This window comes from Lissotriton vulgaris, chromosome 6 (genome assembly GCF_964263255.1).
Source record: "Lissotriton vulgaris chromosome 6, aLisVul1.2, whole genome shotgun sequence".
Classification (NCBI taxonomy): domain Eukaryota; kingdom Metazoa; phylum Chordata; class Amphibia; order Caudata; family Salamandridae; genus Lissotriton; species Lissotriton vulgaris.
This window is the reverse complement of record NC_141694.1, coordinates 1,250,943,505-1,251,072,150: the sequence shown is the minus strand read 5'-3', so window position 1 is coordinate 1,251,072,150 and position 128,646 is coordinate 1,250,943,505. Positions and strand designations below refer to the sequence as shown.

At 43.6% G+C, this 128,646-nt stretch overlaps 1 protein-coding gene across 1 annotated transcript; it reads right to left on the bottom strand.

Annotated features, from left to right (window-relative positions):
* Positions 1-9,485: 9,485 nt before the first annotated feature.
* On the bottom strand, positions 9,486-110,862 carry AGT (angiotensinogen). Its single transcript, XM_086927349.1, has 5 exons — positions 110,770-110,862; positions 81,357-82,178; positions 32,536-32,803; positions 29,972-30,116; positions 9,486-10,041 (listed from the first exon to the last, which is right to left on the bottom strand). Exons 2-5 carry the CDS (start codon positions 82,144-82,146, stop codon positions 9,856-9,858), a joined length of 1,389 nt encoding a protein of 462 aa, XP_086783475.1. The 5' UTR covers positions 82,147-82,178; positions 110,770-110,862; the 3' UTR covers positions 9,486-9,855.
* Positions 110,863-128,646: the final 17,784 nt, after the last annotated feature.

The following is a 128,646-nucleotide window of genomic DNA, read 5'->3' as shown; positions in this document are numbered from 1 at the left end:
AGCGACCAACGGGTAATCTTACGAAGATCTGGCACATAATTGAAAGTCCAGCTGGTGGAGTCGAATGCTACTGTCTTGAGGTCGAGCAGGTGGAGGAGCTGAGGTCTGTGTTTTGCCCGGGCTTCGGCACAATGCAACTACAGACTGTGAGCGGAGTACCCCCTGAGAGGCAAGTGTGGGTGGCCTCGCATTTCCGAGGTTATATAGACCGATTAACTGTTCTGCTTGATACGGGTAACGGGTATCTTGTTCATCAGCAAATCCCAAGATGGCAACCAGGCCTGAGGGGGAGAAGCGACAATCGAAAAACACCAGGGGGACAAGATATACCCAATCCAATAACATGGATCGATATGAGCAATCCAAGGGATCACCTAGTGGTGCAGGAAAATCGCAAGAGGTGGCAACGGAGACCTCGGCCTTGGAGACGGAGCCTACGCTGCTGGATGTAATGGCCGCCATTGACGGGGTGAAGATCTCCCTCAGTCAAAAGATGGAGACTTTGGCCCATAAACTGGACACGGTCTCTATCGAGGTTAATTTGCTCCGAGCGGACCTCACAAAAACCAGCGAGAAGGTGAAATCCCTAGATATCAAGACGGCAAGTTTGACAGATGATGGGACGCGGGCCACGAACGAACTGATCAGCCATAAGCTGGACAATTTTGAAGGTAGGGCCCGAAGGAATAACGTGCGCATTATCGGTGTACCGGAAAGGGCAGAAGGGTAAGCGGCTGCTCTCTTCCTGGAGGACCTCATAACCAACCATCTCCAACCCAAGGGCCTTGGAAATTTCATTACTGTGGAGAGAGCACACAGAGTTCCCGGAGGGCGGCCGCGAGTCGGGGCCCCTCCGCGGCCATTGATAGCTAGGATATTTAATTGTAGGGACAGAGACGCTATCCTGCAAGCCTCGAGAACTGGGGACCCCTAAAGTATTAAAACTCGGCTTTGGAGTTTTTTCCGGATTTCACGCAGGCAGTCCAGAAACAGAGAATGAGCTTTATGGGTGTCAAACGAAGACTGCGTGATAAGGAGATCCGATACGCTATGTTGTACCCAGCCAAGCTTAGAATTGAACATGAGGAAAGGGTATACTTCTTCGATAAGCCGGAAATCGTCTCGGACTGGTTGGACACTGTGGCCGCTCGAGAAGAACCCCGGAGACAAAGTGGAGAAGAAGCAGAGGGGTAGCAAGATCAAGAATGAGTACTGTTGCTACTGATTTTGGGGTAGACCGGGGATCGGACCACGTTCCTTCGATGATGCTCAGTGTATTGCATAAATGTTGGGGGCAGGCGGGATATTGGTGGGTCTGTCTCCTCATATTTACTTTTTGGTAGTTTAGTTTAGTTAATGGGGTGACAGGCACACTGCAAGTTGGAGAAGCGCGACAGTCATAAGCAGGGGTGCAGGGTGGGGGTGGTGAAGAGGGACGTTTGGAGGGGGTGGGGGGGGGAATTTGATTGTTGTTTTGTTCGTGTGTTGTATGTTTTTTCAAGGCATTACATCTCAAGGCTTGAATTTGAATAGCTGCTCATCTATGGTGTGGGGATCGGAGGGGAGTTGGGCCTTCTTTATGTTCCATGATGGGGGTAGGGGGTTGAGGGTATTGAGTTGTAATGTGAATGGGTTGGGGGATAAAATTAAACGTAGCGTGGTTCTACAGTTCCTTAAATGACACACCCGGATGTGGTTCTACTTCAGGAAACGCACTTGGTAGGGAATGCATGTAAGGCGATGCATAGAAAAGGTTATCGGCTGGTAGCACATGCAGGATTCACTTCGTGATCTCGGGGAGTTGGGATCCTCCTTAAAAATGTGCTCCCATTCGTAATAGACTCGATCGTTGAAGATGATAGGGGCCGATATATAGCGGTGTCAGGACGTTGGGAGGAATACACTCTCTCCTTGGTCTCGATTTATTTCCCCCCCCCCCGGTCTGCAGACTACTACCTATACTGATTTGGGGAAGATTGTTTTGGACCTTCCTAGCGGATTGTTGATTCTGGGTGGTGATTTCAATGCCCTGGTCTCAGGTACCATGGACAGGTATCCGCCCCGTGATGCGGGACGGGCGCAAAGATGGCTACCTGATTTCATGGAGATGTTGGGCTTGGCGGATGGTTGGAGACTGTTTCACCCTAGTCAGCGACAATATACTTTCCACTCTGGTGCTCATGGTAGTCTCTCTCAAGTTGATTATTGTCTAGTACCGGCGGCTCAGGCGTCGTATATTATGGAAGTGAAGCATATGGCTAGAGGCATTTCAGATCACTCGCCTCTCTGGCTCAGATTTGAGATGACGTCCAGTTCGAGTGGCAGAGTTGCCCCATCAATCCCTGGTACTTGCGTAATCCTACGTTTCGCAAGGATTTGTTGAAACCGTTGGAGCATTATTTCCAAGAAAATGAGGGCTTGGTATCTTCGTCGATCTCTTTGTGGGAGGCGTTTAAGATAGTTGTTAGAGGCCAAGCATTGTCACTGATTACGGAAGCGAAAAAGCAGAGAGAGGAAGAAGTTGTGAGAGTTGAATCGGAAATAGCTAACATCGAAACTGAAATGGAACAGGAGGTGACCTGCGCTAGACTGCATGTTTTACAACTTAAGCAGCTTGAGTACAGAAATCTAGTCACCGATAGCGCTAGAGCCCTGAGCAGGGAACAACAAGGGTGTTTATATGATGTGGGGGATAAGGCCGGGAAATTGATTGCCTGGTTGGATAAGAAGGATAGAGCGGATCGGGTGGTTCCTGAAGTTGAGACGGCGGAGGGAACGCATATAACTGACTCTCAGGGGATAGTGGACAGTTCTGCGGATTATTTTCGTACGGTGTACACTTCCATCTCAGATAGGCCTGATGAAGATTTGTGTTTGTTGTTAAGGGACATCCAACTTCCTTGCCTTGCTAAGGAAGATCGCGACTTCATGGATAGTAGTTGTTCTATTAAGGTGGGTGACCCAATATACCCTTGCGAGCTTGGGCTAAAATTCGATATAGAAACAATTGCCAACAAGGGAATTTATTTGCAGATACCGAAGTAACAGGAGGTTGATCAATCTAACCTGTGACAACTTTAGGATCAACTTAATTCAATTAAAACCTGTTATTCTTCTAGTTTGTCATTTTCAATGTTGACACAGTGGTAAATGCTCACAAACAGGAAAAAAAGCTACACGGGAAATAGATTTTATAGAAAAATCATTTTATATAAAATTTTCTTCATCAAGGGTACAATTTAAAAAAGGAAAAAAAAAACTGTGAAAATCAATCCACAATATACAAGTGGACCAGAAGTAGATTAGTTGTTCTTAAAGACCACTTGCGTTGTACTCCACTCTTTACAGATAGTTGACAATGAATCTCGCTGCTGTATACAAAGATATCGCTGTTTAGAATTAATCTAAAAAAAAGATGTGGACTAATAAGTCGACGTTTCGGCCTTATAATTGTCAAATCCTTAAGGCCATCCTCAGGACATTCAATCTTTAATGTAATATGACCCCCTGTAAAGGATACAATAACCATATTGTTACCTTTATGTAAAAATACAAGTATTTTACATTTTATAACCCGTGTGCTAGACAAAGATGAAACTAGACAATACTCAATCAGTTATATATTGCCAAAATAAATTTCTTTCTAAACATGATGTCATATCTTCATGTATTTTAACATAATGTTAGAAAATTTCTATTCAACATTTCAAAAGTACAGGCATTTTCGAATCTTGTTAATATCACAGACCCAAAATGATATTTCATTGGATTTTCTATTCACCATTTCAAAAGTACAGGCATTTTCGAATCTTGTTAATATCACAGATCCAAAATGATATTTCATTGGATTTTCTATTCAACATTTCAAAAGTACAGGCATTTTCGAATCTTGTTAATATCAAAGACCCAAAATGGATTTTAAGTCCAAGTGTTTTAAAACACAACTTTTTCATGTATACAATGTTATATTCTATTTGTATTCGCAGTTACTCATTTTATGTGGTTTAAACGATAGAATGTAACATATTTGTCCTATATTGCAAGTGAATATTTTTTGCTAGTGCCTTTGTGTAAAGAGACTCTTTCGTTCTTTATTTGTACTTTATTTAAGACTTTTCATACCTGAATAACAACTTGATCGTCACCGACCAGGTGGTGCGTGTATGGATAGTAAGCTCACCGCAGATGAGGTAGCCCTGGCAGTGCGCTCTTTGAATTTGGGGAAAGCAATGGGCCCCAATGGACTCCCGATTGAGCTGTATAAACTCAGATCGGACAAGATTGCCCCTTATATCAAGGATATGTTTTTGGAAGCCCGAGAGCGCGGGGTATTGCCCTATGATCAGAGAGTGGCCTCGATAGTGGTGATACATAAGGAGGGGAAACCGAGATCCAACTGTGCTTAATACAGGCCGATCTCATTATTAAATGCGGAACCCAAGATACTGGCTAAATTGTTGTCTAATAGGTTAATCAAGGTTATTAGTGAGCTGATACATCCCGACCAATCAGGATTTATTCCGCACAGGAATACGGCTTTGAATTTACGGAGGCTGCATGGAGTTTTGGCTAGAGCACATACCTTGCGAGAGCCGGCCATAATAGCTTCACTTGACGCAACGATGGCCTTTGACACAGTGGAATGGCCATATCTATGGGCTGGCTTTGCGAAGTTCAGTTTTGGTCCTGAATTCATTAGCTGGGTGCGTTTATTGTATACCGAGCCTCTTGCGCAGGTTGTTGTGAACAATCGTGTCTCAGCGCCATTTTGTCTCGGGCGGGGCACTAGGCAGGGCTGCCCACTCTCCCCCCTTTTGTTTTCGCTGGCTCTCGAGCCTCTGGCTGCCTGGATCCGTTGGGAGCCCTCGATTTGGGGTATTCGTTGGTCTCCACAGTTTGAGGATCGGATCTCTTTATATGCCGATTATATCTTACTTTATTTGACCTCACCCAGGAAATCCCTTATCGTAGTCTATGATGTGTTGGCTTCTTACGGTAGAATCTCGGGACTGATAATAAACTGGGCGAAATCTTATCTTTACGTCCTATGTGGCGACGCCCCCATCCCACCTCGGAATTGTCCTATTCAGATCTCTACGGAAGGGTTCAAATATCTCAAGATTTATATTTCAATGGATCCCACAGTTAGATATGAGAAAAACCTTCTACTTCCTCCTGCTCGGTTGAAAAGCGATGTTGCCGGCTGGAAGAAACTTCCGCTGTCGCTGTTGGGACGGGCGGCCCTTTTTAAAATGATGTCCCTGCCCCGTTTTCTTTACGCCCTCCAGAACACGTTAGATGTGGTGCCAGCTGGCTACTTTCGAGAAGTGGAAGAAATGCAGCGTAGTCTACTATGGGAAGGCAGGCCACGTATAGCATTAGCTAAGCTAACGCTCCCATGGTACGATGGAGGTATAGCCCTCCCTGATATCAAGAGATACTATTGGGCCTTGCAGTTGGGAGCTATAAACCATGGTACCTACGGGTCCAACACAGACCCGGGATACGCAATGGACAGATGGCTGCTCCCTGGGGGTAATTATAATAGAGCTTTGTATACCAGGTCGGTAGAGAAAAGTTTGACGGGTCCAACCAGAGTGGCGGTAAGGATATGGCACGATGTTACTAGTTCGTTGGGGTGGAAGAACTGTCTGACTTTGGCTACCCCACTATTTGGATCGGACAGGCTGGGCAGGCTCTGGAATACGAAGGGTTTCGACAAATGGGACTTGATAGGGATTACTACTGTGGGCGATATCTGGGCAAAGGGCAGGATTATGACGTTTGCTGAACTACAAATTGAATACGATCTAGGTAGGACGGAGTACTTTTGCTATGCGCAAGTGATTCATGCACTGAAGTCGGTATTCCCTAAAGGGGAAAAGATACCTGAGGCTTCCCCACTGGAAGACAGAATATTAGATGGGCATCTGCATGACAGCACCATTTCCCTCATCTACAAAAAACGGATAAACCATAGAGTGGATCTTTTAGCAGATCTAAGGGACAAGTGGACACGAGAGGGTATTGAAATTGACGACGAAGATTGGCAGTCTGCGGCTTGTCCAGTTGAAAATACTGCATAGGGTATATGTCACAGGTCTACGTCTGATTCGGATGGGTCTAACAGAGGAAGGTCTGTGTAGGCGTGGGTGTGGTCAATTGGGGACGTTTCTTCATATCCTGTGGGAGTGTCAATATATATGGTGGACTATTGGGCACTATACATGATGTTATAAAGGAAGTACTAGGGGTGGCTCTCTTGCCGGAGGCTAGGGGATGTCTACTAAATATTTGGGAGCCTACAGATTTGAACACTGCACAAACTTAATGGGTCACTCTAGGGGCCATGAAAGCTAAGCGAAATATAGCACAGCAGTGGGGATCGGAGAGGCCGCCTATGATAGAGAGGTGGAAAGAAAGTATGGATTGGTGCGTGTTCCGAGAAAAAACTGTGTATCTGGCAAGGGGTCGTCCTCGGAAGTGGAATAGTGTCTGGGGTCCATGGAATCGCTACAGAGGGGATATCTGTGTACCACCTGCGACTGTTGCCTTTGATGTTGCCTTTGATGTTCCGCTTTCCCCATGACCCTCACATGTAGATATGTTATGCCTTTCTGCTCCCCCCCCCTCACTAATATTTATTGTATGACATATTGAAATATGGGAACGGTCCGCCTCTGTACTATGCACCAGTGTTTTTATTGATGCCTTGTTTTAATAAAAAGAAATATTTTAAAAAAAGCAAACATAGGCCGCATCGTTCTCCAGAAAGCACATATGTCTTCTAGCCCTCCTCATATGCCAGGTTGACAAGGACCCTGACGACTCGCTTGATGCCATAAAAGTGACAACGAGAATGGGGATTTTTGTTTCGAATGATAGAGGGCAGGTATAGGGCAAGAACTTTATAAACAAATTAGGATGGTTGTACGACAAAGCCACTGCACACATAGACAGTAGAGGGTTTCTGTCTGCCCCATTCCCATTCCATATAGGAACGAATCAAGGCTTCGCCTTCTTCCCTCTAGTATTTTTTATTAACCTTAGAAACCCTAGTAGCGGCAACAAATCAATCAAAGTATCGAGGGGATAAGTAGAACAGGAGGCCTGACCAACGACTGCTGTATGCAGATCTCATCTTACCTAAAAGACTTCCAGGGTCTCAGTTCCAACTCTGATCCGTCTAATAGGATCCATGTCTCATTTTTCATTAAACATTAAAAGGGGCAAAAGCAAAGCCCTCACCTTAGTCGCCAGAGTGCCTGTGGGTGGTTAGGGATTCAGATGGGTACCGACATTTTTTTAATATTTAGGTATCCAACTCAATAGAGGTCTGTTTTGCAACCCTGATAACTTCTGATCACTTATGAACAAAATGACAATGACTTTACAAGATAGTCCACATTACAACTATCCTTTTTGGGATGGGTATATATCATAGAAATGGTTGCACCACGCAGGAATAACTAACCCTTGTGGAAGCTTACTGATCCCCCATGTACATTTTAAAATCTGTTGCTAAACATATCAACAACTTCCTCTGAGATGGCAGAGGACCAGACTGAAGGTCTTAAAAAAAACATGCATCGACCACGACAGAGGGCATAAGACTCCCCACATGTATTCCTACCATTTGGCACACCATCTGTCACAACTGCAATCTCTCTTAGGTAACTATCCAAGCGCTTCAATGTTGGTCCATTTTGAGGATCAGCTGTTACATGACTTACGCTTCCTTCAAGGCTGGTACAATGAAAAGAACCCCAAAGGGCCAAATTCAAAAACATCCCACGATTGCAGCAATGCTAGGTGCATGGATCACAGCACACAGAGGGGTATTAAAATTTCTTATCTATACGGTGATGGTGATAAAAAGAATCTTCTCCCGGCGATGAGGGTGGTCTTTAGTTCGTTCCTCCCTCCAACAGATTGGGTGGTTGAACAAATGGACAGAATGGACGCCTATTTGTAGAGGTAGCCAATTATCGCAAAAAGGATCGTCACTTTTAATGACATTCCAGTGGGGATACAGGCTTTGCCTTATTTATAAGGCAGTTTTAAGCCACTTAACGTGGCTTAACGCTGTCTTGTAAATAAGGCACCCTTTCATGCTATACTTAGCGTGAAAGGTGTGGGCAATGGGTGTTGTGGTGGGCGTTCCACCGCAACACCCAGGTTTTGACACTGTCCCATATTTACAAGGGTGGCGTCGATATGGGGCAGTGCCAAAATAAAGGGTCAAAAAACCCTGGGGCTTATTCACAACTCCCCTGCACCGCCGGTGCATCACTTTTAACAAGGCAAAAACTGATGCACTGGCAGTGCAAGGAGCTTGTAAATAAGGCCCCCTGGTCTTTAACATGGCTCAACAAGGAGAAATGCTTTATTTCTCCTCTTTTTTGCTGTTTCTATGTAGCACACATAGAAACAGCAAAATGCCATGCAAGATTGTTTATGTGCAGGAAGGGACACCTTCCTGCACATTAACAATCATTCACACAACGCAGGCACCCTTGCACTATGGTGCAAGGGTGCTGTGTTGCTGCTAGGCAGAATTAATTAGCGCCAGCGCTGGGGAAATGCAGGGCTGCTGCGAATTGTTGTAAATACGGTGCAGCCCTCCTTTTACAAAGTGGCGGAGAGCTGCTTTAAACCAATAAGGTTAACACTGCTCTTTGCCACTTCCCTTGTAAATATTCCCGTATGTTGAACCGGCCTATGAAACACCAAGGGGCAGATCTACAAGCCCCGTACGCCACTTTTGTGACGCAGCGGCAGCGCAAAGCCAGCACCAGTCTGCGGGTAATTTACAATGTGACGCATCTAGGAGATGTGTCACGTTGAAAAGCCCTGCACCACGTGTGGGCGTTCCGGCCTAAACCCTGCGCCTGCTTGAAGCAGGCATAAAGATTGACGCAGCATGTTAGGAATAGGGGCACCCCGATCCTTGCTGGCGCATCAGTGGTGGCCCACGGGTAGTTTGGCGTGTCGCAACTGTTTTGGCGTATCCCTGCTGATTAGCAGAGATGCGCCAGAAGTTGTAAATCTGCCCCTAAGTGTACAAAGACCGACCTCAATAATGGAACTCATTGTTGATCTACTGACTAGAAAACAACTCGAATCTTTATGGTGAGGTTTAAAGCTAAAATTTACAGTGTACGTTACACATTTAAAAATAAAGAATTTGTTTTATAAATCAAACCTAAAGGCCACCATCAAATAAAAAGTATTTTTTTTAAAGTGGTTACAAAACATGTACAACATGTGTGGATATGTTTGTATACGTTTCGTCCTTCTAATATTCATGTGGGTTTTGTACACCACTTACAGTATATCTCCCCTTGTCGCCAGTTCACTGCACTAATGAAGATGCTTTTTTACTTTAGACCAATGCCTGTAAGGATGTAGAAGTGCTTCCAGCATGATACAACATACGATTTATATGTGTTATATTGTCACACAACTGAGTCCTTATTCACAAATTGGTGGGACACTTTTATTGTTTTTTAAACAATAGAACATAATAAAACGGCAGTCCTTGTACACCAAAATTACAAGACATTTGACTACAAAAGAGTTTCTTCTTTTATCAACATTTCAACATTAGAAGAAATTAGTTTCTCAGGTGACCCCATCAGTAATATACAAACAGGGAAAGTGATTTAGTCATTAAGGCTTCTGTTTTGACCGTTAGCTTGAAAAGTGCCATACTTAGCAGCTTCCTTTCTCAGCCAGGTCAGTGTAGTGTTATCACTGCGGTAAAATACTACAAGGATTGAAAAAAGGCAATACATAGGAAATGATGAAATATCTATTTCAGTTTTTTCCTCTCGGTGTTGCAGACTGCAGAGCTTAAACTCCGCCCAGTGGGTTCCTGACACTGGCCAGGAAGAGCAGCGCCTTGGAGCTCCCCTCATAGACTGCCAGGAGGAAAGGCTGACGAAGTGCTATTGTCAGAATCATCCGCCCATCTTCTCGTGGGGTCTTCTTTGGCTCCACACCACTGTCTTCCAGCTCAAAGTAAACCTTATTCAAAATCTGGAACAAGATGTGCAAGACAGTCTTTAACATACAAGTGTTACCACTGGATAGGAGCACGCTAAACGTTTCAGCATACATGTCTGCTGCAGGTAATGAGATACAGAAGCTGTCATGGTCATTAAAATGTATCCTATTCTTTCTTCAACAAGAAGGCTTCTCTTGCTGCATTTGCCTGTCAACAGCTAGGAAGCAGTAGAATGCCTGTTTGTCTTCAGAAAGGTTACACTCGGATTAAATATAAAATAGCTCACAGTTGTTAACTTACCATTCGCGAGTGCGAGCAGGGAAAAAACTCTGCTGCACTACACGGAGCAGAGTTTTCTGCACTCCGCACGCTCTGCAGAGCGCAAGTGCAGAATACTCCGCGAACGGGCACCACCACAATCATTCTCCTGCATTGCTCATGTCTGTGGAGATCCAAGATAGGTGGGAGAAACTGAGTGATGTCGCAGACAGTCATCTACTATTCCCTAATTCAACTGGGCCAGGACAGTTAGGGGCAGATTTACAAGCCCCTTGTGACACATTTACTCCGCCGTTGCGTCACTTCTGTGATGCAGCGGCGGCGTAAATCGTGCGCCATGTTGCGCTGTATTTACAATGTGACGCATCTAGGGAGATGTGTCCCGCTGTAAACCCCTGCGCCACATGAAACCTGCGCCAGGTTTCATGTGGGCGTTCCAGTGCAAGGTGGGTGTTCCCTCGCAGGTACGCCTCGTAAAAGTGACGCTGTGAAATCTACAAGATTTCACTGAGTCACTTTTACGGCTATGCTGCGTCAAAACCATGCGCCTGCTTGAAGCAGGCATAAGGATTGATGCAGCATGGTAGACATAGGGCACACCCGAGCCTTCCTGGAGCCGTGTTGCGCTTACGACGCGACTCTAGCAATGCGCCGCATTTCCGCCGGGGGGAGGTGACACACATCTGCCCATCCGTGTGCCATGGAGCGCCGCATTGTAAATGCTTGTGAAAGATAACAGAGTGTAAAACCCATCAACCTTGTTGGGATTGGGGTAGAGAATTATATACAAGGAACAGTATCCCAACCGATATTGTTTGCAGACAATTATTAAGGATATCTATACAGTTTTATCCAGACAGAAAAAGTAGACTCAGTTTGATTGTTATATGTGCTCAAGGCATAATTTTTAAAGACATTCTGGGATATATAGGACAATAGTAATTAACAGTTAATATCAACACTGCAATTATTAAATAATACGTGACAGCCCAAGGTTGTACAATGTGCACGAGTGAAAAAATGAGTGACACTACGGCGACACAAGTGACAGTGAAAGCAGCGTGGAAGGGGCATGGTGTATAGTGAGCAATTATGTACAGTGAATAAAAACAACAAAGTGGTTTCAAAATAGTTCCAGAAGATTGTCATTCATTTTTCAATATTATTTGCGGAAACCACTGTGTAAAAGGCGCCTAGAATCTCGCTGGAGAGTCGACGGCGTTTCGATCCGTAAGAATTGGGATCATCATCAGGACAAAAGGGAGGCTGGAGGCAGTGCGTTTAGGCAACAGGTAGGTGACAGGGGTTAGACGGAAATAATCCGTGAGTAGGGGGTCTGTCGGGGTGCCACGATGGACGTCCCGTTGAGGTGAGGTTCAAGCTCACAAGGTCGATGCTTCAAGTTCAATAGAGCACGAGTTGATTTAGAGGGTTATCCAGTGTCACGTGGTCCATAGATAGGTATGCGCTGATCCCAGCGTGATCAATGGGAGGGGGGGAGGAAGGAACAATCAGAAGTTCAGAGGTTCTCAGGGGCCAGCGTGGTCCGTAGATGGACCTGCGTTACCAAGGGGGTATCCAGAGCCAGCGTGGTCCGTAGATGGATCTTCGCTGATCCCAGCATGATCGGCGGCGGGAGGGGAATGAATCTGTCCTCGGTGTGGGGACGGGTGAGTAAAGCGCTGATCGGGACGTTGCCATTGTAAATGCGGCGCATCAGTGGTGGCGCACGGTGTGGTTTTGCGGGTTGCAAGTTTCCTGGCGCATCCCTGCTGATTTGCAGGGATGCACCAGTAAACTTAAATCTTCCCCTTAGTGGTTCCCTGTAATGTCAAAACTGTGGAAAACACATTTTGTCCTTCACTGTTGTAATATCCGATCAACGAATTTCTGAATTTTGATTCTGGCATTCATGCTACTGGCTTCCTACAAAATTCTTACATTTCATTGTTTCACAGGGTATATACAACAGGTAATATTGATGTTGAAATGATGCACCATTAACCTTGCAAACAGAATATTTGCAGCTTCACAAGCCTAAAATGATCATATATTAGTGAGTTAGAAAAATATTTGCTTATTATTTGAAAATGTTGAGAGTGGGTACTTTCCTGTTGGAGCAGGGGAGGGTGTTCCAAAGTGTTATGTTGCTCTGGGAAAGGTCAGTTTCAATGTTTGTGTTTTAGAGTTTTAAGGACTTCCAGATATTAAACTCTTTTGCTTCTAGGGATTCTTTTCTCCCGCAGATTCCCTTAGATTTTGCCAACGGTATTGTGTGGTGTGTAGATGGGCTGGTAAATTGACAGGTGATGCGAGCGAGTTTCCAGAAGCGTGATATTTTGAGCTGGAGCAGAAAATCAGGCAGTTGTGGGGTGATCTGGGGGCATATTAACAAGAACTTGTGATATTTAGAGCAAAATGCGCTTAACACGTTTATTTTTATCGCTGCCTATCGCTGGATATTTTAGCGGAGAAAACATGCTATTAGCAACGTTTATCTCCAATGTGATAAAATATCCATCGATAGCGGCAAAATGCCTGAATGTCGTGGGAATCCAGTGATATTCACGCATTAACGCCATGTTGGACTTAGCCTGAAAATCCACCTCCCATTGCGGATACAGGTAAGTCAAGTTTGCAGCAGGTGTTCAATACTAGCGATAATCGCGCTTCGCCTGTGTTGGTAATAGGGGGAAGTTGTGTTAGCGACTGTTTTCAGTCGCTTCTTGTTGGGAACGCCTACCTTGCATGTCATTAGTGATCATCATCGCTGGCATGCAAGGCGATAGGTAAACCGGCCGCTAACGCCTGTTAGCGACAACTTGCTGATAGGGCGATAAAAAATTGCCGCTTTAGCGGCAAAAAGGGCTGTTAAAATGGCGATAAGCCCTTGCTAATATGCCCCCTGGTCTTTATGGCTGGTACTGGTCATAAGGAATGCAGCTGCATGGGAAGGCCAAACTAGAGGGATTTGCCCTAATCAGTTCTGTTAAGAGGCAGACTTTAAACCACATATTTACAAATCCGGAATGGGAATACAAGGGCTATCATTTTCCTGAAACGCTAAATTGAGTAAAATGTTCATGTGTTTCTCAAAGTCTAGCCATATTGAGGTTAAGTCTCAGAAATAAGGCAATTTTTCACCAGCGACGTTGTGATACCTAGAGGAGAAATGAAGGCAAGCAAGATTTCTGTTGTATCTAAATTAGTGTGAACTGTTTTGGAGCGCTAGGCTGATTTAACATTCAGACATTTAGCAAGAAGGGAGACAGCCAGGACAGATTTTACCCTAATGCAAAGCTCAGATTCATCAGCAAAGTTTAATCAAGAGGGGGATGCGGATAGAGCCTTGCGGCACTAAGTGTGGTGCCAGAGTTTGCAAACAGCAGTGGTGTCAAGTGTAGATTTCCATTTTTCTGTCATAGAGATAAGCTGAGAACCATTTTAGCACACAGTCCTCAATGCCTTGCCTTTTACTATGGGTGCCCAGGACTAACTTACTGTCTGGGGTGCTGACCACTGTGTAGAGGATAAGAAATACCTGGAGAAACACTCACCTTTGTCTGAAACATTTGGGCCTTTGTCAACAACTTGTATATTTGCAGTTTCGTGCTTTGTTCTAACCTGAAACCAGATTGGTGGTCCTCCAAAAGGTGGTCTGTAATACAGTTCTTCAGTTTAACTACTACAGTTTTCCAGAAGCTTAGCCAAGAATGGTAGGCATGTGGCTGGCCTATAGTTGATTTAATGTATGGAGTCACTGCCGTGTTTTTTTGAGTAGGAGCTTGACATGGCCCTGTTTCAGAAAGCCTTTAATAATGCTGAGCCAGGATTCTTCGAGTTGATATTATGGCTAATAAATCAAGTATAAAGTCCTCTCCACAAGATGAGGGTTTTGTTTTCCCATTAAGAGCCTGTTTATAGATACGAAAGACAATCATTTAGTCTTTGCTTTTCATTCGATCCTAGATGTCTATGTTACAGTTTTCAATTTCGCACATCAATGCTGTCTGAATGTAATAATTTTTTTATGAGAAAAAATCAGCAAAGTGTATTTTACTATTGACTGAAGAGGGTTTCACAGATTGCTAAAATGAGTCCAATTATTACACCGTAAATAACTGTTATTGGTCTGTTTCTGGTCTGATTGATTTGAGTGTTGAAAAGGCTGCCTATTCTCTGTCTCTCTGTCTCTCTCTCTCTCTCTCTCTCTCTCTCTCTCTCTCTCTCTCTCTCTCTCTCTCTCTTTCTCTCTCTCTCTCTCTCTATTTATTTTCATATAGAATCCGATATTTGTAGAGGCTGTCAAGTGGGGCGGTCTTCGCTCAGGGTATCGGAAACCCTGCAACATACGACACACAGTTCCTGACGTTCCTCAGAAAAAGCAAGGACACCTCGGAAGCTTGCAGTGAAAAGATATTACTGACTGCACCAGCAACGCGTTTCAGCTTACGCCTTGGTCACGATAACCAAGGAGTGAGCTGAAACGCGTTGCTGGTGCAGTCAGTAATATCTTTTCACTGCAAACTTCCGAGGTGTCCTTGCTTTTTCTGAGGAACGTCAGGAACTGTGTGTCTTATATGTGTATATATATATATATATCAAAACCAAGTTGTCCTCGAAAAGGAACGCCACATACAGGGGGTTTAATGCACAACACTTCGCAAGCGGCAGCAAGTAGGCAGGCTGATTGTCTTCCTCGTAGCCATACGCGTTTCGAGCTCCCTTGAGCTCTTGATCAATGGCGGCATGAAGCAGGACACAAGCAGTGTAAGAACAGCTGAATTTTATTAAGTACGAAGTCCCGCCCCTGTGGGCGAACAGGCATGCTGGTAGAAGTAGTTCCATGTAATGCCTGACGAACTTCAATGTTCTTTAACCAAGTGGATACTGTTGCCCCTTCAAGTAAAATATAATCCCTGTAGGGTAGGAAAGCAGCGCCAGCGCTGCCCTCTAGCTGCCAAGTCTCTAAGCGGATGAGGCTCCCACTGCCCAACGCGCACTCGTAGTTCTGAGCACACAGGAACCGCTGTTCACAGTCAGGGCATTCCGACGGCTGGACCAGCCGTTAAACATCAAAACCAAGTTGTCCTCGAAAAGGAACGCCACACACAGGGGGTTTAATGCACAACACCTCGCAAGCGGCAGCAAGTAGGCAGGCTGATTGTTTTACTCGTAGCCATACGCGTTTCGAGCTCCCTTGAGCTCTTGATCACTGGCGGCATGAAGCAGGACACAAGCATTGTAAGAACAGCTGAATTTTATTAAGTACGAAGTCCCGCCCCTGTGGGCGAACAGGCATGCTGGTGGAAGTAGTTCCATGTAATGCCTGACGAACTTCAATGTTCTTTAACCAAGTGGATACTGTGGGAGCCTCATCCGCTTAGAAACTTGGCAGCTGGAGGGCAGCGCTGGCGCTGCTTTCCTACCCTACAGGGATTATATTTTACTTGAAGGGGCAACAGTATCCACTTGGTTAAAGAATATTGAAGTTTGTCAGGCATTACATGGAACTACTGGAATCCTTCGCTTCCAGTTTTTAGGACTTTGTGGTGAGAAGGAAGATGGTGACACCATGGGTAATTAACCGCATCGCTGCTGCGGTGATTTTTGCGCTGTGCTGCGCGGTTCAAAATACCGCGTTACATGACGAGCTCAGCTCGTCATCAGCACACACCACCCGTGGCTGATGACGAGCTGAGCTCGTCATCAGCATCGAAGGGGTTAAAAAACTTGTATTAGCTGAACAAGTTCCCTTATTATGAGGAACTTAGAACATGTGAAAGAAAGGTTGAAGACAGCTATACTTTCTGATCTCTCTGGTATTCGTTACCATCTTTAGTTCTCTCAATAATTACTCTTATCTGCAGTTCACATCAAGAAACAACACAAAATGGTGAGAAATTGGTTGACAGAGGTGAATGTGAACTTTAACTTGACTAGGGTGAAGTTCTTTACCTCAAAATCACTCAGAAATAAATAATAGCAATCAATTATCAGAAGAGCTCAATATTTCTACATAGATGAAACAATTAAATATGTCCCTCTAGTGGGTGTAGGAATCTCTTTCCTAAATTATGAGAGATTGCCTAGAGTGTGATTGGAGACTACATCGTTTTTCGTAGTGCTCCTACGGGGCTTTCAGAGCTGGAACAGGTGGTGTGCTCAGGAAATTGAGAAGAAGATTACATCCTGTAAATTACAAAGGAAGAATGAGGTCACTGGATATTCTATGGCAGGCTTTGAAGGAGGGACAGTGCTGGAAGGGGCGCGATTAGGTGGGTGCAGCAAGGTGACTTAGTGTGAGAGATAAGTGCTCTGAAAGTTTCTAGTCCTTTTGCTGCTGGAGTTCAAAACCTGCAGATGTGCATCCAGTCCTACTATCCGGCATGTGAAAGAAGATCACTTTCAGTGTGTGGTTTAGTAGAATGAACAGAACCCAAGACTTCCACAGCTTTTCCCACAAATGTGCACGCTTTTGGAAGAAAGATTGGCCCATCTACGTCATGAATATTTAGAGATGTAAAATAATGATGCTGAAAATTAGAATGGTGCTACGCAAACAAATAATTGACAGAATGCTGAATAAATCACATATTCACCCCCAGTTAAGAGATCTGGGTTAAATCCATCGTCCTTTTGCTCACCATGCCACCCTAGTTTGGACCCAGCCATATGCAAATCAGCCTTTACCCTGTGCCTCATAGGAACAGTCCACACCGAACTGCCAAGCCAGGTCCTCCCTATACCGGAAACAAGCATCCTGGGACCAGTTTCTGGGTGTTACCCTTCATCAGCCAGGCTAGCTTGAATCCTGTGGCACAGAGAGCAAGGGACCCACATCTGGGCAAACCCATCCCACAAAGGGTGAAAAGTGCTACGCAAACAAATGATGGACGGAATGCTGTATAAATCATATATTCACCCCCAGTCAAGAGATCTCGGTTAAATTCAATGTTCTTTTGCTCACCATGCCACCCCAGTTTAGACCCAGCCATATGCAAATCAGCCTTGACTCTGTGCCTCATGGGAGCAGTTCAGACTGAACTGCCAATCCAGGTCCTCCCTGGACCGGAAACAAGCATACAGGGACCGGTTTCTGGGTATTACCCTTCATCAGCCAGGCTAGCTTAAATCCAGTGGCCCAGTGAACAAGGGACCCATGTCTGGGCATACCCATCCCACAAAGGGTGAAAAGTGCTACGTAAACAAATGATGGACGGAATGCTTTATAAATCATATATTCACCCCCAGTCAAAAGATCTCGGTTAAATCCAATGCTCTTTTGCTCACCATGCCACCCCAGTTTAGACTGATCCATATGCAAATCAGCCTTGACTCTGTGCCTCATGGGAGCAGTTCAGACTGAACTGCCAATCCAGGTCCTCCCTGGACCGGAAACAAGCATACAGGGACCGGTTTCTGGGTATTACCCTTCATCAGCCAGGCTAGCTTGAATCCAGTGGCCCAGTGAACAAGGGACCCATGTCTAGGCATACCCATCCCACTTAGGGTGAAAAAGTGCTATGCAAACAAATGATGGACGGAATGCTCAATAAATTATACATTCACCCCAAATCAAAAGATCTGGGTTAAATCCAATGTTCTTTTGCTCACCATGCCACCCCAGTTTAGACCCAGCCATATGCAAATCAGCCTTGACCCTGTGCCTCATGGGAACAGTTCAGACCGAGCTGCCAAGCCAGGTCCTCCCTGGACCAGAAACAAGCACCTGGTACCAGTTTACTACCCATCATCAGCCAGGTTAGCTTGACTCCAGTGGCACAGTGAGCAAGGGACCCACATCTGGGCATACCCATCCCACTTAGGGTGAAAAGTGCTACGCAAACAAATGATGGGCGGTCCTAGGATGCTTGTTTCCAGTCCAGGGAGGACCTGGCCTGGCAGTTCGGGCTTGACTTTTGCCATTGGGCGCAGGGTCAAAATTGATTTGCATATGGCTGTGTCCAAACTGGAATGCCATGGTGAGCAAAAAACGATGAATTTAGACCCAGATCTCTGTATTGAGGGGAATGTATGAGATTGTTCTGCATTCTGTCCATCAATTCTTGTTTTTGCAATTGTCACCCTGAGTGGGACGGGTATGCCCAGGCGTGGCTCCAGTGCTCTCCATGCCACTGGAGTCAAGCTATCTTGGCTGATGAGGACTGAAAGCCTGAAACCAGTCCTAGGGTGCTTGTTTCCAGTCCATGGAGGCCCTGGCCTGGCAGTTCGGGCTGGACTCTTCCCATTGGGCGCAGGGTGAAGACTGATTTGCATATGGCTGTGTCCAAACTGGAATGGCATGGTGAGCAAAAATGATGGATTTAGGCCCACATCTGTATGACATTGTTCTGAATTCTGTCCATCAACTGGTGTTTTTGCGAAAATTAGAATGGAGCAGAGACACCTTACTATTGAGAATGTTTGACTGACACATTGAGATTATTTTTTTTCCTCAAAATTCATAACATTTTATAGATATTACTGAAGACTTTCCAGCATATATTGGGCCATGTAAAAAAAGTCATATGAACAGCCAGTATACAGTATGTCATTTGGACGTTGAGGGGGTGTGACTGATGGAACACTGCTTATGTCCTACAAGCCTCATGTTGACCCCACGGTAACGGTGTTTGAGACTTTCCATAACCATGTGCACTTATTAAGGTTTTAAAAACATATATAAAAAGATGTTGCGGTGTACTATGAAGGGTTGTCCATGGTAAATGATGGTGATGAAGCATATTTATATAGTGGGAATTGCATACAATAAAAAGTGCCCTGGCACTGGTTAACTGAAAGGAGTGAAGTTATGCCATTTGAAATAGATATGTTTTCAGCAGCTTACTTAACTTCCAGTGTTTTTATTCAGGCCTGAGGGAAATGGTGAGGCCGTTCCATAATGTTATAGCCAATACGGAAGAGGCTCTGCTGCCATTCCTTATTAGTTTACATTTAGGAGTGGTTAAGAGTGAAGCTTGTCCAGATCTCAGTTTCTTCCTTGGGAGGTAACGCAGTAATTCCTCAGAGAAGCTTATTAGGCCTGTTTGATAAAAGGCTCGATGAGCTATGCAGGGTGTTTGAGTACTCTCTAACTTATCAGCAGCCAATATAACTCTTTCAAGGTGGCAGAGGCTGAACCATATTTCTCCTTCCTGTTATGAGCTTAGCAGCCCAATTATGCACTCGTTGGAGACTCATCAATGTTTTAGCAGGAAGTCCCAGGTATAGTACCTTACAGTAGTCCAGACTTGATAGGATCAATTCCCGAACTACCGACTGGTGGGTCTACTTGGGTTTTAATGGCATTGCTTTTAAATGTAGAAAACAAGACACTGATACCAGTGATACACATTTGTTCATGCTCAATTCAGAGTGTCTTGTCGTTTCGAAAGTATTTGCTGTGGGAACAGATACAGGTGTGCCACCCATATCTTCAGGCCCCCAATTTTTTACCTTTGTTTGGAGAGGAGATCAAAACACAGTAATTGTGTTTTGTCACAGTTCAATTTTAGTGCATTTGTGCGCATCCAATTCTTGACTTGCATGCGGTTGTGGAAATTTCTGGCCGCCGACATTAACTCTCCACCTACCGATGCCACTATCTGTGAATCATCTTCATAGGACATTAAGGGTAGCCCAAAATTACGTATTCACTTTGCCAGCGGAGAGATGTAAAGGTTAAACAGTGTAGGGCTTAGAATGGAGCCCTGATGCACTCTGTATGTTAAACCTCTCTGTTTAGAGAGAGGGGAGGCCTTCCTAACAGTCTTTGTTCAATTAATTGGGAATAAGGACAACCAATCCAAGGCATTTCCTCTAACTACCAATATTTTCTAGCCTGGTTATCAGAGTTAGGTGGGAGACTGTGTCAAGGTGGAGTAGTGGCTCAATGGTTAGAGCGGCAGACCCTGATGCAGAGGTCTAGCCCGGGACCAGGGTTCAATTCCCCGGCTCGACGGGTCTTGGGCTCAAAAATTCCACGGACCTGATAATTCTCGCCTCGGTGCCTATTCCAATTATGGAGTCCCACTCTGTAACTCTGGGCAATAGCTTGCTTAATCTCCACAACGGCCCCCACAACGCTAAGGATGCCTGGCCTCCACCTTGGGGGTGCCCAGGAGTGGACGCCTCACAGGGAAAGACAGGATGGGTTCCACAGCGGTATTCGTACAAGCGCCTTGAGACCCTTGTGGGTGAGTAGTGCGCTATACAAGTATCAATTTACATTTTACATTTAAATGCAGCACTAGGACCCAAAAGGATAAATGCTGCATTATGGTCCTTATTCAACAGGTTCCTTGTGTTAGCTAACACAGTTACAAGGGTGGTCTCTATACAACGAAGGGCCCTAAACCCAGCCTTTGCTTAGTCCAATAAGTTATTATATTATATATGTTTAACCAGATGCCTGTTAATTTCCTTTTTCATTTTTTTTGCCGGAAAAGAGAGTTGGGGGGATGGACCTATAGTCAGAAAGTTGCTCTGGATCAGCATGTGTATTTTTTTTTTTAGAATTAAGTCAGTTTTTATTGGCAGAGCACTTGGTCAAAAGCAGTACACAGCACGCCGCCTACAACCCAAATGGGCCAGCCGTGCCAAGGTTAACAATGGAGAAAGTACAGACAACCATGTCAATGTGAAACTCAAAAGGGGAAATACACAGCAAACCGCCTACAACCCACCCAGGGCTGGCAGCGTTATAAGAGGGACAAAGGCAGTTAATCCATACCCATATGTTTACAAAAAACTGTTAAAATCATTAAAGCGCATATCATGTCTACACAGCGTGCCGACATCGATGATAAGCTGCTGAATCGTATGACTTGCCATTTTAGAAAACCTGAAAACAACAAATACTACCCCAAAAGGCACATAAAAATCAAAAGCCACCCCCACCTCCCCAACCCCCAAATGAGCCAGTAACCCAAGGGCAATGCACCCAGAGGCAAAGCTTTGAGGAACATGATACAATACCGGTGCCTTCCTCCAAATCCTGGGAATCCAGGATCAATCTTAAAAAGCACAGGTATTTGGGGCAAGTCAGTTCTTGAAACTCACAGGAGAGGATAAATATAAAGTACTCTGACTTGTCTCCCAAGGTTGCCATCGATAATCTTTCCATGCCTAGTAAAACCCACAGCTGTGTGAGCCACTGCAGATGGTCAGGGTTTCTATCCGAGTTCCAGCAAGACAGTAGAACTCGATGGGCAGCATTAAGAGCTAAGGCCATCTACCTACACTTGATAGAGCATAGAGGGAACGTCAATGCATTAGGAAGACCAAGCACTGTATAATCAGGGAATCTAGGGATGGCAGTGTCAAAGGCCCGATCGACCACATCCAAAATCCTCTCCCAGTACCTAGTGAGTTTTGGGCAATGCCATAAGAGATGGAGGTTGACACAGCCGCTCCAACACAGGCCATCACACTGGGAGTTCCATTTCTGTATGCGGGAGGGCGTATAATACCAGTAGGAAATTATTTTGAATGACATCTCAGTATGTCCCGTGGAGTGTGCTGTGTGGTGGGTTTTGTAAAAGATATTGTTCCATTTCTTGTGCACGACCCAACTCCTTCTCCCACCTCCTCTGGCCAGCAGATCTGCCCTTATGCGGGGTCATAGATAAGTATGAGTAGATTTCGGAGATAAGTTTCTTATCATCTTTTTTGAGGAACAGACATTTATCAAACGGGGTCAAAGGTCTGCCAGCTTGTGGACGGTTGGGCCCACCAGGCAGCCAGTGCAACATGTATTTTTTTAATAAGAAAAAGTGTGCATTCTTCTATAATTTGGGACATGTGGCAGTAACAATTGCCTGGTTGCATAATTCAGTTAGCAGTGGTGCAAACAAATCAGCTCCTATATGGAATAAGGAGGCTAAGCAGGAATCCGGTAGTCAACCAAATTTAATTGTCAAAATCATATCCTGTGCTGCTTCAACTCAAAATCTGTCAATGGATAAACTAACTTTGATTGAATCAATTCTTTGTTCCTCTGATCACTTCCAGTGAAGCTGATACAAATCTTATCTATCTGCTCCTAAACAAAGGATGAAACCGCTTCAGATAGTGTCAGAGCTAGCAAGTTCGATGTCCGAGAACACTGGAAAACACATGAGGGCATATTAGCAAGAACCTCGTTAAAGTTATCGCAGTTTAAGCGGCAGGAAACTGCAGCTAAAACGGCGAAAATGGATTTGCTATTATGTGTTATAGAATTCCCATAGAAGCCCAGGTTAGATGTCCTGCACATCTAACCTGGGCTTCTATTGGAATTCTATAACGCACATATTAGCAAGCCCATTATCGGCGTTTTAGCGACAGTTTCCTGCCGCTAAAACAGCGATAATTTTAACGAAGTTCTTGCTAATATGCCCCATACTTTTTATTATCTTAAACACTTCCCTGTCAATATTTCTTACTGTTATGATTTTATATGTGAAATATGCATAATTTGTTATACCTTTTTAATTAATGTTTATGTACAGATTTTTTTTTTAATCCCGTCTTTTCTCAAACCCTTTCAAACTCTTTACATCTTCTTTTTGCCATGTTCAACTCCTTGAAGTACCCGAGAGGGGAGAGGACACTCCTTCTAGATCTCTTGGTTGTTACTGGTGCAATGGTGTGTAGTGCTTCTGTTACCTAATTGCTGAATTCAGTTGCTTGTTTTAGACTATGTTCTACCTGTTGTCAGTCTAATTCCCTGTTGGGTCAAGCAAAAATTAGACAAAGTCATATTGAATTTAATTCCATAATTGTCAGACCAAACTATGATTACGAGTGACCTAACAGACAAAGGGGCATATTATCAAGAAAGCTCGATACATTATCGCCGCTTTTATCGGCAGGAAACTGCAGATGAAGCGGCGATAATGGGCTTGATAATATGCTCCATGTAATTCCAATCGAAGCCCATGTTAGATGTGAAGACATCTAACATGGGCTTCGATTGGAATTTCATAGAGCATATTATCAAGCCCATTATCGCCGCTTTATCGGCAGTTTCCTGCCGATAAAAGCGGCGATAGTGTATCGAGTGTTCTTAATAATATGCCCCATAGTTTGGTTTGTGGTAAGTAAAAACGAGGTCAATGGTGGGCCCTTTTTCATGTTTGAACATGATCACAAGTTGCTCCAAATGTAAGGCAGATAGAGAGTGTTCCAATTCTAAAGTTTCACCACAACCTCTGTCATCCCATTTTGTAATGAAATCTCCTAGCACACAGAGATTATTTGATGTAATAGCATGAAAGTGAAGTAAATCAGCTAATGCGAAGCTGAAACCCACACAATATCCTTAGAGGATAATATAATATTAGAAAGACCATATAGCATAATAGGAGAGGCAGTGGTAAGCCAGGCCACACAAACTCTTCCAATATAATTGGCATCCTGTGGTGTTCCTATTTATAGGAAGCATATAGTTGATGCACAGGCACGCAGTGAGAGTACCCTGGCAGGCACAGCTGTATATTACTATTGTTGTATTTTCGCCGCGTTCTTATAGTTTCTTCAGTGACTATTATCCTGTTTTCTTGTAATTCTTGCCTCAATTCTTCTGTTGATTAATTGTGTCTAGGTGACAGCTTTATTTTGATGAGTGTTTTGTGATACTTGGCATTCATTATTAGATATTCACTTGGGGTTATCTCTGATTTCATTATGCAAAATGTCCCTATGCCGCCTTTCTTCCTATTATCTCCTGCTGACCCTCCACTCTTCTAGTTAAAATGGAGAAAAAAAGTGTTTGGACACTACGCTTGTGAGTTGGACATTTCTCAGTACTGAGAGAAAGACTTCTTTGCTCATGCACTGCTTAGAGTCGGCGGGTCAGAGAGTCTTTGAAAAACCTATTGATCTTTCGTAGAGTGATTCATCTAGTCTAAATGAATATGAATAGTGGATCAGGAAATTAAACTTGCATTTTCTTCCCAAGGTGAGTACCGTTCTATAACAATATCACTTTGGGAGGAGAATGCAAAGACAAGATAAATCAATAGAACAGTATATCACGGTGTTACGGAAATTAGCATCCAATTGCAAATTTGGTGTATCTCTAGAGAAGCGACTAAGAGATCAGTTAATGTCAGGCTGTGTCCTTGACAAAGCCAGAGAGAGCTTGTGGCAGAAGGACAATCTTTCCTGCACGAACATTCGAAAGCGTGTGTTAAAACCATTCGTAAAGATGTTACCATAGAGAATGCTGATGGTGGGCTGGGGAAAGTGGTGCAAGACAAATCTACAAAAGCCAAAACTAGCACAAGCACAGGAACCAGGTCCTCCAATTTGAAAGGTTTTCAGGGTAAATGCTTTTGGTGTGGTAACTAAGGAGATGTGGCAATCTTCAAAGATTGTCCTGAGCGAAAAGTCCTGTGCAACATCTGTGGAAGGAAGGGTCACTTTTCCATATGTTGCAAATCAAGTAAAGACCTGAATATGGTCAGAGAGATTGATATGTATGAAGAGGTGATGGAAGAGGTCAACATTCTTCAAATCAAAGAATCTGCTAGTGAGGGTCCATTAGAGACTGTTATCATCAATGATGCACCAGTGAACATGCTTTTTGTTTCAAGGGCCAAAATAACACTCCTACTGAAGACATTTTATGAGCAGCATCTTTTGGGGAAGGTGAAAATATTCAAACCTGATATAAAACCAAGAGGGTATGGGGGTGAGACTATAGATCTGTTAGGCTATTTTTGGGGTACAATTGATTTTAAAGGAAGAATTATTCCTGGTAAAGTATATGTTTCCTCTCTGATGGGTGGTCTTCACTAGGGTGGTGGCGCCCAGAGTGGAAGTTCACAATAAATTTGTAAAACAATCACTAAGTAAATGCGGTGCCTAAAGGTGGGGAGCACCACCTTACTCTCCAAAACGTGGCCTGGACCAGCTAAACAATATTATTGCATTCTCCAACATATTCTTACGACAATCATTTGAAAGACAATTCAAGGATGTAATCCTTCCACTTCTTTATTGTTCTTCTTCATCAAACCTTCTTTGCTTAGCCAACACATATTTCGTTGCGGTTATTTCGACTTTTTTTAGGGCTAAGAAAATATATATAAGTAGAGATCAGTACTACAACTGTAACAATTCTCACTTACATATCATGATCCCTGATGACATTTGTGTAGTCATTTTCATGCTCCAAGATAGAGACCTCAAATAGAGGGTGTCAAGGTGTACCAGAATGGTGTGCTAATCTTCGATGTTCATCTTGAGGAACATAATGCTAGGCTGAGGAAAGTCTTGGGAAAAGTGTGTGATGCAGGCCTCACACTCAGGGCAGATACATTCAAGTTTGATGTTCAAGAGATTGAATTTGAATACTTAGGATAGTTGGTCTCTGCGTCTGGAATTAAACCCAAAGTTTCCCTGGTCGACACCATTTGTAATCTTCACGCCCCTTAAAACAAGGAAGAACTGGTGAAATTTGTGGTGGATGACGGAGTCCTATAATAAATATGCTAATATAAAAAGTAGATGTGAAGGAGAAGAAAATTGTATTTACTTCCAGGCCCTTGAGTGGTGTGGAGTGTAACTATTCGGTTCTGAAAAAGGAAGTCCTGGGCAGTGCGCTGATTGAAAAGTTTTGTTCACCAAGAATGGTATAGACTTTGTTTCACACCCAATACGGAAAGGGTTGGTTGCCTTGCAGGAATTTGATTTCGTAGTGTCCTATTTGTCTGGTGTCAGTAACATTTTTGGTTGACTGTCTATCAAGATTAGGGAATGTTGAAAGTGAAATGTTTGAGGAAGGAGAGTAGTTTGGTAGTGAGGAATTTGACGAAAAGATCAGTGTATGATTAATTATCGAAGGTTTGATTTCTGAGGGAGACTGGAAAGAAAGTTTGGTGAATTATGAAGTGTTGCAAAAGGTTGTGGCGATGATTTCAGTTAGGTGGTGTGAAAAGAAAGAAAGATTGTCAGTATGAACTGAAAAGCTATTGGCAGGTTAGAGAGAACTTGGCTGTTGTGGATGGTCTTCTGCAGAGGGGAAGTAAATTGGTTCCCCCATATAAACTAAGAGACAAGTTGTTGAATAATGCTCAAGCCACTCATATGGGTTTTGCCAAGACAAAAGAGAGAATTAGAGAAGCTTATTGGTGGCCTGCCATGGATATGCATATATAAAGATAAGTTAGGAATTGTGTAGAATTCCCATGCAGCAACAGGGTTTTAAAGATTTGGACACAGCCAAGGATAGTGTAGGAACAAGCAAATGGCCCGTGGTCAGACCTTGCTGTTGACATTTTAGGCCCAGTGAGATTGAAGTCTCAGGGCAATTATGTTTTGGTATGTTGTGATATGTTTTCACAGTGGCCGGAAATCAAGGTGGTAAATTCTGTTGAATCAGGTGTAATCATTGATTTCTTTGAAGAACTCTTTAAGAGAGCGGGATTCCCATTGTCTCCACTCTCAGCATTGTCTAGGCGTTTCTGAAAAGTAGAGGAATTAAACATAAAAAAGCAGCATTATATCATCCATAGAGCAATGGAGTAGTTGAGCGATTTGTAAAAGTACTTTAAGAGACTTTACAGCAGGCTCTTGTGTCTGGTTTGAACTGGGAATTGGCTATGAGGAATAAGGTACGTGAGTACAGATTTACATCACATTCCTCTATGGGTGTGGCTCCTTTTTTGATTATGTAAAAGAAGAGCTACGAATACTGAGGTAACGCTCTCTTGGGTCACAATTAAAAGGTCTGTGGTGGATGACTGTGTTGGAAGCACGGAGAGGTGGAGAAAAAGAGAGGGAGAGAATGTAGAAAAGGAAAATGTGATTTGGTGAGAGAAAAGCAGCGAAAAGTACTGTTGTGAATGTAGGAGATTGGGTAATGTTCAAGTCACCCCGGAAAGATGGGAAAAACTCCAAGTTCAGTGAACGGTTCAGGGTCATCAAGGTTTTTCAAACGGTGGTGAAGACCAATGATCACAGAGTTTGGAATTTGAGTAGTGTTGCCAAATGTCAGCCCAATGGAGAAATGTTACTAGAACAAGTCTTGCACAAGAGAGTGTTACTAGACCACAATGTTCTACAAAAATCTCACAGGATTGTATTTGTTGAGGACTATGATTCAATTTTGGGATTCTGTTTTGTTGAGTTATATTTATTCTTTCTAAGTTTAAGTTTCTTTCATTATTTGTGAAATATTGAGAGGGAGGTGATGTGGTGTTCTGTATTTAATCTGTGATGCAGTGTGTTGGTATACAGGTAATGATGCCAAGTAACTTAGAATATGGGTGGTTGCCAAGTGGAAGTGCATTCTTTGATACAGACGGCACTTGGAGTTGACATTGGATGTGGATGGAGACTCTGCTGTTAAGTAACCTAATAAACCTACATCTTAACAGATACAGAGCCTTTGTTACCTTCATTTACAAGGGACTTGTCACAAATCCCATTAGGAAATTATTTGGTACCCACCTTAGAATCTCTTTGAAATTGACATAATTGGTTCTATACCTTTAGGTATCTCACCTTGTTGTGATAATAATAGAAAGAACCAGATAGACTTTTGGGCAAGCTTTATTATACCATTCAATCAAAAGGAGCCCTAGGGGGATTAATGGAAGAGGCTGCCTCCCACTCAGTCAATATTCAACAACAAAGGCCTCCCCACCTCACACCAGTTCTCGTTGGACCAATGGCAGAGTTAAACGACCAATTTTGGGGTTCTGTTTTCAATCTTTACTTATGTTGGTTCACAGGACCTGTAGTGATATTTAAAAACAAACACAGCGGAAATGAAATGATAGTCCCCAACACAGGACTTCATATATCTACAACAGTGTAAACAAAAACAGGAAACATATAAAAGATATAGAAGACACACAAAGTAGACTGTTTCCACTGTTACCTGATGGCTGCCATCAGGTAACAGTGGAAACCAGAACCCCAATGTTGCCCTGACGAAGTTGCTGAAGTTTATAGCAATGAAACATGTCGGCATTGAGTAAATATATATGGTATATTAGGAACCATTTTTAATTGGGAATTCTTGCGGCATCAGAATAAAGTTATTAAGCTAGCAAGTCTCTCCATATTTTAGCAGTGTTGGCCGATTGCCTTTGGCTATCACAGGGGTTCTATGTGCATACACACATTTTTTCACCTTTAATTTAGATGAGGGGACATATAGGTTTCCTAATTGTGCACCACACTAATATTAGTTGGGGAATCACTATTTGTGTTTTTTTTCTTTCGCTCTTTACTCACAACAAAGAGAGAGTGGCCAATGATGAGAAGTGGGTAAACTGGCAATTATTCGCCAGGAATCCCCTCGGGTGTCGCTATCGTGAGGTACTCCCTCTTTGCTCACTTTATTTTCACAATTTAGAGTGGGACTAGACCTGGGTGTAACTTTTTATGTAAGCGAGAACACACCACGACCCTATGGATTAGTGTTAAGGAACGCATCTAGGGCAGTAGGATAATTGGTCGTTTAACTCTGCCATTGGTCCAACGAGAACTGGTGTGAGGTGGGGGAGGCCTTTGTTGTTGAATACAAGCTTTATCATAAACAGGAGAGTTTCTGCCTTGTGAACTGTGATAAATTCATTTGTTTAACTGGATTAATGCTCTAGATATTACCTCTAAGCCCATGCCTTTTGTTCTATCTTTCCTAATTATATGGTATCCAGATAGGATAGCATTAAGTAATCCTAGGCCTGATGCATCAGTTAGCCACGTTTGTGTTAAACATAGAGGTCCAGATTTATTACACTTTAACACAACGCAATGCAGCAAGACACATTGCTATGCTGCATGAAAGGGAGTGCGCAGGAATGTGCCATATTTGAAATTATATGGTGCATTCCTGTCCGCTGCTTGTGCTGGCGTATAGTGTACTGTCATGCGTCAACACGGGCACCATTGTGCCATGGTGCAAGGGTGTCTGCATTGTAGGCATAATTGATTTTGTGCAGGAAGGGACACCTTCCTGCACCAAAATAATTCTCAGAGGCATTTTCCTCTTTCTATGCAGCACACTTAGAAAGCGGAAGCAACGAGGAGAAATAAAGATAGTGCTCCTTGTTGCACCACACCTGAGAAAGGGTGGCATTTTGACACACTCCCAGGTTTACCAGGGTAGGTGAATCTGGGAATATGCCAAAATACATGGGTGGATGCATTGGAACACTCATGCTCCATCCAGAAAATGCCACCCCGGGGCAGGATAATGCAAGGAGCGACTTGCACTGCCTTGCATTACTTTAGATTTAGCAAGCAAGGTGACCTTAGGCTGCTTGGTAACTCTTACATAGGGATTGCATTGTCCTTGCAACACCATGTGTGACAAAAGTTAGTACAGTATATTGAAATCAGGAGCGGCCCGTGCACGTAAGAGCGGTGAGGAGGCGATGGACTCGACATTCGACGACGAGGGAAAATTAAATATTAAATACATTTTCCCTCATCATCCCTCTTACCTGCACGGACCGCTCCTGATTGAAATCAGGTCGCTGGTGCTTCCCCTTGGCAACGGGGACTCTAGCCAGTTGTTACTGCGGGCAGTCTCAAATTGTGCTTCCTCCAAGGTGCGTGCCCATCCTTCTTGATGCTGCACACAGTGGCATGAAGTGTGCACCTTCTACCATTGAACAAAGCATATTATAACACACAGTAATGCACTTGTTTGTATGAAACACATATTAGTGCACTAACCTTTCCAACTCTGATATCCGCGTTACTCATTCTACTCAAGTCCGCTTTCTTCCCGATCAAGGTGGGCAGCTTCATGTTGGCAAGAATCTCCTGGAGATCATATGTGTTCTCGATGGCAAGCTTTGGTAGTGTTAAATGAACATATCTGTGGAAAAGAACGAAAAAGGTAGTATGTAAATTTTTTTGAAGTTACTCAATAAAAAGTGGATCCGCTCTCCTATTGTTATGGACATGAGTGTTCCCCATAAAGTAACAAAGTACAATGTGCCTCTATTTCACCTGGAATGTATCCGAGTAAAGCAATGAGGAAAAACTATGGGGATTGCCAAATGTTCAAGTTGGACAGATGTTACACATGGAAATAAATAACATGACTACATGATTCTGAGATCTTCTACTTTGACAAGTTGTACTCCCAATAGTCATTAGAAGCATCCCCTGGCGCTCCACTCATTCGTCTTCTGGACAGAAGACGAATGAGTGAAGCGCCAGGGGATGCTTCTAATGACTATTGGGAGTACAACTTGTGTATGCTTACTAAAGGTCGCCGTTGACAAGCGACGCCACCCAGGCGTCACCCTCGACCCATGAGAGATACCAGAAACTTGCCATAGAAATAACGCTGTGCACCTTCCACTCTCACTTTGATCTTCTACTTTGAGTCAATAAAAAAAAAAAAAATGTCTCAGGTAGCATGTCCCCCTTAAAGGTCACCATTGCAAGCTGCGTAGTGTTGTAGTGCTGAAATTACCAGGTTCAGAGTCTCGATTCAGGTCCTTAATTGCACCTCTTCTACATGCAATTACAAATGATTGTCCCTAGAATGGGGAATAACCGTTCAGACCTGGAATTACTGAGTTCAAATCAGCATGGTTACCACCGATTCCCAGGATAATTCCAGTACCGTATCCCACCTCCCACAAGCAGACGGAAGATGGAAGCTGGGCATCGGTGCAGGTTTGTCAGTGGGGCAGGTTAGGCTGCGGGTCAGTTGGGGCTAGCATTACACCCTGTCCCAGACCCCATGTCCTGTAGGTTCGAACCAGCCTGCGTTTGCGCCTACAGCGGCTGCCCACACCCCCACACAACAGTAACCAGCCATTAAAATCGAGCCCAGTGTTTCAGCTTCTAGCAATCATAGGATATCTCTCCAAGTCTCCAGACTAGCTGCAATCCTCTACTAAGTGCTGATCTGACTTGATATAGCTAGAAAGCTAATTTATAAAAATGAAGGGAGGGGTATGACCCAATCATTAACAACAGGACGAGAGAGAGAGAACACTTGTGCGACCCTCATTTCTGCCTTAAGCAACAAACAAATGGTGGCAGTGGTCATCCAAAATAGCCAGCACCTCCTTTAAGTTTGCCTAATCAATAAATTGTACAAAATGTCCTTTCTAGGAGTGCTCTATGTCCCTGTACCGTGCCACCCACAGTACTACACCATATGTACAGAAAAGCCTCTATACATATACATACACAATTCAACATAGACAGAGCACAGCATGAATAAGTAAATAGCTGACTATCCACAGTCAGTTCAGTTCTTTGATAAAAATAAACATGCATCAGTTAATGGTCCAGCAAGAGTTCTTCATCACAGTCGTAACAGTGTAAATAACATTGATTCAGCCACAGCCGACACGTGTTTCGTCGCCATTCGCGACTTTTCCAAGGCTCCAAATAATTTTGGTAGATTTCAATTAAGAATCGCGTATGTTCAAAAAATAGACAAAACCGACACGAACTCTGGATATTGTATGTCCAGATTAATGATATCACTCCAGGAATAAGGACTGGTATCTGTAAGTTTTAACAGGTGTAGGTCCCCGAAGAGAGAAAAACGCAAAGTTTCCAGAAGAGTCACAACGTTAAAAAATCACCCTTTTTCCCTTCGTTGTATATTTGTATACCCATTCTCTCCAAGGTATGCGTGTTGAGGCTTGTGAGAAGATCCCAACCGCTAGTGTAGACCTGTCCACTAAGTCGTAATTCCGTCCGATTTAGTCCATGGTATCCTCAACCACGTAGGGGCTTTAAAAGAGACACCTCCAATCTACGGGGAAAAGCGGTAAAGTGTAGAGATTCCGTTTTTCTCTCTTCTGGGATCTACACCTGTTAAAACTTACAGATACCAGTCCTTATTCCGGGAGTGATATCATTAATCTGGACATACAATATCCAGACTTCTTGTCGGTGTTGTCTATTTTTTGAACATACGCGATTCCTAATTGAAATCTACCACAATTATTTGGAGCCTTGAAAAAGTCGCGAATGGCGACGAAATGTGTTGGCTGTGGCTGAATCAATGTTTTTTACACTGTTACGGCTGTGATGAAGAACTCTTGCTGGACCATTAACTGATGCATGTTTCTTTTTATTAAATAACTGAACTGACTGACTATAGTCAGCTATTTACTTATTCGTGCTGTGCTCTGTCTATGTTGGATTGCTCATTTCTAGCTTCTCTGAAGGTGGTCAGTGCTCTTGGGAAATCTAGACTGCGAAGGAGCACTACAGGAGAGAGGGAGATCAAGAGGGAGTGAACATGCTCTTCAGTTTACCTGCTTCCAGTGTTGTCGAAAAACGAGGCGTAGTATTCAGCAGACAGTTCTGACTCGATCTGCTCCAAGGTCTTTCCATGCGTGGGTTGAACCAACAGAAGGAAGTCGTTCTCGCTGAGGGGAACCCTGATCACAAACAAGTTCTTCCGGTCGTCGTGCTTGAACTGGAAAATGCCGATGACTGACATCATGGGCACTGAGATCTTCCGGTTGCCATCAACCCAAAAGTCCTGAGGTTCTGCCACAGGATAAGCGTCCATCACTTTTCCTAAAATCACATTGGAAGACCCAATTATTATCAATACCTGAGGGCACAGAATGTCACACGACTTTACTCTTAGTCTCTTTCGTTCTTTTTAATCAGCAAGTATTAATTACTCTTTTAATATTTCATGTCTTTATATGATGCCTACTTTTGTTTTTTCATGTAAGACTGCACTGTATTGTATCTTTTAAGATCATTGAATGATTCAATAAAGAATGACTTGACTTAACAATGTAAGGCAAATAATGTTTTCGGCATGTTTAAATCGGGGGAAACAAGTGGATCTCTGGCGTTTACCAAGCGTCACTGCGCTGTAAAGCCAGATTGTCGCACTGGATATCCATAGGAACACAACTGAAGGGACATAACCGACCCAAAAGCAAAGTTCTATCAATGCATAAAGAAATTCCATGACATTCAGAATCGTTACATATATTTATAATCAATGTTAATTTTGATGTGCTATCACAATGAATATACAAAAGGAGTTTACTTTCAAACTACTTGGTTTTACTTAGACTCGGGAAAAATGTAAACTAAAAAAACAAAAGTTAGTTTCCTCAGGGTATATTTCTACTAAAAGTGAGCAATGTAAAATTCATGTGTGACTGTAAAAGATGTTAATTATCATTGATTATTTTTCTGGGTTTAATGGAGCGGTTATGGAGGGAGGTTTGAGCATTAGGATGCAGTCCAAAATTATGTCTTGCTATTCCAGTCACCCACCAAACGCCTTTATTTTTATTTTTAACCTGCACGAGATCATATTCGTGCAGATCGTAAGTTCTTAATACTACTACAGAGTGTTCTTGCCCAAAACTAGAAACTGTGGGGCAGATTTACAAGCCCCATGTGCCTCTTTTATGCCGCAGTTGCGTCACTTTTGTGACGCAGCGGCGGCGCAAAGCCAGCGCCATGCTGCGAGGTAAGCCCAGCTCCACATGTAGGCGTTCCGGCTCAGGGGTGGGGTATTCCAGCGCAGGAACGCCTCCTAAAAGTGGCTGAGTGAAATCTACAAGATTTCACTCAGTCACTTTTAAGGCCATGCTGCGTCAAACCCTGTGCCTGCTTGAAGCAGGTGTAAGGATTGATGCAGCATTTTAAGGATAGGGCACCCCCGAGCCTTGCTGCAACTGCGTCGCGCTTGCGACGCAACTTCAGCAATGCGCCACCTTTACGGCAGCAGATGCGTCACACATCTGTCCATTTTTGCCCCATGGTGCGCCGCATTGTAAATGTGGCGCATCCATGGTGGCGCAGCCGTGACGCACAATAACTGGTGCATCCCTGCTGATATGCAGGGATGCGCTAGTTATTGTAAATCTGCCCCTGTGTTTTCCCACACTGAGGAACCTACAAAAAATAATCAGCCCCTTTGATAGCAAGGATCGTATCAGAACAATTTATTTCCAAACTTAATCGTCGAATAGTACATTCCTAAAAGCAAGTTTAAACTTTAGCATATGTTACCATCTAATCGCTATTGAGCCATCAGGAGCAACTTCCCCTGACATGATAACGGGTCACTCTTTTACATCCCCGAACTTGAATCTTAAGGAACCAAATATGTCTCAAAAATGCTAAGTATCCAGGAACAGAAAAGATATGAAATACGTCAAGATTTGATGATGATTTGAAATGAAAATTTAGGCAAACATCACCTGTTGACTAAGACTTCGATTACGCGTGCCATGGGACATTTCGACACCCATGGGTGTAGCGACAGCCAGTGGGTGAGAGTTTTCAGACAGCTCGGTGTTTTCTCCCAGTAAATATCAGCAAGTCAAACCTGCTGATATTTCTCAGATTAACCAAGGCATGCCCATTTTATGTGCTGAAAGTGTAGTGGGGAAAAGTCATTATGTGGGCATTTTATTGCACCTGATAAAGTCCGAACACATGGGTATCAGTATTTAACAGGTGTGATAAACAATACCTGTTCATTTGAGGCACTCGTAATTGAGGCCTAAGTGATCTACATATCAACTAGCAAAATGAATTCCAAGGCTTGTGTTAGAAGTGGGATTTCTGGTTGGCTAGGGCTTGCGCCTAAGCCAGGCAGAAACCTCCACTCTAGTTAGGGCAAGGGAGTTACACGCTGACTTCCTTGCTCACCCCCTCGGTAGCTTGGCACGAGCAGTCAGGCTTATCCCAGAGCTGATGTGTAAATCGTTTGCGCAACACACACACACTCAGCAGCGCCACACTAGGCACACTACAAAAGAAACTCTACACAAGGTTATATAAAAATTAGCCTTTGTATTGACCGAAGCACATTAGAATCATAATCACACATATATACTGTGCCAACTGGCACTGCAGTATTCACAGGGGATTATATACATGACAGGGCCAATGTCAGAACCATCACAAAGCACAAGTAGTAAATAACACAACCAGTAACTACTAGTAAAATACTGTACTCAGCATTAGCGACATAAACACATTATGTCTGCATCATATTAGGCATATATCACAATTAGGAGGGCACCTTAGTGACACTCCCTAGGTGCATACATCAACTTACTTTAGGGCCTTGCGCCCTCCTGGTACACACAGGTATCTTGCAGTGTGATATTTTCCCCTCCTGAGGCGGAAGCTGGGAGGCTGTTGTGTCGCTATTCTTTTTAAAAATTGTATTTCTGGCTTGATTAATAAGCATTTTAAACCTGTCACCACCCCTCCCCATCTCTTCGCTACCTGGGCCACTCTCAGCCGAGTGTTGACGCTGAGTAGTTCGGTCCCGGGCAGGCAAAGCTACTTAGCGGCCATATTGGGTGAGTGGAAGCACTCTGACGCGGTCTAGCTGCCGCATAAAAGGGGACAGTTATGTCTCCGCGCAGCGGACGCGACCAGCGGATGTGCCGGACCTGTGCCGGAGTCGTGCCAGAGTCCTGCCCGTCTGCGCCATGGTTGCGCCGGGGGCCGGGACGGCTGTACCTATAGACACCTATGGGCAGGTTAGCCCCCTCTATACCTTACAGGTGTTACTCTCATTAAAACCTCCTGGAAGAACCTGCCACAATAGGCTTACCCCCGAAAGGTTCCTGGACTCTCCTAGATGTCAGTGCCTTGGAGGAGCTACCTGCTCCCCCCCCCCTATTTCTCGCCACAAACTATCAGGGTCAGGTAAACCCGAGCTTTCCCCGCAGACCGAGGAGGCCGCTTTTCTTATCAATGCCCGGTCCTTGGTCAAAAACAACTTCGCCTTCAGAGACTTTATCTCGGACAGAAGCCCCGCTTGGACATTTGTCACAGAGTCCTGGGCTTCTGAGACCTCTGGTCCTGAACTCTTGAATGCTATCCCAGAAGGTTATTCCCTGGCCAGAATGGATAGGGTGGGTCGGATGGGTGGTGGATTAGGAATCCTACATAGAACCTCTATAAAGTGCCGTATCGAACACTTGCCATCAGTCTCTTTTCAGGCTATGTATTTTGCCCTTAACCCCGCACCCACAGTCAGCTTCGCGGGAATTCTGATATACAGGCCTCCAGGCCCTAGGGCCAGTTTCAGCCTTGATTTACTAAAAATGCTTGAACCCTATATAGACAGGCCTAATCTAACAATCTTGGGGGATTTCAATTTCCATTTGGAGAATGACACTTCCACAGACTCTATCCACCTGTTGGACTCCTGGCCTCTTGGGGGTTCACACAGGGCGTCATGGGCCCTACCCACTGTGCTGGACACACGTTGGACGGCGTTTTCTCCAACGACCCCAGATTAAGGATAGGGACCCCCTTCCCCCTGTCCTGGTCAGACCACATGGCCGTCCCTTTTGCTTTTCATACCCCTTATTCCACCGCTGCGCTGGCAGGCCCCAGCAGATGGGAATTAAAGAGAAACTTTCAGGGGATAAATAATGAAACCCTAGTCCTAATATTGTCCTGCTCCATGATCTCGTCACCTAAAGGCATCAACGCGGCGGCTCTGGACCTTCATAACACCATCTCCAAGGCCGTCGATACTTTGGCCCCGCTTAGGCAGCACTACTCCGCAAGGAAACGCCCCACAGCACCCTGGTTTTCAGACGCTCTTAGATTACTCAGGCAGGGTTGTAGGAAGCAGGAGAGGCTTTGGAGGCTCCATCTTGACCCACTTGAAAACGACAATCATAAAAGACTACTTAAGGAGTATAAAACCGCTGTGTTGGCGGCAAGAAATCCTACTTCATTAAAATCACCACCTCTCTCAGCTCCCCTCGGGAACTATTTAAAATCATGGATTCCCTGTGTGCCCTTCAAACTCCTGACCCCATTGTTGCCTCACAGGACCTCTGCGACCAAATTTCCACCTTTTTCCACGTGAAAATTACAGATATACATTCAGTTCTAGAAGCCCTCAACCATGATCTAGGGCCCCCGGACATGATGTCACCCTCTGTAGATACGGTTTCTGTCAGACCTCAGGGTGGCTGTCTTACCAACTTTTCCTTATTAACCTTAGAGCAACTTAATCTGCACCTGGATGCCCTCAAGTCGGGATCGCCTCTTGACCCCTGCCCTCTTAAAATCTTCAAGGACTGCAGAGACGCTCTACTCCCTCCTTTCCTGGAAGTCATCAATCGGGCTATTCACGAGGGTGTCTATAGGGAGCTGTGGAAACTAGACATTATTAAATCTCTTCTTAAGAAATCCACTCTAGACCAAGGGATTCTTACGAATTTTCGCCCTATTTCCTTGCTCCCTGCCCCTGCGAAAATACTAGAAGCCCACTTAAACACCCATCTGAGAGCCTTCTTAGAACACTCCAGCCTCCTTGACCCATCCCAACACGGATTTCGGAAGGCTCACAGCACAGAGTCTGCCCTCACAGTTGGCACTAACAACATACGGGCTAAGGTCGACAGTGGCCAGACCACCTTGCTGGTCTTGCTCGACCTTACAGCCGCTTTTGACACCCTGTTCCCTTCCATCTTGGCCATGCGCCTCGGGGATATAGGAGTGGAGGGACCCGCGCTTAGCCTTTTAACATCTTTTCTGGCTAAACGCGAACAGAGGTTCAAGCTGGGCACTACCTTTCCCCCATCAAGCCCGTGCAGTGTGGGGTTCCTCAGGGTTCGTCCCTGAGCCCCACGCTTTTTAATATTTATGTAACACCTTTGGCTAGGCTGGTCAGATCCTTTGGTCTGGAAGTCGTATCTTACGAGGAGGACACCCAGATCATGGTCTCCATCTCACAAACCACAGACATCACTGCCCTTAATTTTAGAGCCTGCATGGAAGTAGTTGCGAACTGGATGGCGAGAAATTACCTCAAGTTAAATGGGGAGAAAACGGAGGTGCTCATTTTTGGAGGCAAGCAGGAGACCTGGTCTGCCGACTGGTGGCCTTCCACTTTAGGTGCCTGCCCTACACCCTCTCAGTCGGCCCGGAATCTGGGTGTAATTTTTGACTCCTCGCTTCGCTTTGACATACAGGTTAGCAGGACTGCCTCAACCTGCTGTGGGGTCTTGCGAATCTTAAAGAAAATCGCCCACTATCTCTCGATCGATGCCCGTAAACAGGTCACGGTGGCCCTCATAACCTCAAGATTAGATTACTGCAATGTACTCTATTTAGGAATAAACAAGCAACTTGTCCAGCGTCTCCAGATTATACAAATCGCGGCCGCAAGGTTCGTTGTTGACGCTCCTAGGCGGTCATCAGTCTCCTCCATTAGGAAAAACCTGCACTGGCTCCCCATGCAAGCAAGGATTGAATTTAAGGCCTTGTGCCTTACTCACCGCGCCCTGCATGGACTTGGGGCAGAAGGTATCTGTTCTCTGGTGTCCCGCCATATCCCCGGCAAGGCCCATCGCTCTGCGAATAAAAATCTCCTTGCCATTCCAAGAAGTACTAAAGCAAGGTGGGGCGGGAGGGCCTTCTCCTCCTCGTTCCAAGGATTTGGAACTCCCTTCCTGTGGAGCTCAAGGCTCAATCATCCTATCCTCTTTTCCGGAACGCCCTGAAGACTTGGCTCTTCAGTGAATTCTATCGCTAGTCGGCACACCTCCGCTCCTCCACACTGACTTTTTCCATCTTCAGCGCCTTGACGCCGATGGGCTAAGTTGCGCTATGTAAGGCTCAAATCATCATCATCATCATCAGGTACAAACCTGACCCCAGACCAACTGGCCTTTTACTGGGGCTCAAATGCCCTTTGTCCAAAATGTCAGGGCGTAACGGGGGCCTTCCGCTGGCCCTGTGGCTGCCTTGGCAGCAAGAACAAAGTGTACAATGCACTGGGGCATGGGGGTGCAACTCACCCCTTCCTCAAGAAACAAACATGCCCCCGTTGTTGCAGCTGCCCGTGCTCTCACGGTGCAGCTGTGAAACAGAAACAGGCAATGGCACTATTGTGCCTCTGGAGTCCCACTCTGGGACTCTACAAGAAATATTGCCCCCAACGTTGCAGCTGCCCTCCAACAGGTGGGTCAGCTGTGTGAAAACGGCACCACCCGTGTGCCCTGCTTGCCCTCCTCACCGGGGCTTCTCCTGGTGCCTCCGATCGGCACCAGCAATGTGCAAGGATAGCCCCACTCACCGGGGCTTCTGGCAGACTCCTACTGTCTTCCTCTTTGCGCAGGGGGGAAAGGCACCGACAATGTGCCTTGGTTGGCTCTACCTCACGGAGCGTAGTCTCCGTTGTCCTGAGCTCTCACCAGCACACAGCAGGACTCTGGCATGGAGCCCGCGAGGCTCCGGTCTCCTTCCTGGCATCGGTTGTGCCCACGAGGCTCCTCTTTCCCTGGCCGATACACAGGAACTTCCTCTGCGGGGCCGTACGCTCCATCCAACGTCAGGCAGCCTTGCCTGACTTGCTGGATTTGGCGAGGCGGTGGCTCTCTCGGCGGCTCAGCTATGCGTGGTCAGCTCCCGCCTCTCTTCTTTCAAAGGCAGGGTGGGCTGCTGCTCAGAGGCGCACAAATGCAGGGTGGGTTCCCACCAAAAGCGGCATTAATGCAGGGTAGGTTCCTTCCAAAAGCGCACCAAAATGTGTGGTAGGCTCCCGCCTCACTCCCCAGCAACACGGGGAATCCCTAGGCCGGTATTCCCTCTAAATATTTCGCAGCCCAGCGCTGCACAGCACCAACGCTCCCCTCATCCTGGAGCTTCTAGCTGGGCCAGGGAAAGTGCTCACCAGCACTGTATTTATCCCCTCCAGGGGAGACAGGAAGCAAGACACAGGCAGGCCAGCACACCGGATCTCCAGTGGTGGTACCTCCTGGAAGTCCAGCAGCCTGCCGGCTGCCCAAACACAAGAATAGCACAACACAAACATGGGGTCACAGCCCCAGTACTTATACCAAATGTTCCTTTGTTCTGCCCTGGCACAGGGCTGGGGGAACCAGTCCCAACTGGTTCTGGGGTGTATTGGAGCACTTTGTATACAGGGCTCCTCTTCCCCTTTGTCAGATGGGGGCTTGGTCATCAGACACACCACAGGGGGGTGGAGCAAGCATTCACCTAGGCAGGCACAGACCTATTCAGGGTCAGAGGACTACTCCTCCCACTAATCTAAATGCAGATCTCCTATTCAGCCAAGCGCTGCTTCACCCTGCCCTCCCTGAGGACACACACACCTCACCAGCCCCTGTCACTCCAGAGCCAGACATGCAATACACATCAGGCAGGCAGACACATAGCACACAGACATGCCAATTTCTAAAACTGGCATTTCTAACATAGCGATAATAAATCTGCACACACCATTGTGCAGCATTTATTATTACTATTCCAAACATACCAAACTTGACCACGCTGCTCCTCTCATATCAGGAATTATCACTGAAACACTTATCAGGGAATCCCCAATGCATTCCTATGGGAGGGCAGCCTCACAGCAGTGAGAAAACAAAATGGCTGTTTGTCACTACCAGGACATGTCACACACTTAAGGTACATGTCTTACCTTTTGCCTATAATGCACTCTGCCCATAGGGCTAGCTAGGGCCTACCTTAGGGGTGACTGACATGCAGTAAAATGTGGTCACAAACGTGGCACACACTTTAGGTGTCACATCACAGTGGCAGTACACTGCGCACACAGGCTCTGAAATGGCAGAGGCCTGAAACAGGTTTGAAGGGCCTCTTTGGTGGGTGGCGCAATCAGCGCTGGAAGCTCACAAGTAGCATTTGATTTACCGGCCCCGGTTACTTGAGATACCACTTTACAAGGGAATGACAGGTAAATTAAATCTGCCAAACGGGTGTAGACCAATCTTACCATGTTTACTACAGAGAGCACACGCACTTTACAATAGACAGCAGTGCTAAAGTGCCTAGAGTCCTAAAACCACCAAGAGCAGGTCAGGAAAAAGGCTAGGAGGAAGGCAACAAGTTAAGGGATGACCCTGCAAAAAGGGCCAAGTCCAACAGCTTGGTTTACTAAATATTGCCACACGCTGCATGATGCCAACACATTATCACACTATATGTGTATGTGAAGTCTATGGAAAAAACATAGATAAAAACGAAGTAGTTTAGTGTGTCAGGCATCTATAATATTTGTTAAACACAAAGGGCCCGATTCACAAAAAGCCTCCGCACTTGTGGGTGAGGCTCTGCAGTCGTGGCAGAGGGCACGCACTCATAGTGGGACCTGCGCATTGCAGTTTCTCATTGCATAGGTCCCACAACAAGTGCGTTTGCCCCACCATGACTGCGGCCCGTAGCCGTAGCAGGGGGCATGCACTCGTAGCGGGACCTGTGCACTGCAGAATGTCATTGCGGCGGTCCCAACACAAGTGCATGCCCCCCGCCATGACTGCGGCCCAAAGCCGTAGCAGGGGGCACACATTTGTAGCGGGACCTGCTCACTGCAGTTTCCTATTGCAGAGGTTCCACCACAAGCGCGTGCCCCCCCCCCCCCCCCCCCCCCCCACACCACCATGACTGCGGGGCCTCCGCTACGAGTGCAGAGGCCATTTGTGAATAAGGCCCAACATGTTTTTTTCAGAAATGGCACATGCATTCAGTTGTGGATATCATCACTCATGCTGGGGCATATTGCTTGTTGTCCAGGCTATGTCGTCTAATCAAGTGCACACTTTCAAGATCTCATATTCCCTCAGTATCCTCTCACAATAAAATCCACTCCTTAGTTCAAGCAGACAATTCATCGCCGACAAATTCAACTACCAAACATTTATTGGCTTGAAAAACCCTTCAAATTCATAACAGCCTCTATTAAGGGCTACTAAAGTGAGAGATACCATTTATACACAAATGTACTGCCGGTTTCAACTAGCGTGTTCTAGGCTGCTCTCCGTAAAGTCCATTACGATAGTCTAGTCAAGAGTTGGACATGGAACATACTTGTAAAGTTTGTGACTGAGTGGGTTAACTATCAGAGTCTATGCGTAATATGACAAGACTTAACGTACAAACATGTGCCAGTTATAATGTTTCCATGGGAAACAGGAGAAAAATAGAATTTAATACATCCTGTCAGTTGAATATAATTTCTAATTTGATCTATTCAATTGGGAAAGATCCTGGTTAATTCCTAAAATATTAAATAAGATAGTACATTCAAAATGTTCCTGTCCGCTATAAAGCCCTGATTAAATGTATATTTGTCTAAAGGTTTTAAAGTCCTCATCAAATGCATTTTTAATCTTACAGTCCATGATGCTGAGCCAGAAAATTAAAATAAGATGAAGAATACAGTTATAGTTCATTGTTTTATTTATGATGAAATAATCGTGATAAGAAAAGATTACATTTATTTGCATTAGACCAACAGTTGTGGCAAAATGGTTAACCTTTTCCTCCAACCTGGATGTGCCACCAAGCGAATCGTGAGATCAACTTGTTCACCAAATAGTAAAATTCAGTCGAGTTTTCAGAATAGTCACAAAATATGAAAATCTCTGTTACTGAAACTCAGTGCAAGTTAATTTACCTCCCACTTATTCGTTGTTAATATCCTGAAAATCTGATTGGATTTTACTGCATGGTTGGTCAACTAGGTCAAAATTAGTAAAAAGTCACAGTTGTGCATTTTATATGATTATTAAAGTAATATGTATACTATAACAAAACGGATTAAAGAGAAGGAAGACTCAGAGCAAAGGTCGTACTCATGGGTGTTTGAAGATGATAGGGTTAGAATGACTTTCATAACTTTCACGACAGTGGCTTTACCTAGGAACGCCTTCGGGCTAGCAACACGCCCACACTTGCGTCTACATGATCAAGGACAGGCCACATCGTGGATTCTAATTCAACAAAAAAATTCTACCACTGTAATATATCCTTCCTTTTTTTGCAAATTGAAATGATGGTGGTTGGAATAGTGTTGAGCCCAAGAGTTTGTCATGGGGAACACTCTATGTTTGTTAAAATACCCCGCACACACTAAGAATTAATTTGGTGGCATGCTTCATCATAGGGGTCTTCCCGTCCACCTACGGGGCGGGGCGTACTGCGACCTACGGAGACACGGGACAACTTAATTAAGTGGAAAAACGATGTGTTGTGCAAAGGTGGGAGTGGTAGGGTCGGGAAAGATAGTGGTGCAAAATTAAAGTAACCTGGTTATTGGAAAAAAATAAATGTTATTGCCTTCCCTAGCTGGAAACATTAAAAATGGGGATCTGTCGAGGGTATCTTTTTATGAGTTGCCTTCAACTGGGTCAACCTGTATCAAAAGCCGTCCCCTTGGCTTTCTTCTTCAGGACCAGGCATGATCCCTACTCCACTCACACATTTATTATGTGTAATTCATGTGCCTAACGATGTTTGGCTACAGTTCATGCTAAAATGAGCATGCAAAAAGAACATACCTAGTTGATATTTTCTATAACCTGTAATAAAGGAACAGAAAAAATGAAACAGTAATGCACTGTATAAAACATATCACCATCATGTGGAAAAGAATGTTGGTGGTGAATACCACTGTGATATATTTTTCTCTCAAAATTATTGAGGTGCACCATACTCATTCTCTAGAGTGGGTGCTGTGGTGCCCAATGCTGATTCTTAAATCACTTCTCACGTAGTTTTAAAATCACTTCTCACGTAGTTCTGAAATACTTTAAAAACACACACATACACACATGTTTTACTTAAAAAGCCCAGCGTTTAAATGGGGCATTCTTGAGATGTAGTATTGTACGTATTACGTTTGATTCATGCGCAGTATTATTAACGTGTTGGTACATGCATAACTTTGTCTTTGAATTTTGGCCCAATACAATGTAATATTGTTTATTTCTGCTTCACATTTACTTGATCCACTTGCGCCATTTAATATGTTCTCACGAGCACAAAGTGTTCACTTCTTCACTTAGCACACATCTTAAAAAGCATAGTTGATTCTGCATCTCTGGTTTGTGAAATTCAATTTGCATTTCTTTGAATATAACTATGTTCTTGGGACTATTTGTCAATATTTAATGTTTGCAGTATAATTAAGTTATTCTTTATACTATATCCCCTCATTGATTCCAGTTGAGACTGTGTTGCATGTTACTAAAATTACACAGATCTCGACTGGGACTACAGGTGTCTCCTGTGGTTGTTAATACGTGTTCTAACCCTATACACAGTTTGGTTAAATTGGATACACCCAATTAGCAAGTACTGACTTACTTAAAAGTCCTTAGGTTTTGGTTCCCCATGTACCAAGAGCATGTAAGGCAGAGTGTTCACCGAGGGATGCAGCATTGTTTGTGCCACCTTGCATGTGACGGAGACAAATGGACCCCAGCCTGCAACTGCAGATTGACAAGGCAGTGTGTGACACTGCTAGTTTGACTTTGGTGTTACCCCTATTAGCTGAGCCACCACTTCCCTTAAGTAATATATGTAATTCTCCCCTAAGGACGGCCTATAAAGTCCTTTGGCAGGTAGCTGTAAGGATAAGTAAGACATATGATTTTCTTAGCAGAAACACTTCCAAATTGTTGTTTGACTGGTGAAAGGTTAGGAGCCCCATTGGCTAACACAGGGTGACTGGCTGGCACCCCAGCCTGGCTATCTTCTGAATGGGACCACCTTCAAAGGCAAGTAAGGTATCAACTTAATTGTGACATTAAATCCAAACTGATGCCCAGGCCAGATTTAAAGTCACTATTAAAGTTAAGCAACTTTTAAAAAGTTGACACCCTGCACTCCAGCTAGTCCAGTGTCCTCACAAAGGCACTGACACATAGACAGATTTGTGACCACTTGGGGAGACAGGTGAACAACTCCCAGGCCTGAAAACAAAGGCAGTTGCCAGAAAGAGAGGTGCCACCACCTCCCCCAGCATGCCCACTCAGGGTGTTAGCCCAGAAGTCAGGCTTCAAAAGTGAACACACTTTTGAAGGACCGCTTGTGACAACATCCCTGAGCAGGATGCCTTTTGTTCCTGCAGACAATCAAGAGACAGAGCCAAGGAAGAAACACCTATGCCAAAACCAGTTTTCCCATGAGTGAGTAGCCAACTGGTAGGCACACCTCTGGAGTGTGCTACCTTGCTCCTGCTGACAAAGGAAGGGTTGGGCCATCTTGAAGGAGGCAAGAATGGGGCCCTCTGAGATAGCCAGATTCCACACATCACAGGAACTTCGTCCCTAAGGAGGAGGGGACCCAGTAGCTTATTAGCTAGTGACTCTGTGCTCCCTTCAGGTCACTTTCCTGGGATAAGTAGGGCACACCAGGCACTCTTCATGCTGGAGAAAAGAAGATGAACGAAGGACTGTCCTGCTTCTTTTTACCTGCACAAAGAGAGGCTGCACAGTCGTAAAGACTGGACCTACTGGACTTTTGGGCTAACGAGATTGGAATTGTGCCTGTGGCTCCTGAAATGCACATCCGCTTGATGGTATTTTTTCAAACAATCCGCACCTTCTAGTCACCAAGCATTGCAGCACTTCCATGGTCGGACCACAAAGCGGTCTTATTTGATCTTTCCGTTCCAGAGCATCTTTCGCAGAAACCAGCTAGAAAAAAGAAGCTGGCAATAAGAGCGTGGAATAAAGTGGAAGCCAAGGATCTGTGTGAAACCTTAAATAAGACTATGGGGTCGACTCCCCATAATTTAGAAGATGCTACTCGCCGCTTCTCCAGCTGGTAGGAAACAGCTGGGAACGTGTTGGCCCCAATAAAAATGACTTATCCCACCAGATCACGGCCTTCCGCCCCTTGGTACTCACAATCACTCCGGGAACAAAAACTGTTATGTAAACACCTGGAGAAAAAATGGAGGACAGAATATAAGGAGTCGGATAAGAAGAAGTACAAAGGCGCTCTTTCTACATACAAACAGCAGATTAACCAGGCCAAAATTCAATTCTTCTCTATGATGATTTATAAAGCAAAAAACTCAGCGAGAGAATTGTTTAATACTGTTACCAGCCAGGCTAAACCAGTGATGTTCACAGCAATGCCGAGCCAGGAGTTATGTGATAAATTGGCTATATTCTTTTTTGATAAAGTGGATGCTATTTTCTCCACTTTCTCTATCGTTACGGCCAAGAACATTGCAAATCAAACGGTTGATCGTTCAATAGAGCTGGAGGCGATACTGGACACGTTTGTTCCTCCAATGGCCTTAGAAACTAGTAGCCTTCTTAGTCAGGTGAAATCCAGCTCCCCTTCGGATCCTTGCCCGATTGCTGTATTAAAGTTAGCGGCTGAGCCAGTAGCTCAAGTTCTTACACCCATTTTCAATTTAATGTATTCAGAGGGACATTTCCCACTAGATTGGAAAAAAGCCTCTATTCTGCCCCTCTTGAAGAAACCAAATCTGGACTCTAAAGACCCAAATAACTACAGACCTATATCTAGTCTCCCGGTTCCTGCTAAAATGATTGAAAACAAATTTAAACATGCAGTTGAGCCAATTTCTTGAGTCCTCTCAAGCACTGGACCACACACAATACGGTTTTTGAGGGGGCCATAGCACGGAAGCTGCCCTCTTCAAATCAACAGAAGAAATAAGGACTAATCTGGATCTAGGCGGTAAAGCGACCCTGATCCTGTTAGATCTTTCTGCAGCATTCAACACGGTCCATCACGTATTGCTGATGGATCGGCTGCAGGAGATCGGGTTTCAGGGCGCGGCCTGGAGACTATTAAAATCATTTCTGTCTATTCGGACCTAGCAGGTGGCGTTGGGAGAATTTGTATCTTCTCTGTTTTCATTACAATGTGGGGTCCCTCAGGGGTCCTCACTGAGTCCGACACTTTTTAATATTTATGTGTCCTCCCTCGCACCCCTTATTCAGTCCTTTGGGTTTAGCCTTACAAGCTATGCTGACGATACCCAAATAGTGGTGTCTCTCCTTCCTGCGGAGTCTAAAAGCACAGCAATCTGATTCAACGATTGCATGAACGCAGTGGGGACTTGGATGGCCCAGAACTGCCTCAAGTTAAATTCTAACAAGACGGAGGTGGTATGCTTTGGGAATGATGCCAACTTCTGGACGCCAGAATGGTGGCCTGACACTCTGGGTCCTTTTCCCGTACCTATCAAGAAGGTAAAACATCTTGGGGTCTGGATAGATCAGAAGCTCAATTTTAAATACCAGGTTAATTCTGTGGCCTCTGCCACATCCTATGCCCTAAGGTCATGTAAGATAATTCTGCCTCTGCTCCCGTCCGATTGTCGTAAAACAGTGATTACAGCTCTCCCCATATCAAGGCTGGATTACTGTAACAGTCTGTATTTTACCATTCAGGAAGGTTCAATGCAGAAGCTACAACTTTTACAGAATGCAGCTGCCAGACTGCTGTTGGGCATTCCTAAATAAGCGCCAATAGAAGATGAGATACGAAAATTACACTGGCTGCCACTCAGGAAGCGCACCATGTTCAAGGCGATGTGTTTAGTACACAAGGCCCTCTACGGAGCAGGGTCGGCCTATCTAAATGAACACCTTTATTGGTATACGCCAAGTAGATTATTACGATCATCAGATGCCAAATTGGTGCATGTCCCATTTGTCAGAAAGGCCACCTGGGGTGGTAAAAGCTTTGTGGCAAATGCAGCCAAAGCATGGAACAAGCTTCCCCTTCAGCTCAGAGCTATTTCAAAACTTTTCATCTTTCGAAAGAACTTAAAAACTTGGTTGTTTTCAGAATAGTGGACCAGGTATCTGCCTGTCTCTGTCCCTCCGGAGAGATTTCACATAGCGCCAGGACACCCATGGGTAACAGCGCTCTATAAATGCCATAAATAAATAAATAAATAAAATGGGGAATAGTTGATTTCCCGCCTTCACCAACAACAGTGACTCCTAGGATCAGTGTGCTGATCTCTTGGAACCAGCTCGAGGATAACAAGCGCTGACAGAGACCAAACGAACAAGTTGGTAGCCACTGAAGACTTTTTGCCTCTACCATTCACCAGGCACCACAAAGAGGTCGTCCAAGACAGCCAAAACGTACACCGAGTCTGCTAGAATTCGGATTTGTCACACTCAGTAGATGACAGCCCCCACCAAAGAGTCTGCATCCAACCACGGTGCTGCGAGACCAGGAGTGCAGCATCAGCTGCCCGACTACTGCAAAGTAGAGAACTTCGAGGGACCCCGATCTCTGTGGACAAAGTCTCCCATGAAACCCGTGGCCCGAGGAACCACCACCGAAGCACCCCGTTCAACCGCACCACAACCCAACAATCCTTTTGAGCATCTTTTCCAGCATCTGTCAGCATCAGGACACTATTGACTTCTGTGGTGGTCGTGCTGTAGAGTTTGAAACTTGTTCTAAAAACAATCTGGTGTCCAGGTAACTGTCCAAAGCATCTATACTGGCCTCATAGACCTCGTCATTGTTGGATTTGGTTGGCCAACTCTAGCCGGAGTACCCACACTATCTTTAAACTTTTGAAAAGTTTACAAACTTTTTGTTGATCAATGCTTGTTTGCAGTTGCATTTAAAAGTGATAAAAACTCATAAAATCTGTATCTCCGGTAAACTCCAGTTAGATTTTAATGATCAAGGTTTCTAAAAATACATGAGAAAATACACTCTATTTTTTTAAATTGGTGTTGTGTCTTTTTATTTGGTTATGATTTTACTATTTCGTTATTAGGTGCTGTTAAATGCTTCCCCACAAAGTTCCTTTGCCAAGCCGTACTGCTCGTAGCCACAGCTACCCTGGGTTGAGTAAATAATACTGACTGGACCTAAGACAGTATCTATGAGTGTACTCCACGATAAGGCCGCACAGACATATCATATAGTACACCCAGATCCTCACACTAAAGATCACCCAAGTTTCCCTTTTATTTTATTGTGGGCCTTTGGTACGATTAAAAACTCACTACTCAAGTGTGTTTTAAGGGGGATTACTACCCCTACACCTTAGGTCTTTGAGAACATGTTTCAGCCCTTTCTAATTGCCTCTAAAGGCCCTGAGCTTTCAACAGGACTGAACTCTCAATGCCCTGTAAGTGCTAGTATATATTAACATTATCAGGGTTATCCTCATCCTGATATTGTAAAGTCGATGTACATTGGACAACACACTACATGCAAGGATCTGAAACTGGCCTCTTGACTGTCTCCTGCTTAATAGTAATGCTCTACCAGGTATACGATCACACCATTATGTGGGTTGTTGGGGCACATCCCTGTAGTCACACTCATGTCAAGGGTACCATGCATAATACCAAAGGCACCCAATAATATAGGTAAACTGGGGTGTTCTTTAGGTATTTTTATCTTTAAGACCGCATCAGAAGGAATATCACAAGTACTCCCTGGAATATGGTCAACCCCACCCTGGTTTATAAGGGCCAAGTTGAGAACCGCTAACTAAGCATGATACCAATAGGATGTGTGAGGGTCCCTAACAGACTATTTTGGAGCTCTCCATCTAGAAGAACTTGGGTAAAACCGAAGAATGGCTCAGTCGAGAGGGTGGGCGGCTAGCATGGTGTTTTGGGGTATTTAATGTGCTGACGTCACCCGGAGTCGGCAGACGCTGCCTACTGGTGCGCAGTGGTACTGCTAGAAAAATCTTCCGGATCCAGCCTGAAGCCGGGAAGTTCAAAGGTAAGGAATCTACGGCTATATTCATTTCTCTACCAGATATGGCGTAACCGAAGGTAAGAAACTTTTCCATTAAAACCATTGACAACTGTGCTTATCATCAAAACTTTAAGTTAATTTTACTAGTGATGTGACTTGTGGTGGAAATGTTCTTTCAGTAACCTGTGGGACTTTTGTTTCACATAAAAAAACACTTTGAAGGGGAACAAATTGTGAGAGTATTTCTGGGAAGTTTATTCCTTCGAAGTCCAGAGAGATCAGTCAATCCAACAACATTTCTAGCATTGTAGGCACATGCCATAAGGAATCTCTACCCACATATTTTTCGCAACAGTGAGTGTCACTTTATTGGGGTACAGACAAAGTATAGAAGAGAGTCTCAAGCAAAGTGCGCAGATTAAATACTTAAAAAAAATAAAGAATAACCATGATTATCATTATAGATGAACTGATATTTTTCAGTGGAAAGAACACAAAATTCAGCCTTTCTCATACAGCCTCATTAACCTAAGGCAAAATCAACACTAAAGGTATTTTTGAGAATTAATTAAAAATGTCAATTTAATAAAGTTATGAGAACCTCAGAAATTAATCATCCATGGTTTCACTGATGAGTATATAGCTGTAATTTAAATACATCAATGTAAAACATCGTAATGCCTCTATAGTGAGCTGGCAAGATATGAACATTGCTACAACTTAAACTCCATGCATTAAGATAATGGGTGGTACACATATGCTCTACTATACATATGCAAAACTTCACAGTATTTAGATCAACCGGGGTGAAGGTAAATATGCAAAAAAGTATTTTGGGACCTTGATCCTATCTCTGTGGGAAAGTGGAAAATCAGTACCACGCCTGTAGTTTTTAGAACTGTCAATGTCCCAATCATACAAAGGAATTGTAGAATCCTACATTTTTTAAAGCAGGTAGAATAATGTAATGTGTTATGTTATGGCCTACCCAACAAGGGTGGGTGCGACCACACAATTTCTGTTGCAGGAGTGCAGGCCCAAGCAACTATGCAAGTTGTCCTTTCTTCACATACCCTGCACCTGAGTAGAGTTATTGCCTTCATATAGGGAATAAGAAACTTGGTATTGTTATTTCAATAGTCTACTTATATTCAGGATCATCAGTCACTAAAGCCCACAACTGACTCCAGACACAGGTACATGTAATAGCACTGTCAAGCTGACTTCACAAATCCCTCTTTTAGAATTTTGAGCCCACCATCAATCCAGGATAAGTTGATGACATTTCTAGAAATACATATTTATCTCCATTATCTCCATTTAATACAAATACAGTCTCCTGTGGGTTGTCCTTGCTCCACCATGCCTGTTTCATCCCACAAAATTTGCAATGACGGACGCCCTCATGGGAATCTATTTTTTTACAGGTCATTGCTCTTTGTGCTTTTGGTGCCCTGCATAGAACAGCATGAAAATCATTTCCTGGCTTCTGTTTTTACTCTATCTTGTGGGTAGATTTTTCCTCACTGATTATTGGATCCACTCCTGTCTAATCTTCTCACTAGGCCCTATAGGCAGTTTGTGGTCATTGGGCAGCATCCCTTGAGATGCTAGGATATACCTCTGATCTCAGAAGGCCTTGGGTGTTATTAAACTCCGACAGATTCTCAACCATCTTGCAAAGTAGATGTCTTCAATTTGGCCTGCACACCTGGCAGGTTCTCTTAGCTCCTGAGCAGATCAATTAATTAAGAAAACCACCATGAAGGCTTCCGTCCGCCAGGCTTTGCTTCTTGTCTTCCCTTTCTGGAACTACCTCCTCGCCATATAGGGCAGTAATCTTTCCACTTGCAATAATAGCAGGGCTTCCTGTAGAGGGCACTAGGCTTGTTTACAACAGTTTCCAATGTCCAGTCCCTGGTCAGATTATCCATTTATGTTGGTGCAGCAGAGCTTCTGCCAATGTTCATAGTCTACTTATTAGGTGGATCTGTATTAATCTAAAACTGTGGCATTTGTGGACGCAAGGGTAAATCAACTCATTTATCAGGTTCACAAAAAACATAACCCAGCCACTCAAAGTAGAGAGCAGTTTAATCTTAATGATCATTCTGTGGCAAGCTTTCACAAAGGAAGGGGAAAAGAAGAAAGAAATGGCCATGAAGATGTCGATTGACAGAAAGTCAGGGCTCTGAGAGACTAACTACTGTTTAACTTCCATTGTTGTTTAGACCAACTACTGGTTAACTTTCATAATTATTTTTAAGTTTCATGAGTGATAAGTGAACAGAAACTGTTTTGTTGTGTCTTTCTGGTGTGAAATGAATTTAATATGCAGTTGCTCTTAGAATATGAGAAAGTAAAGTCACTAACAAAGGAAGCTGGCAAAATGTGATTACTTTTAGATGTGAAATACAAGATATGTCAGAAAAATGTTAAACTATGTTCCGCACAATGCATGTAATAGATTATGTTACACCATATTGTGAGTTATTGTGATGATAACTCATAGCCTATGCTTGTATGTGAACTTAGGTATCTCGACCCAAGCTACAGGTAGATAAAACAGTAGGGGATGGGGGGGATGGGGGGGGGGTGTATGGTTGAGTAAGGTCCGAACTGGTCCTCTTAGTTCTCAGTGTCCTCTGATGGGTATTTTCCTTTGTCTTTTTGTTCATCAGTAATACATTTCTTTTTGTAGTCATCACATTTTAAGTAGAAGATGTTGATTTGATTCAGGCTATTTCTGCACCTTTCAGAGGAAGGATTCGTTGGATAGTATTCCTATGCACGAGATTTTCTCTCATGGAAATTTCACTTAGATAAATGTGCTCACAGAGGCAGCTTTGTGTGCATTCTATGACGGTCCGCCTGAAAAAGTTGAACACACCCACCAACTTGCGAGTTTGTGGGTGTCCAAAAAAGTATGGTATTTTTCATCCTGAAATAGTTCAGAGTTACTCCTGTCACGGTGTGGATTAGAAACATGTTAGAAGTTGGGCTAGGGAGGGAGCATTCCCAAAATTGATAAGGGTATACAGAAAAAAGTGGTAGTACGGCAGCCCCTTTTCCATAAACGTGGAACCTGTCCCTCCTTCAAGGACTGGTTACATATAATTAGAAGTGGGGAGAACAAATGCACCGCCAGCATCTTCCAAAAATATTTAATTCACAATTATTTTCTTGTACATTTACAATAATACAAAATTAATGTACATTAATATTTAACTTAAATAATTTTACTATTTTTTTAAAGTTTCATAATACCATTTTTTTTATTTCCTTATTCGTTACCATAGAGAGATCTCCTTCCAGATGGTGCAGCTCTCACCCTATGGGTACAAAGTTACTAGTTGTAAATTTATAATCGTAAATTTGGCCCCACCCTCTGTTTCAAAGCAATGGTGACTAGCCAGAAGCAGTACATTTACTATCAAGTGTAATAGTAGATTTATTACTGTAGATTTACACGTGTAAATTTACTTTTGTGACTAAGCCCCTTTGTGTGGTGCCCAATCATAACAAGATATCCCCAAACTCAGAATTATTCATGCGTTAGTCACTTTTAAATTCATATGGGGTGAACAAAGACATTAGTCCATTATAACCTCTATGATGGATACTTGCGAAAGAAAAGACGTACTGTAAAAAGAATATGCACAAATAAGGTGTTGTCACTGAAAATTCAAATCCTAAAATGTTTCTGGTGCCATCTTATTTATTAGGAGGTCAGGCACTTTTCCTGAAGTCTCTCTGCTTTGTTCCAGCCAGTCTGTTGGGGAGCATGGTGTTACTTTTCTATGTTAACACTTTTGGGCGCTTTAATAATCTTGTTATCCACATTTTATTTTTCATCAAGTGATGTCTGTATTACCGTGGATAATGGTTTTCATGGCCTCCACCACTTCTTGCGTGTTTTTTGTTGTAGGGCATGTGCATGTGACTGCTGATGTACTAGTTTAAGAATGACCTCTGGGTTAATTTTGGTTTGTTTGTGTTGCATAATACTGCACTTCTGCTACGGTGTTTACTTTGAGGCCTGGGATGGTGCCAACAAACCAACACGTGACTCATCGAACAACATATATTGCAGAAAGAGCAACTATTCCTCTTTTTGTACAGGACTGTATTTCTGAATGCATAAGTCGACAAATGAATACATAAGTCTGGTTTGATGTGGCACAATGAAATATTAATATAAATTTAAACATGGCAAAATTTTAGAAGAGAAAAGTGGAACATTTATTTTAAAAAAGCGGTAGAATGTACTTCCCCCATTGACTTCAATTGCGGCCTAAATCGGGTTACTGTCATGTATGGATGGGCTTTGTAATTCTGCTGCTGCGTGATCGGATATTAGAAACGCAAATATACATTTTTAGGTCGAGCCTATAGCGGCAGCGCGCATGCCCTGCTCACACCCATTAGCGTGTGTCTTTGTCCTCTGTAAATCCTGTCTTCTGATTCGTTTTGAGGCTTGTTAGTCCTCCTTATGACGGCTATGTCGTCATTTGTCACCTCCTATGGCTACTGGCCCCTTTACTTCGAGTGTTACACCGTACGTGGACTGGGAGCACTCCTTTGGGCCCCCTTCTCCTTCCGCCGGCACTCCCGTTGTCTGTGCCCGTGCCCCCACTCTCCCTCCCATGGTCCGTGATGCAATATGTCTCGCGAAAATGCAAGTCCTATTGCATTGCAAATGCTTGGTTTTTTTACTTACCTGTCAGAAGCAAGGGAAAAGCCCTTGTACCTTCTGATGTAATCTATCATGTTGCCAGCCCCCGGCGGCAACTTATGCCCGTAATCCTACTGGAACCACAACGAGGTTTAGTCCCTGTTTCATGCTTTCAAGAGGACCACGTTAATTTACGAATGCTTCCTGACAGCCCGATTACTTACCTTGAAGCTTCTTCTTCTTTTTGCAAGCAGAACTCTGCCCAACCCCTCCTTTCCCATCCTGATGAGGACCCGTTTGTAAGGCAACATCCTCCCTACACCTATCAGGGTCGAAACGTAGACTACTACCCCCATACCAGCTTCTACCCCTAGCAAGAATTACACTGCTGACCTCAGAAGCTTGGTTATTTGCAAAATCTATGAACATTTGTGGTACTCATGTTTGGCTCCTGTGGGAAGCCAATATTAACTTTGTCTATCTGTAATTAAGTATGCTTGACCTGCACCACATTCCCAATCCTACACCACTTCCTACCACTTCACCTCTTCCATTCCACCCCTCCCCCTTTTGGGCACAACTATTTACCAATTTATATTTTTCATGCAATGTATACCAGTGTGTGGTTGAGTACTCCGTGAATAAATAACATTGTACTCCTAACTTAACGGATATCTCTGAATCTCTTTTGACTTGTGTTTTTATCTGTCCTCCCGTTCTGGGACCCCTCTTACTATAATACTGTATACCCAGGTCCCAGTGACTTCCTTTGGGTTGACCCTACCTTTGTAACGCGAATAAGAAAAGGGCAAGTTTGGTGTGAGTACAGTCTCGTATTTAGGCCATATTAAATCAGGTGATAGGATAAGCCTGAAGTTAGATTTGTCTAACTCCATCATTGCAGTACCATCCCCAACTGATAAAGATCAGATTAGGTTGTTCATGGGTAAGGCGGAGTGCTGTTCCAAAGTTTGCTAATGTGGCATAACCTATCAGACTCCAGATCAAAAAGGGTGTGGGTTTTGATTGGTCCAAAATTGTGAGGAAGCTTTTAAGATCATCAATGAAGAAATTGCTAGAATGCCAAACCATGGGCATTTTGATGTCTCCAAAAAACATTCACGCCAAAAACAAGCTTGAAAGGTCTCGGGGAGGTTTTTATCCCAAGTAAGTGATGGTGAGGAAAGAGTTGAGGTTTTTGCGTCACTCTTACTTAAGGGGGCAGAGAAAAGATATTCCGTTATTGAACAGAAGGCTTTGGTATGTATGTGAGCGGTGCATCATTTCAAGTTTTTCTTTGGTGTTTACTATTTCTGCTGAGAACCGATCATAGGCCCTTTCTTCGATTGTTAGTTTGCAGGAATATTTAGAATACCACTCCACAGATCAAAAGGTGGGTTAAAAGTCTGATTGAGTTAAATTTTTGTGTGGAGTATCTTCCTGAGGCTAAGAACGTTTCAGCAGGCTGCTTGCTAAGGTTACATGTGGATAAATTAGTTTTGATAGATGTAGACCTTCCTATAACCTGGGTTAACAACCCTGCCCTATGTAAATGGAATGAGATACTAAGTGGTTAAGGATGATCTAAGGAAATTAGTGATGGATTATGTTGGGGAAGGTTGGCCTAATCTCAAATAGTAGGAGAAGATGCCTACGTTTTTTGGAATTTCAGAGATGAGTTATGCATTGTGAATAGAAAGCTTTACCCCTGGGACCGGTTGGTTCCACCAGTAGTTCTAGGGCAAAGAATGGTCATTCTTGCCCATGAGTGGCATTGAGGAAGAAACTTAACCAAACAAGGGTAAGAGAAAGTTATTGGTGGCCTGTGTTAGACAGACAGGTTAAGCGTGTAGTGAGAGATTTCTTTAATGTGCGAGCAATGATGAGTCCAGGTTGGTGAGGACTGCTCTGCTATAACCTGTTGAAATTCCTGTGGAGCCTTAGAAGAAAATATGGTTAGATATAGCTGTCTCTTTTCAATTACTGCTACAAGGTGAAAGGTATGTTCTTGTTTTGTTGATTATACTTCTAAATGGGTTGTGTAAATTCTACAACTACCAGCAGTGTCTTGAAATTTTTGAGGTATGTCTTTGTATGTGAAGGCATACCCATGACCATTATCACTGACAATGGAGTCCAATTTATGTCCACTGATATGTAAGAATTTTTTGATGGCCTTCTCATTGTATATCACCACACCGCCTTGTATTCACCACAGGTCAATGGTCTGGTAGAAAGCATGAATCGCCTTGTGAGGGTGTTTGCTCAATCTGGTGTAGAGATGAGGGTACCTCTAAAGGCAATTCTGCTGGGGAAGTTGCAGGCACATCATAATGCCCTCAATGGTGTAACTAATGTATCACAGTTCCGGTGTTTGAAAGGTAGACTGGCAGATACCAAACTCATCCCTTTGTGATTGGATTGCGAACAAAAGTGACATGGGGTGGACTTCCATCCTGTCAAGGGTTAACAGAGGGGGTACAAGATGCATTCTGATGATAAGCATGGTGTGTGTGACCGGAAATAGAATGTGGGAAAGCTTGTTTTTATGGAAAAAAATAGTTTGGGCCACTAAAGACAAATAATTTTTTAGGGTCTGAAGTGCATTATCCTTGTAAAAAAAGGTGATTGTTTTGAGTGCTGGTGAGATGTGTAGCATGTCAAAGTTGGATAAATACAGAGCTGGAGGTAGTTTGGTATGGTCTGTAGCTTTATCCCATGTAATCCCATGTTAGGGAAGTTAGTGTGTATTTATTTCCTCCTTTTCCAGTGCTTCACTTGTAAAAGAATAAGTGCCAGGCCCCTCATCTGTAGGCCACTGCAGCCTACACCACCCATTGCCCCTCCAGCACTGCCAATGATAGTACCAAACCAGCTACTAACCATCACACTCCTACAAGTGTGACAATTCCGACGGATCACTTAAACAATATCGATGGCAAAAATATAGAACTACAAAAATATCGAGTAAAAAAAATAGAATGCCAAAATATCGACTTCCTAGCTCCAAACAGGTAAGTACAAAAATATTGAATCAAAAATATAGTTGTAAAAAATATAGTCAAAATATCGAATTTTTTAAATAGTTAAAAGTAATTTAAAATTAATGAAATAATAACTATAACTAACTTAAACGTACTTAAAATACTTAAATAACATTAAAATTAATAAATAAATATATTTAAAAAAATGTTTTAATACATACATACATATATATATATATATATATATATATATATATATATATATATATATATATATATATATATATATATTACCTACTGGCGGTCGCCGGTAGGTAGTTATAGTTAGGATCTACTTTCCATAGGAAATCCGCAACATTCTATTGGGAATAACTTTGGCGCCGGTGGACGAATCTCCGCGAATTTCTCAAAGTAGGTGGCCCGCTCCGCTCCTTCCCTGAAAATGTGGGGGGGATTCGTCAAGCGGGGGCCGAGATAAAAGGGGGGTCCCAAAACGTGTTTTCTCCATGTTAATTTCCATAGGGTGGTCGAACTCACTTTTAGCCCGAACGGCTGAATGGATTTCCACTAAACTTGGCAAAATTGTAGGGACTGGTAGCCCGATGTGCCTTTGCTATGTCTCAAGATATGTGCTCCAGTGGATTTTGAGTAATTTAGGTTAAAAAAAATATATATATCTATAGGCGCGCCCCGGTACGCGCACCGGGGAGCGCACCGGGCGCGCTACGCGACTTGCGCACGGAAAGCTGATTGGCTCTCGGGTGTCTGTAAACATTGGAAACAGTCCGGAGCAGCCGCCATCTTGTGTCTCGGTAGGATCGAGACACAAGAGGTGGCAAAAACAAAGGGGGAAATGACCCTAAGGGGGCAGGGTAGACCTCCCCTGACCCCCTAGGTTTGATGTGGGGGCCATAAAAGGGCCCCACGGGGCAAAAAAAAAATTTTTTTTCAGTTTTTCGCGGGGGGAGCGCCCGGTACGCGCACCGGGGAGCGTACCATGGGGAAAAAGAATGACAGTTTTTTTAAAAAGTAGCTGTTTTAAAAAAATATATATTTTTGTTGTTTTTAAAAAAATGTATTTAAGTACCTACATGTAGGTACCATGCAGAGTCTTAAATTTAATGTACACCGTCTCCTCTGTAGATATCTTGCATGTTGTTATAGAAGTTATTGTGGTATATGGAATTCATACCATAGTGTGTCAGGAAAGCAGAAACAGATATTTTAAGCAATCCCTGAGAAGTCCTAGGGGATCATGGGTAATCTATCCTGTTCCCTTATGATGAAAAAGAGATGTAAAATACACATTGGAGATAATATAGTGGGAGAAAGGCAGTAACTATGAGTAAACTTACTATGTAACACAAAAAAGTTGCATAGTATACTATAAGTCTCACTTATAATATAAACATTTTGGTACTACTTCATGAAATACATATTAAAATGAATAATGTCTCAAACAATTTTTAATTATTAAATATACATTTATTCTTCTGATTCTTTTTCAAAATTTAATAAAACTTCTAACATGATATCGTCCGGAATTTCCTCATAATCATTAGTACATGATTCTATTTGTTCCAAAGATTCTAGTAACTGTTGGTCGAAAGAGTCATCCATGAAATTAAATTCATCTTTTTGTTCTTCTGGATTTTCCACCTTTACTTCAAAAGAAATAACAGTTGATTGTTTTTCTCCTTCCATTTTTTTGCTGTAAATTGCATAAAAAATAAATATATCAGTAGAGTTAGGGCACTATTGGGTTTAAGTTCAGACAGGTACTTTTGAGTTTTTAACAGTGAAGTTATCTTTGGGCAGTGTATGGTTTCAGACAGGAAGTAGAACTATTAAAAAGTGCATGTGATGAAGCCTAAGTAAATTCATAATTATACCAGAGAAGCCTAACTCAATTCATAATAATAACAGAGAAGTCTATCTCAATCTCTAGCTCTTACAGAGGGACAGTATATAACTATCAGAAAACGTTTTCCCAAATTAACTTAAAGTGCATAACATAGTTCTCCTTTCATATTAACAACTTACCTTTTTCAAAGTAGTTGAAGTTTTCTGTCAAAATTCTTTCCAAATGTACCTGAGGTAGTATTAGTCAAAATGGCTGTGTTTCCCTCTCATTTTTCATATATATTCATGTACTTAACCAATCAAATGTCAGCAAAGAAAGTACAAAATGTAAGTAACATTTTAATTGGTTGAAAATTCAAACAGTTTCATATGTGTTTTTGTCATGTAATTTACCTCAGGATATTTAGATAGGGCTACAGCCCAAATGGATCAATGGAATACCACCAAATTTGGGTAAATGGTAGGGACTGCTATGTAGTAGGGCCTATTCTATATTTGGTGTAAGTGTCTCCAGTAGTTTTTATGTAAATTACTTTCCCACATTTTTTTAGGGAGCGCTTACCGGTGCGCGCCCCGGTACGCGTACCGGGAGCGCTACGGGAGTCCGCCATTTTGTGTTTCGGTCGAATTGAGACACAAGATGGAGGACAAACAACGTTGGGAATGGGTAGAAGGGGGCACGGTAGACACTTCCTGACACTCTAGGTTTTCTGAGGGGGGTTTAGGAGGCCCATTTGTGTCCCCCCCCCCCAAAAACATTTTAAAATTTTTCACGGGGGGAGCGCCCGGTACGCGCACCGGGAAGCGTACCGGGGAGCGTACCGGGGAATGTACCAGGGAGCGTACTTTGGAGAAAAATAGTGAAAAAAGTTAGAAAAAGAACATCATTATGAGTGATCAGAGGTAGGGTAGCCCTGAAAAGAGCTTTTGGGTTCTGTGGCTGATTTAAGTACCTACAAGTAGGTCTTAAATTCAGGAGGAATATTCTATTCCCCTCATCTGAGAAGTGCACACCATCTGCTCTGTAGATGTCTTGCATGTTGTAACGCAAGTTATTGTTGTATATTGAACCCATTCCATAGTCTCTCATGTAAGCAGAAACAGATTTATTCACATGTTTCCGTGCTTTCTCAAATTGTGGACAAAATTGGTTGGACCAGTTCCATTTCTGTCTTTGGCATATATTGGAATATACCAAGGCAGTTTGTGGAAAAAGTGTCATCAATTGATCAAAGGTGTCCTTTAAAAACATTTCCAGACCAACCTCAGTCAAAGTGCCCAAGTCATTTCCACCACAGTGCACTATTAAGAGGTCAGGGTTTGGCAGATGCAAAAAGGTTTTCACCAATGGTATCAATTGGTGACATCTCAATCCTCTCTGGCCAATCCACTTGATTTCCACATTTGATAAATCAAGGTTGTGAAAATTTCTGCTAGCTGCATACCTTTGAGCCCAGTGGATATAGCTGTGTTCAATAATCCACACAGAATACATGATGAGAGAAGGTTCTGGTGCAGTCAGATGAAGTGTGGGAATGAAATGGCAGTTGGAACAGTTGGAGTTTACAAAAAAATAATTGTGGAGTTTCCCTGCTCTTGAATCACAAGCAATGATTGGTGGATTCAGATAGTTGAAAACTGAAAGTTAGGGTGCATGGTTGTGTTGTGTGAAAGAAGCAATTTGAATGGTTAAGAAAAAGTCAATTAAAACAATAATGCCCTGGATAAGCTGGTGTATTGAGAGGTCAAACATCCTTGCTGACTTAATTTGCAACATTGTAGAATAAACTTTTGAACCTGAGAGTTCAGTTAGGAGGGAGTTGCTATGGTAACAGGTAGAAAGGTCTGAGAGGGGAAAGGGTGTTGGTTTGAAAATAGCGAGGGAAGAGTTTTGATTGGTTGAAATGAGGCATATGTGTGTAGAATTAGAGGTTTTCTGTGCCAGTCTTGGTTTCAGTGTATTGAGTGCATACCTTTTGCTCTGCTAAAGAAAAATTGGTGTGTGTGTCTGACACTGTTCTCAATCTCCCAAAGCATTTGTAAAGGTAAGTAATGATTCATTTAATTTAGATAGAGACTTGTTTGCTCTATGGAGAAGATTTGGAAGCAGATAGTGACGTTTCAGTAGTGAAATTGAATGCTTGTACATAGGACTTGTGCTGTGTTTGTAAAAAGTTATTTAAAAACGATTTTGGGGTAAAAGAATGGCTTTTATATTTTTGAGAAGCAATTAATAGTGTCTGCCTCTGTAAAGAAATATATTTGAACTTTTTAAAATTATGTCACCTGCGTTACCTCAAATTAGGAAGCCGATTGAGATTCTTTCTTGTTGGTTTGTGGCATGTTTTTTGGAAATGCTTGATATTAAAATATGCAAGATAGAGGAATTGTCTTTTGTGAAATAGTGAAGTTTCAGAAGTGAAATTAAATGCTTGTACATAGGACCTGTGCTGTGTTTTTAAAATGTTATTCAAAAAACGATTTTAGGGGCCAATCAATGTTATTTACATTTGGGCCTTATTTATGATTGCCTTGTGCCGCCGGTGCGTCACTTTTAACTTGGGAAAAAAGTGACGCACCGGTGGCGCAAGGCCTTCATAAATAAGGCTCTGAGTTTCTTTGCTGTTGGTTTGTGTCTTGCTTTTTGATAATGCTTGCTATCAAGATTTGCAAGAGAGAGGATTTGTATTTTGTGAAATAGTGAGGTTTCAGTAGTGAAATTGAATGCTTCTACATAGGACCTGCGCTGTGTTTCTAAAATGTTATTCAAAAAACGATTTTAAGGGCAAATCAATGGTATTTATATTTGGGCCTTATTTATGATTGCCTTGTGCCGCCGGTGCGTCACTTTTAACATGGGAAAAAGTGACGCACCGGTGGCGCAAGGCCTTCATAAATAAGGCCCTGAGTTTCTTTGCTGTTGTTTTGTGTCTTGCTTTTTAATAATGCTTGCTATCAACATTTGCAAGATAGAGGATTTGTATTTTGTGAAATAGTGAGGTTTCAGTAGTGAAATTGAATGCTTGTGCATAGGACCTGCGCTGTGTTTCTAAAATGTTATTCAAAAAACGATTTTGGGGGGAAATCAGTGGTATTCACATTTGGGCCTTATAATTGATTGCCTTGTGCCGCCGGTGCGTCACTTTTAACATGGGAAAAAAGTGACGCACCGGTGGCGCAAGGCTTTCATAAATAAGGCCCTGAGTTTCTTTGCTGTTGGTTTGTGTCTTGCTTTTTGATAATGCTTGCTATCAAGATTTGCAAGATAGAGGATTTGTATTTTGTGAAATAGTGAGGTTTCAGTAGTGAAATTGAATGCTTGTACATAGGACCTGCGCTGTGTTTCTAAAATGTTATTCAAAAAACGATTTTAGGGGCAAATCAATGTTATTTACATTTGGGCCTTATTTATGATTGCCTTGTGCCGCTGGTGCGTCACTTTTAACATGACAAAAAGTGATGTACCGGTGGCACAAGGCCATCATAAATAAGGCCATGAGTTTCTTTGCTGTTGGTTTGTGTCTTGCTTTTTGATAATGCTTGCTATCAACATTTGCAAGATAGAGGATTTGTATTTTGTGAAATAGTGAGGTTTCAGTGATGAAATTGAATGCTTGTACATAGGACCTGCGCTGTGTTTCTAAAATGTTATTCAAAAAACGATTTTGGGGGGAAATCAATGGTATTCACATTTGGGCCTTATTTATGATTGCCTTGTGCCGCCCGTGCGTCACTTTTAACATGGGAAAAAAGTGACGCACCGGTGGCGCAAGGCTTTCATAAATAAGGCCCTGAGTTTCTTTGCTGTTGGTTTGTGTCTTGCTTTTTGATAATGCTTGCTATCAAGATTTGCAAGATAGAGGATTTGTATTTTGTGAAATAGTGGTTTCAGTAGTGAAATTGAATGCTTGTACATAGGACCTGCGCTGTGTTTCTAAAATGTTATTCAAAAAACGATTTTAGGGGCAAATCAATGTTATTTACATTTGGGCCTTATTTATGATTGCCTTATGCCGCCGGTGCGTCACTTTTAACATGGGAAAAAAGTGACGCACCGGTGGCGCAAGGCCCTCATAAATAAGGCCCTGAGTTTCTTTGCTGGTGGTTTGTGTCTTGCTTTTTGATAATGCTTGCTATCAACATTTGCAAGATAGAGGATTTGTATTTTGTGAAATAGTGAGGTTTCAGTAGTGAAATTGAATGCTTGTACATAGGACCTGTGCTGTGTTTCTAAAATGTTATTCAAAAAACGATTTTAGGGGCAAATCAATGATATTTACATTTGGGCCTTATTTATGATTGCCTTGTGCCGCCGGTGCGTCACTTTTAACATGGGAAAAAGTGACGCACCGGTGGCGCAAGGCCTTCATAAATAAGGCCCTGAGTTTCTTTGCTGTTGGTTTGTGTCTTGCTTTTTAATAATGCTTGCTATCAACATTTGCAAGATAGAGGATTTGTATTTTGTGAAACAGTGAGGTTTCAGTCGTGAAATTGAATGCTTGTACATAGGACCTGCGCTTTGTTTCTAAAATGTTATTCAAAAATCGATTTTAGGGGCAAATCAATGGTATTTACATTTGTGCCTTATTTATGATTGCCTTGTGCCGCCGGTGCGTCACTTTTAACATGGGAAAAAGTGACGCACCGGTGGCACAAGGCCATCATAAATAAGGCCATGAGTTTCTTTGCTGTTAGTTTGTGTCTTGCTTTTTGATAATGCTTGCTATCAAGATTTGCAAGATAGAGGATTTGTATTTTGTGAAATAGTGAGGTTTCAGTAGTGAAATTGAATGCTTGTACATAGGACCTGCGCTGTGTTTCTAAAATGTTATTCAAAAAACGATTTTGGGGGGAAATCAGTGGTATTCACATTTGGGCCTTATAATTGATTGCCTTGTGCCGCCGGTGCGTCACTTTTAACATGGGAAAAAAGTGACGCACCGGTGGCGCAAGGCTTTCATAAATAAGGCCCTGAGTTTCTTTGCTGTTGGTTTGTGTCTTGCTTTTTGATAATGCTTGCTATCAAGATTTGCAAGATAGAGGATTTGTATTTTGTGAAATAGTGAGGTTTCAGTAGTGAAATTGAATGCTTGTACATAGGACCTGCGCTGTGTTTCTAAAATGTTATTCAAAAAACGATTTTAGGGGCAAATCAATGTTATTTACATTTGGGCCTTATTTATGATTGCCTTGTGCCGCCGGTGCGTCACTTTTAACATGACAAAAAGTGATGTACCGGTGGCACAAGGCCATCATAAATAAGGCCAGGAGTTTCTTTGCTGTTAGTTTGTGTCTTGCTTTTTGATAATGCTTGCTATCAACATTTGCAAGATAGAGGATTTGTATTTTGTGAAATAGTGAGGTTTCAGTAGTGAAATTGAATGCTTGTACATAGGACCTGCGATGTGTTTCTAAAATGTTATTCAAAAAACGATTTTGGGGGGAAATCAGTGGTATTCACATTTGGGCCTTATAATTGATTGCCTTGTGCCGCCGGTGCGTCACTTTTAACATGGGAAAAAAGTGAAGCACCGGTGGCGCAAGGCTTTCATAAATAAGGCCCTGAGTTTCTTTGCTGTTGGTTTGTGTCTTGCTTTTTGATAATGCTTGCTATCAAGATTTGCAAGATAGAGGATTTGTATTTTGTGAAATAGTGGTTTCAGTAGTGAAATTGAATGCTTGTACATAGGACCTGCGCTGTGTTTCTAAAATGTTATTCAAAAAACGATTTTAGGGGCAAATCAATGTTATTTACATTTGGCCTTATTTATGATTGCCTTGTGCCACCGGTGCGTCACTTTTAACATGGGAAAAAAGTGATGCACCGGTGGCGCAAGGCCTTCATAAATAAGGCCCTGAGTTTCTTTGCTGGTGGTTTGTGTCTTGCTTTTTGATAATGCTTGCTATCAACATTTGCAAGATACAGGATTTGTATTTTGTGAAATAGTGAGGTTTCAGTAGTGAAATTGAATGCTTGTACATAGGACCTGCGCTGTGTTTCTAAAATGTTATTCAAAAAACGATTTTAGGGGCAAATCAATGTTATTTACATTTGGGCCTTATTTATGATTGCCTTGTGCCGCCGGTGCGTCACTTTGAACATGACAAAAAGTGACGCACCGGTGGCGCAAGGCCTTCATAAATAAGGCCCTGAGTTTCTTTGCTGTTGGTTTGTGTCTTGCTTTTTGATAATGCTTGCTATCAAGATTTGCAAGATAGAGGATTTGTATTTTGTGAAATAGTGAGGTTTCAGTAGTAGCTATAGATATTTGCTAATAAATAACCTTAGAAATTCTATAAAAAAGACATAGGTATAAGGCCGTATATATAGTTAGGAATTAGCATTTAAAAAAACCTATGAAATTTACTGAAAAAACCATAGGTTTCACACCAGTTATAGTTAGGAATTAGCATTTAAAAAACCTAAGAAATTCACTGAAAAAAACATAGGTTTCACACCAGTTATAGTTAGGAATTAGCATTTAAAAAACTTATTAAATTCACTGAAAAAACCATAGGTTTCACACCAGTAATAGTTAGCTAGACATTTTAGTGACATAAAACCATTGAAATTCCCACGTTATAGTTAGTTCTCACTATAACTTGCGCGCCTGCAATGCACTGCTGATGACGTCACATATGTCCCGCACTGTTGCCTGCTTGCAAGTATGTCGCCTGAATAAAAGGAGTTATTTCATCTGCCAGCTGGCTTCCCTCTTTGGGGCAACCTGTTATATATATATATATATATTCAAGCCAAACACTCTCCTTGGTGTAAGAAAGAAATCCGGGCCACTTTGAGTGTTGCAAAGCCGTTTTTGAACAAACACGCTTTGCAACACTCAGTGGACCGGATTTCTTTCTTACACCAAGGAGAGTGTTTGGCTTGAATATTTGGGATTCGCTACCCCGTCCGAGGCCCGCCACTGGAAGCGGCAGGGATCCGAAAGCGACTTTGTTTGGCTTGAGATATATATATATATATATATATATATATACCAGCAGCCCGTCCCGACGTTGTCCGGGTACGAATTGTTGCCGGCCAGTAGTATATTGTTTTGTAGGATTTCGTTTTGATAGCATTTCTTATCTGTGACAGGCCTGTGAAACGCTCCGATTCACAGTGCACTGCTGATGCACTTAATAGTGCGCGTTCAGTAGTGTGTGAACTCCAGTTTCCCTACTTTATTTTTCCTTGCAATATTATATAACGCGAACTCGACAACATGGCATGAGCACAATTTACATTACAGAAGAACACATTAATTTGTGATAGGCACGGGGAGACAAAGCGATTTGCCTGGAATCACAGGATGTTGAGATGATGCAGAGATTCGAACGTAGCTCCCCAGCTCTAAAGTTCGCAATTCTAGAACTTGTGGCGGGAGGTGTGTCTAAAAGTGTATGTCGTGCTGGCCATCAATGAGAGAGACCTGTGCATTTTTCAAATGGGTGGTGAAAAAATATGAGTATGTTGCTGGTGATGTGGGCTGCCGTGCCACCAATGTACTTACCGGGGGAGGGTAAACACCCATTATTCCGCAACTTTCTTTCCGCATACCATCACTCCGCATACTTTCATTACGAAAGTACCATGACTCCGCAATGCCATTATAACGCATGGAATTACATTGTATATGCTTTTACCACGCATACATTTACAACGAAATTCGTTGTAAATGCATGAATGGTAAAAGCATGTTTTTTTTTAACCCCTTCGATGCTGGTGACGGAACCATTCCGTCATCAGTCACGGTTGAGCTGTGCTGATGACGGAATGGTTCCGTCATGACCACACCCAGTTAAGGGAATTCCAGCACCGGGGGGAAATCGGGGCAGCAGGCAAGGTGTTAATGTTTGGATAAGGTAAGTATGGGTATAGGGGTATATGTTTTGGGGTACTGAGGTATATGTTTTGAGGTGTTTGGGTATTTTAAGGGTTCAGATCTAGTTTTGGGTTATGGGGTACAGGGGTAGTTTTAGGGTTTAGGGATAGGTATGGGTTTTGGGGTACAGGGTATTTTTAGGGTTCAGGCCTAGGTTTGGGTTTTAGGGTATAGGTGTATTTTTAGGGTTGAGGGGTAGGTTTGGGTTTTGGGGTACAGGGGTATTTTAAGGGTTCAGGGCTAGGTTTGTGTTTTGGGGTACGGGGTATTTTAGGGTTCAGGGGTAGGTTTCGGTTTTGGGGTACAGTGCTATTTTTAGGGTTCAGGGCTAGGTTTGGGTTTTGGGGTACAGGGGTATTTTTAGGGTTCAGGGCTAGGTTTGAGTTTTGAGGTACATGGGTATTTATAGGGTTCAGGGCTAGGTTTGGGGTTTGGGGTACAGGGGTATTTTTAGGGTTTAGGGATAGGTTTGGGTTTTGGGGTTCATGGTATATTTATAGGGTTAAGATGGGTTAGTGTTTAAGGGAGTTGAGGTATTTTAAGGAGTACGGGCGGGTATGATTATGAGGTGCAGGGGTATTTAAAGGGAGCAGGGTGGGATTAGCACACGATATGAGACATGGCATGAAGGGCGGAACGCACCACACACCCCCATCGTTTGTCACGCCCCCAGCACACGCCCACAAGGGACTACTTTGCTGGCACGGTTCTTTTACCTTTTAAATATATATGGTGGGCGTCTGCATAGCCTATGTCCTTCTGCTGCAACTGCCCTTTCCAACGCTGTATTGGGTGTTGTGATTGGTGCTGTGGTTCCTGAGATTACCCGCCTCAAAGGTTTGGGCTCTCTATTATATTAGTATGGATATATATATATATATATATATATATATATATATATATATATTCACAGAAAAAACCATAGGTTATAGTGGATATATAGTTAGGAATTTGCATTTACAAAACCTTGAAAATTCAATGAAAAAACCATTGGTTTTAGGCCATATATAGTTAGGGATTTGCATTTACAAAACCTTATTTTACTCGCATAAAACCATTGAAATTCCATATATAGTTATAAGCGCTAACTATATATCGCGCACCCGCAATCCACTGCTGATGATGTCACATATTACATCATTCATGACATTTTTAGTGACATCACTGATGACATCACTGATGACATCTCAAATGACATCACTGATGACAACATCCAGTGACTGTATGTTTCTGTAAAGTTAAAATATGTCTTACATATTGAAGAATGAGTGGATGTATAAGTGTCTGGATGAAGGATTTAGTAGGTGCATGACTGACTGTATGAGTGAGTGATTAAATGTGTCTCACTGAGTGCATGGGTTAGTGACTAAACTGTTTTAATTTGTGCATCATTTTATCTGTTGTTCTACAAACTGCTGCATATGTTGATCAGTAGCTATATGAGTAACTGTATGGGTTATTCATTGGTTGTCCAAGTATTTGTATGGGAAACTGAGTGTGTGTGTATGGGTGGCTGGGAGGTGTGTGACTCTGTACATAGATGTGTGAGTAGTTGATTCACTATATGTATGGGTTCAAAAGTGTATGTGGAAACAGCTGTATGGGCGGTTGACTGTGCATGAGTGTATTAGTGAGTGAATGGATATCTCAGTGCTACATGTCAAAGTAAGTACATATGTAAAACACAGTACATGTGAGAGTTGACATCTATAAATAACTGTGCATAAGAGCCAGTGAATGTGTGAGTGGCTGTATGGATCATTATGAACATGTATCAGGGATTGTATAAGAGAGTAAAGTAAATATGTGTTAGTATATGTTTGAATAAGTAAGGTGTGTATAACTGTATAGTTGAGAAAATGGAGGTGTGATTGATTCTTTGCATGACTGACTAGGTGTGTGAGTAACTCCATGGATGAGTGACAGTCTGTGAGTGTCTGTTTACACTGATTGTATCTAAGGTTATATTAGAGTCTGAAGAGGTTCATCGTATTATCACATGAATGATATCATCAGTGATGTTATCAGTCATGTCAAATGAGATGTTTTCAGTGATGTCATCAGTGATGTCATTTGAGATGTCATCAGTGATGTCATCAGTGATGTCACTAACCATGTCATGAATGATGTAATATGTGACATCATCAGCAGTGGATTGCGGGTGCGCGATATATAGTTAGCGCTTATAACTATATATGGAATTTCAATGGTTTTATGCGAGTAAAATAAGGTTTTGTAAATGCAAATCCCTAACTATATATGGCCTAAAACCAATGGTTTTTTCATTGAATTTTCAAGGTTTTGTAAATGCAAATTCCTAACTATATATCCACTATAACCTATGGTTTTTTCTGTGAATTTCATTGTTTTTTTAATAGCAAATATGAAAAGCTTTAAAATGTCAAGTACGTGATAGATAAAAACATTTTCGTATTTATGCACGCTGATGTGCTTTGAACGCTGCACCCCCCCCCCCCTCCCCTCTTTTGTCTTAGTAGTACTCTCTCTTTGCAGATACTGAAGGGTAGTTAACGCAGGCCTTTACCCCCGTTGTAATCCGTCGTGCCTGCTTGTCTCTCCATTTGATTGATTGTTGTCCAAGCATTTACTGTTTTAGAATTGGTTCTCTTTGGATCATTTTCTATTTACAAACAAGCACAAAGTCGCAATACTCTGTTTAGTCTTTGCAGATAGTGAAAAATCGTGTAAAAAAATAAAAGTAATCGAGCAAAATCAGTAGGCCACTAATTGGATCTCTTTTTGACCTCGCTAAAATAGAAATATTAGGAACAACCCTTCATGAGAAATACGAAAATAGTGAGATGAACTGAGCTCCACACCATGAGGGCTGCAAGACAGCTCGGCTCCATCACCCATCCCGCACAAAATAACGACAAACCCTATGCAAATATTAAAAATATAGACAACACACCAGCAAAGAAACAGGGTAAAACATTTTATTAAAAAACTATTTACATAACGTTGGTTTATAAGATGATGTCAGTAGTGGACCGATGTGTGAATAGGTCGAAAGCAGCACAAGGCTCCAAGATCCGGATGGCAACCTCCTGGATGTTGGGTGCCATAGTTCAGAGTTCTGAGTTTGAGCCTTTTTCAATGCCTGTGCTTTGTTGAATCAAAATGGCGGCTTGACACAAAGCTGACTCAAGCGTTGCTACTGATGCTATGCAGACCAAAACTGGTTTTCAGTTTGTACATTTTTCTAGATTTTTCAATCCAAGTTTGGTTGACTTTGTGGAACGATGGCTTCAAATTTTCAACATACGGTGTGGTGGCGCTGACTGGGAGGGGGCGCTTCGCTCCTGCCCCCTCCCCAAGTAAGATTTTCATACGTGAAAGTACGTTAATGGTTTTGGTCCCTGAGTTGCTTCGATGTCACTGCCATTCTCAAATGGCATAAGTTCTGGATGTTGGGTGCCATAGTTAAGAGTTCTGAGCAGTGCTTGTAACACTGTCTGAAGCTTATTTCCACCTACTGCAGCTTCACTATTCTCAAAGTAAGTGAGTGTCGTTTGTGGACCTGACTGCATTAGAAAACAATGTGATATGTTACCTTCCTAAACAGCTTGACGGAGGCCCCTGAGGGGCGGTGTGATGGCCATGGACTCGGAGAAGACGCTTGGCTCCGACACCCTCCCCAAGTCTTATAGCACTGGTGTAGCCTGAGATCGCCCCCGACATAGGCGGCCGGCTCCCGGGGTCCGGCAGAACTTTTTGCCTTTTGATGACTCTTCAATTCTGAACCTTGTCCCACAATCCGTTTGACCTGAAGACACGCTGTAGTGGGGCGCCCCTTTACCGTTTCAGTTGCCATTCCGCCCGCTTTTGCTACACTGTGCCTCTTCCGCCATTCAGCTGTTTACCGCCCGCTCTTGCGACTACAGCGTCTCGCTCATCATGTAGTTGAGTTGCTCCCGCTCTTGCGGTGCAGCGATAGGCGGCTGCCACAGGACTCTCAAAATGGCGGCCGGCTCTTCGGTTTTGGGCCTGGTCCACTAAAATGGCCCTGGGACACCTTTGAACTCGGACGCTTCCCTGATAGGGCTTGGGTCCCATTCTCGAAAAGCGTCCCCTCAGCCGTGAAGATTCTACAAAAGTCTTGGGGGCCTCCGACTCCCGCAGGCTTCTGGTGGGGAGCGGCTGCCATGATTGCTCGTGGAATGGCCACGACGGAGCTACGAGATGGTAGTGGTCTCATGCTGACGCCAGCTTTAGTCTGAAACATCCAGAAACACTGTAGACTACCAATTCGATCAGTTCCGGTAGCGCCCCAACATGACCCGGAAGAGAAGAACTTGCCCTCCCCTCTTTGACTGATGGTTCTTGTTGCCTGTCCCCTCTGTTGTCATTTAACAGAACTTTTTGGACTGCTGAAAGGGGTTGTGTTCCGAACGCTGGTTGGTGGAGACATTTTGACTATATTCTTGACCTACGTTGTCGCGTAATGCGTTATATGACACGCCGCGTTAGCGCACCCGGAAGTGATCCGAGGCGCGGCGCGCAGCGCGTAACGTAAGCATAACAGGTCATGTGACTTGTTAATAAAACTTTTCATTGGTTCATTTTACTTTTGTTAATTTAATGATGAAAAGCTTGATCATATGACCTAAAAATTACGCTTTTTATTGTTTTCGAACAATATTTTTTTTTCAAACATATGTTATAATATTCCAGGCTAATGTACTTTCCCGGAAAATTTACAACTGTCTTGCAAGTAAAATATATTCCTTTTTCGAGAAAAAGGGCGTTTCTTCCTTCCATGACGGAGCCGTTGAGTAAAAGAGATTCGGCCTGCTGTCTTAGTCGCCGATACGCCTGATTATCAGATTCTTATCGATCACTTTATGTTGCAGACATGAAAAACACAACTGCCCTTGACCATTTATCTTTACTGCGTTCCTACATATTATACCTTTTATCCGTCATGTAATTGGACTGCTTTATTTCACTTGCCTTTTACTGATTCGAAAACAGTGACTAAAAGTAAAAACTTTACCAATGTAAATACTACTACCGTGTTTTGTTTTAAAAACCTTTATTGTGAAAATGTCAGTATACAAATACGGGCCTATAACCACGTGGGCCGGCCACGGAGCAAACTGAAATCGTATATGATGAGGAGACATTTACACTGTAGAAGAACGTAACGAGCGGGCCATTAGGTTGCAAGAACAAAGGTGTCTAACAGTTGCGGAATCGGTGGACGTACATTTTGTAATTAAAATACGACAGGGCCACTTACAATAACATTTTCTAGATATACATTTGCGGGCAAGGAGTTACGAGTCCCATTTATACCGGCGCCATTTTGGGCGAGGCCGGGCAGGTCCAAGATATAGTCAAAATGTCTCCACCAACCATCGGCCAGACCAGAACCCCTTCCGGCCCTTTATGCTACAAGATGGTGTCTTCCATTCAGAAAATATTGTTGGCAGCATTTTGAAAGGAAACAGAAACAGCCGTTCTCCTAGTGAGTTTCACATTGTTACATTTAGGAAGAATGTTGAAGAGTAGTATGTGGAAAATCTGAAGCCATTTTTCTACAAACTCTCAATCAGACTTGGATGGAAAAAAAAAACCTGAAAAATGTACAAACTGAAAACCAATTTTTGTCTGTATAGCATCAACAGTAACGCTTGAGTCAGCTTTGTGTCAAGCCGTCATTTTCATTCAATCAATAGCGTCCCCCTGCACACATTCAGGGACCTGGTCGTGTCTTCAGATGAAACGGATTGTAGGAAAAGAAGCAGAAAGGAAAAGGAAAAAAGTTCCGCCGGACCTCGGGAGCCGGCCGCCTATGTCATGTGCGACCTTTGGCCACACCAGGGCAATAGTGAAGCTGCAGCAGGTGCAAATAAGCTTCAGACAGTCTTACAAGCACTGCTCAGAACTCTCAACTGAGGCACTCAACATCCAGGACTTGCCATTCGGATCTTGGCGCCTTGTGCTGGTTCCGACCTATTCACACATCGGTCCACTACTGACATCACCTCATAAGCCAACGGGGCACCCCACGCCGACTTTCGGCGCAGCATTGTAGGATGGCCACACCAGTGCGGCAACTTGCTGGACACAACATCGGGGCCATCCAGATCTCGGCGCGTTCGACTCACTGTACCGCAAGAGTGACCGCAACTCAGCTGGACACGCCATCTTTCGGCGCAGCATTGTAGGATGGCCACACCAGTGCGGCAATTTGCTGGACACCACCTCGGTGCCATCCGGATCTCGGCGCGTTCGAGTCACTGTACCGCAACAGTGACCGCAACTCAGCTGGACACGCCGTCTTTCGGCGCAGCATTGTAGGATGGCCACACCAGTGCGGCAATTTGCTGGACACCACCTCGGTGCCATCCGGATCTCGGCGCGTTCGAGTCACTGTACCGCAACAGTGACCGCAACTCAGCTGGACACGCCGTCTTTCGGCGCAGCATTGTAGGATGGCCACACCAGTGCGGCAATTTGCTGGACACCACCTCGGTGCCATCCGGATCTCGGCACGTTGTGCTGCCTTCGGCCTATTCGCACATCGGTCCGCTACTGACGCCGCCTCACGTGCCAACGGATTTTCTACGCTTTTTGTAGCCCTATGCCGCATAACAGGTCATGTGACTTGTTTATAAAACTTTTCATTGGTTCATTTTACTTTTGGTTTCCTAAAGATGGAAGTCTTGGTCATATGACCTAAAAATAACACTTTTCATTGGTTTAGAACATTTTTTTTTTCCCAAACGATGAAAGCCCCACCTTGTTTCTGGATCATTCAGACTGAAGCTGGCGTCAGCATGAGAGCACCACCATCTCGTGGCTCCGTCGTGGTCATTCCGCGAGCAATCATGGCAGCCGCTCCCCACCGGAAGCCTGCGGGAGTCGGGGGCCCCCAAGACTTTTGTAGAATCTTCACGGCTGAGGGGACGCTTTTCGAGAATGGAGCCCAAGCCCTAGCAGGCAAGCGTCCGAGTTCCAAGGTGTCCCAGGGCCATTTCAGTGGACCAGGCCCAAAACCGAGGAGCCGTCCGCCATTTTAAGAGCCATGTGGCAGCCGCCTATCGCTGCACTGCAAGAGTGGGAGCAACTCAACAACATGGTGAGCGAGACGCTGTAGCCGCAAGAGCGGGCGCAACTCAGCTAGATGGCCGCCACCTGGGGAGGCCCGTTCACGCCGCCTACCCCACGGCCCCCCCCCCACCGGGCCGCCGCACGCCAATTTTCGGAGCAACATTGTAGGATACCAAAACCAGTGCGGCAGTTTACTGGACATCACCTGGGTGCCTGTCGTACATGTTGTGTCAGCCATGGGACACTGGACACAGTCCCATCAACATCTCAACGCGTTCTGCTGCCTTGGGACTATTCGCACAACAGACCGCTACTGACGAGGCCTCCCCCCGCACCACCCGGGACGCCCCACGCTGTTTTTCTGTGCTGCATTGTAGGATCCCAAAACCAGTGCGGCACCCAGGCGACATCACCTGGGTGCCGTCCAGAACTCTGCACGTTGTGCTGCCTTGGGACTATTCGCACAAAAGACAGCTTCTAACCATTGTTGCTTTTTGAGTTGAAAAATGTTTAAATGTTTTTAGTTTTTGTTCCGTTCATTATAGTTAAAAGTTAATAAAGTTTTATAATCTTACTTTGTTGGAGTGTTATCTATTTTTTTAAAAACGGGTGAATAGGGCCTTGAATCGGGTTATTGTCATGTGTGGGCTTTGGAAGTGTGCTGCTGCAGGATCGGACATTTCAAACTCAAATGCACGTTCTTTTTCTTACCTTTCCGAAGCATGGAGCGCAATAGCAGGCAGAGAAAGGGTGATGCACGTGTTGAACACTACCTGACCTGGCAAGTTGCTGGCAGTGCCCCCCCGCCCGCTCCTGAAAGAGGGCACACACACACCGCCGCCCCGAGTACTTCACAAATCTTTAAAAGACCATGCGCTTGTTCATGAGGCTTAAATGGTTTATCACCTCTTCTAGAACCCCTGCATCGACCCTCTGACGTTTCCTGGAAAAATTACCATGTAACACAATACCAAGCCCTGTCAGCTGAAACCCCCAAGGAATCGTGGGGCATATTATCAAGGGGGTTTATCTCCGCTTTTTTGGCTTTAAAAGCCATGAAAGCGGAGATAAAATTATCTCCCTATTACCAAGCTGTCGCTAACACCAGTTAGTGACAGCTAAAAGGAGATAGCGACCATCTTGGGCCCCGCTTTGCATGTCAGTGATACTTATCACTAATAACATGCAAAGTGGCGTGCCAAGATGTTAGCGACTGGAAACAGTCCCTAACATCGCTTTCTCCTATTACCAACTTTTGGAGATATTCGCGCTAAGCGCGAATATCTCCAAAATCTAACACCTGCCCTGAGCAGTTCTTAGCCATGTTATCCAATGGGAGGTGGATAACATGGCTAAGAGCATTTGCTCGATAATACATGAATATCGCTGACTTTTCTGCGATAATAGCAAGGTTTATCTGCGATAAAAATCGCCGATGTGCGGCGATAATTTTTGTCTCTAAACAAGTTAGAGACAAAAATTATCGCTAGTTGTTCGTAATATGCCCCCGGGTTTTTGCTTGCAGAAATCGGGAGGCGGGAGACTAGCACTGAAATCAGTAGTCACACGCCTGAATCGGGAGGGTTGGCATGTCTGAATTCTCTACAGCTGGGGCCATAAACTACATCCGCAGGGGTAGGTGATAGCCTGGGACCAGCCTGGCATCTAAAATGGCTGCCGTGCACGACAAAATTGTGGCATTGGAAAAAAGGCAAGATGGCGCAGCCGCTGGAAGAGATGTATCAACATATATCAGCCTCCTCAGCCACCCTCAGGAAACATAGGGGATTAGGATACGTCTCCCGCACCCCCTTATACCTAGTAATTTAATTAACGAAGCACAAAATGGCGAATTCCCGTTTCGCTACCAGTTTGCGGCCCAGTTCGCGGCCCGTGAAGCGCTTCTACCGTGAAAAATCATTTTTTTTTTCTTTTCCCCACAGGACCCTTTAATAACCCCAACAACATTCCTAGGGGGTCAAGAGGGGGATACCTTGCCCCCTTTCATTAAATTCCCCCTTCGTTTTTCACCTCTTCTTCTCTCTCGATCCTACCGAGAGACAAGATGGCGGCCGCTCCGGACTGTCACGCAGCAAAAAAAAAAAAAGCTCACGCACAGCCGCTGGAAGAGATGTATCAACATATATCAGCCTCCTCAGCCACCCTCAGGAAACATAGGGGATTAGGATACGTCTCCCGCACCCCCTTATACCTAGTAATTTAATTAACGAAGCACAAAATGGCGAATTCCCGTTTTGCTACCAGTTTGCGGCCCAGTTCGCGGCCCGTGAAGCGCTTCTACCGTGAAAAATCATTTTTTTTTTCTTTTCCCCACGGGACCCTTTAATAACCCCAACAACATTCCTAGGGGGTCAAGAGGGGGATACCTTGCCCCCTTTCATTAAATTCCCCCTTCGTTTTTCACCTCTTCTTCTCTCTCGATCCTACCGAGAGACAAGATGGCGGCCGCTCCGGACTGTTAAGAATGTTGACAGACACCGGAGAGCCAATCAGCTTTCTGCGCGCAAAGTTCCGAAACGCGAAAAGTAAGCGGACCGGATCGCTGCCTGGAGCGCTGTTACAGATATATATCTTGATTTAAACGTTAATTTCTCAAAATCCACTGAAGCACATATATTGAGACCTAGCAAAGGCACATCGGGCTAACAGTCCCTACAATTTTGCCAAGTTTCGTGCAAATCCATTCAGCCGTTCGAGCTAAAAGTGAGTCCAACCGCCCTATGGAAAACTCAATGTAAAAAACGCGTTTTGGGACCACCCTTTTTTCTCAGCCCCCCCTTGACGAAACCCCACCAAATTTTCAGGGGCTGCTCAGAAACAAAATGTGCCATTTTCCTGAAAATTTCAGCTGATTCCGTCCACAAACGCCAAAGTTATTAGACATAGAATTTTCAAAAATCCCATAGGGAATTAATCCTAACTATATATACCTACTGGCGATAGCCAGTAGGTAATATATATATATATATATATATATATATATATATATATATATATATATATATATATATACATACATACATACATACATATATATATATATATATATATACCAGTTCACATCCTTTGAATTAACCGGGACCCTCGGACTGCGGTGCAAACCAGGGTCAAAGGCACCCTGTTCGTATTCACTTTCACCACACGCTCACAAACGTGTAAATGCACTCGATTTCCAGCCAATTATCAGCAATAATTTAAGCCATCCAGCAAAGTTCGTTAATGTATTCTTTATTCCAGCATGGAACCCAGTTCATAGAACTAAACCCCCTATGAACTGGGTTCCATGCTGGAATAAAGAATACATTAACGAACTTTGCTGGATGGCTTAAATTATTGCTGATAATTGGCTGGAAATCGAGTGCATTTACACGTTTGTGAGCGTGTGGTGAAAGTGAATATATATATATATGTATATATATAGTATTAATAAAAAATATACAATATATCTACCATAGGATAGTGAGAGGGTTAAATTTACTATTACCACTCCAGTGACTGCAACAGTAGAAAAAACATTGGATAGTGTAGCAGTAAAAATTACTATTCCCACTCCAGTGAGTGCAACAGTAGGGAAAGCGTTGGATAGAGGGAGGGTAAAAATTACTATTCCCACTCCAGAGAGTGCAACAGTAGGGAAAGTGTTGGATAGTGTAGGGGTAAAAATTACTATCCCCACTCCAGAGAGTGCAACAGTAGGGAAAGCGTTGGATAGCAGGAGGGTAAAAACTACTATTCCTACTCCAGTGAGTGCAACAGTAGGGAAAGTAAATACTTCATATATAAATAAAAATAACATAAATATTAATACCAATTACAAATTAATTATAATAATTAACACTTTTATATAATATATTGATTAATCAATTCAAAATACAAATAAGAATTAATTATTAAAAATAATTACCTACTAATACAAATTATTTACCAATTAACAATAAATTAATTAACAATTAAAAAGTAATTACAAATTAGAAAAAAAAAGAATTTAAAAATTGAATTACTTACAATTACATTATTTCCCACCTTATTCACCTATAACCCCACAACCCACTACAGAAAATAAATTAATAAAATTAACATAATTATCAATTAATAAATTAATTGAAATTAATTACCCATTATATTTTAATTAATTACCAATTAATAATTAATTAACTATTAATTCAAAATAAATACTAATGAATAAATTAGCATATTTAATTAATTATAATTAAATTACCTCCCACCCTATTCCCCTATAAACCCACAACCCGCTACAGAAAATAAATTACTAAAATTAACATAATTATCAATTAATCAATTAATTAAAATCAATTACCAATTATAGTTTAATTAATTAACAATAATTAATTAACAATCAATTTAAATTAAATACCAATAAATAAATTGACATATTTAATTAATTATAATTAAATTACTTCCCACCCTATTCCCCTATAAACCCACAACCCGCTACAGAATTATATTACGCAAAAATTAAATACCATGAAAAAAATTAATATAAATAATAAAATAAATATACACTTTTCAAACATATACTAACATAAAAAACACTTTAAAAATTGATATTAACTTACTTACCTCAAATTCGATATTTTTGTAGTCTATATTTTGTCCATTCTATATTTTTGTTGTCTATATTCTGTCCATTCTATATTTTTGTTGTCTATATTCTGTCCATTCGATATTATGTCCATTCTATATTTTTGATTCGATATTAATGCTATCCTATTCGATATTTTTGTAGTCTATATTCTGTCCAGTCGATATTGTGTCCATTCTATATTTTTTAATCAATATTAATGCAAATCGATATTAAAAACTCGATATTTTAAGTGTATACCAATTCCGACTATTCCATGCCCCCCAAGCTATAAGGATGGCTTGGACATCAGGTTATAGTAAATTTTAACGTGTATTGATTTAGTAAATAACTGCGGTTGTTCTCACTCTATATCAGACCGACAGTCCACCATGTGGCAGACTGTCATAAGTGCCTGTGCTGACAATTAAGTGCCAGTGCCGAGCAACGGAGACCACTGGCTCAGATTAAGCACTGTTTTTATCCCTCTTTTCCTCCTTTAACATTTTTGGTCGGACTTTTCTTTTGGTTTTGCATATTTTTGTAATTCCTGAAGGAAGGGGATGTGTTGTAACCTGCAACTGATTGGTTGAGTCAGTGGTCCATCTAACCATTACTCATTTGTGTATGTGGGTACCATGAGGATTAGGGAAAGTGGAATGTCGATTTCCTGAATGGGGAAGAAGTTGCTGAGGTAGCTGTTCGAGGAAGACTGTGCTGTATCTGTTGGTGAAATCAATAAACCCAAAGAACAATATCTGTCTCATTTTCCTTGAACTCAGCAAAATCTATTTCAGGAGGCTGGAAAATTAGGTAGAAAATAGAAAATGGTAGTGGTAAAACTGATAGAGCAAGGTGGGACATTTCCTGAATGTGAATAGCTCAGAATCACCATGGTGAGATAGTGGAGATAAAGTCAAGCATTAACATGATGCTCCGGACATAAGTAAACCAAGTGACTGATTCTAAGTTCTCTTTGGCAGTCATTTCCACATTGTTTGATCCAGAAGGGGTATTTCTCCCCCAAAGGATGCCCTTATGCCCCCCAAATACTAACTGGCAGAGGCAGTCAAAGAAAAGAGGAGACTATTACTCTAAAGCTATGTCCCTTAATTATTCGGGATTATGGGAGATGAAACGAGGATGATGACTGCAGGTGGGGAAGCTCTTACGCACAGAGAATCAATGTTGACAAAGGCTCTGAATGTCCTCAAGCGGACAACGCACAATGCGGTAAAAGGTTTTCACTTGGAGTCAATTTGGATAAGAATAGCTGGGGCAGAAAAGGACATTAAAGTAGTCAGTATCCCATTTGTACCGACCAGGTGCCTCTTAAGTTTTAGCAGTGTGTTCTCTCATCTACATGTATACCTTGAAACTGAGATCGGGGTCTAGAAAATAAGACTACATGGTCCAACCTAATGATCATTTTCTGTTCAAGCCTTTAAAATGGGGTAGAATTGAGAGAGGTGACCCAAAAGATTCTGATCCCCAAACCTGAGAGGCACTATTGTCTTTATATCTGAGATACCAGTGGTGCTAGTCTAGTTACAGATATTACGGAGTGGAAAAATGCCCTTCATATAGCAGCTGTAATAATTTGCCCTCACCGCCATATATATGGCTGCTGTAGACCTTTGAGAAGGAGTAGGCCTTTGGAGAAGGGCTTTGCCAGCGGCAAACTGAAGCTTTATCCCCTCCCTTCCCTCACTCTTTCTGGTCAAACTCTAATTGGTTACATACCTGGTGGCATAAATTAAGGGACTGGGCATTCTATTATGCGCTGGTTCCCGGCTCCTGGATTTACCAAAATTGATAGTTTGCCAACGAGCTTGTTGAGGTTGGGTTGGGGACAATGTTGAACTTCTGGCCTTTGTCTCTAGACTCTGTGACCAGTTTCTTACTAGGCTTGTATTGTTTGTGGTGAACTTGTTGCATTGTGCCTGCTCCCAAGTTTATATTTTCACCACTGTTGTGTTCTATTACAATACATATTTATTAATGTTTGGGCTGATAGTTAACACAGACAATCACACACACACACACACACACTGGCTTCACAACAAATATTGTCGCCGCATGACCAGCTAAGTAGGGGCATGGAGAACAAAGTCAAAATGGATGCCATTGACACATGCACTCACCACTTATACGTGCACACACAAACACACACACTCACACTCTGTCTTTCTCTCCCCCCTTCTCCCTCTGTAAATAAAATCACTATGAGAGGATTTGACCCTCAGCATATTGCGTCAATACTTGGCAATGCGAATGCCACTGTTCACCAACACTGAGTGAAGCAACATCTCTGTGTTGCATTTGTTACTCCAGAAGAAGCAAGACTGTTACAATTGGTTTGTGCTGCAATGGTGCCCTCAAGCAGAAAGATATTTAACATAGCTCTATTCTCACTGAGTTCCTGGTGCTTTATCAGTGAACACAAATGTGGGGCGCGTGCCATGTACCTCCCTCCGAACACCCATCTGAACTTCATGGCTGCCACTCTTACCTTTGAAGTGCATGTAACTGGCATACATGAGGGTGGTAGACGGATCAACACTTGTCAAAAGTGGACGACCTTTTCTGGATATTCTGCCGTTGAAGAAGCCATTGATTTTTTCTGTTGCTTGTGCTGGCTCAGAGAAACCAACAGCTCTCACAAACAAGGCGTCTGCTGATGGAACCAGGTCATACACATAGGCTCCGGACAAGTGCATTCCTGGGGTGACAAATAAGAAAGCCAGCTTTGAGGCATCAATGTTGTCTTCTTTCGACAAAAGCAGACTATCCATGGCTTTCAGGGACGAAAAGACAATGTGGCCATCTAGCTTAGATGTGCAATTGGACCCACCAGTAGGGAACCCCAAAAACTCCTGAAGATTGTCAGAAGTGTTCTTGGATGCCCCTAAATAAAATGAGACCAGGGCCCCATACAGATTAGTAGGAGATAACAGCACTGTTTCCAATTTGTGCATTTCTTTCCAGGCACCAAAAAAACGAAAACCAAGAATATTCACTAGCTTAGTCAAGTAGAGTAGCCTCTGGTGCCCTTTGGGACCAAGACTTTGTGATTCAAGGGTAAATCGGTCTCTCAAGCCTTCCTCTTCGGCTGTGTTTGTGGAATCAATCAGGATAGGGATGAAGGTTTTCTCCTCCCTGGTTGTTTGGTTCTCCCTCTCGAGCTTCTCACACGCGCTCTGGTTGTAGGCGAACAAGTGGAATGGATGCACATAGACACGGTTGCACACTGTGAGGGCGATGCACGCAGTAAAGCATAGCAGAATCAATACTGAGTTCATGGTGAAGCCGGATCAAGGGGAACTTCAGACACCTGTTGGAGACAACAAAATAAAAGTTATTGAAGCTTGCTTGCCTATCAGTCTTCGAACGTCTGAATGACCTACGTCCAATTTACTTGGTAGTAAAAAATTGAAACTGACACAAAACCTATGATTGGTATATACCATTTCCATATTGCCCCTCAAGGTAGGATCTCTGGGGCATATTATCAAGGGGGGGCGATAGGAAATTATCTCCGCTTTAGTGGCCATTTTCGGCTGCTAAGCGGCGATAATTCTATCACCCTATTAGCAAGCTGTCGCTAACAGCAGTTGGCGACACCTTGTAGGCGATAGCGAGCGGTTTGGGGCCCGCTTTGCATGTCAGCAATATTTATCGCTAATGACTTGCAAAGTGGGCGTACCCAACCTGTTAGCGACTGAAAGCAGTCGTTAACATCGCTATCGCATATTACCAACACAGGCATAGCGATGGAAATATTCACGCTCAGCACGAATATCTCCAAAAACTAACGCCTGCTCAGACCAGTTCTTAGCCATTATATCCAATGGGAGGTGGATATAATGGCTAAGACCCTGTTAGCGATAATGCCTGAATAACGCTGTATTCTCAGCGATATTCACAGGTTTTGCCACTATCGCAGGGAATTTTATCGCTTTTGAGATAAACGTTGCTAATAGCTTTTTATCTCAGTGATAAAATCCGGTGATGAACGGCAATAAAAAAATTGCCGCTAAGCCTACTTAGCGATAAATATTGCTATTTGTTGATAATATGCCCCTCTGATCATTAGACACCCAATGACTGCTAAGATTCCAGATCCCGTCATTAACAGAGACCTTCTGCCAATTTAAAGACACACCAGCTCAGACAAACTTCATCCACAGTGCAACACAAACCTCACTGAAGAAGGTGCCTTATGGCATATGATAAACTACATGCACTTAGAATGTAATATTTATTAAAATATCTTCAGGATACTACAAAAGTTAGTTACAGAAGCAAATTGCTGAACCGCCACTCAGTGAGGTCAGAAAGGGTGATAGATTATAAGGGATGGAATATGTGAGGCTTTTTCTTGTCATCCACAACTCCTTCAGAAGGCACATATTCCTTAACTCCAAACCTTCTTGTACCTGTATGCAGTGTAAACGCTCTCATGATTCATGCCAGAATTAATTTCAGAACAGCCAATCATTTTGTAAATTACACCCATTCAAACACTGCCTATACCGAAAACTAGCATGGTTCCAGCCCTTGTATACCAACATGGGATGGCCCTTGTTCAAGTTAGGACGTACAATGATCTTTCAGTAGTATTTTTATAACTTTTACAGTAATAAACTATTTAAAATGGTCTCCTTTAAAGTTTGGAGGAGCAGGAGTCTTTTTGTAAACCAGCAGAGCTCCATCTTGCCAAATTTAGGGGCAGATTTACAAGCCCCATGCGCCGCCGGTGCATCACGTTGCGTGACGCACCAGTGGTTTTTCCTCTTTTAATGCATGCTGCATTCTACAGCATGCATTGAAAGAGGAAAATGCCTGCAGTGATTGCTTTTGTGCAAGAAGGTGCCCCTTCCTTCACAAAAGCAATCTCTCCATGGCGCAGGCATCCTTGCACCATGGTGCAAGGGTGCCTGCGCCGGCGCATGGCAGCTGTTTCTGCGCCAGCACAGGGGAGAGCACAGGAATGTGACATGTCATTGTAGATATGTTGCATTCCTGTGCTCTGAAAGTGCCGCAGCGTGGCGCAGCCAAAGGGCGTGCAGCACTTTCTTGTAGATCTGCCCCTTGGGGTTTATCCACCTTGTTTAGAAGTGAGCCAAATGTCAAATTTCTGGAAGAGGAGACTCAGCTGGGTGTGCCGTCAGAACCTTTAAGCAGTACCTTGTCCAACCCAAGGCTGTCAGTCAATGTGTGTTGGGAGACTTGCTCTATTTAGGGCGAACCTTATAACATCATTTTTTCCTCGCTTTGGCTGCCTGGAAAAGCTTGGTAGTCCAGAAGAGTAAACAAAACAACTGACCTCCTCCACCCCAGTGCTGGGAGAAACCACCCAGAGCATCATTTATTTTAGTTTTTTTAGAAAACAAACCCACACTTTGAGGGTTTGCTTGTAATAAAAACATCTGCCAAGCAGAACCAAAACAACATGGAAGCCATATGGCAAACTTCTCTGCCTCCTGTGTAACAGCCATGCTTGAGGATGCACGGAATGGGGTGAGGTCCATGCCAGGTAAGTGGGAAGCTGAAAATATGAGAGGAGGACCTCTTCCAGAGAAGCCATGTTTCTGCTGAGCTTGTGGACTTCACCCCGCCTGACAAAGCATATCTGACCTTAACAGTAGGCAGTTCATTCTTTATTGAAACAGTTGGGGCCCGATTAACAGAACTAACTTAAGACAAAATCCTAAACTTACTACCATTTTGGTATTCACAGAAGGCACGTACTCATTTCGGTATTCACAGAAGTTAGGAGTCCTAACTTTAGGACTCTTAAATGCCTCCTGTGAATACCGATAGTCTTAAAGTTAGGATTTTTCTCAATTTAGTAGTAGTAAAGTTAGGACTCCTAACTTTAGGACTCCTAAATGCATTCTGTGAATACCGAAAGTCTTAAAATTAGGATTTTTCTCAATTTAGTAGTACTAAAGTTAGGACTCCTAACTTTTGGACTCCTAAATGCCTTCTGTGAATACTGAAAGTCTTAAAATTGGGATTTTTCTCAACTTTACTACTACTAAACTACTAGAGCATCGCCAGAATTTATCGCTGAGATAACGTGCTATTAGCAACCTTTATCTCCAAAGCGATAAATTTTCCGGCGATAGTGGCGAAATGCGTGAATATTGCTGAGAATACACTGATATTCACGCATTAGCGATGAAATGCTCTTAGCCATGTTATCCACCTCCCATTAGATAACATGGCTAAGAACTGGTCTGGGCAGGTGTTAGAATTTGGAGATATTCGCGCTTAGCGCAAATATTTCCATCGCTACGCCTGCCTTGCTAATAGGCGATAGCGATGTTATCAACTGCTTTCAGTCGCTAACAGGTTGAGTACCCCCACTTTGCATGTCATTAGCGATAAATATCGCTGACATGCAAAGCGGGCCCCAAACCGCTCGCTATCGCCTATAAGCTGTCGCTAACTAATGTTAGCGACAGCTTGCTAATAGAGCGATAGAATTATCGCCGCTTAGCGGCCGAAAACGGCCGCTAAAGCGGCGATAATTGCCTATCGTCACCCTTGGTAGTATGCCCCACAGATCGGCCCTGGCGAGATACGTGTCATTAGCGATAAATATCGCTGACATGCAAAGCGGGCCCCAAACCGCTCGCTATCGCCTATAAGCTGTCGCTAACTAATGTTAGCGACAGCTTGCTAATAGAGCGATAGAATTATCGCCGCTTAGCGGCCGAAAACGGCCGCTAAAGCGGCGATAATTGCCTATCGTCACCCTTGGTAGTATGCCCCACAGATCGGCCCTGGCGAGATACGTGGCCTGCACTTGCTACAAGCTAAACCTGGTACAAGCTCTTCATGGACTGGCTGCATTATGTCACTTCCTGCTGTTTTATGAAGCTTTCAGTGACTTTGTTTGCTTTTTTTTTTTTTACTACTCTCACGGCATGTTTTTGAACGTTTTTGTTGGTTATATTATTACATTTCTTTACATACTGATATGCAGAACAAGTAGGATGAAACCTAAATAAAACGTATTCTTTTAATTTTTTATTTGTCATTACACTTATTTATTATTCTGCAAATCGGACATTGGGTTGGGCTGGTCTTCTTTCCAGCATTGTTCTCAGGTTGCCTTAGAGAGAAAGCCTGTGTGTAAAGTGATGTTTCTCACAGCAGGTAGCACTGGCACTGACAATATGGGTACTATGATGTGGGGGATCTTCCTAAAGCAATAACCAGGGACAGAAAAGGGATGGATATATGATTAAACAACTACTCAAAAGGGACAGGTCTGTCCTTGAAACTTCTTCTCATTGAAAAACAGAAACTGTAGCCCCAGCCCTCACCCCTGCCATCCACCAGATGACAGAGCTCAGGGGAACTAACCTGTGTCTCCTTGGTAAACAAAAGGCCTCTTGGAGTTTCTAAAGGTAGCCTCCCTCCTTACTTCTGTATGTATGTAAATGTGTGTGTCTTGTAAAGCGCACTGCTACCCGGAGGTGTCCTGGTGCTATAGATCGCTGGGGAACCCGTCCTGCCTTTCCCTGTGAGATGTTCCTTCCTGGGTATCTCCAAGGTGAAACCAGGCATCCCCGGCGTTTGTGGGGGGCCGTTGTGGAGATGAGGCAAGCTAATGCCCAGAGTTGCAGAGTGTGATCCCAGGTTAGAGAGTGCACCGAGGCGAGAATTATCGAGTCCGCTGACCTTGGTTCACGACCCTGCCGCGTCGGGAAGTGAACCCTGGTCCCGGGCTGTCCTTTGCTTCCGGGTCTGCGGCCTCTAACCAGTGAGCCACACCACTCCTACGTATGGTTCCTCCACCCAGCCACAGGAATGCAGGCAATACATTTTCACTGTCTGGAAGGATATCCTTGCCCCCCCCCCCTCTATGCTGTGCCATGCTAAACCAGGAGTATCCAAATGGATTCCACATTGGTTTGGTAATCAATACTGTGAGACAATATTTAAGGATAAACATCAGAAGTCATCCCCTCCAGCATTCGCAGACTATCCTTTTCGATGTTTGCATTACTTACCTTGTGTATTCCCTCACATTGCTTTTATCAAGAGATTACTGCCTACTTTAAGTGCAGCCTTAAGTTCATGATGTCCCGGTGTCTGTATCTAGCCACTACCTTACAGTTCCAGCACCTGAGTTGAATCAGTTGTCTTTGCTGAAGCGGTAGACTAGATGTAGTCTGGCAGCGGGCAGAGTGTTCACCTGATTTTAGGACCTTTCAAAGATACCTCTTATTGTGTCATCTCATGCACAAATGATGATGTTTCTTCTACAGTTTTGCAACCTCAGATTGCATGCAACCACAAAAGTCTACTATATGTTCCTAAAACTCTGCATGAAAACTTTTACATTATTTTAAAGCTTCTTAATGTCACCTCCTTGTTTTTCTTTAAATGACCCTCTTCTTACTACCCATCCTATGCATGCCCCCTTTCTCTGTGTACAGCCTAAGTTATGTGCATGTTTGAGCAACCTCTGTTATTGTATTTCTGCAAATTGCCCACACCTCATTATACCCTGCACCTCCTTGAAAGTCATACCCTGCAACCTAGTCATACCTCATCTCCTCTATTTTATCTTCTGATCCCATCAACCATCTACATGAACTAACACATGCCCCCACCAGAGTTATCATGGCGATTTTATTGCTTCCTGAAAACTGAAGGGCACACAAGGAACTCTGCAGCAAGTACTTTTTAAAGGTATTTCTAAACACAGCTACTCCTCACTTCGCCCGGAGCTCGGCGCCAGGTGCCACTAGACCAGTCGCAACGCCCAAAAGCCGGCCCTGTCCACTCTTTGTATTAGTTTAAAGTAGTTTCAAAGGTGCTACTTCTGAAACTTTTTATTCAGAAGTGACATACTTGTGTTTCCAATGTCTTTGCACCACATCAATTTCAGTAGATACTATAATGCAAAGTCAAATTGTCATGATAAACTTTTGTATACATACCAAAAGTCTTTAGAAGTGACATCCAGAACATCTGTTAGAAAGGGTTGCATGCCACCACAGCAGACCCAAAAAGGTGTGTTTCTCTTGAACTATCAAAAAGGAAGTTGGATACTGCACAGGATGTATACCTAATGATAAATCAAGAAGGTGCCTGTAGTCTCAGTGAATGATCATATAGTGCATCCTAAGTATCAGAAGGATGTACGGGAGGATCTTTGTTCTGACAATTAGGGGCATATTTACAAGGGGATAGCGTTACTTGTAGCAACGTTCTGGTGAGGATATCTATCCCCTTATCCTTATTTACAAAGCAGCGCGTGGCTTAACGCCGCCTTGTAAATAAGGCCCCATGTCATGCTTCACTTGACGTGAAAGGGCATGCAGTGGTGTTGCAGTGGGCGTTCAGCCGCAACAATCATTGCTTTTTGACCTTTTTTGGCCAAAAACAAAGACCAGGGAACACCTGGTCTTAGAATGGTGATACTAATTTCTCCTAGTTTTTTGCTCTTTCCATGTGTGCTGCATTCTGCAGCACACATGGAAAGAGCAAATCGCCATTCAAGACTGTTTATGTGCACGAAGGTATCCATTCCTGCACATAAACAATCGCCCCTGCAGCACCGGCACCCTTGCAACTTGGCACAAGGATGCCTGCGCTGGCGCTAGACAGCTTAATTAGCTGAATCGTTTTTGGCCACTATAGGTGTGGCAGGGTATACTCAGACATGAGTCCCTTTCTCACTGCTCCATCAGGATTCAAGCAAGCCGGGCCGAAGACGGCTGAAATGCCAGAAACCGGTCCCCGGTAGCTTGTCTCCTTTCTGGTGAAGAATTGGCTTGGTAGTTTAGTCTGCCCTGTTCCCATGATGCACTGGGCCAGGGACAGACTGATTTGCATATAGCCAGGTTCTGAGCTGGGATGGGGCAGTGAGATAAATAACGGTGATGGATCAAGCCCTGATCTTTGGACTGGGTAAGAGTGGTCTGCTTAATTCAGACACTCTGTTCATCACCACCCCCTTTGCTGAATCGTTTTTGGCCACTATAGGTGTGGCAGGGTATACTCAGACATGAGTCCCTTTCTCACTGCTCCATCAGGATTCAAGCAAGCCGGGCCGAAGACGGCTGAAATGCCAGAAACCGGCCCCCGGTAGCTTGTCTCCTTTCTGGTGAAGAATTGGCTTGGTAGTTTAGTCTGCCCTGTTCCCATGATGCACTGGGCCAGGGACAGACTGATTTGCATATAGCCAGGTTCTGAGCTGGGATGGGGCAGTGAGATAAATAACGGTGATGGATCAAGCCCTGATCTTTGGACTGGGTAAGAGTGGTCTGCTTAATTCAGACACTCTGTTCATCACCACCCCCTTTGCTGAATCGTTTTTGGCCACTATAGGTGTGGCAGGGTATACTCAGACATGAGTCCCTTTCTCACTGCTCCATCAGGATTCAAGCAAGCCGGGCCGAAGACGGCTGAAATGCCAGAAACCGGTCCCCGGTAGCTTGTCTCCTTTCTGGTGAAGAATTGGCTTGGTAGTTTAGTCTGCCCTGTTCCCATGATGCACTGGGCCAGGGACAGACTGATTTGCATATAGCCAGGTTCTGAGCTGGGATGGGGCAGTGAGATAAATAACGGTGATGGATCAAGCCCTGATCTTTGGACTGGGTAAGAGTGGTCTGCTTAATTCAGACACTCTGTTCATCACCACCCCCTTTGCTGAATCGTTTTTGGCCACTATAGGTGTGGCAGGGTATACTCAGACATGAGTCCCTTTCTCACTGCTCCATCAGGATTCAAGCAAGCCGGGCTGAAGACGGCTGAAATGCCAGAAACCGGTCCCCAGTAGCTTGTCTACTTTCTGGTCAAGAATTGGCTTGGTAGTTTAGTCTGCCCTGTTCCCATGATGCACTGGGCCAGGGACAGACTGATTTGCATATAGCCAGGTTCTGAGCTGGGATGGGGCAGTGAGATAAATAACGGTGGTGGATCAAGCCCTGATCTTTGGACTGGGTAAGAGTGGTCTGCTTAATTCAGCCACTCTGTTCATCACCACCCCCTTTGCTGAATAGGGTTTTGACGCAGCATGGGCACAAAAGGGACTGAGTGAAATCTTGTAGATTTCACTCAGACACTTTTAAGAGGTGTTCCTGCACCGGAACGCCCCCCCTCCCCCGTGCAGGAACGCCTCCTTCTGGCGCAGGGCTTTACAATGTGACGCATCTCCCAGATGCGTCACGTTGTAAATTCCCCGCACCATGGCGCATCTTTTGCACCGCCGCTGCGTCACAAATGTGACGCAGCGGCGGCGTAAATGAGGCGCAAGGGGTTTGTAAATCTGCCCCAACGTGTTGGGGGACTTAATTACGGCCTTTAAACAATCATATCTGAAACTGGAAAAGTGTGGCGAGCCCCTCTGTATTTGAGGGGAAATATTATACAGCATAAGCAACAGCACACTGCACCCTATAGCAGTGAGTCGTCCAGAGCAATATATAATGAGAACATTCTCCATGAATTCAGAATCTCTTTAGATTAGAATATATAAAACGGTTTTAGGCCAGAAAAATCCGGAGTCTGCCACCTGCTTCGGGAGTATTTTCCTATGTGCATGTGTTATTCAACATTTTAACTCCACACAGATGTGCTGTATCAGCACAGGCACACTAGCAGTGCTGCAATATGAACATCTGCCCTGGGCTGCCAATGGGGGTTCAATGTGACAGATCCTGACAGCAGGACACTAGCTCTTTCCCACCAATGACCTCTGAGATTGCAACATCGCCTCCGGGACCAGCAGGTATTGGGAATTGTTGATCTTGGATCAAACATTTACTAAAAACAAACTTTCTATCCCAGGAAAGAGCATCGTTGTAGGAACAGAGTGCAACCAAAAAATCGACCTCACGAAATACAATTACTATTAAGGATAAGGCAGGATTTTAATGTTTTGTAAGTAAAATGGACAACAATTTTACGTGGCCGCTCCACTAGAACATGATGGGATGACTGCAGCAAACAAGTGAACAGTGGAAGGGGTAGATTGTCAAACATAACGCTGGGTTAGCATCACAAAAGTGACTCTAACCAGCACTAAATGTGTTTTTTTACCAATTTACTTTCCAGCGCAAAAGTTGTGGAAGTGACAAACAATGGAACTGGGAAAATAAATAAATAAAACCACTTATCTTGCACTCGCCGACTTACCTGCACGGGTTGCCACTGCCTACAATTAATGCAAAGTAGAGCAAAGCATTGCTTTGCGTTACTTTGCGCCAAGGAGGAGTTGCATGAGTGGTACATGGGCGTTCCCATACAACCACTCATGCCCTTTGACTCAAAACAATTGTAGACAAAGTTTAGCGACATCTGAAAGGAGTCGTTAGGAGGAAAAATGTGTTCATTTCTTCTTTCTTTTCCTACTTTGCGTGTGTGCCGCACTGTGCAGCACACATACAAAGTGGTAAAAGGGTTTGAACTAATCTATGCATAGTATTTTGTACAGGATTGGTACACTCCCTGTATTATTATTATTATTATTGCATTTCTTATATAGCGCCAGAATCGACCCCCGTAGGGGTATCTCCGCGCTTGCCTTGGGAACCCGTCCTGGTTTTTCCCTGTGAGATAGCCCCTACAGGGCATCCCCAAGGTGAAAGCCAGGCATCCCGCCGCGGGGGGCCGTTGTGGAGATTAAGCAAGCTTAATGCCCAGAGTTGCATAGTGTGAACCCATGATTAGGTCAGGCACCGAAGCGAGAATTATCGAGTCCGAGGACATTTGAGCTCAACACCCTGCCGCGTCGGGAATCGAACCCTGGTCCCGGGTCTGACCTCTGCTTCAGGGTCTGCCTGCTCTAACCAGTGAGCCACACTTCTCCACAAAACCTATGCTAGACACAGGCACTTACCCTAGCACTATGGAGCTAATGCAGTGAAAATGTGGCCCAGATCGAATTGTTGTTCGCCAAGCAACCTTTTGAGTCTTGGATCCCTAGTACTGCTCCCCCTGGCATCAAGGCCTTATTTGCTCTTTGCACGAACGCTGGTACTCGTAAATGAGACTCGGATGAAGCCAACCAGCACCCCAGCAATCGCCTCGCCCTACCAGAAGGATATGGAATTCCCAGATTAGACAGGCAACCCAAAGCAGGAAAAGGGATCGCCATTATCTATAATGACAGGGAAAAAATCTCCATACTAGAACAGCGTTCCAAGGAACAGATCGAAATGATGATATTCAGAGAGGATCTCTCACCCCAGCACAACTGAAAAGGGGCACTGGTCTATCGCCCCCCAAGACCTCTAGCCGTATTCTCCCTCTAGGTTATGGAGCTGATAGCCCCATACGTGATCTCCTCTAGCAATTCTATACTGCTGGGAGACTTCAACGTCCACAGCGAATGCCTCTACAAAACAGAAACCTCGTCCTTCTTAGCAGACCTAGCCACACTGAATCTCAACAAAACTAACAACGCCCTACTCACATAGCAGGACATACCTTAGATATTATCTTCTCTAACTCCTCCCTCCTCACATGCGAAGCCCCTAAGTCAGTTAACTGGTCTGACCATGCAATTATTGATTTCCAGCTACAGAGCCCCAGAGAACCACAACGGCTCATCCCGTGTAAACAATATCAATGCAGACAATGGCATAAAGTCAATCCAGTCACCTTTGCAACTACCTTCACAACCACAGAGACTTACCACATAGCAACATTGAATAAAGCCTAGCTCACCTCAACAAGTCTACCCTAGCTGCCATCGATCTGATCGCCCCACTAAAAATGGGTCCTATGAAACCCAGACCAACTCAGGCAGCCTGGTTCTCCTCAGAATTCCACAAGGAAAGAACCATGTGAAAAAACCTTGAAAGGAAATGGCGCCACACCCACCTCATAGTCAATAAAGAAAAGTATAAAGCCGCTCTCACCCTCTATCATAAAAACATTAAGCTTGCCCGAAAAACCCATATAGCCCAACAACTCAGCCAAGCTGAAAACACCCCTAAAGCCATGTATCAAATTCTGAAAACTTCCACCAACCCCAAAGTATGCTAATCAGAAGAAGGTTTTCCCAATTGCTTTGTGATAAAATAAGTGACTATTTCATACAAAAAATGTATACCATATTTAATAAAATCGCCTCAACTAGATCTCCCCCATCTGTAGACACTTTCACAGCCCCCCCTCCCAGCTCTACACTAAAAACAAAAACAAAAAACTATGCTGAACTTCCTCCCTTTAACGCAAGAAGAAACCGAAACAATAATGTGCAAAATAAAATATGTATCTCCGCTTGATGTCCTACCTGCTTGGATCTCTGCATGGAATGAATTAAATGAATGAAATACTATTTGTAAAGCGTGATGGCTACCCTGCGGCCTCCCCGTGCTATGGATAGCATCAACCAGTAGTCAAGTAGAAGTTAGATGCAGTTTTTAAAGAGCAGTGGGGCATATTACTAAGGAGTGCGTTGGAAAACGCACAACGCACATTCCCGTATCGCCGGCTATCGCCGGATTTCATCGCTGTTTTAGCACGCAATTATCAATGCGCATCAGGTAGGCGAATTGAAATCCGGCGATATGGCACATAAGCGCATGAAAAACAAACGTTGTTTTCATGCGCTACTGTGGGCCTTGATAATATGGGGGGGTGGATTCAGCTTTATGATCCACACCCCCATGTTATCAATGCCTAACGCCTGGTCAGAGCAGGCGTTGGGAGACCGGCGATAAACGAGTTTATCGCAGGTCTTTTCCTCCCAACGCCTGCCTTGGTAATAGGGTGTTCCCACCTCTAACCACATTTTTCATGTGGTTGGACGTGGGAACGCCCACTTTGCATGTCATTAGCAATGTTTATCGCCGACATGCAAAGTGGGCTTGGGCCAGGCTTTAAAATGCCCTTGTTAATAGGGCTCTAGCAGTATCGCCGCTTTCTTGGCACAATTCTCCGAAAAAGCGGCGATACTTGCCCTTGGTAATATGCCCCAGTGTTTTTAAAAGTCTACAAAAAGACAACAAATTGGGCTCCTGACGAAGGGAAATAGGGAGAAGATTCCGGAGGGTAGCCAAATTGTATGCGAATGATCGTCCACCACATGTTGCTCTTTTTACTATAGATGGTAGGAGAAGATAGGCAGTAGTTGACCGGAGGGACCTATTAGGTTGGTAGGGGGTGACCAGGGATTGGATGATCGCAGGGCCGTGCTTCCAAAAAGCTTTGTGGGCTAGGCACATGGCCTTAAACTGGATCCCTTCTCTGATCGGCAGTGCAGGGTCACTAAAGCTGATTTTGCAGACTGTTGGTGGGGAATCCGCAAAAGCAGACGAGCAGCACAGTTTTGAATAGTCTGGAGTTTCCTGGTGGTATATAAAGGCGCACCCAAATAAAGAGCGTCCCCATAGTTCAGATGAGAAAGAATAAGAGTCTGGACCATGATTCTTCTGGCTTGAAAAGGGAGAAGGGGGAGTATTTTTCACAGCATTCTAAGCAGGCCAAAGCATGTGGCTGAGAGTTTCGCTACCTGGTGATTGAATGTGAGCGAACAGTCAAGCCACATGCCCAGACTCTTAATCTGCTCTTTTGGGGCTGGTGCGGGTCCAAGGCATTTGGGCATCTCTTTCCAAACTAATTTCAGACCCTATCTGCTCCATACTGAACCAATCTCTTGAGGAAGGACACCTACCTCTCTCATGGAAGGTGGCCCAGGTCATCCAAATCCGGAGAAACACCAAAATGCCTGTGGAAAATCTCTCAAACCTCCACCCCAGCTCCCTCCTACCTTATCTGAGCAAAGTTCTGGAAAAACATGTCAACAAACATCTATCCAACTATATCGAAGCGGCTGGCTACTTACACCCGGCTCAATCGGGTTACCGACCTAAATATAGCACAGAATCGTCCCTGGTGGCCGTCACCGATACCATCAGGCTTGCCCTAGATCAGAGCCAACCCACCTTTCTAGTGCTGTTAGACCTCTCCGCCACTTTCGATGCGGTCGACCACCAGACTTTGCTCAAGAGAATAAGAGAGGCAGGCTTAGGGGGAGTGGCCCTTAAATGGATGACTAGCTTCCTCTCTAATTGATCCCAGACTATTAACTTTGGCCCATACCAGTCCGAATCACAAGAAATAACCAAGGGGGTACCTCAGGGATCATGCTTAAGCCCAACTATGTGCAACATCTACATTGCCCCCTTGGCAGCTCTATTAAGGGACTACGGGGTCGTCCCAATATAGTATGCGGATGACACCCAACTCACCTTCTCCTTCAGCAAGGCCTCGAAGACAGCCCAATCCACCTTCTCCTCCGGCATGGCGGCAATCTCACAATGGATGGAAAATAACTTCCTCCAGCTGAATGCCGGGATAACAGAGGTCTTGCTCTTCAGAGATGCCCCACTTCTATGGACACCTCACTGGTGGCCTCCGGAACTGGGAAACGCCCCAACTCCCGCCACTACAGTTAAGAACCTGGGAGTGTACCTCGAACAGACCCTCACCATGAAAAAGCATGTAACACACACCAAGGGCTCATGCTTTCACGTATTGGGCCTACTAAGGAGAGTTTTCCCCTATCTTCCTGACACAGTAAGAAAGACCTTGATTCAGACCATAGTACTGAGTAAGCTAGACTATTGTAACGCCTTATTGATTACAGCCTACGAGGCCTCATTAAATCGCCTACAGATGATACAAAATACTGCTGCACGCTTAGTCTTAAATGCCCCGCACAGATCAGCGTCACTCCCCCTCCTCCACCAGCTACATTGGTTGCCCATACGGAAGCGTGTGATGTTCAAGATCTGCTGCCTAACACACAAAGCAATATGGGGAAATGGACCCTCCTACTTGGCGGAGAGGCTCCACCACTACACACCCTACCGAGCTCTGCGATCAAGCTCTAAATCCCTACTTAAGATCCCTAGAATAAAAAAGACGCAAACAGGAGGCAAGACCTTTTCATAACAAGCGCCATTAATATGGAACCAACTCCCTATTGCCTTAAGACAATGCCTGGACCATCGAAAATTTAGGAATGCCCTGAAAACAGCTCTGTTCTAGACTAGCCTACTGCAGTTACTTCTGCTGCACTTCCCGAGCGCTGAGATACCCTTCTCAGGGTGATTCAAGCACTATATAAGACTGTAAACTAATCTAAAACTAAACTAAATACCCACTGTGAAAGGGTGAATATCAAAAAAGTAAAGGGTTACATCTAGTTATAGCAGTAAATCTACATGTCAGTAAATATACACATCTATATTTACCTATGTTCATCAGGGCCATACTATCGACCAGTAGCAAAATGAATTCTCAACAAATATTTCTATGCCTAAATATTCCTTTAAGAAATTTCTGCCCTGGGAATTTTTTTCCAGCATGCAATGTCATCCAACCACTGGTCAAAATATTAATCCTGGAAAAAACATTTGTGGCAGAAACTAATGTGGACTCCTGGTCAGAGCAGCTACTGGCCTAGTGAAGTTGGGCCCTGTCCCAATTTAGGGGCATATTATCAAGGGCCTTATCACCTCTTTTTTGGCTCTAAAAGCCAAAAAAGCAGAGATAAGGGTTTTGTCCTATTTACAAGGCAGTGCTAACATGCATTAGCGCATGTTAGCAGCCTTTGTAACGACGCTTCGCTTTGCATCTATAATGAGATGCAAAGTAGGTGTTTCTTCAAAAAACAACAGGGAAAATATCGCCTACAGCGCTTCTCCCTATTAAGAAGATTGCACAGGAAACCCATAGCGATAAAAAAAGCTGTGCTAACAGTGGTTATCGCCATTAGCTAACGTCTGCAAATTGTCAGACTTAGCTATATTAATAAAGGGAGGTGAATTCTAAGCCTAAATCCACATCTCACTACTTACAAGGATTCCCTTGTAAGTAAAGGCATGAGACACAGAATTCTATACCGCCCCTGGGTTCCAGCTTGTAATGAGGGATCATGCGTAAGAGTTTATTCAACACTTAGGCCCTGATTAGGATGAGGCTCAGAAAGCCTCTGACCACATGTCAGTTTCAACCGCCGCATAATGATGCAGATGGTCGAAACAGAACCGGCCTGTCATATCGGAGATCATTCCGGACAGTCGAAGACTGGCACGTAATCCCAATGGACGGCGTTTCTGCTATTGGGATTACGATGTTGGGTTCTGACGGGCTTTCCAATATGGAAAGCCTGTTGGAAAGTGACATTGGGGGCATCTAGCAGGGCCTCCTTCACCCTAGAGCCTCCGGTTGGGGGTCGAGGGGAAACCTATGGTGCCCCCCTGTGAATACCTGCACTGTGTGGCAGGCACCGTCAGGTACCTGCCACACAGTGCAGGGATTCACACAAACTCCCATGTCTCTATGGGAGCTTGTGCTACGGCCAGTTTACAGCAGCAGTACAAACTCCCATGGGTAATTGGGAGTTTGTGACCACACCATGTACGGTTGCATTGTAATTAGGTATGCGGAACCATCAACCAATTGTCGGGCAGTTCCCATACTAATACGACGTCCGTATGACATCGTAATGAGGCCCTTAATGTTATGCCTAGGTAAGTGTATTGTGATTCTATCTGCCAAGAGTGGGGCTCAAATTAAGAATGCTTTTAAATAAGAGGACTCTTACCTTAAAACATATGCGATCTTCCAAAGCCCTTCAGCCCAAGGAAGGTCTAACCTGTATAGATGTGGGTCATCTCCAAAGGCGATCAACCAAACCATGGAGTTCGGCACTTTCAGTTGTATGTTAATATATTACTGTTAAAATATTTACCCCCAAAATATATCACATCCATGGTGTTGTCTACCATCACATTGTCAAGGTAAATATATATTTACCATTCTCAACTCCACATCCATTTACCTAGACTTTCCTTGTAATGTAAGTCAATATAGTAGATGCAACATTTTGACTCTGATGAAGTGGTAGAACACTGCCCTCCCTGTACTAGCCGTATGTATGAAGAGGGAAGCCCAGAGCAGAGACATTACAAACATCTAACGTGGGGTGAACCGCAGCTCCCACAACAGACGTTTTGTGTGTAGCAGAATGAAATGCAAAATGGACATAGGATTGTGGTAACAACTACACATAACATTTCCTATGGGTGCATCCGAGGACATGCTGACATCGAAGAGAAAGCTCAGATGTTGTATTTAATTGGTAGGGCGCTGGTGCATTTTGGCCAAATAACTCCAAGAAGATATCCCCTTTCTTCCTTTAGACGCAAACATAATTATCTTGTTTTTGTTACTAATAGGATAGAAATAAATATTTTACATATACCATAGCACAGAAGAGCACCATCATGCCTCAGGTTTATTAAAGGGGACAGTTCTATTCCCAGTAACCCATCACAAATTAACTAATATGATCATTAGTTTCTGTGCTCGCTAGAAAAAAAATTACTGATTATCATAAAAAGATCAGAAATCCACAAATTACGCAGACAAATAAACCTGACTGCAGATAGTATAATTCCACCACTAATAGTAATTCTGATCCCTGCCCTCCTCTCAGATCCCTGTCGCGACCTTCTACAGCAGCTCTTTCAGGTCTTGAAAGAAGTAGTTGAGAAGATCAAAACCAAGCCAAGCGCTGGGTTGGTTAACAACCATTTGATGACTCTTGAACAACATTGGTGGAAATTGGAAACACTTGGAGAAAATGTCAGGGGCATATTAGCAAGAACCTCGTAAAAATTATCGCCGTTTTAGCGGCAGGAAACTGCCGCTAAAACGGCGATAATGGGCTTGCTAATATGCGTTATAGAATTCCACTAGAAGCCCAGGTTAGATGTGCAGGACTGTGCATTGGAATTCTATAACACATATTAGCAAGCCCATTATCGCCGTTTTAGCAGCAGTTTCCTGCCGCTAAAAGGGCAATAATTTTAACGAGGTTCTTGCTAATATGCCCCTCAGTTCTTTATCTCATTTATGCATTGTATACAAAAAGAACTCCACTTTTGCTATTTTTTCACCTCCATACACATTTGTTCACTTTGTGGCCAAACAAATGAATTGCTTGGGACACTGAAGGGTGATTTCACTAATCACATGCATTACTGTATCTATCCGTTTTGCATCAAATGTCCTGTTCAGTGTCCTATGTGCAGGTAGAGCCCACAATGCATCTACCTCAGGCAGCATGTGGCATACCCCAAGCATCACCACTCTCTTGCTTGCTCTTCAAAATCTCGGTTAGCAAGGAGCAAGACCTGGTATATTTCCAAATGTATGCCAAAGACACCAAAATCCACCTTAAGGTGGAGAACCATTTTTAAAACTAGGCTAATATCACTTTATGATTGTAGTCCATGTCCAAAGGATGAGTGGGTGTTTCCTCCGTGTCAACAGAGTGAAAACATCAGATGGGAGGGACTAAACTGGAATCTATGATCTTCATCTGGTCCAAAGGCCTTGTAACGCCCAATAGGCTTCCTCAAAAGTATGCAGCTGAGGGAACCCTTCAATGTTGAACTCTGCAGCACATCAACGTAAACCCAGTGATTAAAGAGGTACCTTCATCATTGTGATCACAATATGGTCCCAGAAGAGTGGTGGTCATTGTCACCTTGACTACTGTAATGTTCTCTAGTGTAATGTTAATACATATCATCAGCATTTCACAGTGATAAAATATGCTAGTAGCTCGGCAGGACTTTACTTGAGCAGAATTAGCTCTCACTACAGAAAAGGTTGGAGACCCCTGCTCTAATCAGTGCTTCCTAAGAAACTCATTCAGAAACTCCAACAGCTGCATAATAGGCAGCTAGAATGTTCCAGAACAAAAGTTAGCATATCAAATCAAGGTTAAAAACACTGCATTGACTCCAGCTTGACGTAGGGAGCAACTAACATGCTTATCTAAATGTAATGCAGTGCAGCAAATCACATCGCTGCACAGCGTTACAGGAAAGGGCAGGAATGCGGCAAATTTATCACAACACCGCGCATTCCTACCTTTTCCAGCGTTTGTGCACAGTGTACTGCCACGCGCCAATGCAGGCACCCTTGCACCATGGTGTACGGTACCTGATTGCATGCAGGATTGTTTTAGTTGAGGAAGGGGCCGAATGCAGCACACCTAGAAAGAGGAAAAAATGTGGAGAAATAAGGACATTTCCTTTCGTTGCGCCTCCCTACCGCCACCCCTGAGGTGATGTCAGAATCTGACCCCTTCCCAGGTTTACGATTCCCCGTAAATCTGGGAATGATTCAGATTCCATGGGGGTTGCGTCGGAACACCCACAGCAATGTCCATGGAACGACCCTTTCATGCAGTGTTCTGCATAAAAGGGGCACATAATTACAAGGCCATGAAACACCATGCAAAATGTCTTTGCGTGTCTTTGTAAATATGCTGCGGCACATTGCGCCACCAGAGCGTCAAAAAAGTGACGTTCCCCAACATAAAAGTGCTGCTAGGGGCCTCGTAAATGAGCCCCTTATTATTTTAAAAGGCCTTTGTAAGACTCCCTTGGGTGGAATGTGAAAGTATCGCCCCCCTGAAGCTATTTTGTGTACAAAGACTTAACCTTATTTGCTGTGACAACAGTAATAAGCTCAGGGGAAGAATAGTGATGTGACAGACTTCCATTTTACATACATGCCTAAACCAGGCAAGTGATCAACTACCAAGGAGGCCTAAAACACTGCAGAGGGCATCGTTATAATGCCTTAACTTAGGTGTCCCCCAATCTCTAATGCAATACAGAAGTGATCTTAATTTAGCAAGTGAGTATATGCCCCTCTGCCCAAGATCAAAGAACAAGGGTACCATTGGGGTGCAGTGAAGTTGACATTAGCAGGTATTTTAAAAAGTCTGTTTCACCATAGCAATAATGTGGAAAATATTGGAGCAGCCCATTATCTCGGATCCTTGTAGGGTCGCATCTGGCACAGCAGTTAATAAACCTCAAGGGCTAGGGAGGTCTAACTTCCGCCCTTCACCCTCTTTCAATCTGCGCTCCAATTGGATGACAATAAAAGGCAATTGTTCAAGTAGATCTTTTTACAGGGGTTGATAACATACTTGTGCATGTCCTCAATGTCATCACCATGGTGTCCTCAAACAGAAAAACAGAACATTTCATTTGTTTTAACCGTTCAACCGATCTGATGCAAACCACGTCCAGGGTGAACAGGTTTGATCTGGCTCAATCTAACCTGATCCAGTCCTGTTCTCTTCATCTGTAAAAGGCCGACACACGTTTGGCATTGGAGACGTTTTGGATGATGTTCATCTAGGTCAGGGCAGGCTAGAGTTCAAGTACAGAGTACATCAGATTAAAAGCGTAGGAGGAAGAGGATGGCAGCAATAATCATGCTCGATTGGCACAACACTAACGCATGATCAATGGCTTGCCTGGTTGGTTCCAAAGGCAAATTCATTGGCTGATTTATTTTGGAATTTAGGACCATATTTATCAAGGCTTTGCGTCACCATGGTTCCACGCAAGCAGGCATGAGGGTGACACAAAACCTAGGAGCTTTGGCAAGATACGTAAGGCCACCTTGCATAGCACCAAGGGGCAGATTTATGAAGGGCTTGCGCCACGTTTACGCCGCCGTTGCGTGACGCAATAGCGCGGAAACGTGGCGCATCCCTGCGCCCTATTTACAACGTGACGCATCTAGGAGATGCGTCACGTTGTACAGCACTGCGCCATGAGGAGGCGTTCCTGCGCAGGGGGAGGCGTTCCTGCGCAGGAACGCCTCCTGAAAGTGGCTGAGTGAAATCTATGAGATTTCACTCAGTCACTTTCAGGGCAATGCTGCGTCAAAACCCTGCGCCTGCTTGAAGCAGGCGTAAGGCTTGAGGCAGCATTGAAAGAATAGGCCCCCCCAGAGCATTGCTGGAGCTGCGTCGCGCTTGCGACGCAACTCCAGCAATGCGTCACTTTTACGGCACAGATGCGTGACGCATCTGTGCCGTTTTTGCCCCATGGTGCGCCGCATCATAAATGCGGCGCACCATGGGTGGCGTAGCTGTGGCGCATGTTAACTGGCGCACCCCTCGGGATGCGCCAGTTAACATAAATCTGCCCCCAAGTGTCTTGCTAAATCTAGAGTGAAGCAAGGCAATGCAAATCGCTGCCTTGCAGTACTCTACCCAAGGGAGGCGTTCCATGGGTGCAGCATGGGTGTTCCCATGCATCTACCCATGGATTTCGGTGCATTCCCTGAGTACCATTACTGGTAGACCTGGGAATGCATTCGAATGCTATGCCTCCCCAGGTTAAGTGTAACGATAGAAGTATGTTTTTTCTCCTCGTTGTTTCCTCTTTCTATGAGTGCTGAATTCTGCAGCACACATGGAAAGAAAACATGCCTCTGAGGATTGTTTTTGTGCGGCAATGTGCCCCTAATTGCACAAAAGCAATCCTGCCTACAATGCAGGCACCCTTGCACTGTGTGTGTTGGTCTTAGGCACAGATTGTGCACCAGTGCAGGAATACTCTAATAGAATGTTAAATATGGCTCAATCGTGCCCGCTGCCTTTCACGCAGCAGAGCAAGGTGACTTGCTCCATTGCGTGCATTGTTGATAAATATGGCCCTTAATGTAGGTCATTGGAATCTTTAAAGTCGTATGCTCGAATGCCATGATCTGAAAGGGTATTCTTTTCTTGGGAACTCAGGGGCATATTAGCAACAACTTGCGATAATTTAATTTTTTTATCGCCTCCTATTGCTGGATTTTATCGCGGAGTTAATGCAGTATTACCAACATTTATCTCCACAGCGATAAAAAATCCAGCAATAGCGGCGAATACCATCTATAACGTGAGATTTCCAGTGATAAAAATCCTATCGCTAAAGAAAATCTCGCTAATAGGCAGGTGGGGTCTTAGCGTTAGAATCCACCTCCCATTGACTAATATGGCTAAGTCAGGTTTTACCAGGTGCAAAATTCTGGTGCCAATCGCGGTTAGCGCACTTTTTTTATCGAGTTGCAAGTATTGCTAATAGGCGATAGCTGTGTTAGCGACTGCTTTCAGTCGCTACCAGGTTGGGTACGCCCACTTTACATGTCATTAGCGATAAATATCGCAGACATGCAAAGCGGACCCCAAACCGGTCACTATCGCCTGGAAGATGTCGTTAACTGCTGTTAGCGACAGCTTGGTAATTGGGCGATAAAAAAATTGCCCCTTTATCGGCAAGAAGTGCAGCTAAAGCGGCGATAACGCCCTTCCTAATATGCCCCATAGTGTTTAATCCCATCACAGTTACACAGATTAAAGACATGTGTACAAGTGTAATTGTTGAGCCTTGTTCCTATTGCTCCTATGAAATTAGAATGTTTGTCAACATTTTCAAAAGAAACATTTGTTTGCCATTACAATCATAGCTGACTGTAATTCACTAGCAATCAAATAAACATGTGAGTCACTCTAATTTCTTCATCAGTAGATTTTTAGAACAAGTGTATAAATTATGAATTATTCAATACAAATCAAAAGATTACCGAATCTTTGAAAAGGTTGATCTTGCTCAACTTTCACATAAAGCAGCTCCTGTTTATTTCAGCCCAGGGGAAGAAGCCCATGAAGGTACTTACCTGTGTTAGCAAATTTGGAAATATTATGTACCATGGTAACTCATTTATTGTCAGTAGGCTCCACCTGGATATAGGTGCGAGCCTGAACACTTTCCTAATTGGTCGAATGAAGGCATCATGCACTGAAGTGGCTTCAGGGTGTGTAGAGGTGAAAGTGCTAGTCCCTCCACTTGACCGGTTATTTAAAAACAGAGCAGCTCATTGGTCAGTGACATGTTTAATAGCATACTCAGAGCAAGATAGAAATCTTGAGATGGCCGACATAGTAGAACTGATGCAATGGACCCAGATGTCAGACTACCAGGGTAAGCCAACAGAAGATGGTGGAAAGAGTCCCAGAAGTTCAGTTTGCGGTGGCCCTGCTGGGACACCTCATGGAAAAGGTCTGGTTTCTTCAATAGAAAGCTGAAGATGTTGAAGATTGATCACAACAAAATAATATCTATATGGTGAGTATTCTAGAGGAGGCGTGGGAAACAGAAGTTGTTTTGAAAAAACAGTTTGCTGCAGATGGTCACCCTAAAATAATTGTTGTTGGAAATGGTCCTTTCTGCAGGGTCAGCCCCAAACGTTTTGCCGTCCTCTTCCTACTATTTACTAAATTCATTTTTGTTGGCCTTAGGACTCTTCACTTTACCACAGCTAACCAGTGCTAAAGTGCTTGAGCTCTCTCCCTAAAACATGGTATAATTGGTTAACACCTGTTTGGAATATTTAATGTACTTGTACGTTCCTTGTAGAGTGGTATATCATATACCCAGGCCCTGCAAGTTAAAGGTTACCAGTGAGCCTGCAGCACGTATTGTGACACCCACTTAAGTAGCACCTTTAACATGTCCCAGGCCTCCCACTGCAGCCTGTAGAAGTGTTTGTCTGCCATTTTCACTTGGCAGTTAAAACCCCATGCCATGCCTTAAACTCCCCTTTTACTACATATGTCACCTCTAAGGTGAGCCATAGGTAGCCCATAGAGCAGGTTGCTGTGTAAGTAAAAGGTAGGGAATGCACTTTTAAATTTTACATGTCCTGGTAGCCTATCATAGGATAACATTGGTGATTCCTTCTTACATTTAATAAGTTGTAATTCCTGATTGAGAGGGAGTAGATCTGTCATGTTTGGTACCTATAGACATGTAATGATAAATCCTCTTTAATGGAAAGGTCAGATCTATTATTATAATTTTGAAAAGGAAACTTTTGAGGGGTGATACCCCGAAATCGGTCCAGTGAGGACCTGGCTTGGCAGTTCGGGCTGGGCCGTTCCCATGGGGAGCAGGGTGAAGACTGATTAGCATCTGGCTGGGTCCAAACTGGGGTGGCGTGGTGAGCAAAAAAACAATGGTTTAAACTCAGATCAGTGACTGGGGGGTAATATTTGATTTGCTCGTCATTCTGTCCATCATCTGTTATTTTGCTCTTGTCTCTCTAAGTGCGAATGATATGCCCAGACGGGAGTACTGTGGTTACTGAGTCTCTGGATTCAAGCTAGCCTGGCTGATGAGGAGTAATACACTGAAACCGGTCCCAGGATCATTGTTCCTGGTCCAAGGAGGGCCTGGTTTGTCAGTTTGGGCTGGACTGTTCCCATGTGGAGCAGGGTCAACATTCAAGATTCAAGTGTTTTAGATCTAGTTAGGGCTGTAGAGGCAGTCCAACACGAAGTTCAGTTCTGGCAAACAGAAAATCAGTCCCTTAAGGAAGAACTGGTTTGATGTCGTCCTCGTCGCTTATCATGGTTATCTGAGAGAAGGGCTAGGGTGATTTCTAATCATGTACGATTTGCCTTGCAGCTCACATGCCTTGGCTAAGTAAAAAATCTTGCAAACGCTATCGCAATCACTAACCCTGTTGATGTCACAGTTAGCACTTCAGTCCCTATGCTCTTGGCACTGCCTGTAATGTTTTTTGTAAACAGTCACAAAATCTTAGCGCTCTCGAATAGGCATCCATTGCGGTTTCCTTGTAACCTAGAAGCCTTTCTCTCCGATGTCGCTAGAATGACTTCTATAGCATTCCCTTTTGGGGGTTCCGCAGTTAATGGGGCTATTCCACTCCAAAAAAGAATAACTTGCATTTGCACGATTTTGAAAAGTTTAAAGAGGTGACGCCTTGTCTCTTGTCTATGTGTACCTTTATCCAGACCTGTGGTTCTGAGTTGGTAACTGGCCCCACCATGTTGTCACTTTAGAATTTAATTAATGTGGCACTCATTGCTATGATAATACTCAGAGGGGTTTATCTCTCTTGGCATGTGCAGTCCTCCAACCAGACTCGTTGACTCAGTCCCCAGCGGGTTACTTGAAGCTTCAAGACAATCTCGATTAACACAAGATTACACCACTACCTCCTCATAGGGTAATTGTTTGTCACTTAGATTTCATTCCAGGTGCAACGCTACCCTGTTGTCAAGCTCATGCTCCTTTAGGACCAGAGAAGAGATTGTTCCCCTTTTTCTGAATGAGGTAGAGACAAATTTCATGCTCACTCTGTTGATTTCATGGTACCCATCATGGTCCCCATAGGTGTCACAGTGAAAAGGAAAATGGACCCAGTGCTTAGATGTCCAGATCCCGCGCAGTATATTCTGGTGGAGGTGAGTGCCTCCCTGGCAGCCGTGGGAAGGGATCCATCACAATTCTACCTTACAACAGGGCATGTGCACTCAGTTACCCCTTTTAACTAGGTATGTTGTCTGCGGGACAGACTTGCACCAGTCAGGACACACAGGAACCTGCTTCTCAGAACGTTGTTTATGCATAACACATTGAAAATCCCTGTGACCAGAAATCCCTCTGTGGTAGCATTAGTCAGAGTTTGTGTTGGGACGAAACAAACTCTTCTGTAACTGAAATAGTCAACTACTTATATAACCAGTTCCCTTAACATGATCCGATCTCATCTACCCTCATGAAGCCTTAACCAGGTGTGCTGACACTCAATTAGCAGATCTGAGAATTCAAAAGACCCTAGTAAATGGTCAACTATAGTTTGAGGGGCTAACATTTTTTAAGGATGTACATGACTGTGTTCAGATTTGCCCAGCTTGCTTTCAAGGCGAAACACCCCATTCCAAACCGCCTGTTGTGTGGACCAGAACCAGTGCATTACTGAAGTTGCATGGTTTGGAGACACTGCTCTGCCTTCAGAACCATCACTGTGCATTCACAAAATTTTATTTTTACAGGTGTTTTTCCTTAGAGGATAAGGCTGAAAATGTATTTATAAATTCTCTGTCCTCATAACCAATTCTGGCCTACAGTGGGGCTTTAACTATACTTTCATTATAGTAGTAGTATATGGCTTTATTTCGATAACAAAACATATCTTAAAAGCATCACATTAAAAAAAAATACATTTGTTCCTTATAAAAAATTGAATTTGATACATAAATTACATCAAATCTAAAGTGAGGGGTAAAAAGAAAAACACAGAGATAAAGGGATAAAATCACAATTTAAGATCACAATTTATAAATTTTCTTTAAGATCACAAGTTATACGTTTTCTTTAAGCCTTTTAGATCTAATGGACCAAGCCCATGATAAAAATTTTGACAGACCACATACGTACAGCAACCGAGTATCAGACATCAGGATATACAACGCCTCATTGTGATGTCTAGTTCCCAACAATCTACATAGTGTTTTAAGCCAGCACTTCCTCGGTGACGCATAAGCCGGACATGCGAACAGAATATGTGCAATGGATTCTGTTCTAGACTTACAGGTAGGACAAAAAGGTGTTGTTTGGAATGGGGCTTTCCAGCGGGCAGTTAGTTCGCGCATTGGGAGCACTCCGACCCTGAATCTACTTTCATTATAATAAAACTTCGTCAACTTAGGGGTAGATTTACAAGAAATTGACGCATCTCTGCGTCAGTTTCCCTGCGGCTTCGTGCGAAACCTTTGAGCCACCATGGATGCGTCATATTTACAATACGGTGCACCATGGTGCAAAGGTATTTAAGCAAGTAAAATAAAACAAAACAGTCCAGTTGATCCCATTTGCGACTGGTTCTGGTTTCTAATGTAATTAATTGACTGAGAATTACGTCAAACTGAGCTATATCATGTGAACTTTGCACTGGTGCAGAAATAGATTTTGTTTCATTTTTGCTGCTGGTATAGTATCGAACTCAGGGGCATATTTACAAAGAAATGTTGGTGTGCGGTGTTGAGTCAAATTTGGCAGCGACGCGCTCTTACAATTTCAAAATGCAGGGATGGGCCGTATTTACAACAACACACCCCTATGTTTTCCCTGGCACTAAATTTAGCTGCCTAGCGCCAACACAGGCACCTTTGCACAATAGTGCAAGGGTGCCTGCATTTCAGGGAATGATTGTTTATGTGCAGGAAGGGACACCTACCTACACATAAATAATCATTCTTGGCATTTTGCTCTTTCTACGGGTGCTGTTGCAGCACACATCAAAAAAGCAAAAACGAGGAGAAATAAAAAAGGCAGCGTTATGCCACAAAAAGTGACTTACCGCTGCTTTGTAAATATGAAGAAGGGCACGGCACCACCAGAACGTGTCTAAAACTGATGTTCTGGTGGCACTATCCCCTTGTAAATATACCCCTCAGAAAGCAAGTTTTGCCGAACAGTAGTAATACAGAGCGATTTTGCTCAATCAAGAATAGGGCAAACTGACAGCATTAGGCTGCTGCTCTTTTACACGATTTTCCGGTGGCGCAATGTCCAGCATCATATTAACAAAGGGGCGTTAAGCCACAAAAAGTGACTTACTGCTGCTTTGTAAATATGAAGAACGGCATAGCGCCACCTGTAAGTCTCTAAAAGAGATGTTCTGGTGGAACTATCCTCTTGTAAATACACCCCTCAGAAAGCAAGTGTTGCCGAACAGTAATAATACATAGCGATTTTGCTCTATCAAGAATAGAGTAAACTGACAGCATTATGCTGCTGCTCTTGTACTCAGTAGTAGGTTAAAGTCATTTAGGGGCATATTTACAAGGGGATTGCGTCACCAGAACGTTACTTTTTTCGATGTTTAGGTGGCTCAAAGCCCTGCATCATATTAACAAAGCACGATAAACCACTTTGCGTGGCTTCATACCGCTTTGTAAATGTGGTACCTTTCACTCAGTTTTCTGCGTAAAAGGGGCGTGCAATAGGTGTTGCTGTGGGTGGTGTTTCACCGCAACACCCATTGCTTTTTGACACGGCCCCAGATTTACAAGGATGTGTAAATCTGAGACAGCGCTATAAACAAACTTCATGCAAAGATTGGCGCAACGAGGAGACATACTTTTATTTCTACTCTTTTTCGCTCTTTCTATGTGTGCTGCATTTTCAACACACATAGAAAGAGCAAATCGCCTTCAAGATTGTTTATGTGCAGGAAGGTGTCTGTTCCTGCACATACACAGCCATCCCTGCAACGCAAGCACCCTTGCATTATGGCGCAAAGGTGTCTGTGTTGGCGCTAAACAGCTATTTTTAGCACCAGCGCAAGGGATAACACGGGGGTGCGCAGTATTTTTGGGAATACGCGCATCCCTGCATTTTTTTAAATGACGCAGCGCGGAGCTGCAAAATTTGGCATGCTGCGCCATTTCTGTGTGACTTTGCTGTTTTGACTGTCACTACATCCACCCACTATTACCTCGACACATCCGTTATTGCTTTTGGCTTGGCATGTATACTATTCTAACTGCAGGCCATGCAATTTGGACTCCAGAGCCATCTCATGGCCATGGGGTAAGGAGGTAATGCCTTTATTGACGTAACGATGTGGCTAATCTGGTGTCTTATTGGTCTCATGCACCAACTCTCGCCACCCACACTCTTGCAGTCTGGGTTTCACATTATTATCACAAGTTCAAATCCCAGTGGGCACACTAAGCCTTTCATCTTTCTGAGGGTGACAAAATGAGAACCATTAAGTTGGTTAATAATAAACATCTGATATTCAGAGACAATACGCATTAGGGGATGAACGAGGTTCAAATACCAGTGGGCACACTCGGCCTTTCATCTTTCTGAGGGTGATAAAATGAGTACCATTAAGTTGATTAACAATAAACATCTGTTATTCAGAGACAATATGCATTAGAGGATGAAAGTGTGCTTTACACAGACACGCTATGTCGATGCGATGGAGAGCAGCCATATTTGAGAGGTGGATTTAAATTGTCTCTGTGCCGAATATTGCTAATATCGTTTTTTACCCTTTTTTTTGCTCCAGGTGCAAAGCTTAGGTAAAATTTGCTTTGAGCAAAGCCTGAATGATCCATTCCTTAACATGGAGCATAAATGATGGTGCTCATTGGATATGCCTCTTTTCTTGCACTAGTGCAAGACATAAGGTATAATGAATGGTGCCTCTTGATTTCAAATGGTACCCATAGAGTTCACCTTTATTCAGGGTTCCCATCATAGGTCTTCCAGGTTGTAAACAGATGTTTGAAAAGCCTGTATGGCGTGGTTGGTCCCAGTTCACGCCATTTTGTAACACAATGAGTTATTGTGCCTAGGGTTGGGCAGAAAAACCCCAATATCGCCGAAAGGAAAAGCAGAATTGAGAGACTTCCACCACCTGACCCAACCCCAAGTCATATGCTTTGGCTGCACCAATTAGCAGACTTGTCTTATAAATGGTCTGTCAGTCGTCAGCCATGGTTGGCACAACATACCATCAACTGGATGACCCTCCTACCAGAACATGATGAAAAACCTTAATGCGTTTTGGACTCAGTACTCGTTCTTCCTATGGGTGGAATACTTAATTCACCACTAATTATGGCAATGTCATACGTGAATCAACATTCATGCTTAATACATATCGCTTTTCTCCAGATAGCTCTAAGTTTTTGCGTTTTAAAAAATTCATTCTGGCTACATTTTTGTGTTACCTAACCATTTCCCCGGTGGTTACACTTATACACCTGCTTTGTTACATCCTCTTAGAAAGTAAGAGCAAGCGTGCGGCTCATGATGCTTAACAGACAACATGTAACACTTGTGCGTGCCAGTGGACTTTTCTCCTCTCACCTTTGCAATGTACTCATACGGCAAAACTACAATGTGATTAAACGCATTGTACAATATTTATTTGTAAAGTGCACTGGCTTGCCTCTTTATGAATCCCAGAAAGAACACTAACTAAAAAATAGAACATTACCCCCAAGATTGAAGCAAGAACTCATATTTTCTGGGACAAGTCCAGATTCAAACATTACTCAGAAATTTAGTGAATTAAATAGAAATTAAATTATTTTTCAAAAAATTAAACAAAAAAATTGCATCTGTGTAATTTGACCTTGAAATCTAAATAGATATTTTAACTTAATATTCTTATACATACAATGTTCGTGCTGGCAGTAAATAGCAAAATTAATATTAAAATAAAGATGTACCTACTTCTCAAACCAGCTCAGTGTTACAGGTCAAGTTCTCTAGCTCGCCACTCAGCATCTGATTTTGGAAGCCCTCTTCTCGCTATCTTGGTGTATCATCACAAAATGCACAGCTGGGGTTATATATTAGCTACCTGGGGCCCCTCGTTCCAAATGTTCTCTGCGGATGTTCCCGTTCCTGTTTGTCATTCGTCAGAGCCGACTCCCTCCCCTTGCAACAGCACAAAAGCAAACGTTCGACGAGTGCACTCCTGCTGGGAAAAGTCACACTGCGTTTCACGTGCCTGCCAACTCCATGGAGAGGTACATTCTCTCTGCTGGCAAATGAAGCACCGGATGCTGGGATTATGCGGCAGGGGAGGACCAAATTATTCGGCAGGGTTGACTAAAGTGGGTAGCAAGAAACACTGTTCTTGGCAAAGGTTACACTCAGGACCACCGGAATTATGCAGCCGGGGAGGGTCAAATTATGTGGCACCGTGGAGTACATTATGGGGCAAGAAAAGGCACATTATGCGGCATAATGTGGCACATTGTGTCATAGTATTACCTCATTATTTCTCCTTATTTAAGCTTTTTAACACTGTCCCGGCAATAGCTGTACCTCATTAGTACCAGTCTAACACCCAAATATTACTATAAGCTACAGAAAAGTGACCAGTCAACATTTGCAAAGGGCCTTCTACTGCGCGGCAACACTGCGCTTTACCAACTTCTGAACTGTTTGAGTCAGAATTTTTTTTATTAAAATCTACAGATTATGCAGCTGATGATGAATTATGTGGTAAATATACAGCTCAGCGAAAATCGCCACAGCCGCACAATCGCATAAATCCAGTGGCCCTGTTTACACCTCATTGTTATAAGTTTGACACCTAAAAGCAGCAACTTGCAACGTAAAGGTGACCAATCTGCCTTTGCAAAGGTCCTCTCACTGTGTGGTAGATGTTTTAGTAATTTATTGATCCGTTTGTTTTTTAAACATCTACAAATTATGCTGCAAATAATAGATTATAGGGCAAGCAAACATATCTATATTTAATCAGAAAATACTGTGCCTGCAAAATAAAATATTTTCAGTGGCCTTTTTTTCTGTTCTAATATTAACCGAGCCATTTATGCCAGATATTTGAATTCGTGGGGACCAGCTAGAAATGCCAAAGATAAGACTAAATATATTTCCTACTTGGTTATTGGTCTTAGACAGAAATCAGGCCTCCAAAACATTTTTTACCCTTCAGGTTAATTGTGGACCAGCAGCTAATGCCTTGTTCCAAGTAAAAGAATAACACTAGAATAACACCTTGAAATATACTCAGTAAAAATGTAAACGAAACAGCCAGAAATCATGCAACATAAAAAACGCTAATTATTAACAATGATAGCAATGTGCTGAACTCCAATTGTATTCCAAATGAGTGTTTAGTATTAATTACATAATTTTTAACAATTTAAAATGAAGTAATTCACTAAGTACTCTTAACCTAAACCTACTGCTCTGGTTAGGAGTGGAGAGGGGGTTCTGTTCCAGTATATCCAAACACCTTGAGAGGCTGGGAACTGACAGGCAGACAAGGGTAGGTCAGAAGGGCTTCAGTAGATCCAAAATGGAGAAAATTGGCGACATTGCATGCCTAAGAAGGCAACACAACTGAGTCCATGTAGGTCTGTTTGAGCAGGGGCGGCCTTAGGCATGTGCAAGCTGTGCACCTGCACAGGGCCACCAAACCCCAGGGGCCACCACACCAATATATATCCTTAATATAATTGTCCTCTGAGGATGGATACATATTTGCATGGCGGCTCATAGCAGGGATTTGCCGGCCTCCTGTTCTGTTCCACTTCCAAACACCTTCCTGAGCTCCTGGGGGGATCTGCCCCGCCCGGACCCCCTCTTCCGGGGCCCCCTACCTACGCTTCCTGCCCAGGGCCGCCATGAGCCTAGAGCCGCCCCTGGTTTGAGATTAGGGCCCAGATGTACTCACGCAAGGCAACACAAGCCCTTAAGTCAGTTTTACTAAGCAACTCAAGACCACCTCACTTGGCTTAGTGTATCTGGAGTAACACAAAGCAGTGCAAGTTGCTGCCTTTCGTTACTCTGTGCTGGGAGTTTTTTAATAAAACATTTCTGAGTTTTATGTAGCGCTAACTAGACCCGAGAAATCGGGTAGCAGAGCACCTTACATGAGCACCAGTTTTAAATCCATCTTTTTTTGCACTCCACACCCCCCCCCGCCCCACTTCAGACATGGCCATATGCAAATCAGCCTTGACCCTGTGCCTCATGGGAACAGTCCAGCCCGAACTGCCAAGCCATGTCTTTCCTGGACCGGCATCAAGCATCCTAGGACCGGTTTGTACTGTTGCTTTTGCATTTGTCACCCCGAGTGGAATGGGTATGCTCAGACATGAATCCCATGCTCTCCACACCACTGGAGTCAAGCTATCCTGGCTGAAGACGGTTGATAGCCAGAAACCGGTCCTAGGATGCTTGATTCCGGTCCAGGAAAGACATGGCTTGGCAGTTCGTGCTGGACTGTTCCCATGAAGCACAGGGTCAAGGCTGATTTGCATATAGCCGGTGTCTGACCTAGGGTGGTGTGGAGTGCAAAAAAACGATGGATTTAGGCCCAGATCTCTGTACTGGGGTGAATGTATGACATTGTTCTGCATTCTGTCCATCAACTGTAGTTTTTGCATTTGTCCCCCCGAGTGGGATGGGTATGCTCAGACGTGAGTCCCATGCTCTCCACACCACTGGAGTCAAGCTATCCTGGCTGAAGACGGCTGATAGCCAGAAACCGGTCCTAGGATGCTTGATTCCGGTCCAGGAAAGACATGGCTTGGCAGTTCGGGCTGGACTGTTCCCATGAGGCACAGGGTCAAGGCTGATTTGCATATGGCCATGTCTGAACTGGAGTGGTGTGGAGTGCAAACAAACAATGGATTTAGACCCAGATCTCTGTACTGGGGTGAATGTATGACATTGTTCTGCATTCTGTCCATCAACTGTTGTTTTTGCATCCATCTTTCACAGGCATGGATCCAACCCTTTCCCATTTGTCACACGTAGGAGTGGATGCAAGCATGTGTGATCTGGTGCCTTGTTTTCGGTAATGGTAAGTGTTAGAATGCTAATCTTCTTTTATACATATTGTGACACCCCACGCCCTGGCTGCAAGTCGCTGATCTGTTAGAAGTGGAGCTGCTGCATTTATTACCCCGCAAATTGGACCCAAAAGGCGAGCAGGCCAGGTTTCTGGATCCTTTGTGAAGTCGATGCAAACATTCTAGTCAAGTGCAAAGCAAGAGAAATGTACGTACAGTAGACATTTAATAGCTGAATGACATTAAAACTGGCCCTGAGTACCGAGTCCTGCAGACAAGTGCATGCTGTGCACCTTAAAGTCTCTCAGGCCAGGTGAGCTATGCTGGCTCAGTTGACATAAATGCGTTGCATTTCTAATGCGGTCTGCTGGCAGAGTGTCTTTAAATCAGCTGCATGCCTCACTGCAAGTACTACATCCCTGCAGGTGCATGGCATGCTGCTTAGTCTCCAGAAATGCAGACTTTAACAATTACATATTATTAACGGTACCGTTTTATGTTCCCAAGGTTTGATGAAATAATACTCTGAAAAGAAAAGCTTTGTGTATAGTTTTTTTAATTTGATTTACAAGATAAAGGCGGACATTAGCGATCATAGTAGTCTGAACCATGGCCTTTCCGCCCACATTAGCGCAGCCTCGCATGCCAGTGACATACCCCTAACAACATTAATGCCAAAAACATGGACTGATTTGAACAATGAGTGTTAAAAACGTAATGCAATGCATGTCAGTGATTAACAGGCACATGCATCAAAGGATTTTGCGATCGCAAACGGTGCGAATCGCAAAAATCGGCCGTTTGCCATCGAAAAATCTGCTTTTGGAATGCATGAAGGGTGAAGGCCCTCGCAATTTGAGAATTCGCAAATATTTGCGAATTCTCAAATTGCGATTGCATTTAAGGAATCGCATTTTGCGATTCCTTAAATGCAATGCATGAAACTTTAAAAAATTGCGATTTCGCAATTAGGGGGAGCAAATTACCATGAGGTTGAACCTTATGGTAATTTGCGAAAACTTTGAAAAATGCACTTTTGTGCATTTTTCAAAGTTTCATGTTGTGCCCTAAGGGCATGTGTGTGCACAACATATGTGCACAGATTGATTTCAGGGGTGCAACAGGGTGTCCTTTGGACACCCCTGCACCCTTGAAATCGCATTCTCAATTTGCGATTTGCTAATTGCTAATCGCAAATTGAGAATGTCTTCCCATTCCCATTCATTCCTATGGGCCTCTAGGCCCATAGGAATGAATGGGGAGGTATTCCTTAATTGCGATTCGCAATTTGCGAGTCGCAATTAAGGAATTTTAAGAAATCGCAAATTTTTCTGCGATTTCTTCATGCATAGGCTTTTGCGATTTCTTAATTCCGATTCCTTAAAAATCGCAATTAAGAAATCGCAAAAGCCAACAATGATGCGTGTGCCTGTTAGTTCCTCTCTTATTTCAAGTTTTACTTATTCCTTGCCTTCCTCAAGAGTTAACTATTTAATCATGTTGTGTTTCTTTCTGTATTTTTTTTTCTGTGCATACTTTGAGCTGTGCAGGTGTTTATGAGGGGCTTTGATTGAGAGCTCTGATTCTGAAGACAAAGCAAAGTGCCCGTCAGTGGGTTGCCTCTCTGCAGAGCACACAGAACAATGGTCATGTATACCAGTTGAAAATGTAATTTTTTGAAAATGTGTGTGAAGGGGGTGCACAGATTGCAAATATTTACAGGGCAAAAAAGTAAATAAATTGCTTAGTTGTGAGTGAGAGCAATGTATGTTTAGAAGTGGTGAAGTGAGGGACATGCAAAGAAGTGCATTCAGGAAAAAGTGAAAAGAGGGTGCTGAAGAGGAAAGAGAGGTGGCTGAAGATGTGCAGAGAAAAAGGACATATATATCTAACATAAAGTACACATAACTGAAAGCAAAAACTCCTTCCACATGCCTTATTACAATTGACATTTTAGAATCGAAACATTTTGAAGGTTAACTATTAATAACAAATCCTTGTTGTTACTAATTTATGTTAAACAGCTAACAACCACTGACAAAGCCAATCGTACTGACAGGTTTTAGGTGTAGGTCAGTTGTTGTATTATATACCTGGATGAAATTACATCTCAGAGAGAAACCAAAACACCGGTTGAGTAGCAGCACACTATGGGAATCACAGAAATGTAAATTATGTATTCCCATTTAGAGAGTCAACACATTTTTTATCCCACTAAAGAGCTGCCTTCACATATTTCTATATGACTGATTGCAATCATCAGCTGTGGGTCCTTCCCGAAGCCTGGTTAGAGCCTTTTCTTCCAAAGTTGATGCCGCTTGCAGTGCAAGACACAGGGCAAGCACACACTTTAAAAGGCTAAAGTTGTCGCATGGTACTATTTGCACACTACAGTAACTGTTGAACATATTAATGTAGTAAGATATCGGGTAGTTTTTAATGAGTTTAATATTTCAAAACTATACTTTCTCTCTGCTCTATAAGCCTTGCTTTATTGCTAAATTAATTTTCTTGAAAATGTTCTGTATGCCAATCTTTTTTTATTTTTTTATTGCTCTCGAGGAGGATCCAGCGTGGACTCCACCTTTGTCCACTTACCTTGCCCGCATCACTCACTACAAAAAACTTTGATGCCTCACCACTTTCAAATGTTACCAGCCACCACTGAGGTATAGGCAGATGTTGATGGGCATGAGTGTTCAGTTCCCATCATGCAGAGCACACACTGGTGTCTCCATGCTACCATGTAAAGGATAACCACTGGTGGGCCTATCTGCCAGGACCCTTTGTGTACTGAAGAAGATTGTGAGCACCATTCCACTTACAAGTGGCCTGATGCTTTAAGCCAGCACTGTGAGGGCACTCCTTATAATGAGTGTGCACATTAATGTTTATTCTTAAAAATTAAAACAACAAAGAAGTCCCTGCTACCAGAGGTCAAATGATTCTATTTACTCTTCCTCATTTTAACGCCCATATTTCGTATTTGCCAATTATTTGAATTATAGTACTGTAGGTGACTTTGAACTTGACAGTCTGAGGGAGGGTATGAGAAGAGTGAGTAGACTGATGCAAATTGGACTCATTTACACACACTAAATAGATTTTTATATAAGTAAACTGATCTCTGTAAGTGGGAATGAATATGATGCTCACTAAGTTATGACTGTGGGTTACTTACCTTACCAATTCATCTTTACACTCCTCTCGGAAAACCTATGGTTTTGATGAGGCCTCTAGAAACCTAGGGCCAGATTAACTAAGGGGCATATTTACAAGCCTCTTGCGCTACCAGAGCATCACTTTTTTTGACGCCCCGGTGGCACAGTGTGCTGGCCCATATTTACAAGGCCACGCAAAGTGTGACTTTCCATGGCCTTGTAAATATGGCCCCCTTTCATGCATTACTCTGTGTGACAGGAAAGGGGCGTTCCATGGGTGTTGCTGTGGGTGGTCCCATGCAGCACCCATGAAATCTAACACATTCCCATATTTACAAGGTTTCGTAAACTTGGGAATGTGTCAGATTCTCTGGCCTTCTCATGGGAAGTATAAAACTGGCGCATTTTCCTTCTATCTTTGTGTGCTGCATTCCACAGCACACATAGAAGGAGGAAAACGCCAACAGTGGTTGTATTTTGAAGAAAGGTGCAAAAAAACTATCCTCCCTGAAACGCAGGCACCCTGCTGCAAGGGTGCCTGCATTGGCAATAGGAAGTCTAATGTGTGCCAGTGCAGAGGAAAGCACAGGGATGCTATATATTGTAAATACAACGCATCCCTGCACTTTCCTAATGGCGCATCTCGGCGCAGCAAGATGGCTTGCAGAGCCGTGCTGTGTCATTATCTTCTAGATATGTCCCTAAGTTTTTGCATCAGAGTTGCGTCACTTTTGTGGCACAGCCCTGACGCAAAAAAAATTCTGAGATTTACCAAGCCACCTAAAGACACTTTGGGCATATTTACAGCAGAATGGGGAAGCGTGGCGTAAAGCAAACAGTGCTAACACCACACTTCTCCATTCTGAAAACGCAGGGATGTGCCGTATCACAAGAATGTTGCGCACACTTGAATTTCCCCTTGGCTGAGTTCAGCTGCCTAGCGCCAACAGAGGCACCCTTGCACCATAGTGCAAGGGTGCCTGCATTGGAGGGAGGATTGTTTATGTGCAGGAAGGTCCCTCTTCCTGCACATAAACAATCTTTAAATGCTGTTTTTTAACGTCTATGTGTGCTGCTTAATGCAGCACGCATAGAAGTTGCAAAACAACATTTTTGAAAAAATATTATTTATGTGCAGGAAGGGGGACCTTCCTGCACATAAACAATCATAGGCAATTTTATGTTCCTGTGGGTGCAGGCCAAGGCAGCACACATGGAAATAGTAAAAACGAGGAAAAATGAAGCATTTCTCCTTGTTCCGCCTGTTTAAGACCAGGTTTTCCCGGGTCTTAACGTTAGCGCTGCCTCCTATTATGCTGTCTGTTGTGAAGAAGACACTGCCGAGTTGTGAGTACAGAGGGTTTTATTGGGAGTACAGGTACAGGAACACAAGTTATATCTAACCTGCCTCAGCAACCGCCAGGATAGGAATGCAGAACACAGAATGAACTCACGCTAACACTCTAGGAGGAGCATGCAATGATGTCAAATAGAGTATTAGGCACAACATATCTTCTCTCCTTAAAACAAAAGAAAATAAAAGAAAAACAATTAAAAAAAACAAAGCAAGTTGAATGTAATACAAGTTCAAAAGATAACAATGACTACTAAATCAACATTGAAGAGATAAGAAAAACACATGTGAAACATAAGATACAAGCTGGAAAAATAAACATTAATATCTAACAAAATCATTGTATTTCTTAGGAATACGAGAAATCCTACTAGAAGCTACCCGTCCCAAGATCTGAACATTTCCTCTTGTAGACTCAGGTGTAATAGGAGACTCTTTGGAAGAATTCGGTGTCATAAGAGAAGAATTCGGTGTCATAAGAGTCCCCTGGGAAGAGGACCTCTCCTTAGAAGACATTCCATTACGCACCAACCGTTCATTCAAAGCTTCATTCACGGCACTCCCTTTAGAATACAAGGCAATCCTACGGAAATTCCAACTCTTCCCATTCTCCAAAACAACATGCCACTTATGAACCTCCTTAACTTTCATAGGATCAGAAAACTTATTCATACCAAGCTCTCTGCGACCCAACTTAACTTTATTCAAATCTCCCACTTCAACCCTTCCAACCGTACCTGGAACAACCTTAGAAACAACTGCACTCTCCCACAACCACTGTGGAACCAACTTTTGGAAGCCTACCACGCATACGCTCAAAAGGAACTTGATCAGTAACACCATGAGCTGTAGTATTATACGACCAAACCATTTCCTCCACAGCCCTACGTACATCACCCTGTCCTTGCAGAGACATCTGTATGGTCCCTTTGACTAAACGATTCATCCGCTCAACCATGCCATTACCCTGTGGGTTGTACAATGACGTGCACATGTGTTTGATCCCATGATTGGCTAGAAAAGAATGCATGGCCAAAGAAGTAAGTTGAGTCCCATTATCTGTGATTAAGACCTTTGGAAAACTTTCCTTTAAAAATATAGATCTCAATTGTCTACTTACAGAATCAGTGGTAATATTTTTCATAAATTCCACACACAACCACCGAGAACAAACATCCACCAAAACCAAGGCAAATCTACAATCACAAGGTAAAGAGTCCATTGGACCAATAAAGTCCAAGCAAATTTTATCCCAAGGTAAATCACTCAAGCTAACAATAGAACCCTGAGAAGGAGAAATCATTTTTAACCTTTTCTCACTCTCCTTACACAACAAACATGACTCAACCCATCTTCGAACATCATCATCAATACCAGGCCACCAAAAACTTTTTTTAAGGCGTTTGAGAGTCATATTTTGCCCAAGATGGCCTTCATGAGCAAGACAGAAGAGTTTTCTCCTGAGAGAGGTAGGTGGGACAAATCTTTCACCCGCAACACCAAATCATTTGAAGAACCAAGACAAAGTTCCTCTTGCAACTTTACAAAAGAACGCAAAGAAGGTTTAACATCACCCTCTCTTTTCCAACCCAACCGGATGGCATTAACAAGTTCACTAAAATCAGAATCCTCTAGAACTGCTTGATGCCACTCCTCTTTGGAGATAGAACAAAACTCAATAGTAAAAACATCTTCAAAACCAGCAATCACACACACACTTTCATCTTCAAAATCCTCAATTACCGTTTCAGAAGGAATAGGTAAACGTGACAAACAGTCAGCCTGAGTATTCCTCCAACCCGAAATGTGTTCTAATTTGTACGTATACTCTTGTAACTTAGCTGCAAATTTCATTAAGCGAGGAGAACCATTATTAGCTCCACCAGGTGACAAGATCTTAATAAGAGGCTTATGATCAGTCCTCAAGCAAAAATGCATACCCCATAAATAGGTGCGAAAATGAGACACACCCCACACAGCAGCCAGTGCCTCTCGCTCAATGACAGCATAATTACGCTCAGAAGAATTGAGACAACAGGAAGCAAAAGCTACCGTTTTCTCAATTCCACCGCTTTTCTGAGACAAGATTGCACCGATTCCATAAGCACTAGCATCAACAGTAACGTATGTGTCTCTACCTGGCTCAAAAGTAGTTAAAATGCCAGCATTTATAATCTCACTTTTAATCTTGTCAAAAGCTTGTGATTGTTGAGCTTCCCAAGCGAAATGAACACCCTTTCTGAGCAACATTCGTAAAGGTTCTGTTTTATGGGAAATATTAGGTACAAATTTGGAGTAATACTCCACTAACCCAAGAAAAGATTTCAACTGGTATTTATCAGAAGGTACAGGAGCACATCTAATAGCTTTTAACAAATCTTCCTTTGGTTTAACTCCATCTTGGGAAATAGTGTACCCCAAGTAATCAATTTCAGTCAAAAGAAATTGACATTTGTCCCTCCTCAGGGTAAGGCCAGCACTAGATAAAATTTGCAGGACCTTAGACAAATTACAATTGTGCTCAAGTTCATCTACACCTGTGATCAAAATGTCATCTTGAAAAAAAAAAACGTGCTTCAAATCTTTAAACAAGGAATGCATCATTCGTTGAAACACGCTGGCTGCAGAAGCCAGGCCGAATGGCAACCTCTTGAACTGAAACACACCCTCAATAGTTACAAAGGCAGTAAATTTCTTCGAATCAGGGTGTAATACTACTTGATGATAAGCAGACCTTAGGTCCAATTTACTAAACAATTTAACCTTATCCATCAAGAGAACCATTTCAGAAATATTGGGCAAAGGAAATTTATCAACAATGATGTTCTGATTTAATGAACGAAGGTCAACACAAAAACAGAGCTTACCATCTTTTTTTTGTGTAACAACAACTGGCGAAAGCCATTCTGAAGCTTCCACAGGTTCTATTATGTCTTGCTTTTGCATGACATCAAGCATTTCTTTTACTTCTTTCCTTACTGCAATAGGAATTCTCCTGAGAGAATGCCTAACTGGAGTAGCATTTTCCTTTACTTTAATCTCATGCAGATAACCTTTCAATTTACCTAAACTAGGGCGGAAAACATCACAAAATTTAGAGAGAACTGTGTCAACGTTATTGAAATCCTCAATAACTAGTACCACATCATCAGACCTCGGGTCAAGGATGATATGCAAATCATATTGTTGTATCCAACCCAGGATGGCTGGACCATCTTCAGAAATATAAACCTTTCCAACCGCAGACCTTCCCTTGAATTGAAAAGAAGTATCCATGACTCCCTTCAGTTTGATGACTTGCCCCGTGTAACCTTTAGGCATAATGTCACTGTGTGAAAGTGGAATAGAAGACCAATACTCTTTATACATGTTATAAGGAATGATGGAAAACATGGAACCAGGATCAACCAAAAGTGTAACAGGAACATCATTGAGAATAAAGGAAGCCTTTGGCCTTTGTAAAATAAAATGAGTATTATCTTCAGAATCACCTTCGACACACAAGGACATTTCTTGAGGAATAAAATCATCTTCTACAAAATTGACTCTATTAAAAGATGGAAATTTACATGCTTTGCTAATATGACCACGCTTACCGCACTTATAACAAGTTTTATCCCTGGCAAAACATCCTTGAAAATCAGCAGCATGAGACATACTGCCACAACGAAAACACCCCACAAATTTTCCTCTCCCCCCAGAAGCACTGAAAAACGATTTGGGTTTGGAGGGAAAAACTTTTGGTTTAACATCAAATTTGTCCACATTAGGAGCAGGATCCTTGTCAGACTTGTTGACAACATTGACTAGCTCTTCTTTCTTCATCTTAAGAAGTCGCATTTCTTCCATACACTTGTCAGACTCCTCTACAACTTTAGCAATAGCAATAGCTTCCAAGAGTGTAGGATTCTTAGCTGCCCACAATTTCTGTTGCATCCTTTTAATTTTACACTGTACTATTAATTGGTCTCTAATCATTTGATCAGCCATGACACCAAAGTCACATTTCAAAGATAGCTCCCTTAAACGAGCAACCATCTGATCAACGGTTTCTTTTCCTTTTTGTGGTGCGGTGTAAAATTTATGTCTTTGCATAACAATAATCACTTGTTTTCCAAAATATTTTTCCAATCTCAACTTACCTTCATTATAAGGATTATCAACAAGTTCACCATCCACATTACGAAGTTCTGGCAAAAATTTAAAAACATGTTGTCCAGCTTTCCCTAAAGAATTCAATAAAATAGCTTTTTTTCTTGTTGCAGGAAATCTAAGACCATCTATAGCTTCCAAATAGTTTTCAAAGAAACCCAACCACTCTTCCCATTCAGTGGTAGGAGTCTCTCCTTTAATTAGAAAAGCAGGCGGAGGTGAAATAGTATGGTTGGCTGTAGTTGCCATAATGATAAATCAGTGTATATAATTTGAAAGAAGTATGACTTCGCGGAATTAGGCTGAGGCAGGAAGAAAGAAAAATTACAAAAAAAAAATGTGTTATTATTCACCAAAAAAGAATTATAAATTCCTTAATACACTTTAGTGTGAAAAGCTCCTCTTAATAATGAGTAATTGGTTTGCATGTGATCGAATTGTAATGTCCAATGCGATAATTTGCCAGTTACAGAAACGTGGTTGGCAAAATGCAGTACCTTTAGTTGAAACGTGGTTGGCAAATTGTGTCCTTGAATGTAGATTCAAAATGGCCACTCGACGTTGTGCGCGATGACGTCAGAGCGCAGAGCGTCGTGACGAAGAGGCAAGAAATTGAAGAACGCGACTTATGGTTGCGCGCGCTGTTATGATTGCTCTCGCGGCTTGCTGCTTAGTTGGCGCGAGTGGGCACAAAGACTAGCTGCGCGCGCTGTTGCAGTTGCTCACGCGACTTGCTGCTTTTCTGGCGCGAGGGGGCACGTAAGCTAAACAAAAAAGTACCTTATGAAAGGAAACGAAGAAGAGAAGCCGATTTTCCTTTGTCCGACTCACGGACCTCCGTGGCGATTCTCCGACGTTCAACTCACGGACCATGGCACAGGAATCAGGCAATCGAGACTTCAAGCAGGGATACAAATATGGGCACAGCTCGCAATCGTTGGATGACGAGGAAGACTGGATCGTCGCCAAAATGTTGTGAAGAAGACACTGCCGAGTTGTGAGCACAGAGGGTTTTATTGGGAGTACAGGTACAGGAACACAAGTTATATCTAACCTGCCTCAGCAACCGCCAGGATAGGAATGCAGAACACAGAATGAACTCACGCTAACACTCTAGGAGGAGCATGCAATGATGTCAAATAGAATATTAGGCACAACACTGTCCTTGTAAATAGGGGGCAGAGTCAAAATCATTGGGTGTTGCAGTGGAACTTCCAGTGCAACACCCATTGCCCCTCCCCTTTCATGCTAAGTACAGCGTGAAAGGGTGCCTTATTTACAAGTACAAATAAGGCGAGGCCCCTATCGTAAATAACCTATTTTTTGGTGGAGCAGCAATAAATGAGGCACACACTAGAAGAGTATTGTGGGCATGCAGTGTTCTATTTCGACGAGACCTTGACTTCTACCACTGCTATTGCAGTTTACAATATCTCAACGCATTATCTAGAGATGACCATTACAGTATCACTTATGACTAATTTTAACACTATACTTTACAAATAATAGTTTTAGTTTGTATTACCTAGTATTCATTATTGGCTCAGATAAATCTGTCCCCTTCTGATATCCAAAGGAAAGGATGGATCCAAGTCATGTTTCCAATGTCTGGCTGGTCAGTAACATGATAGTAATTTGCAATTCATTGAAAATAATTTAAACCATGCAAAATGTGCCCTTAACCTAAACCTATTGCTAACCTGTTTGTTATGCTAGTCCATATCAAATAATTCAGTATAGCAATCCAATGCAAATAAAAATAAATAAATGAAATACAGTTTAAATTGATTTTGCTATCCCTAACAGTATTTCCTATCAGTAACAATATTGAATGTTTTTTTTAATTGCATTTAATGTATTTCATTACAATGATTAAGGAGCTCGTACATTAACCCTGATGCTACTCTTAATCATATACCTATAAATAAAATTTGTTTGATATTTAATTGTAAAAATATTTGTTTCAAAGTAAGCTAAATTAACTTGATTTCCCAAAAGAAGGTTTACTTACCACTGCCCTAACGCTATCACTAACCAAACTTTAGTCCTAATCCCACCCATGGAAAATATTATTTTTCAATCTAATTGATTATAATTAATTGCATTGAACTGCAATTGGATTTTATTTGGAGCTTACTACCCCGGACGAGGCATTGAAGCAATTTTACGTCGGGAAACACTATTCGCTAGAGCCCAAAATTGTAGTGGTCAGTTTAGTGACATTTGGTATTGTTGATTATTGGGATTGGTTTTATGTGCTCAAGCAAAACAACATTCCATACATTCACTCTAATCTCTTTGCTATAGATTAAATTAATAGGGTTAGGTGTGATCGTTACTGAGGGGGTAAGTGAGTCCATGCAGAAGGTTTGTGGGTATAATAGCTAAGTGATAACTATTGTTAGTTTACTGGGTCATGACTTTCAAAGAAGGCGAGGTTGTAAATTTTGAAAAGCGTTGTGGACAGTTGCAGGATACATAAATAGAGGTTAATGCAAACATGACCCTCGGTCTGAGATCTGCTCTTCCCCAGCAGCTCCTCTGTGCTGTGCTCTGCCTTTGATCCTCTCCCAGGCAGGATTTGAGACTGCGCCGTGCCTCGTGCACCTTGCTGGTGACTGTTGCTGCCCTTGCCCTTGTTGTGCTGGTATTTTCATTCTTTTTTGTTCGCCTTGCAATTTGCCCATTGTTGTGCCTGTATTTTCAATCTAATTCCATTCTGTTCTCCTTGCATTGTGCCCTTGTCCTTCCTCCTTGTATTGTGCCCATTCTGTTTGTCTTGCTTCTGTGCCTGTGCCCATCCGATTTTTTACTCTCTGTCGCTGGCTTTTTTCCCTCTGTTCTGCCGACACCTCTACCCCTGTGATCCCTCCCCCCTGACCGCCCCCGCTCCTGCCTTTCAGCTCCACGTCCCTCCCCCCACCCCTACTTAATGGTGGCCGACTGCGACCAGCGCCGGGGAGCACTTGATCTCCAACCACCCATTGCTATGACACTACCACCCTCCTCACACTCAAACCTTGCCAAACCTGACCCACAGCCAGTTCTCCTGCCTCCACTGCCGCCAGACCTTCACCATCACCCTGGCCTCCAACACCCCCGACGCCAGCACAGGCGACACCCTAAGATGCATCCTCCTCAATGAGCGCTCGGTACACAAACACGCCATGGAAATCTTGAATCTACTCGACTCTCTCTCGCCTGACATTGCCTTCTTCACAGAACCTAGACCAACGCCTCCTCTGACCCCAACATCAACAACGCCATCCCGGATGGATACAAGATCCAGGATTGCCCAACCACTTGGGAGGGGTCCTCGCCATCGCCCACAAGAGCACCCTCTGCCTCACCACCTCCAGCGAAACCTTCCCCGCCGCCTAACACCTGCCCTTCCAGATCCAGACCAGCCCCAATGCCACACTCCTAGGGACCCTCGTCTACAGGCCGCCGGCCCCCGGCCCCCGGCCCCCGGACACCCTTCCCCACCACCATCACCGACTTCATCGTACCCCAAGCCATCACCAGAGTGAACTACATACTCATTGGAGACCTAAACTTCCACCTCGACAACCTCAGCGACCCCAACTCCACTATCCTCAGTGACAACCTCGCCGACATCGGACTTAAACAACTCGTCACCACACCAACACACAGAGCAGGACATACCCTTGACCCCCATCTGCGCTGTAGGTAACAGCGTTCACTTCAGCCACACAATGCGACCGCCATGGACCGATCACCACTGCGTACACTTCACCGTCGACCAACCCAAGGCACCCAAACCAGCCCCACACCCACCACGAAGGAACTGGAGCAAGGTTACCAATGAGCAACTTAACCCCACCCTCACCCAAGACAAACACACCTGGGCACCCAACGCAAACGACGCAGCCAGAGAACTCCACACTTGGATCTCTATCTGCGCAGACAAGCTCGCCCCTCTACGCAACCCCGACAAGCAGCGTCCCCGGAAAGCCACCTGGTTCACCACCGATCTCCAAGAAGATAGGCGCACCTGCAGACGCCTGGAGAAACACCAAGACAACCGAAAACTACTCCACCTACAAGGACGCAATGACGGACTACCACAACCAAATCAGAACCACCAAGAGGAACTTTATCCACAACAAAATCCTCGCCAACTCCTCCACCAACTCCAAGGAACTCTTCAGTCTCATCCAGGAATTCACCAACCCATGCAGCGAAGCCACTGACATCACCCCATCCCAAGACATCTGCGACAAACTTGGAACCTACTTCCACTCAAGATCAAAAAACTCTATGACAACTTCGTCGACAATGCACCAGATGCCACAGCTGGAACCCGCCTCCTAGAGACACCAGCCAGCCCACCATCTCTAACTGGACACCGCTCATGACCGAAGACACCGCCTCGACCATGTAAGGCATCCACTCATGGGCCCCCACTGACCCCTGCCATCCACCTATCTTTCACAGAGCCATGACCACCATCGCACCCGAACTACAACCCACAAACAATACCACCTTCAAAACAGGCACCTTCCCAGACAAATGGAAATGCGCAGAAGTCAGGCCTCTGCTCAAGAAGCCGATAGCGGATCCCACTGACCTCAAGAGCTACCGTTCCATCTCATTCCTCCCTTTCACAGCCACAGTTCCAGAGAAAACAGTCAACAAGGAACTGACAAGATTCATCAAAGAGAACGAGATCCTCGACCCGTCCCAATCTGGATTCTGAAGCAACCACAGCACCGAAACCGCCCTCTCGCCGCCACTGACTACATCCGCATCCTCCTTGACCAAGGCCACACGGCAGCCATCGTCCTACTCAACTTATCGGTGGTCTTCGACACCGCCTCCCACTGCACACTAATCGCCAGACTACACAACGCTGGCATACAAGGAACAGCCCTGGACTGGATCCGATCTTTCCTCACTGGAAGAAACCAAAGAATCAGACTGCCACCCTTCGTCTCCGATATCACAAGAATCACCTGCGGAGTCCCACAGGGGTCATCACTGAGCCCGACCCTCTTCAACATGTACATGGCCCCCCTCGCAGCCACTGTCCAACAACACGGCCTCAACATTGTATCCTACATCGACGAAACCCAGCTCATCTTTTTCCTCACCAAAGACCCCACCAATGCCAAACTCAACTTCCAGAAAGGAATGCAAGACGTCGTAGTCTGGATGACCAACAGCTGCCTGAAGCTCAACGCTGAGATGACAGAAGTGCTCACATTTGGAACCACCCCCTCAGCATGGGACAACACCTGGTGGCCGACTGCCCTCGGAAGCCCACCTACCCCCACGGACCACGCCAAACATCTCTGCATAGTACTCGACTCATCGCACACCATGAACCAATAGGTCAACGTCGTCACCTCCAGCTGCTTCAACACCCTCTGCATCCTCTGCAAGACCTTAAATTGGATCCCATCTGAGTCAAGGAAGACAGTCCCCCACACACTCATCACCAGCAGACTGGATTATGGTAACGCTCTCTACACTGGCATCAACTAGTTCCTACTCTGCAAACTCTAGACAATACAGAACACAGCCACCAGACTCGTCCTAGGCATCTCCTGGCACAAACATATCAGCCAACACCTACAAAGACTCTACTGCCTCCGAGAGTCACCTTCAAAATCCTCACCCACTCCTATAAATGCCTACACACCAATGAACCCAAATACCTCGACGAAAGAATCAACTTCCACGTACATAAAAGAAACCTCCGATCCACCAAACTCGCACTGGTCAAAACCCCGAGCATCCATAGAGCCAGAACAGGCGGAAGATCCTTCTTTCACATTGCAGTCAAGACCTGGAACGAGCTACCGGAAGACATCAGACGCGCCCCCTCCCTGAACATCTTCAAGAAGACCCTCAAGACCTGCTCTTCAGCTAGACAGATCTGCGGACACCCCCCACCACCCCACCCCCCAGTGCCTTGAGACCCTCACGGGTGAGTAACACGCTTACAATCCCCCTGACTGATTGATTGATTGAATGATTGAGTGTGGTTTATAGAAGGTTGAAGAGATAGAAGGTATACAAAGGATGGAAGGATAGGACCATCTGAGAATTAAAAAAAGAAGCAGCAATCAGGCATTTAAAG

Bases quoted from the DNA above. Each gene is read 5' to 3' on its own strand.
- AGT (XM_086927349.1), bottom strand. From the start codon at position 82,146: ATGAACTCAGTATTGATTCTGCTATGCTTTACTGCGTGCATCGCCCTC. The intron at 32,804-81,356 runs GTAAGAGTGGCA...ATGTGATTTTAG, and splicing joins CAGTTACATGCACTTCAAAG to GAAAAGTGATGGACGCTTAT. The intron at 30,117-32,535 runs GTAAACTGAAGA...TCTTTTCCACAG, and splicing joins TTCGACAACACTGGAAGCAG to ATATGTTCATTTAACACTAC.